General features: G+C 40.8%; 1 protein-coding gene across 1 annotated transcript; it reads right to left on the bottom strand.

The window, feature by feature from the left end:
- Positions 1 to 44,517: 44,517 nt before the first annotated feature.
- On the bottom strand, positions 44,518 to 115,222 carry VAMP7 (vesicle associated membrane protein 7). The gene is made up of 8 exons (XM_080794702.1): positions 115,087 to 115,222; positions 103,792 to 103,946; positions 98,440 to 98,497; positions 96,289 to 96,426; positions 93,573 to 93,663; positions 53,243 to 53,310; positions 50,599 to 50,691; positions 44,518 to 46,379 (listed from the first exon to the last, which is right to left on the bottom strand). Exons 2-8 carry the CDS (start codon positions 103,935 to 103,937, stop codon positions 46,311 to 46,313), a joined length of 663 nt encoding a protein of 220 aa, XP_080650828.1. The 5' UTR covers positions 103,938 to 103,946; positions 115,087 to 115,222; the 3' UTR covers positions 44,518 to 46,310.
- Positions 115,223 to 144,179: the final 28,957 nt, after the last annotated feature.

Here is a 144,179-nt window from a genome sequence, read left to right as displayed (position 1 = left end):
GTCCCGCGGGGTCACGGAAGGACTGGTGGTGTCTGAGTGCCGCAGAGCTCGCAGGTATTAGAGCGGGGAAGCCAGCTACAGCGACAAAGCCGAGGAGTGAGCTCTAAGCCCGGGGTTACCTTGCGCCGGTCGCAGGCTGGGTGGGCTCGGAGCACGGCCGGAGGCCACGGAGACGGAAGCGACCGGGCGCTTTTCTCCAGCTCCAGCAATTGACTGCTTTCCTCAAGGTGCGACCGCAGGCCAGGGAGGCGGGGCAGTTGGGCGCTTTGCTCTGAGAGCGCACTGAGGAGCGGAACCCCAAGCTCTCGGCTACTCCGGGCCGGAGACTGGGCGGCCGCCATCTTCATTCTCGTCCCCCAGACTCTACGGAAAGCGCTCAGGGAACAAAATCTCCCGAAAGCGAACCCGAGCGGATTACTTAGCCCGGCCCCTGGCAAGGGCGGTGCAATTCCGCCTGCGGCAAAGACACTTGAGAATCACTACAACAGGCCCCTCCCCCAGAAGATCAACAAGAAACCCAGCCAAGACCAACTTCACTCACCAAGAACAGCGGAATTCCAGAGGAGGAGAAAGCAAATCTTACCTGGACAAAATGACAAGGCGGAAAATCTCACCTCAAAAAAAAGAACAAGAGGCCGTACGGAAGGCTAGAGACCTAATCAATACAGACATTGGTAACATGACAGATCTAGAGTTCAGAATGACAATTCTCAAGGTTCTAGCCGGGCTCAAAAAAGGCATAGAAGATATTAGAGAAACCCTCTCCGGAGAGATAAAAGCCCTTTCTGGAGAAATAAAAGAACTAAAATCTAACCAAGTTGAAATAAAAAAGCTATTAATGAGGTGCAATCAAAAATGGAAGCTCCCACTGCTAGGATAAATGAGGCAGAAGAAAGAATTAGTGACATAGAAGACCAAATGACAGAGAATGAAGAAGCTGAGCAAAAGAGAGACAAATAAATACTGGACCACGAGGAGAGAATTCGAGAGATAAGCGACACCATAAGGTGACACAACATTAGAATAATTGGGATTCCAGAAGAAGAAGAAAGAGAGAGGGGAGCAGAAGGTATATTGGAGACAATTATTGGAGAGAATTTCCCTAATATGGCAAAGGGAACAAACATCAAAATCCAGGAGATGCTAAGAACGCCCCTCAAAATCAACAAAAATAGGTCCACACCTCATCACCTGATAGTAAAATTTACAAGTCTTAGTGACAAAGAGAAAATCCTGAAAGCAGCCCGGGAAAAGAAGTCTGTAGCATACAAGGGTAAAAACATTAGATTGGCAGCGGACCTATCCACAGAGACCTGGCAGGCCAGAAAGAACTGGCATGATATATTCAGAGCACTAAACGAGAAAAACATGCAGCCAAGAATACTATATCCAGCTAGGCTATCGTTGAAAATAGAAGGAGAGATAAAGAGCTTCCAAGACAAACAAAAGCTGAAAGAATTTGCAAACACCAAACCAGCTCTACAGGAAATATTGAAAGGGGTCCTCTAAGCAAAGAGAGACCCTAAAAGTAGTAGATCAGAAAGAAACAGAGACAATATACAGTAACAGTCACCTTACAGGCAATACAATGGCAATAAATTCATATCTCTCAATAGTTACCCTGAATGTTAATGGGCTAAATGCCCCAATCAAAAGACACAGGGTATCAGAATGGATAAAAAAACAAAACCCATCAATATGCTGCCTACAAGAAACTCATTTTAGACCCGAAGACACCTCCAGATTTAAAGTGAGGGGGTGGAAAACAATGTACCATGCTAATGGACATCAGAAGAAAGCTGGGGTGGCAATCCTTATATCAGATCAATTAGATTTTAAGCCAAAGACTATAATAAGAGATGAGGAAGGACACTATATCATACTCAAAGGGTCTGTCCAACAAGAAGACCTAACAATCTTAAATATCTATGCCCCTAAAATGGGAGCAGCCAACTATATAAACCAATTAATAACAAAATCAAAGAAATACATGGACAGTAATACAATAATAGCAGGGGACTTTAACACTCCCCTCACTGAAATGGACAGATCATCTAAGCAAAAGATCAACAAGGAAATAAAGGCCTTAAATGACACACTGGACCAGATGGACATCACAGATATATTCAGAATATTCCATCCCAAAGCAACAGAATATACATTCTTCTCTAGTGCACATGGAACATTCTCCAGAATAGACCACATCCTGGGTCATAAATCAGGTCTCAATCGGTCCCAAAAGATTGAGATCATTCCCTGCATATTTTCAGACCACAATGCTCTGAAGCTAGAACTCAAACACAAGAGGAAATTTGGAAAGAACGCAAATACATGGAGACTAAACAGCATCCTTCTAAAAAATGAATGGGTCAACCAGGAAATTAAAGAAGAATTGAAAAAATTCATGGAAACAAATGATAATGAAAACACAACGGTTCAAAATCTGTGGGACACAACAAAGGCAGTCCTGAGAGGAAAATATATAGCAGTACAAGCCTTTCTCAAGAAACAAGAAAGGTCTCAAATACACAACCTAACCCTACACCTAAAGGAGCTGGAGAGAGAACAACAAAGAAAGCCTAAACCCAGCAGGAGAAGAGAAATCATAAAGATCAGAGCAGAAATCAATGAAATAGAAACTAAAAAAACAATAGAACAAATCAACAAAACTAGGAGCTGGTTCTTTGAAAGAATTAATAAGATTGATAAGCCCCTGGCCAGACTTATCAAAAAGAAAAGAGAAAGGACGCAAATAAATAAAATCATGAATGAAAGAGGAGAGATCACAACCAACACCAAAGAAATACAAACAATTAAAAGAACATACTACGAGCAACTCTACGCCAACAAATTTGACAATCTGGAAGAAATGGATACATTTCTAGAGACGTATAAACTACCACAACTGAACCAGGAAGAAATAGATAACCTGAACAGACCCATAACCAGTAAGGAGATTGAAACAGTCATCAAAAATCTCCAAACAAACAAAAGTCCAGGACCAGACGGCTTCCCAGGGGAATTCTACCAACATTTAAAGAAGAATTAATTCCTATTCTCCTGAAACTGTTCCAAAAAATAGAAATGGAAGGAAAACTTCCAAACTCATTCTATGAGGCCAGCATCACCTTGATCCCCAAACCAGACAAGGATCCCACCAAAAAAGAGAATTACAGACCAATATCTTTGATGAACACAGATGCGAAAATTCTCACCAAAATAATGGCCAATAGGATCCAACAGTACATTAAAAGGATTATTCACCACGACCAAGTGGGATTTATTCCAGGGCTGCAAGGTTGGTTCAACATCCGCAAATCCATCAATGTGATACAATACATTAATAAAAGAAAGAGTAAGAACCATATGATTCTCTCAATAGATGCTGAAAAAGCGTTTGACAAAGTGCAGCATCCCTTCCTGATTAAAACTCTTCAAAGTGTAGGGATAGAAGGCACATACCTCAATATTATCAAAGCCATCTATGAAAAACCCACCGCAAATATCATTCTCAATGGAGAAAAACTGAAAGCTTTTCCGCTAAGGTCAGGAACACGGCAGGGATGTCCGTTATCACCACTGCTGTTCAACATAGTACTAGAAGTCCTAGCCTCAGCAATCAGACAACAAAAAGAAATTAAAGGCATCCAAATCGGCAAAGAAGAAGTCAAACTCTCACTCTTTGCAGATGATATGATACTATATGTGGAAAACCCAAAAGGCTCCACTCCAAAACTGCTAGAACTTGTACAGGAATTCAGTAAAGTGTCAGGATATAAAGTCAATGCACAGAAATCAGTTGCATTTCTTTACACTAACAAGACAGAAGAAAGAGAAATTGAGGAGTCAGTCCCATTTACAATCGCACCCAAAACCATAAGATACCTAGGAATAAATCTAACCAAAGAGGCAAAGAATCTATACTCAGAAAACTATAAAGTACTCATGAAAGAAATTGAGGAAGACACAAAGAAATGGAAAAATATTCCATGCTCATGGATTGGAAGAAGAAATATTGTGAAAATGTCTATTCTACCTAAAGCAATCTACACATTTAATGCAATCCCTATCAAAATCCCATCCATTTTTTTAAAGAAATAGAACAAATAATCCTAAAATTTATATGGAACCAGAAAAGACCTCGAATAGCCAAAGGAATATTGAAAAAGAAAGCCAAAGTCGGTGGCATCACAATTCCAGACTTCAAGCTCTATTACAAACCTGTCATCATCAAGACAGTATGGTACTGGCACAAGAACAGACATATATACCAATGGAACAGAATAGAGAGCCCAGAAATAGACCTTCAACTCTATGGTCAACTAATCTTCGACAAAGCAGGAAAGAATATCCAATGGAAAAAAGACAGCCTCTTCAACAAATGGTGCTGGGAAAATTGGACAGCCACATGCAGAAAAATGAAATTGGACTATTTCCTTACACCACACATGAAAATAGACTCAAAATGGATGAAGGACCTCAATGTGAGAAAGGAATCTATCAAAATCCTTGAGGAGAACGCAGGCAGCAACCTCTTCGTCCTCAACCGCAGCAACTTCTTCCTAGGAACATCGCCAAAGGCAACAGAAGCAAGGGCAAAAATGAACTATTGGATTTCATCAAGATCAAAAGCTTTTGCACAGCAAAGGAAACAGTTAACAAAACCAAAAGACAACTGACAGAATGGGAGAAGATATTTGCAAACGACATATCAGATAAAGGGCTAGTATCCAAAATCTATAAGGAGCTTAGCAAACTCAACACCCAAAGAACAAATAATCCAGTCAAGAAATGGGCAGAGGACATGAACAGACATTTCTGCAAAGAAGACATCCAGATGGCCAACAGACACATGAAAAAAATGCTCCACATCACTCGGCATCAGGGAAATACAAATCAAAACCACGATGAGATACCACCTCACACCAGTCAGAATGGCTAAAATTAACAAGTCAAGAAATGACGGATGCTGGCGAGGATGCGGAGAGAGAGGAACCCTCCTACACTGCTGGTGGGAATGCAAGCTGGTGCAACCACTCCGGAAAACAGTGTGGAGTTTCCTCAAAAAACTTAAAATAGAGCTACCCTACGACCCAGCAATTGCACTACTGGGTATATATCCTAAAGATACAAACGTGGTGCTCCGAAGGGGCATGTGCACCCGAATGTTTATAGCAGCAATGTCCACAATAGCCAAACTGTGGAAAGAGCCTAGATGTCCATCAACAGATGAATGGATAAAGAAGAAGTGGTATATATACACAATGGAATACTATGCAGCCATCAAAAGACATGAAATCTTGCCATTTGCGACGACGTGGATGGAACTAGAGGGTATCATGCTTAGCGAAATAAGTCAATCGGAGAAAGACAACTATCATATGATCTCTTTGATATGAGGAAGTGGAGATGCAAGGCGGGGGGGTTGGGGGGAGGTAGGAAAAGAAAAAATGAAAAGATGGGATTGGGAGGGAGACAAACCATAAAAGACTCAATCTCAAGAAACAGACTGAGGGTTGCTGGGGGGAGGGGGGACGGGAGAGGGTGGTGGGGAAATGGACATTGGGGAGGGTATGTGCTATGATGAGTGCGGTGAAATGTGTAAACCTGGCGATTCACAGACCTGTACCCCTGGGGATAAAAATACATTATATGTTTATTAAAATAAAAAAAATTTAAAAAAACCCTCATTTTGTTTCTCAGAGTCCACAGTCTCTCATGGTTCACCTCCCCCCCCCCGATTTACCCCAATTCACTTTTCTTTTCCTTCTCCTAATGTCCTCTATGTTATTCCTTATGTTCCACAAGTAAGTGAAACCATATGATAATTGATTTTCTCTGCTTGACTTATTTCACTCAGCATAATATCCTCCTGTCCCATCCATGTTGATATAAAAGTTGGGTATTCATCCTTTCTGATGGAGGTGTAATATTCCATTGTATATATGGACCATATCTTCTTTACCCATTCATCTACTGAAGGGCATCTTGGCTCTTTCCACAATTCGGCAATTGTGGACACTGCTGCTATGAACATTGGGGTACAAATGCCCCATCTTTTCACTACATCAAGTTACATTTAATTTTTAAACGTTGAGGGACTTCCTGGTTTTCTTTTCATTATGACTATGGCTCAATTTCCCTGTGGTCTAAGAATTTAATCTAGTTAATTTCAGGCTTCACAATGTGTAGACTTGATTCATAGCCCAACATATCGCCTATTTGGGTAAATCTTCTAGGACCACTTGAAAATAATGTATTCTGCACCTATTATGTAATGTTCCATATATGCCAGTTAGGTCACATTTGTTACCAATGTTTTGTCTGCTTTTTCTATGAGATATTGAGAAAGGCATATTAAAATCTTCAAACAATGCTACTGTAGTCAACATTGCATTGGAAAATCTACCAAGTGTTATAAGGCCAGAGAAACAAAAAGAATAAGAACTGAGGGAATAATAGTGACTATTCACAGATAATATGAGGGTGTACATGGAAAATCCAAAATAGTCTATAAATACACTATTAGAATTAAAAATGGAAAACTTGCAAATCTTAGAACCAAGGAAGCAATCTAGAAAACAGCCAAGGGGAAGAGATTTCTTATGTACAGAGGGAGGAATATCAGAATAACATCAGATCTGTTCACAGAGACCTGGGAAGTTAGGAAGGGCTGGCAAGATATATCCAGGGTACTAAATGAGAAGAAAATGCAGTCAAGGATACTTTATGCAGCAAGGCTGTTATTCATAATGAATGGAGAGACAAGGTCCTTCCAGGATCAGCAGAAACTGAAAAGATATGTGACCACCAAGCCAGCCCTGCAAGAAATATTAAGGGGGATTCTATAAAAGAAGACCCCAAGAGTAATACAGACCAGGAATTTTAGAGAAAAACTACATAAACAACTTCACAGGCAATATCTTATATTGAAAGTATCTTGTATTGAAAGTATTGAAGGGGCGCCTGGGTGGCTCAGTGGGTTAAGCCTCTGCCTTCAGCTCAGGTCATGATCTCAGGGTCCTGGGATCGAGCCCCGCATCGGGCTCTCTGCTCAGCAGGGAGCTTGCTTCCTCCTCTCTCTCTGCCTGCCTCTCTGCCTACTTGTGATCTCTGTCTGTCAAATAAATAAATAAAATATTTTTAAAAAAAAGAAAGTATTGAAATCATATCTTTCAATACTCACTCTCAACATGAATGACCTAAATGCTCCCACAAAATGGCACAGGGTTGAAGGTTGGATAAAAAGATATGATCCATCCATATGCTGTCTACAAGAGACTCATTTGAACCTAAAGATACATCCAGATTGAAAATGGGGGATGGAGAGCCATTTTTCATGCCAATAGATCTCAACAGAAAGCTGGGGTAGAAATTCTTACATTAGACGAATTCGATTTTAAGCTAACACTGTAGTAAGAGATGCAGGACACTATATCATACTTAAAGGGTCTATCCAACAAGAAGATCTAACAATTGTAAATATCTTTGCCTCCAACATGGAAACAGCCAACTACAGCCAACTGTTAACCAAAATAATCATATTGATGATAATAATAATACATTAACAGTAGGAGACCTCACCACTCCACCCTGAGCAATTCGTAGATCATCTAAGCAGAAGATCAACAACAACAAAAAAAAAACCCACCAACAACAACAAAAGAAAAACAGGAGCTTTGAATAACACATTGGCCCAGATGGACTTCATAGATATATACAGACCATTCTACCCTAAAACAACAGAATACTCATTCTTCTCAAATGCACACAGAACTTTCTCCAGAATAGATCACATACTGGGTCACAAATCAGGTCCCAATCGATACCAAAAGATTGAGATTATTCCCTGCATATTTTCACACCACAATGTTTTGAAACTCAAACTCAATCACAATTAAAAAAAATGGAAGGAATTCAAACACTTGGAAGCTAAAGATCATCCTGCTGAAGAATGTTTGGGTCAACCAGGAAATCAAAGAAGAACTTAAACAATTCATGAAAACCAATAAGAATGAAAACACATCAGTCCCAAGCCTTTGGGATATTGCAAAGGCAGTCCTAAGAGGGAAATACATAGCCATCCAAGCCTCACTCAAATAAGTAGAAAAATCCCAAATGCAGAAGATAACCTTACACCTAAAGGAAGTGGAGAAAAAAACAACAAATAAAACCTAAACCAAACAGGAGAAGAGAAATAGTAAAAATTAGAGCAGAGATCAATGAAATAGACACCAGTAAAACAGTACAGTATATCAATGAAACTAGAAGCTAGTTCTTTGAAAGAATTAATAAGATGGATAAACCTCTGGTCAGACATATCCAAAAGAAAAGAGAAAGGACCAAAATTAATAAAATCATGAATGAAAGGGGAGAGATCATGACTAACACCAAGGAAATAGGAACAATGATTAGAAATTATTATTAGCAACTGTATGTCAATAAGTTAAGCAACCTGGAAGAAATGGATGCCTTCCTGGAAACTTATACACTGCCAAGACTGAAACAGGAAGAAGTGAACAACCTGAATAGACAAATAACCAGTAACAAAATTGAAGCAGTAATCAAAAAACTCTCAAAAAACAAGTGTCCAGGGCCAGATGGATTCCCAGGGTAATTCTACCAAATATGTAAAGAAGAAATAACACCTATTCTTCTAAAGCTGTTTCAAAAAAGAAAAAAACAGAAGGAAAACTTCCAAATTCATTCTATGAGGCCAGCATTACCTTGATCCCAAAACCAGACAAAGACCCCATCAAAAAGGAGAATTACAGACCAATATCCCTGATAAACCTGGATGCCAAAATACTCAAGAAGATCCTAGCCAATAGGATCCAACAGTACTTTAAAAGGATTATCCAGGGGCGTCTGGGTGGCTCAGTGGGTTAAGCCTCTGCCTTCGGCTCAGGCCATGATCTCGGGGTCCTGGAATTGAACCCCATATCAGGCTCTCTGCTCAGTGGGGAGCCAGCTTCCCTTCCTCTCTCTATGCCTGCCTCTCTGCCTGCTTATGATCTCTCTCTGTCAAATAAATAAATAAAATCTTTTTAAGAAAAGGATTATCCATCACAAGCAGATGGGATTTATTCCTGGGATGCAAGGGTGGTTCAACATTTGCAAATCAATCAGTGTGATACAGCACATTAATAAAAAAAAAACAGGAATGATATGATCCTCTCAATTGATGCAGAAAAAGCATTGGACAAAATACATTACCCTTTCCTCATTAAAACTTTTCAGGGTGTAGGGATAGAGAGAACCTTCCTCAATTTCATAAAAACCATCTATGAAAAGCCCACAGCAAATATCATTCTCAATGGGGAAAAGTTGAGAGCTTTTCCCTTAAGTCAGGAACACAACAGGAATGCCCACTGTCACCACTATTGTTTAACATAGTAGTAGAAGTCTTAGCATCAGTAATTAGGCAACAAAAAGAAATAAAAGGCATTCAAACTGGCAAAGAATTCAAACTATCTCTATTCACAGATAGCATGATACTTTATGTGGAAAACCCAAAAGTCTCCACGCCCAAATTGCTAGAACTCATACAGCAATTCAGTAATGTGGCAGGATACAAAATCAATGCACAGAAATCAGTTACTTTTCTATACACTAACAATGTAACCATAGAAAGAGAAATTAGGGAATCAATTCCATTTGGAATAGCACCAAAAACCATAAGATACCTAGGAATAAACCTAACGAAAGAGGTAAAGGAGCTATACTCTAGAAACTACAGAACACTTATGCAAGAAATTGAGAAAGACACAAGAAGATGGAAAAACATTCCATGCTCATGGACTGGAAGAATAAACATTGTTAAAATGTCTACACTGCCCAGAGAAATCTACACTTTCAATGCCATCCATACCAAAACACCATTGGCATTTTTCACAGAGCTGAAACAAACAATCCTAAAATGTGTATGGAACCAGAAAAGACTCCACATAGCCAGGGAAATGTTGAAAGAGAAAACCAAATCTGGGGGCATCACAATGCCTGACTTCAAGCTATATTACAAAGCTATGACAGCATAGTATTGGAACAAAAACAGACACAAAGATCAATGGAACAGAATAGAGACTCCAGAAATGGATCCTCAACTCTACAGTCAACCAATCTTTGACAAATCAGGAATGAATATCCAGTGGAAAAAAGACGGTCTCTCCAATAAATGGTGCTGGGAAAATTGGACAGCCACATGCAGAAGACTGAAACTCAACCATTCTCTTACACCATACACAAAGATAAACTCAAAATGGATGAAAGATCTCAATGTGAGATAGGAATCCATCAAAATCCTAGAAGAGAACATAGGCAATAACCTCTTTGACATTGGCCACAACAACTTCTTTTAAGACATGTCTCTAAAGGCAAGGGTAACAAAAGCAAAAATGAACTTTTGGGACTTCAAGATAAAAAGCTCCCACAAACAAAGAAAACAGTCAACAAAACTAAGAGGTAATTCAGAGAATGGGAGAAGATATTTATAAATGGCATTACAGATGAAGTGCTGGTACCCGAGATGCATAAAGAACTTCTCAAACTCAACACCCAAAAACAAATAATCCAATCAAGAAATGGGCAGGAGACATGAACAGACACTTCCCCGAAGAAGACATACAAATGGCTAACAGTGACACGAAAAAGTGCTCAACATCACTAGGCATCAGGGAAATTAAAATCAAAACCACAATGAGATACCACCTTATACCAGTTAGAATGGCAAAAATTAACAAGGTAGGAAACAATAAATGTTGGTGAGGATGTAGAGAAAGGGGAACCTTCTTACACTGCTGGTGGGAATGCAAGCTCGTATAACTACTCTGGAAAACAGTATGGAGGTTCCTCAAGACGTTACAAATAGGATTACCCTACCATCCAGCAATTGCACTACTAGGTATTTGCCACAAAGATACAGATGTAGTGAAAAGAAGGGAAACCTGCACCCCAATGTTCATAGCATCAGTGTCCACAATAGCCACACTGTGGAAGGAGCCAAGATGTCTTTCAACAGATGAATGACTAAAGAAGATGTGGCACATATATACAATGGAAGATGACTCAGCCATCAGAAAGGATGAATACCCACCATTTGCATCGACATGAATGGAACTGGAGGGGATTATGCTAAGTGAAATAAGCCAGTCAGAGAAAGACAATTATCATATTATTTCACTCATATGTGGAACATAAGGAATAGCATGTAGGATCATAAGGGAAGGGAGGGAAAACTGAATGGGAATAAATCAGAAAGGGAGACAAACCATGAGAGACTTTGGACTCCAGGCACCAAACTGAGGGTTACAGAAGGGAGGGGGTGGGGGGATGGGGTAGCCAGGTGATGAGTATTAAGGAGAGCATGTGTTGTGATGAGCACTGGGTTTTATACACAACTGATGAATCGTTGAACACTACATCAAAAACTGATGTACTACATGTTGGCTAACTGAACATAAATAAATAAATAAATAAATAAATAAATAAATGTGTTTTCTACATAAAAATAATTACGGATACAGAATTTCAGATTTGTAAGATGAAATGTTCTCAAGACATGTTTCACAGCAGTGTAAATATACTTAACACCACCAGGCTTTATACTGAAAATGTTTAAAACGGCAAACCAATGTTATCATTTTTTACAATTTTTTAAAAGTATTTTCTGTATGATTCCATTTTTATAAAGATTTTGTTTATTCATTTTAGAGAGAGAGAGAACATGACACAAGAGTGCTGGGAGAAGCAAGAGGTGGAAGAGAGAATCATGAGCCCACACTGTACTGAACACAGATCCTACACGGGGCTTGATTTCATACCATGAGCTCACATCCTGAGCCAAAACCAAGAGTCAGAGGCTTATCTGACTGAGCCACCATATTGGTGCGTTCTCTCCACCACCACTGTGCTGAACACTCCTGAAAATACATCTATGAAAAACTGTGCCAGAATTTCCTGGAGTGAGTCTGAGTATGAGCACTGCTAGGTGATGGGTGCATCTATGGCCTGGGATGGATGCTGCTCACTGTTCTCCAAGACAGGGGTGCCTGCCACCCTTCTCTCCAGGGTACCTGCAGGGGACCCCCGTGTCCTCCGGTACCTAAGGGCCACCTGGCCCAGGAATTCACCCTCTCTAGCAGAGGACAGATGGGACTTATTTCTCTGGCCAGGAATATGAACCCTGATCTCAGGAAAGGAGAGCTCTCCTGGGACTCCTGGCCCAGCCAGGCAGTCATGACCACCGTGTACGATGGAGCCATCTGGGCCTTAGGGAATGAGTGCCTTAAACCAGCTTTGTGTGAGGCATGTGGGAGCAGTAGCCCCTGCTTCTTGGGCACCAGTGATGTGTGCAAAAGGAGGGAGGCCAGGGAGGAGCCTTCTAAGCCACACCAATCTCTCCCTTGGTCCTGAAACCAGCAGGAAGGAAGCTCTGAAGACAGAGACTCCAGGAGGATTCCCATCCAGGGAAAGGAGGCCTGTTGGAGAGCAATGAAGCTGCCAGCCCTGCCGACCACAGGCCATTTGCACAAGATCACCTCCAGCGCTTCCTCAGCATGTTGTCCGTGTTCATGTGTGGACAGTGATTGACCCACTGGTGCACTTCCAGAGGCAGACTAGAAACTATCCAGTGCCGGCTCGTGGGTCAGAGGACCTCTGCCCAGAGAAGCAGAGGATGTCCAGTTCCTCTGGAGCTGGGGAAGGCAGCCACCAACCTTGGGCAGGACCTGGTCCAGGCATGTGTTCTTTCTGAAGCCACGCATTCAGTGGGCATTGCTGTACCTAGAAAGGCCCCCTCAGCCTGAATCAGAAGCAGTGACGGGCTGTCTCCAGTCCTGGCCCAGGATCATGACCTGAAACCATCCTGTCTTTGGCAGGACAGGCATCCTTCAAGAGCCAGAGAGAGGACTGGCCCCTCTCCCCTTCCCAGGTCCAGGACACCCAGGACCCTGCAAGAGCTCTTCATTTCAGGAGGAGGAATGGAGAGCATGTGTGTCTCATCAGCCTAGCAAGTGAAAGAACCAAACCCCAATGCTCAGGTTCTAACAGAAGCAGAAATTCAATGGACTGTTGGGGGGCAGCCATCTCCCCTCTTATGTGGCCTTAGGGGACCCCAGGAAAATTATTCCTTGCTCTCCTGCCCTCAGAGCAAGGAGCTGGCCCCATGTCCCAGGGTCCCCACCATGTCCCACTACTGAGGAAGAACCATACACAGGGACCTGGTGTCAGGGGTGTGGTCTGCCAGGGGCCTGGGGGCTACATGGGAGGGACGGATGGCTTTTGTGGGGAAGGGTGCTCACTGGTGACACCACTCACCATCCCCCACTGCACTCTGCAGTCCAGGCTCTGTGCCCAGCTTAGGTCAATCACCAGCACCCCACATGCTCCTGCCATGGGAGCGATCATTCAGGATCACTGCATTGCACAGAGGCAGATAGAAAGGCCCAGAGAGGGGAGGCAAAGGGTTCCATTCACAGGGCTGGTTAGCAGAAGAGCTGGAAGGCCAGCCCTCCCGAGCTCCTGTTAGCCCAGCCAGGGACTCCCTGAGCCCAGAGCGAGCCCTTCCCTGCCTGCCCAGCCACACACTGGCCCCTGAGCTGGATGACGGCCTGTTTTTCTTGGCCCTGAGGGTGTTGCTGGCTGACTAAGAGGGAGAGTCCAACTGGCAGGACAGGCTGTAGTTACAGGGCAGAATGACACACAAGAGCTAGCAGAAGTCACACTCTGGTCTCCCTCCCAGAGCCTGCCTGGGAGCTGGAGTCTGGGTGCCCTAGGGGCCAGCACATAACAGTGTCTTCACTGACCAGGGAGCCAGGGACCCCAGAGAGAGTCCATTCTGCCCTCTCCCTGCTTCTGCCCCACATCACCTCTCCTCACTGTGGGGCTCCAGGACCCAGAACCAGGCCCCACAGGGCTGCCTGGCTCCAGCTTGTAATGAATTTGCAGCCCCTAGAGCAGCTGGATTTCCTGGGGTTAGAGGGAGGACTGGCTTCAGACAAGGACCGGGTTGGGGGAGATGTGGGGCCTTGTGGAGAGTGAAGGATGGGGCAGGGTCAAGTCCTGGGGCTACTGCTCATGTCTAAAAGGGGCTGAAATCCCTGAATGCCCATGGGGTCCCTCATTATGGTAACAACACCCTCACACTCGGGAATCCTGGTGGTGGGCCCCTCCTCCTCAGCCTCCTCCCCACATCTCTGACTCTAGCCAGGGCTTTATCCAGGGACAGCGTGGACCTCTGTCCCAGGGTTCTACCAGGAGACAAGGCAGAAGGAGAAGAGGAGAAGGGGAAGGGGCAGACTGATCTTCTCCTTGACCTGAATCAGCCTCCACTGATGCCTCCAGGTCCTCTGGCCCAGTCCTTCACTTAGCTGGACCCTGGGAGGAAGTCTGCATTCCCAGCCAGCTGTGGGGAGAGGTTATTCAGTGACCTTTGTGTCCCCAGATGTCCAACCCACCTGGCCTTTGCACCCTGAGCATTGTTGCTTGGGTGGGCATGGTCCTGGGGCTCAGAAGACTTTGGGATCACAGAGCACTTAGCAGTGGTAAGGGAACATAGGGGACTAGTCAAATGTGGAGCTATGGGTCTTGTACACATCCACCGTGGGGCTGGGTTGTGGGATGGGTGCTGTGTGCAGGTCCCCTATGCACTCCTGGCCCTCTCGGGAGGGGGGCTTGTGTACCTGGTGCACCTGCCCTCCACCTACCCCTGGAGGAAGGCAAAGTTTTCAAGTTTTCCATGTCCAAGTAAGTTTTCCATGTCCAAATCTCAGGGACAGTTGGGAACCGGGGGTCAACAGAGGCAGAGACTAGCCCAGGACAAATGAGGGGTACAGAGTCCAAGGAGCAGAGCTGCTCTCCAGTCCTAGGCCAGCCCCCAATCCTCCCATGAGGTTTGCTTTGGGGGTGAGAGCCCCTCAGATCCTCGGGGATATCTACCCATCCCGTCTCATGTGAGGACAGGACCTTGAGCATCCCCAGACAGGTAGAGACATGTGCACCTGCACACACACACACACACACACACACACACACACACACCACCCTGACTGCTCATCTGGAGGACAGAAGGGGAGGACACCCTGGGAACGAGATGGGTGACAAGGGGGAAAGAAGAAAGAGGTCAGAGACAGCTGGGCCATGGGGAAGGGGCATCAGGACTCCTGGCAAGAAGCCAGATCCATAGCATGGGGAGGGGAGATAGGCCAGGCTGATGGTCAGAGGGTCCCCAGGGGGCCCAGGGGGGTTTCCAGGACACTGGGAGAGGACAGGGTCTGGGGTCTGGGGTCTGGGGTCTATCACCACCCTGGGCACCTGGAAGCAGGAAGAGATAACCCCCTAAGTCTGGACGGGGCTATAGCACAAAAAGCCTCAGCTTACTCTTCTGTAGACTGAGCTATAGAGAGAGGGTGTCGCTAGGGTCCCACAGGCTTGTAAAAGAGCCTGTGGCCTTGGATTTCCATCCCTGACACACTGTGCTCCCAGTCCTGGGAAAATGCTTTATACTCCCTCCAGGTCTTTCTGAGCAGAGGACAGCCTGGGGACTTGGGGGGCTGAGGACCTGGGTTTGCAGAACATGGCAGAGCACGGGACCACTGATCTGGGGATCAAGATCAGGACCCTCCTTGTTGCAGCCTCAGGGTCCTCATTTGGAAGAGGTTCCAGAGTCAGTGGTCTGACCAGGGTGAGGCCTTAGGAAGGAACCAAGCACCATGACAGGAGAGGGAAACAGGGACAAGGGAGGCTTCTGAGGTTTCTCACATCGCCCCCAGAGCCCACAGATCCTGCTCCTGTGAGACACACAGAGACACAGAGATTGAACACAGGAGAGAGGGAACCAGGAGAAATCAGACTTTCCTCCATCAGCTTGGAAATGACATCCCATCATTTTGCCCCATTCTCTTCCTGAGAGCGCAGTCACCACAGGCCATCCACCCTGGGGGGAAGGATTCCACGGGATTTGTGACCAGGATTCAGAAATGCCCAGGAAACACTGTGGAAACTGCTCAGCACATGGGCACAGATGAGGCCCTGGGACCCAGGTCTAAACCTAATGAGAGCCCCTAGAAGTCTGTGTCACCAGGTGACAAGGTTGGAATCTGTTCATTTCAACTTCCCACTGGGGCTGGGACACAGGCAGGAGGAGGGTGGCTTTGCCTGGACCCCAGAGCAGATCCAAACCCCTCTGGGCTGTGTTCTATGCTCTTCCCAGGTTCCCCCACCCCCGGTCACCCTCACATTGCCAAGTGTGTGCACCAGCCTCCTGTGATAGCAGGTACAGGATTTATGTAGAGGTACTACCCCTGATGGCGTCCCTAGAAGTAGAAGCCAGAACACCCCCACTGTGCAGATGGGGAGCCTGGGGAAGCCCTGAGAGCCACAGGGTCTTTCTGGGGTCACAGTCCTGGACACGAGCAGGAGTCCAGTCTGAATTCAGCTCTATGTCCTCACAGCGGGGACACTGCCTGCACCCAGGCCTCCCCGGGGCTATACATGGCCTGTGTGGGTGTCACTGTATAGACAGAGTATGGGGTGGAATGTGAGCATTGAGCAGCTGGGGGAGGGGGGTTCTTGGGGGACTCTGGTGTGAGGAGGAAGTTGGGCAAGTGGACCGCAGGCAGTGGTGACCTCAATTCCCTGACAACAGAGCCCAGCACAATTTGGAACCCAGGTAACCAGGCACCCACATTCCAGAAACAGCCCTATGCCCAGCTCATTTCATTGAAGATCCTTGGATGAAAAACATGTTTGTGTGTTGCATCCCAAAGTCCGGAGGCTGCAGGCAGAGGACAGTGTACCCTGCAAACACTTTCCCTCGCTGGGGATGTGTCAGGGCTCCCCAACACCTCTGGTCATTTGGCTAGAAGGGCCAAAAGGTGACACGAGGAGGCCCAGAGCCAGCCACCCAGCCCCACACACTCTGATCCCACCTGTGCAGTCCCAGGTCCCCTCCCCGTGCATGTGTACATGTGTGTGTAATTGTGTGTGCGCGGAAAGAGGGCTCATATAGGGTGGGGATGCCCCAAGCAGAAGCAGGCTGATGAGGGGTCAAAGTCCAGTGGGCGGTTCATCATGTTCACACCACAGCCAAGGCTGGCTAGGTGGGATGGGGTGTGGGGCTCTGTGCCCTTCTGCCCAGGGTTTATCCTGAGAGCCCTGCAGGTGTGGATCACTATCCTGGGTACAGGGTTATGTATGCACAGGTCTGTGTCTGATCTGGGAGCAGCAGGGGAACTGGGCAGGAGGATAGAGGGGTCAGCCGGGCAGGGCTGTGATGCCTCCAGGCCAGCTACTGGTCCCTGTCTCTGCAGAAGACCACAGTTGATAAGAGAAGACTGGCGGACACAAACTCCTCCCTGACACAGGAGTCCCCAGTCCTAGGAAGGCCTCCAACACCGCCCAGGCCACTGTCCCTGGTGCCAGAGTCCATGGAGGCCAAGCCTGAGGGTGAGAAGGCTGGGACTGGGTGCCTTTGGGGGTGTGGGGATGAGTCAGTGCTGGGCTCCATGGGGAGGAGCCCCCCCCCCCAGAGGCTGATGTGGGCTGGGAGCAAGGACCTGGCTCAGAGCACCCAGCAGATGGACAGCAGTCAGGGAGACTTCCCGGTGAGGGTTTCTTCCTTACTGTGTCTTCTCTGGGAGGCCCTGGGCTGTGCTCTGTCTGTGCAAAGGCACAGGGAGAGGCAGGCATGCAGGTGAGATTTTCTCCTCTCACACCTGCTCCCTCTGAGGAACTAGAGCCGGCCCCAGCTTCAGCAACTCAGGAGGGGGGGATGGTGCCTGGAGAGACTTCAACAGGTGACCAGGAGGCAGCAGATGACCTGGCACCAGCCCAGAAAGAGCTGGTGCCTGCTCCTGTCCCTGCCCCTGCTCCTGCCACTCCCCCTTCTCCTGCCCCCGCACCTGACAGAGCTGTCCCCACTTCCCCTGCCCCAACTGTGCTCCTGTTCTTGCCCCTGATCCAGCTCCTGCCCTTGATCCAGCACTGGCCATCACCACTGCACTTGACCCAGCTCCTGCCCCTGCTCCGGTCCCTTCCCCCACCCCTGTCCCTTCCCCTACTCCTGCCAGGGCCACTGCCCCTTCCCCTGCCCCAGGCCCAGCTCCTGACCCTGCTCCTGACCTTTCCCCTGCCAGGCCCTTGCCCCTGCCTGTGCCCCAGACTCAGCCCCTACCTCTGCTTCTGCCCCTTCCCCTGCCCCTCTTCCTGCCCCAGACACAACTCCTGCCTCTTGCTCCTGCCCTGGCCTGTACTGTTGTTCCTGCCTCTGGCCCAGATCCTGCCCTGGATCCTGCATCTGCCACCACTGCTGACCCTGTCCCTCCCCTTGTTTCTGCCCCTGTCCCTGCTCTTACATCTGTCCCTGCTCCTGTCTCTGCCCCATCCCAACCCCTGCTGCTACTCCTGCTCCTGCAGGACTCCCAGAGCCACATCCAGAGCCCACAACCCTGTGGAGAGAGCTCCTTGTACAATTACCTTTAGTTCCATCACCCAACCCTGATGCCCTGCCAGACTGTTTCATCCCCTCCCCCTATGTTCTTTCTCTCTGGTACATATTAACTGTTATTTTATCTTTTCATGTTCTGTACACTATTTATCATTTGTTTTAAATAAAACTACTTGTTTTCACTTGAACAATTTCTGAGCATTCCCAACCCTGTGCCACCACACCACAGAACATCGCTGCAGAATATCTCCTTCCCAAAGGAATACCTGAACCCAAGCCCTCCCTGCCCATTGCTCCCCCCAGCTCAGACCCTCACAACCCCTAAGCTGCTTTCTCTCTCAATTCCTTCACCTGTTCTGGAGGTTTCTGTAAGTGGAATCACTCAATAAGTGCCTTTGTGTCTGCCCACCTATTTTCAAAGGGGACTCGTTTTTTTTTTCTGTGTTTGACATAGAATTTCCCTTATTCAATATTGAAATCCCCAATGGATTACAGATGAGATGTAATCATAGGGGCCCCTTTAGGAATTATGGGCACAATCTCGGGGTCGAGACCCCTGTTCCTGCTGGGACACCGCAGCCTGACCCCAGACAGGACACGGCTGGGTCCTCCTGTGGTCCACATAGAAACCAGGGAAATGCAGAAGGCGGGAAGACACACCACAAAGGGAATAAACATTGCTCACAACCCAAGGCCAGAGAAAGGTTTCCCATGGTTCTGCCTCAGACCATGCTCCAAGTGACTGGGCTCCACAGGGACAGAGCCCAAACATGTGCAAGTTTAAGGAGGAGGATGGGCACAGGGAGTATGTGTCAGAGATGCAGGAGCTCCCTGGGAAGGACTCTGGCAAAGGAAACCATATGGAGGCAGTGCTGGTCACCCTCAGACTGGCAGGTGTCTGGTCTGGGGACCAGCAGCCCTGGGGAGAACGTGAGGAAGCAGAGGTCCAATGCAGGTCCCCTGAAGAGAAGGGTGATGAGTACCCCTGTGTGAGCAGCACCCATCCCAGGCCACAGGTGCACCCATCACCTAGCAGTGCTCAGCCTGGGACTCACCCCAGGAAACTCTAGCACGGTTTTTCACAGATGTATTGTCAGGAGTGCTCAGCATAGGTGTGGTGGGGAGAGCAGGGAATGGAACAACACTAATGCTCAAGGAGATGGGTAGGATCCACGGTCCCAGTCCTCATGGTAGAATGTTCTATAGCTGCTGTCCCAGTGTCATCCGAGGCACAGGATCTGGGAAGCCCCTCCTGAGACCCCCTCCTGCCACCCTGCTCCTGGGAACATTCAGAATTGTTTGAGGACGAGGGGGAGAGGATCCAGGATGACAGAGGGCCAAGGAGAAGGAAGGTCAGCACTGGGAGGACAGATGGACGTGCTCTGAGCCACCATCCAGAGCCCGGGCTGTGACGCCCTTGGACCTCACCCCAAATAATGGCTCCTGATGTATAGACCAGCTTCTGTAGTTTCACTCCCTCCCTCCCTACCTACCTCATTTATTCACTCCATCATTCATTCCCACCTGTCTCCTGCCCCTCCACCCCCTTCCCTCCCCCACTTCATCCCCCTCCCTCCCTCTCTCCATCCTCCTTCAATCCTCTCTCCCTGCCTCCCTCTCTGCCTCCCTTCCATCCCCTCTCCTTCCTTCCCCTCCCTACATCCCTCCTATCCTCCCTCCCTCCCCTCTCATCCTCCCTCCCATCCTCCTGCCTTCCCTCCTATCCCTCCTCCCTCACTCTCATCCTCCCTCCTTCCCTCACTCTCATCCTCCGTCCCTCTCCTCCCTCCCTTCCATCCTCCCACCCTCCCTTCTACCCCTCCCATCCTCCCTCCCTCCCATCCTCTGTTCCCTCCTCCTTCTCTCCCCTCCCTCTCTCCCTTCCTCCCTCATGCCCTCTCTCATTCAGCAGAGTATCTGGGGTCCCTGCTCTGTACTGAGCACTGGGGCTTTATCAGTGAGCAGCCCCCAACCCACGTGGTCATGTCCACTGTGGGAGGTGACAGGGGGCAGTCCTCAGGGCTAGCAGTGGTGATGAGCACCAGAAATCTGCTCCTGAAAACACAGGCCAGTTGCACAAAGAAAGGAATGGAGAGACCCATGCTTAGCACTTCCCCAAGAAAAATCTAGTCCTAAAAAGTGACAGAAAGTAAAAAATATCCTAGACTTCATGTGCTGTGAGTTATAATGGCCCATATGCACTGATTCCTAGAACCAACAAAGAATAAATCATCCAGTGTTGACTGGGGGTTTGTAACACAACTTTTCTGACCAAATGACAGCGTTTCAGCCAACATCTCCAGGGCCTCTTAGTTTTCCCAAGGGTCTCTGCGATCCTCTGACTCTTCCATCGACCTCCTGGGGAAGTTCTGTCCTGTCACCTTCCATGTCTCCTGCCTCTTCTGGGATCCCCACTTCCCACCCCCTTCAGGGCCTCCCCTGCCAGGACTTCCCATGCCCTGTGGCCTGGCGCCTGCATCCCTTGCTGGGTCCTGAGCCTGGCGCTTTGTGCAAGGCCTCTGTGCTCCCTCTGGGGTCACTTGGCATCTCCCTTGCAGTGGCCTGCATCTTCCTCTGCTGGGTCTCCTCTGAAGAGTCTGTGAGGCCAGCCTGTGCCCATGTCACGGGCATGGAAGCACGAGTCCAGAAGGTCCAGATGACCTGCTCCCAGTCCCAGAATGTGGAGCCTGGGCCAAGGATGGTCCTTGAGCAGAGGACGACTTCAGCCCAGGGAGCCTGAGGGAGGACGTGGCACAGTGAGCCCACAGGAGGAGAGTGAGCACTGTGGGAGCCTGGCGCTCAAGCCTGCTGGGAGACCCCATCCCACCCACACCAGGTCTGTCCCCAGGGCTGGAGGTCGTTGGGGTATCCACCCTCCCAGGCTGCAGGCTGGCAATGGCTGGCAGGGGAGGAGGCGGCGCTGGAGCGGGAGAGAGCCCTCCGCAGAGAGGAGGGGGCAGGAGCCCCCCAGCAGCTGAGGAATTTGGGGTATCCACCCTCCCAGGCTGCAGGCTGGAAGTGACTGGCAGGGGAGGAGGCACCTCTGGTGCAGGAGCGAGCCCCCCGCAGAGACGAGGGGACAGGTGCTCCCCCAAGTGCAGGTGTACTGGGGTGGACTGAGGGGGCATCAGGGGACAGTGCCTGCAGCTGGGGTCTCTACACAGGCCCCCTCCTCAGGCTCAGCACAAGCTTGTCTGGATGGCCTTTGTCCCCCAAACACAAAGTCTGGCCCAGAGCCCCCCTCAAGCCCCCACAAATAATCCTTTGTACTCAGCTCAAGTGATAAGAAATGGCCAATAGTTTAGGTGATGTTGGTTGCAGAGAGACATGTGTTTTTCTGGCTCATGCTGTAACATTGCTGGCATTTTAAAGATCTCAGGGCTCTGATTCAAAAACAGTAGGAAACCGGGGACCCCAGACAGCTTTCTGGAAACCTGCCTCTATGCCTTGCAGCCCTCCCATCCCACCAGCTCTGCTCAGAATCCCTCCAGGCCACAGACCCATGGTCTTGGGTCCTCAGATGGCCTCAATGATGTGCCTTCAGAAAGCAATCCAGGTGGGACAGCAGGACATGCTGTGGATTCCAGCAAATCCCCCTCCCAGAAAGTGAAGGTACCACGGACAAGCTGTCCAAAAACAGCCAGGTTAGGGTTCCAGGAAGTCAGGAAGGTTCAGGAGTAACTGAGGAGCATCTGAAGGTCAGGTACGGACAGTGGGAATCTCTGGTGTTTTTGCCTAGGGGCAGCTCCCATCCCCCTAAACACTTAGTGGGGGATGGGGGAGGGACCATGGCTGGAGGACCCATGGCTCCACTGTTAGAGGTCGCCAACTTGATCTGTGCACAGGTGGGGAAACCCAGCCACACCCCAAAGCATTTCTGGAAACAGTAGCCATCTCAGTGGCAGCTGACCTGAGAGGTCAACCTTCTAGCTACCTGGGGTGGGATTGAGCCACAGACCAGCACACTAGCCAGAAATGGAAGAAGGAGAACGAGTTCTTCATTTCAATAGTTTCTGAGTTACCAGTTTGTTCCTATGGTTAGTACACTTTGCAAGGTCTTAAAAATGTTCTCCTCGTGTTCTCTGCTAGAGAGGTTCTTGAAAAATTTCTGCTTTATAGGTAAAAATCATCCAGAATTGACTTCAGTTGGCACAGCCATGCTGGGGAAAATATGGAGCTTCCCCAAAATACTAAAAATAGAACTCCTGCATGATCCCACTACGAGGTAGACATCTGCAGGAAATGAAGTCAGTTTCTCAAAGTAAGATCTGCAGACTCCCACCCAATCTCACTGAGGAGTGGTGGCTACCCTTAGCAACAGGGCACCCACGTGGGAAGTCGTAGGCAACCCTCCCCTGGAGGTGGGTGCCTCCCTGGACAAGGGACTGCTCCAGGGCTAGGAGGTTTCTACAATAGCACCGTTGATGTCCTGGATACTAGGAAGACACGAAGTAAGGCACCAGGCTAGTAAGGGTCAGGACACACTACCAGAAATATGGCACCTTGGCAAATTAAATATCGAAGGTGAAAGAACTTTTGCATAAAGCAGAAGCAGGAAGGTCCTTCTGACCTCCAGCCATCAGCCTTTCTTCCCTGAAGCAGGTCAGAATACCCTCATGTGGCACTTTCTCTCCCCAGGCCTCAGGAAGGACATGTTAATCACCAGAGTCAAGGAATTTAGGGCCACCAAGGCTATACTAACACACCTGGCTAAAACTAACCCTTATCTTCCTAGTTACTTCTTTACCACTTACCAGCCCTATTCCAAACCCATGTCTGTCAATTCTTCACACATTTATTGCTTCTTTGTCCAAAATGTAGAAGAGCTGTTTGCTCCAATTTCCTCTGCTGGTCTCCCACCAAAAAACATCAGTACACTTTGCCTCACTTTGCCTGCTTTTCTCCTGTTCATTTGTCTTTGTCAATTTCCAGACCCAGCCAGAGGCATTAAGAGGAGTTGAAGAAAATATCCTCTCTTGCAGCACTAGGTGGGGGGCAGCAGAGTGAGTCAGGAAAACCCATCCCATCTTCCTGGCCTTGGTTAAAACCTGACCTCTTCTGGGAAGCAGCACAGGGCTGTGCATGGCTGGGGGAGCCAGGGAGAGGCAGGTGGAACACGTAGGAGCTACCCCCCGGCTGGCGGACTTGGCTCCAGTGACAAGTCCAGGCTGTGATGATGAATATTATAATGGAAGCATCCTGCAATCTGACCTTCCCCACACCAGGCTTCATTATTCCTGCTCATTGTAGTTGCTACTCTGGACTTAGTGCCTTTTCTGAACTAACTTTGTCAAGTCTGTGTTCTTTGCTGAATCCCTGTGCTATTAACTTAGTGGTCAGCCAGTGGCTGGGCAGAGAGGTCACCCATGTTTCTGAGTTATGGGCTACAGATTGGGGGTCCCCACAACCTCCCCCTCAGGTTCAAATGATCTGCTGAAGCAGCTCATGGAACTCAGAGAAACACATTACTTACTATATCGCCATTTCATTAAAAGGACAGCACTCAGGGCCAAGAAGCTGGAAGCAGTGAGCAGGACAAGGTGTGTAGCAGAGGCTTGGAGCTTCCCCACTCTCTGAGTGAAAGAGGCCTTTATATCTTCGTCTGTACTTCCTAACCGATGACATCCCTCCTTCAGGCTCATCTGTTAAGTCAAAGACCAAGCAGGCACCCAAACAACCCCTCAAGCAATAACCACTGCCTGATGCCAGCAAGACCCAGCATGATTGACCCCAAGACAATGATTGACCGGAACTTTACTGCTCCCTGCACCTACCCACAGACCTTTGTCCTAGATTTTCATCATATAAAAGCCCAGGAGTGGTTTCAGCACCTTGAGACCATGCCACTCTTCTGCCTTCCAGTGTTGGCTGCACTGAAATACATCCTTTTCCTGTGTCACCACCACCCATCTCTCTGCCTTTGGATCTGGGACACTGTGAATAGTGCAATGTGGCAAGTCAAATACAAGTTCTGCCTGTCCCCAGGGTTCACTGCTGCTGCTCTTCTCACTGCAGTTTTGCTGTTGGCTTAGTGACTTTTCTGAACAGATTTTGTCAAATCTGTATTCCTTGTCATATGTGGCCACAGAAGTGTCTAGTCTGTGTAGTGGTCAACTGTTGACTGGGTGAGATTTCCTTAAATATCTGGAAACCACCTTCCCTCTGGGGAAAAAAAAAAAAAAAACACAGCTCCCAGTCTTAGCTGATGGGGAGGAGGGCTCTGGGTGTGTGGGTGTCAGGATACACCTTCGGCACCAGCCAGGCCTCTTAGGACTCTGCCTTGGCCTTCACTCCCTACTTGCTGAATCTGACAATCACCAGAGGAGAGAGCCTAGGGCCTTCTCAGGTCAGCATTGAACGAGCACCCAGCCCATGCATGCAGTGTCCCAGAGGCTCGGGAATAGATCAGAGCTTCCATGCCCTTCTTCCCTAAAGTTCCTCATCATTTGGACTTTCTTCCAGTGGTTCTGATTGGTTTCTATTTGCCCCAACTGTTATCCATTGCTCTAGGCAGCAGAGAGTCACATATGCCTTCAAACGGTTTGGACATTGAATGCCTGCAGTAGCCACCTCACTACTGGGAGAGTGGATGGCAAGCAAGAAGTCACAAGGACGCCAAGGGAGAAGTCACAAGGACGCCAAGGGTCTGGACTTGGTGTTTCCCTCTCCTGAGATGGGGACACTTGGAGTAGCAGGTGGCCAACTGGTGGGGGGTACAGGCACCTGACATGGGCAGATGGGGTAGGTGAGGCCCGAAGCCACCAGTGTATGTTCCTGGCATCTGGACTGAACAGGTCTTCAAACCTCAGATTGGTTGGGATCATCTTCAGGCTGAAGAGGAAGATGAGGGGAGCAGAGGGGACAGAGAAGGCTCAGCCTAGACAGGAGAGGGCTGAGCCACTCCTTTGGGGGAAAAGTAGGTCAGGTCCAGGTTCATGGGGCCAGATTTTGAGGCCATTGTGCTATGTGAAATAAGCCAGTCCCTGAAGGACTGATACTGGAGGACCCTACTAGTGAGGGACAGAGAATGCTCTGATTCATAGAGGTGGAAGGAGCTGCTGGGTGCCAGCACTGGGGAGGGGGAATGAGGGGTTAGGGTCTCATAGGTAGAGGTTCAGTTTGGGCAATGGATGAAGGTAGCATGTGCAGAACAGTACTTATTGCTACTGTACTTATTGTACTTATTGCCACTTATGTACTTATCGCCACTGAATTGTACCTTGAAACATGCTTAACAGTATCAGTTGTATGTCTACTACACCACAGTAGGAAAGAAGTGAGTCAGGAGGTCAGGGCCATTGTGAATCCCAGGAGGGCCCTGGAGCGGGGATCCTGTATCTTAGTTCTCGATTTCACACTCTGCCCGTTGTTGGTGACTGAGCTCACAGCAGGCACTCAGTGAATGTTTGCTAAGACACAGCGCAGGCAGATGAGGGCACAAGTGCAAACCCACCGGTGGGCACTGAGGAGTCCCAACAGGATGCACATCCAGATGGAGCCAGTGCCCACATTTCACAAATGCCAGCACAGAAATAGCCATTTAAAACCAAGGCAGGAACCATACATAACCCAGAGGGCTCCATGCTCCTGGAGGCTGAGGTAGCAACCACGGCCAAGGCCTCTGGTGGTCAGGCAACTGGGGGTCTGACAGGTGACTTGGCACACCCCTGACCCTGAAGCCCCATGGCTGCATTGAGGTGCAGCCTTGCTTCCCTGGGAGGGAAGACCCAGCCAGGGCCCGTTCTGGCTCCATGGCTGCCGCAGGGCCACTCCCAACCCCACCAAGCTGTGTCTGTTTAGAACCAGGGGGAAAATCTTTTCCCTCAATTGCTCTTTTTAAAGATGGCTGTTCAGCATTGACACAGAAAAACATATGACATAAAATGGGAGCCTTTCACAGTGGCAAATGACCCAGAAGTTATCAAAGTATAGCGACCACAAAGAGAGGAACTCGTGTCCCCAGGCAGGCCTCCTGTGTGCGGGTGCAGCTGAGGGCCCTGGACACGCTGGTGCAGGCAGTTCTGGGCTCCACAGTCTCCCTCGAGGGGACAGAAGAAGGAATATGCTCTGACGGCTCTACTCAGGACAGCACCCCCTGATGGAGATGGGGGCAGCACCTCATGATTCCTGGATATCCTGGTGATTCTTGGGCATGGACACAAGTCTTAGCTTCTTCATGACCCAGGGCCAGCCCAGCAGCCACAGATCCCACAGGTCTTCCAGGGGACAGCCCAGCAGCTGCGGGTCCTACAGGTCCTCTGGGGACAACACCTTGGTGGGCCTGTGGTCCAGCAGGTACCTGTTCAAGTGGCTTTCATCATGCCACACAACCTCAATCCCATTGGTCAGGTCAACCACCACTTCCTGGTGACAAATCAAGGTCAGTTGGTGAAACTCCACCACCAACCCCTCAAAAAAGGCCCTCATGTAGTAAAAATTGTCCTGGTTCCTGGGGATATGCACGTGGGACTGTGGCTGGCGCTCATGGCTAAAGTCCTTACAGGCCACCTGGTAGAAATGGGGTACAGGGTGCCAAAGAGGGGGACAGTGTCTCCACATCCACATGTGGTCATGGAACTTCAGGTCTACACCCATTCACACCAGGTGTGAATGCTTCATGGAGGAAGCATTGCTGCAAGAAGTTGCTGAACATCTCCATGCAGTGCATGGACAAATCACGCCAGATCAGGAACCAGGTGCAGCCCATGGGCAGGGAAGGGGAAAGAGGACCCTTGGAAGAAGAGGGGGCTTGCTTAGGTCCCAGCCTTAACTCCAAGGGGGTAAACTTCAGAGTCCTGGCCTACATCTCCCCAGCACCAAAAAGTTGGAAGTCTTGTCCAAGTCTCTCACATGGCTGGACCCCCTCTGAGGGGGCTACCTGTTCCCCACCATGGGGACAGCAACTCCCCCATCATCAGCAAGTGTGGTGAGCCCCCTCTGAGACTGATTTTTTTTTGTGCAGACACTAAGGCTACTTCCTTATGCCTGCGCCATCACTGGCAGGTTAGTAAATTGCTCACAAACAGAAGGCAGACACTACGTTTAAATAGGGGACAAACACACACACGCACCCAGCAGGCATGAGTCAGGTCATCAGGGGGCAAAAAAAGGCCCAGCCAATGAGGGAACAACCCAGACATGAAGCAGGGGGAGAGAACAGAACTCCTGGCAGAGGGCATAGCAAATACAAAGACTGGGAGTCAAGCTTGAGACACAGGGGGGACAACAACACCCCTTGGTGTCCACAGAGGGACAGGCCAGAGTGGGAAAGGTAAGGCTAGAGAGGATGGGCAGAAGGGGAACAGACCACAGAGAGGCCCAAAGGTTATGTTCCAAAAAGATCACTCTCTCACTGGAGGAGAATGGGCTCTGTGCATAAGAGGACAGGGAGACCCTAACCCTAACCCTAACCCAACCATAACCCTAACCCCTAGCCCTAACCCTAACCCCCATCCTAACCACTAATACCAACCCCAATGAAATTATCACAAAATCAGCGAAATACCTTCCTATATCTTTCTTAAAATAGATGTAAGGAGCCTGATCAGAAAAAAATGCAAAACCAAGAGCTCATGAATACATTGTGCACCATAAGCAAGTGTCTCTTCACAACGTCTCAAGGGTTGTTCAATAGAGTGAAACCAAGCAATGTTATGCACCACAATACATTTTTAAGTAAAAACATGTGGTCATAATAATTGATGCAGAAAATGTTCTAACCAAAATCCAATGTCTGTTGCAGATATAAACATTCATGAAAGCAGGAATAAGGGGTAATTTTTTCCATAAATCTATGGCAAACACCATGCTCAAGTCTGAAGGTTGCCAGCTCCACTCTGAAATCCGGAACAAGGACATGGATGCGGCTGTGGGGGCCGAGGAGAAGGGAACGGGGAGTTGGTGTTTCGCGCATATAGTCCCCCTCAGGGAGAACGAGAACGTTCTGGAGAATGACGTGCAGCATGTGACCTCGGCTAAGGCTGCGGAACTGTGGACCTGCAATGTCTGAAGCGGTCAATGTTATGTTTAGTCACAGTGAAAACACGAAGGATGACGCAGGTCACCACGTGCGTGGACCCCGAAAACGGCCCCAGTGACATAACCCTATGGAAATGCCACTCAGACCGGAGCCCTCTGCGCTTCTTGAACCCATCGGGGTTGTGCAAACAGGGGCGTCTCGGGAGCGGTTCCGGAAGGAGAAAACGGGGTGAGAACGGAGATGACATCTCGGACAGCGCGGCAGGCGGCGACCGCTGAAGTGGGCCTGCGGTCTGGGGGCCACTGCGGGCGCCGTCAGGGTTTCCTCACCTGGGGTTCCGTGGGGGTTCTGTTTGGGGTCAAACACCCGAAGCAGCCCGCGGGACGCGGCAGGCGTGGTTTGGAAGCGACAGCGGGGGGTCTGCGTGCGGAGATAACGCGTATTTGTGCAGGGGCGACCCGGTCCCGCAGATCTGAGGTCACCGCAGAGGACGCGACGCTTCCCGACACCCCCGCGGCACCACGTCGCAGGAGCAGAGACGACGTCGGACTTCAGGAGGGAGGCCGAGCCCGCCGGGTCCAGGTCCCCCGCGTGGACAGGCCACTCGCCCTTGCAGGAGGCCACGGCCAGCCGGAGACTCGTGGGAGGACTGAGTTGGGGGCCGAGTCTCGGGCACAGCAGACACGGTGGGACTCGGGGTCCCAGGTCCCCGCGGCGCCCCCACAGCCCGGTCGGAGCCTGAGGAAGCGGGTCGGGAGGCCTCGGGACAGCGGCCGGGGAGCCGGAGGGGAGGCGGGAAGGGGGCGGCTCGGCGCGCACGACAGACCCCGCGGCGGAGACGCGCCCGCTCCAGGTCCCCGGGGAAGCCGCGGTGCATCTCCCGCAGGAAGTCGCCGCCCGCAGCTCCGCGGCGGGAACCTCCGTCACCCCAGCGCCGCCTTTCTCTACGGCCGCGCCTTCCCGGCAGCCCTCCCGGCTGCCCCCGCCTCGTCCGGGACCCGCCGAGCCGGGACAGGCCTGTCCTCCAACACCGCGCGACGCTGACGGCGGACACGTGACGCGCAGAGACGGGAGACGCTCCGGGCTCAGGGAAGAACCGCGCCGGGAAACACCCGCCGTCGCCACTGCCGCCGGCAGAGCCCGCGCCGTTGCTCCCAGACGCCCAGACTCCGGCCGGCCCCGCGGCGGGTGTGGACGCGGGAAGGACCTCGCAGGGCCGGGGAGGGCGGTGCGGGGCGATGGGAGCGGGAGCACTGAGGCCCGGCGGCCGCTCCCCGACCGCAGACCGGCTGAGGAGCCCCAGGAACCGAGTCCGCAGGTGCACAGTCACAGCCGGAACCGGGGAACATCCGAGCCGGAAAGGGGGGACCCCACGGCCCCGCAGGAGGCCACGGCACCGCATACAAAGCCACGGGAGCCCAGTGTCTACACAGCGAGCCCTTCCTCCGCGGCGCCCTGTGAGCACGCACGCCCGCAGCAGTCCCCGCTCTGGGGGCTTCCGCTCACCTTCTCCTGGCGCCGTGGGTCCCGAGGAGGCCAGGCTCCTGTTGGCGTGCGGGCAGCCCCGTGACCCCACAGCAGGTCCTGTCAGCGTGGACGCGGCCCCGCATCCTCTGCAGCGGCTCCCGTGAGCGTGGACGCGGCCCCACATTCTCCACAGCGGGTCCTGAGGGTGTGGACGTGGCCCCATGTCCTATCACCATGGACGCAGTCCCACCTTCTTCCCAAGTATCCACGGCAGGTCTTGAGGTCTGTCGGTGTGGATGCTGCCCCACATCCTGCTAAAGTCTCCATAGCGGGTCCTGAGGCGGTCAGACTCCTGTAAGCGCTGGCGCAGCCCTCCATTCTCCCGCCGGGTCCTGAGGAGGCCGGGCTCCTGTCAGCGTGGACGCGGACCCACGTTCTCCACAGTGGGTCCTGTCAGCGTGGACGCGGCCGCACGTCCCCCACAGCGGATCCTGTCAGCCTGTATGCGGACCCACATCGTCCACGGCGGGTCCTGAGGAGGCCGGGCTCCTGTCGGCGTGAACACAGCCCCATGTCCTCCTGAAGTCTCCACATCGGGTCCCGAGGAGGCCGGCTTCCTGACTGGGGAGGAGGCCCTGCCTCCTCCCGAGCGCTGACAGGTGTTCCAAGGCCTCAGGACCCTCTGCGCTGACCCCCAGGCTTCAGGAGGAGGCGGGGCCGCACTCGGGCGCCCCCTACGGGCGGTGGGGGGCGGCACAGGATGCGGTGCGGTGACTCGGGCGCCCCCTGCGGGCAGTGGGGGCGGTGCAGGATGCAGTGTGCCCAGCTCAGGGGAGGCACCTGTCCCTCCAGCCGAATCCATTACATTTTGAAAATTCAAACTGAAATGCAGTCCAATTATCCCCTGACTTCTCCAGAAATAGAAACAATTAATTAGAAGCCATACAGAGTTAAGTGAAATGCAGACACAAGCTTTACAAATTACACTAAAATTCATTCAAAATTGTAGATAAATTTAAAATGTAAACCTATCAAAATATCAGAAAGAAAACATAAAAGAAAATCCACATGGCCTTAAGTTCAGTGATGAGTTTTAACCCACAACACCAAAAGCCAATCCACAAAAGAAAAAAATTGATAACATGAACTTCTTACAATTAAAACTTCTGCTCTGTGAAAGACCTTGCTCAGAAAACTAAAAGACGAGCTACAAACTGGGAGGCAATGTTTGCAAAACACATACCCGGTAAAAGATTTGTATTCAAAATATACAAAAAACTCCCAGAACTCAACAAAAAGGGAATATCTTAATTGTTAACAGGTAACTATCTGAATGATGCCTGGACAAAGATGTACAGAAAATAAAAGTCACACAAAATATGCTCAACATCCATTATCATTAGGAAATTACAAATGTAAACAACAGTGAGATAGCACTGCACACATTAAAAATGCTAAACTACAAAAAAAAACAAGTATACCAATTGCTGGAAGGTGAGAAATGACAGCAACTATCCTGCACCCTGGGGGAATGCATGTGTGGCCATTTCAGAAGATCGTCTGGCAGTTTTTTCCCAAAGTTAAATAAGTCTCACCTTTAGAATCTAACAATCGTTTTTCTGGTATTTAGATAACTGCTTTAAAAAACTATTTCCAAACAAAAACTCATGTGCCGTTATGCACAGCAGCTCTATATCTAGTGGTTGAAACCTTACAGAAATAAAGAGGTACTTCGATAGATGAACCCATAAGCAAATTGGAGTGCATCCATGTGAAGGAAGCACAACATGCCACCCCAAACATGCCTCTTTGGCACAAGGATTACATGGGGCTGACTATTTTTAAGTAACAGCAGACACGGAAGAATCTCTGAGAACTGAGCAGAGATTGCCATTTGGTGAGCGAAATGTATACTTATAAAGGAAAGCTCCATTTGTAAGGGTGTCTCCCTCTCTGTATCAGGAACAGAAGAATGACTAAATCTCAACACACACCCTCATCAAAGGAGAAGGCACAGACTTGAATCTGCCTAACAACCATACCCTCCTTTTCTGTGCTTGGCCTGATAATGTTCCTTAACTGGCCTTCCCACCACCCAAAATCTTTGTGCCTTTAGCTGAAGATGAAATTTATGGAGATGGCTGGGCCATCTCAGGGACTCAGTCTGTTTTCCTGGGTATCTCCCACATGAACAGGACGTTTGCATGTTATTGAACTTCTGTTTGTTTTACTCCTGTTTACCTATTCAGCAATAAAAAGGAATGAAGCATCACCCCCACACAATGACATGGATGAATCTTATATGTATTTGGGTAAGTGAAAGAATCCAGTCTGAAAAGGCTACACACTGTATGACCCCATTTATATGATATTCTGCAAAAGGCAAAACTACAGACATGATAACAGGATAAAGGGATGGGGGATTTGAAGTATTCCATGATACTTTAGTGATTTATACCTGCCACTATACATCTGTCAAAATCCAAACATTTTGACATCCCAAACAGTCATCATAATCTACTTAAATTATTTAGGATGTGGGAGTATCACAGGATGGTGTAGGGGCCAAGAACAGGCCAAAGTGACACACTGATCATTCTGAATAAAAGTTACTTAAGAGACAGCTTATTCAAGAAGGATACTCAGACTCCCCCTTACAAGTCCCACTGGAAGCAGGAAATAAATATCCCATATGAAGATCTCCCTGCACTAGGAGGTGAAGAGACTTCCTTATCAACAGTGATGGAAAATTTAGAGCGAAGAAGCCTTTATGAACAACCATTCTTACTTTTTTACTAATTTACTACCCCAGCCCAAATTCTGTTTAGAATTCCTAACTAATGGTTATGGTTAAATTTCCTTTGTCCTGTGATTTCTTCACAGGTTTGCTTTCTTTTTGTCCAAAAAGTATAAAAACTGCCTGCATTGGTCATTTCTTTGGGTCTCAATTTCATTATTGAGCCCCCATGTGTACATGATTAAACTTCGGGTTTTTTTTTTTCCTGTTACCCTGTCTCATGTCAATTTCATTCTTAGTGGAGCTAGAAAAATCTTGGACAGAGGAAAATTAGTCCTCCCCTTCAGTGGAATACAGAATGTGACAAATAATCTAACTATATTAGAAACACACAGGAAAAAAACTCACTGTAAATTGTGTGGCAAAAGGTGCTGACCTAAGTAACTTTGGAAATGATAGGAATCTGTAGACTAAAGAAAAACCATACCATACAAACACAGTGGACTCTACTTCATAAAGTTCTTTCTCATCAGGGTGGTAGCTAACAGTTCAGAAATTACCGTATCTGTATTCTGGAACAGAGCAATGAATTAAATAAATGGCAGGTGGTGGGAGCCAGGCTTCTCACTGTTGGAGTAGGAAGTTACAGATCAGCAAAGGGAGAATATCGTAATCCCCATATGGTGATGGACCAGATTGGAGACATCAGAATAAACTTATCTTTAACTTAATATGGTTACAGACATTCAACATAGAAATCTTTATTATTAGGTGCCTTTACACAGGTTGAAATACACACATATATTTCCTTGCATTGCCCACTGAGCACATTTAGCTCCCATATGTAAGTTTTTAAATACCATTCTATAATAAAAGGAACCAGGTATCCTTGAAGAAATTGCTGACACCAGGACTGAGACAGTAAATATAGGAGCCAGGATTTCTTGAAGTAACAGAAAGTAAGGAAGTACCAAGAAAAACCCCACAAAGATGAAATCGTGTCAAAGGAAAACAGGAACCAATGGAAAGCACTCTGAAAACAAGAATGAATGAGGAACGAAACACTATAGTGCTGGAGGATAACCCAAATAACTACTCAGGTGTCCACATTGGTAAAAATAAATAATTGTTAAAAGAAACCACAGGTCCAATAGTGGTGTCACTTATGTTAAAAGACCCAGTCAGCACGAGTGCCTGGGTGGCACAGTCATGATCTTAGGGTCATGAAATCAAGCCCCGTGTCACACAGTCTGCTTGGGTTGTTCTCTCCCACTCCCTCTGCTCCTACCTGCTTCCTGCCACCATGCACACGCTCTCTTTCTCCCTCTCTCACCCTCTCTTTCTAATAAATAAATCTTTAAAAAAAAGTGATACCCAGTCAGTGAACCAAGCCTTACTACCTAAACAAACAACACTTTCCACACACACACACACACACACACACACACACACACACACACCATGTAAACTTTAATCAGTCAACCTGGAAAATTCACTGGTAGACCCCTTCTGTTCCCCTTAGGAGGGCAGCCTTGCCTAAAACAAAAAGGTATCCTTTGATTTTTTTCCTTTATTCCACTCTCTCCCTCCCTTTGAAAACCTTTCCTTTCCTGTGGCTCAAAGGAGCTCCTTTCTATTTGCTAGATGGGATGCTGCCTGATACGTGAATCATGGAATAGAGACAGTGTGATCTTTTAAATCACTGGGTTGCATTTTTATTAACAGATTACATAGTATCTTGTTTTTTTTTTTAAATAGGGTTGAATTGATATATCTTATATAGATTTCCAAATAGTAGATGTAGATACTCAGCCATCCATCAAGGAGATGGAGCTCACTCCCCTTTCCTAAAGCATGTGCTCCACGTGGTGTCTTCCTACTCATGAAGATACACCACACACACGCGGGAAAGAGTAACTCCTTGGTATGGAAGACTGACAAACACTGCTTCAGCCAGGTGATCACAGTGAAAAAATGGCCTCCAGAGCATTTTCCCTTGATACAAGGTGACGACAGAGCACTGAGGATGATCTGCTTCCTCAGATCCCATAACCCTAGTCTAGTCATGAGGAAAACACCAAGTAAATCCCAGTGAAGGACCATCTACAAAATACCTGGCCAAAATACCTGACCAGTCCTCCTCGACACTGTCAAGGCTATTGAAACAAGAGAAGTCTGAAGGACTCTCACAGCCAAGAGCCTAAAGACACATGATGAACACATGTCACATCGTGTCCTGCATGGGATTCTGGAGAGCCAGAAAAGGTTGAACAGAGGGAACCTAAATAAAGTATGGACTTTAGTAAATGATAAAATATCAATATTTGTTCATTAATTGTGACAATTCTGTAGAAAACTAGAGAGGTGAAATTAAAGGTCAAATAAGAAAACTATTGCATCAGACTTGAAGCCTAGAGGAAATGTGTGATTTCCTAGTAAAAATACACATTAACAAAATGGACCCTAAAATAAGGGGAAAAAACAAGTAGACCAATTAGCCATCCAGGGACCTCTTCTTCTTTCTGGTTTTCCTCCCACCTTTCTGGGAGTTTTCCTCTCCAGGCACAGAGAAGGAATAGGGACAGAGCTGCTCTGAAGCTCCCCTGAGACCCAATGCCCCCTCCCCCGCACTGTATTTCTCTCCTCAACCATGGCCCACCCAGTGAGGACACTGTGCACAGGGAGTCTCAGGAACTATTGATCCTAATGTATCAGCTAACACTTTTTGGATCGCAAGGGACTGGATGCACTTACCAAAGTAAAATAAATTAATATTTTTAAATGGTGGGAAAAATTAATGCTTGCCAGTGGCAAGAGTGGGTTTGAACATGGCAGATCCAGGGGCTCACAATCTCACAATGCGACCTGAACCCTCTCCAACTTCCATCCTGCTACGTGTCTTTGAAGCAGCCCCACTCACTGGCATAGTCTCTCTCACTGTATCTGGAACCTCTAGCAACTCCAGGCTGACACCCACTTACTGTCTGTTCCACTGGGAAGGGGTTTCTCTTTGTCTTAAGTTCTGTGAAAAGTCATAGTTTTAATTTTCTTTGGCGTTGCTTGGATCACATTCTCATCCTTGAAGCCATCAGAGCCCCCAGATATGGAGCACAGGGTCAGCTAGACTTGGATCAAATGTCTTTGTGGGTGGAATGTGGGGTCTGCCCTCTGGACCTGTTTGGATGGGAGGCGGGTGAGATGTGGTTCCCAAAAGCAAGCCGAGGTGCTGGACTTGGGCATGAGAATGGACGCTGGGCTGGGGGAGGAGCAGATTCCACAACACTGGTGGCTGACTGCACAGCTGTGGAATCTGAAGCCCAAAGAAAGAAAGTGTTCACTTAGGGTCTGGGGCTGCAATTACCCAGCCAATGCTATTGTCCTCCCATGATGGCAAGATAGTCTTCTACTTGCTGAAAAAACAACTTTACTCTTGATGCTAAACTCAAGGCTCCTGTTTTGGGTATTGGGTCCTCACATCTCAGAGACAGGAAGGCACACAGACCTCACTCATGTCACTGGGAGGAGGGAGCCCAGGAGTCACACCTGCCTCCCAGCCACATATATCACTCACCCCAAAGAACACACTGGCTCATTTTCTAATCTCTTCTCTCTCCTTCACAAATAACAGAGACAAAATGTGAGTATGGTAAGGAAATTATTGCTCAGTGAAGCAGTGAGAAGCCCAAGGTCTATTCCATACCACAAATTCATAGTTAGGCCCTGGGACATGCATGTGGCTCTCTGAGACCACGCAGCCTCAGTGAGAAACTACTCGCTGGGAGACACAGTTGCTCCCATATCCTTGATTCTTAACGAGTATGCATATCAAAGTTTTACATTACACCTGTGAGGTCAAAGGACTGCAGGACCAGTCTGCTGTATGACTATTGTGGCCAGAGCCACATTCAATGTTTGGAGAGTATTACCTCTCTTGGCAGGCTAGGAGGCTGTGCAGGAGGAGAAGCTTGTTTCAACCACACAGATGTTCAGAATGGAAACATCCTGAAGGACTGTCTACACTGCCCATGGACCTGTTAAATTGCCAGGAGCAGTCAGCTCAGTAATTGGCCACGGGGGTCGAGGAGACCCTGGCTTGCCTGAGCTGGAGGTCCACAGATGCCTGCCTAGATAACCAGAGGCCAAAGATTCTCCTGTCTAAAACCTGTCTACTGCTGTCTGATCATTTGGGATGAAAGATCCAGCCAGTCCCAGAAGGATCCCCCATATATATATATGGGGGCTGGCAGTTCCTGCACTCAGTCCTGTAAAATCCACATTTCTACTGAGTGTCCTCATGTGTTAAAGCTGTGCTGGAACTTGGGGTTAGTGGGGCCAAAGTGGGGCCAGCAGCAACCTTGCCTGAAAAGATGGTAGGAGAAAACTAAGCATGACCTCTGAGGCCTTCCATAACCCTTGACCCTTACATAACCCTAGAGGTTGTGTTAGATTTGAAACTGGCAGTGGCTTTATCAGATAAAGGGCTAGGATCGAAAATCTATAAAGAACTTATCAAGCTCAACACCCCCCAAAATTTTTTTTCAGTCAAAAAATGGGCAGAACACAGGGACAGACATTTCTCCAAAGAAGACGTACAAATGGCCAACAGACACAATGAAAAAATGCTCAACATCACTCAGCATCAGGTAACTACAAATCAAAACCACAATGAGATACCATCTCTCACCAGTCAGAATGCCTAGAATTAACAAGTCAGGAAAAAACAAATATTGGTGAGGATGTGGAGAAACGGGAACCCTCCTACACTTCTGGTGGGAATGCAAGCTTGTACAGCCACTCTGGAAAACAGTGCAGAGATTCCTCAAAAAGTTAAAAATAGAGCTCCCCTATGACCCAGAAATTGCACTATTAGGTATTTATCCCAAAGATACAAATGTCGTGATCTGAAGGAGCACCTGCACCCCAATGTTTCTAAGTAGCAATGTCCACAATAGCCAAACTATGGAAAGATGGAAAGAGCCCAGATGTTCATTGACAGATGAATGGATAAAGAAGATGTGGTATATATACATACATACATACACACATACATACAAGCAACGGAATATTATATTGCCATCAAAATAAAATCTTGCCATTTGCAATCATATGGATGGAACTAGAGTGTATTAGAGGAACTAGAGGGAGAAAAACTGTAAGAGACTCTTAACTATAGGAAATAAACTGAGGGTTGCTGGAGGGGAGGGGGGCATGGGGTAACTGGGTGATGGGCATTAAGGAAGGCATGTGATGTAATGAGCGCTGCTGTTATATACAACTGATAAATCATTGAACTTTACCTCTGAAACTAATAATACACTATATGTTGATTAAATGAATTTAAATAAAATAAAATTTTAAAAAATGAAGCAGGCAGTGACCAGATGGGCATTTCATTCTTCTTCTAAAAGAGCCCAGGACTGCGGCACAGACAACCAATGGCCCAGCTCAACCCCCACCTCATGTGTGAGCCTGGGGGAAGTCTGTTCATCCTGGAGGCTTAGAGAGATGGAAAGGGAAGACCGGGAAGAATGCCAGGTATGCTTAACCATAATCCTAACCATAACCCTCTAACCTCTAAATGTAACTCCCTGACCCATAACTTATACCCCTAATCCAGACTCCTAGACTCCAACCCTTAACCTCTACCCTAACACCTAAGTCTAACATAAGTAATTCTTGAGGTGCCAAAACATTTGGGAGAGGTTAGTGGGAAGGGAAAGGAAAGATGAAGAGAAGCCAACTTCTATTATTTGGCACTAACATTGCAATGAAGCAAGAGGTAGCTATGATTATTAAACTGTGAGAGGCAATGAACTAGGAGAGGGCTGAAAAAAGGAAATCACTGAAGGGTTCTGACAATACAATGGAAAAAGATTTCTTGTCTTATCAATAGGTTTCTTGAAATATTTGATTTCTTTGTCAAAGCTTTGAAATGCATACTCTATTGTGACATTGTGTGACATTTACTATGAGGAACTCAGTACAAAGAATGGAGAAGTGGAAAGGAAACCCAGAACCTAACTCCTAACCCTAACCCACGTCTAACCCCAACGCAAACCCTAAACCTTAATGCTGAATATTTAGTCCCAAATGTCAACAGTGGCAAGATTGAGAAATCCTGGTCTAGGCCACACCCTTCTGAATACTTTTCCAAATCCTCTGTAAGTCATAAGATTTTCCAGTCTGCCTGGTAGGTACAGGCAAAATTCCTTCCCTGTGTGAGTGTAGGATACTGTTCCCTGTAATATTTTGTGGGTTCTTTGCCTTGCATTTGAGTAGTTTCCTCAGATCTCTGGAGTCCTCTCTTTGCAGTTCTTTCTTCTCCAATACCCAGCTCTGCAGAGACTATGTATCTTGGTCTTCATGGAAATCTCAGATGTGTTTCAACTTAGGGAATCTGCTGGCCTTTTCCTGGGTTCCTCCTCACTATGTAATTGCCTGGGTGCCATCTCAACCTAAGAAGCTGGGGCAATTAATGGGTTCACCTCTTTTAAGTATCACTGCCTTACATTGCCTAGAGTCGTGTCTTAAAAACTGTTGTTTCATGTATTTTTCTTCTTTTGGGGGGGTTATTTAAGAACAGAGGGTAAATACAGTCCTTGTTACTCCAACTTGCACAGAAATCAAAGTGTGTAGAGGGCACTACTGAATTTAATGTTCTCTCTCGGTGCATGAGACCTTCAAAAGTTTTCTTTCTGTTCCAAGAGTAGAATGGAAACAAAAAAGGTAAATCAGGGAATCAACCTGTGCATATGAATTTTTTCATATAGTGTTGTCATGGTTTTCCTTCTCTTTGGAAAAGAGATGTAAAGTCACAACATATTTCAGATTTAGATAATGTTTTGGTCTAATAAGCAGCATGAATCCCCAATAACTGTGTACAATGTACCCTGACCAAAAGAATGTATTAACTTACCCAAATGGTCTTTCTCCATGAGGCAAAGCAGTTGAAATGATCTTATGAATGATTCTAGGAGGAACTGGCTGTGCTGGACTGGAACCAACGCTCTTGCCAGAAGCTGGGAATTTTACAGAAACTTCTTTACCTGTATGATTATAGGATTATGTTTTGCCAGTGAAATGAATTCACGTGATACTTGGAAAGCAGAAAGGAAGTGGAGTCCAACACTCTGAAGGTTAGGGAAGTCAGACACGAAGATGCTAAAGTGCCTCGTGTGCCACAGCTTTTCCTCAATCTCTTCCACTCAACATCCACCACATCTTCCTGTCTGCTGATTCTACTGACCAAGTACCTGACTGCAAGCCAGGTACTTCACATCCAGTCTACTGAGACCGTGGCTTCCACAAATTTTTCCACATGACCCTTTTCACACAGTCACTTTGACAAACAGACATGTAGGAATTCTCAGGTTTTCCAGCAAGCTCCAACCTGTCCGCAAGTGCCAGTGTTTCAAGTAGAAAAGCTTGGGACTATTCTTCTGTTCCCAGGTACCTCACTTCCAGATTTTCCCTTCCTGGTTTGTCAGACACTTGTGTAAGCTTAAATCCTATATTAAATCCCTTGCTTCTGTAATATTTGCCTTGTGTTTTCCTCAGTGATTTTTTTAAAAAGATTTTATTTATTTGACAGAAATATCACAAGTAGGCAGGGAGGCAGGCAGAGAGAGAGGGGGAAGCAGGCTCCCTGCCGAGCAGAGAGCCCGATGTGGGGCTCGAGCCCAGGACCCTGAGATCATGACCCGCGCAGAAGGCAGAGGTCCAACCCACTGAGCCACCCAGGTGCCCCTCCTCAGTGATTTCAAAGTAACTCATAGATCAACCACCACCACCACCATCACCATCACCACCACTCCACTTCATTTATTATACTTAAAAAGATGGAGCAGTCAGAGATAGATCTGCTTTTAATATAGGACACTGTAGGAGAGTCTACTGCTGCTATTATTGTTGTGACAGCCATTTCCTTCAAGATACTTTAGGAAGCAACCCAATTTCTTCATCTGTCCCAAGGCTAGGAAAGGTAGGTACCAGCAGAGTAAAGCAAGCATTTCTTGTAAAAGTAAAAACCCATTTCTTTTTTTTTTTCCAGAGTAAAGCAAGGAGGAAACATTATCTGATGTAAGCCATATCCATTCATTCTGAAGGAAAATATGGATTGTGTCACCATTTGACCTCACAGCCAAGGTTTTGAAGTACAGAGAAATAGTTAGCTTGTGCCACTTCATTCTCTGTTCCTAACAACTAAATACATAGCCATCTTTATTTTTTTTTCTGTGTCTGATTAAGGAAGGAATACTTCAGCTGAAACCTGCAGGAGGCCTGGGCCGAAGTTAAATGTGATGTTTTGAGTTGCCTTAGCCTAAACAACAACAAAAATTCTACCTCATTCCTGACTTCAGTTACCTAGGTTCAAGTAGCTGATTATTGTTTTGTTGTGGCCCAACGTTTTGTACATTTGATCTTTGCCCTTCTTTTCTCTTTTTTTCTGTTTAGCTAACCCTGTTAGCTAGCCCTGTTTGAATGACTATCTCCTACCCTCTTATGCCTTCCTTTGAGGCATTTCATTCAGAATCTGTCATTCAACTTTAGAAAGACTTTTCAGAATCATGTCAAAATGGATTACACTCCCTTGGGTTCTTTTCACTTATATCTCAAACATGGTCTAAGGATATAGTTGTAGTGGCTGTATATACATATGCATGCACACACATATAATATTTAATTATATATTTATTATATAATATTTCATTATATGTAATTAAATTTAATTGAATTATTAAATATATTTAATTATATATTTACTGTAGAATATATACATACTATATATATAAAAATATATAAATATATAAACTTCTTCTGTGTCTATTGGTTTTGAAGGAAGTATATACACCTGAGACCAATGCTCTATACTGAAAGGGTCCAGGTCACATTTCTTTTTTTTTTCTTTCAAGTTTTTATTTAAATTCTAGTTAACATGTAGTGAAATATAGTTTTTCAAAGTAGAAATTAGTGATTCATCACTTACATATAATGCTCAGTGCTCATCACAAGTACCTACCCTTAATACCCATTACCCATTTAGCCCATCCCCCACCCACATCCCCTTCATTAACTGTTTTCTATCGTTAAGAATCTCTTATAGTTTGTCTCTTTTTCCCCTCTCCCTTACATTCATCTGTTGTTTCTTAAATTCCATATATGAGTGAAATCACATGGTATTTGTCTTTCTCTGACTTATTTCACTACCTGAGTAATATTCCATTGTGTGTGCATGTATCATATATATATTTTATATATTAAATATATACATACATATATACACATATGTATGATAGATATATTATATATATCATATCTTCATTATGAACACATCAGTCGATGGACACTTGGGCTCTTTCCATAATTTGGCTATGGTTGATAACGCTGTGTGTGTTCCTTTGAATCAGTATTTTCGTATCCCTTGGGTAAATAACTAGTACTGCAATTCCTGGGTCATAGGGTAGCTCCACTTTTAACTTTTTGAGGAAACTCCATACTGTTTTCCACAGTGGCTACACCAGTTTGCATTCTCACAAACAGTGCAAGAGGGTTCCCCTTTCTCTGCATCCTCACCAACATCTACTCTTCCCTGTGTTGTTAGTTTTAGTCATTCTAACAGGCATAAGGTGGTATCTCGTAGTAGTTCTGATTTGTATTTCTGATGATGGTTAATGTTGAATACCTTTTCATGTGTCCATTAGCCATCTCGATGTCATCTGTGCAAAAATGTCTATTCATGTCTTTTGTCCATTTCTTAACTGGATTATCTGAGTTTCTTGGGTGTTGAGTTTGACAATTTTTTTATAGATTTGGGATACTAACCCTCTTTATCAGATATGTCACTTGCAAATGTCTTCTCTCACTATGTAGTCTGCCTTTTAGTTTTATTGATTGCCATTATTTTCAGGAGCAGGACACATAATAGGCTTTCCTAACACGCAAGAGGAGACCCAGACAAGATGCCAAGATGGAGGAATTCTTCCCAAAAGAAAAACAAGAAGAGGTCACAGCCAGGGATCTAATAAAAACATGTATAAGTAATATACTCGGATCAGAATTTAAAACAATTATACAGATACTAGCCGGACTTGAGAAAAGACCACAGAGATAAAAGCCCTAAAAACTAGTCAGGCATCCAGTCTTTGTTGCTTTTGGTCTTTCTTTCCCACTCAGAGTCCCTCTTTAGTATTCCTTGGAGGACTGGTTTAGTGGTCATGAACTCCTTTAGTTTTTGTCTGGGAAACTACTTCTCCTTCTATTCTGAAAGACAGACAGCCTTGTTGGGTAAAGTATGCTTGGCTGCATATTTTTCCCTTTCAGCACATTAAATACATCATGCCACTCTCTTCTGGCCTGTCAAGTTTCTGTGGAGAGATCTCCTTTTTACCTTATTTGTCTTCCCTTGTAGCTTAAGGATTTCTTTTCCCTTGCTGCTTTCAGGACTCTTTCCTTATCTCTGTATTTTGCAAGTTTTACTATGATATAGCTTGGTGTTGGCCTGCTTTTGTCAATTTTGATGGGAGTTCTTTGTGCCTCCTGGATTTGGATGTCTATTTCCTTCCACAAGTTAGGCAAGTTTTTTTTTTTTTTGCTATAATTTGATCAAATAAACCATTTTCCCTCTCTTCTTGGACTCCTATGATTCAAATGTTATGCTTTATGGAGTCACCGAGTTCCCTAAGCATACATTGATGATCCAATATTTTTCTTCCCCTCTTCTTTTCAGCGTCATTATTTTCCATAATTTTATCTTTTATATTACTTATTCATTCCTCTGATACTTCCATCCTTGCGGTCATTACATCCAGTCAGTATTGCATCTTGGTCATAGCAGACCCAGAGAGGGGAGTTCATGCCTGTCACTGTTCAGAAAGTCCTTACAGAGGAGCTGACAATCTCCCCTCATGTGTCCCAGACATCCCTCAGATCCCTGCCTTCACCCTGTGTCCAAAGTGTCTGCCTACCTGGCAGCACAGTGCTATTTTATCTCAGGTTCACCAGCTGGGTTTCAAAACCCTACATTTTAGGGACTAGGTGTGGCAAAGACCTGTGCTGATCCTCTCAGTGAGATTCCCACCATGTTCTGGCTGTGCCAGTTTGTCCTAGGACAGTCACACAAGTGCACAGAGGCTTGGGAGTTCATGGTAAAGCGCAGTAAAAAGCCAGTGTCCAGGTTAGCTGCCCTCAGCAGGTGCCTCTACTCCTATGCTAGTGAACGGGGCAGCTCAATGTTGCCCACCAGCTCTTTTGTCTCCACATAGGCCATGCCACTTCTCCCAAATGGACTTCCAAGAAGAGGAACAGTTTCTCCTGGTGTTACCCAGGGGATTCTTGGGCCACGATATCCACTTGGGCCTCTGCCCTCCATCCCCACAGGAGCACTGTTAAGCTCACCAGGCATGACCCCAGAGATTGCATGGACTTCTAAAACTTCAGACTTTGAGCTCTGCTGCTTATAAAAACTTGCAATCATCAGCCCCTCTTGCTTTCCCTGTCAATGGTTTTGAGGAAGTGTTTGTCTTGTGCAATGCTCTGTGTACTGCTCTCTCTCTCTTCCCTCTACTCTCCCTGATCAGGGCTGCCTCCCCTCCAGACCACCTGCAATTCTTTTTTCCCCCAAATCATGTCTCCATATCTTCTACCTCCCATGATGTGGCCTTTTTTCTGCCACTAGTTTTGCAGTCTGTACTCTCAATCCTCAGATCGATTTCTTAGGTGTTTAGAATGATTTGATATTTATCTAGCTGTGTTCAAGGGATGAGGCAAGTATAAGGTCCTCCTCCTCCTCCTTCATCTTAACTCTTCCCCAGGTCACATTTCTTAATGTATTTTTAGTGTAAGTGAACTATGGCAAAATGTCATCAGAAGAAATTAGATTCCAGGGAGGAAATTCTAAAGCTCATTACATTACTCTTAAATTTTATTAATGCCTTCAGTTTGTGCGTCATTTAAAACAAGATATGTGCTTTAAAAAGCATTCTTATACATAAATAGACCAATGAACAGTTAAGTAATTTATCCCTAAAACATGCACATCATTTTTATTCAGGTGTGTATAAGAAAGGGAAATAAGCTTTAAGTCTTTTTCTTTGGATTAAAGACATTTGGAAATTATTACTGAAGAATGCCAAATGTTTTCCTGGAACAAAAGTGTTTTCCAATAGGAAATGCTGATATAATTAAAAGGCATTAGTGTTGATAAAGAAGACCAAGAAACATTTGTGCCATGTGTGATCATCAAGAAAAGAGTTCCAGTGGGCCTAAAGTATATGTCAAAGAAATGAATCTAGTAGCATGAATCAAAAGGTTTAGATGGAAGAACAGGTAGCAAGAGCCAGATTATGAGACACATATATATTCAAGGCACATGACTAGGATTACACAGGTGGCTAGGTTTTATAGACTACTTGGCTCTTTCATTTGGAAAATAGTCAAATGTAATATAATTTCCACTTACTGGCATTTATTGATAAATAAATGATTTAGGGCAGCAAATATCCTTTCAGATACACACCAAAAGTACGTTAATAGGTAACAGATGCCAGTGTAGCCAAAGCAGTATGATTACACTCCAGTTTTCCCACACTGCAGTTAAATGGATGTTAAAACTGTCTGGTATTATTTCTACATATCATACTGTCTACTCTCCAGTTTCACAAAAGAATTCTTCAAAGATAGTCAGATCATAGAATTTATTAATCCATAAAGGATACTGAAACTATTATTCAACAGAAGTCAAACCCAAACCCTAGAGTTGACTGTTGACTATATCCAGTTTGAGCTTTGCCCAGACTGGAAAAAAATGTCCCATACTACCTCTGCCTCATACACCTAAAACACTAGTATATCCACCGTGGTTGTCTTATTTTTCTCTGGTGAGCCAGAAGAATTTGCCTCTCCACCTCATCCACTACCTGTTCTATTAACTATACAATTGCCCTAAATATCCACCAAAAAGAAAGAAGTATATAAAAAAACCACAATCTTCAACAATATTTAAACTATCATCTTTTCAAATCAAGTGCAATGGGGGAAAGAGAGGATATCATGCTCTGTAAGGTTTGTGAAAGGTCAAAAGTTTCTTCCTGAAAGTGAATACTGGAAGGAAAAGGTTAATTCTGTATATTTCTAATGGGCTAGCAAAATGTTCCCCATATGACAGAAATGTTTAAAACTTTACCTGCATGGACTCCTAGAAACAAGCAGCACCAACAAATTATTTACAATTCCCCAAATAACGATTTTCCATTTAAATTGTTTTCAAGCACCTAAAACTCTTCAATAGCAAAAGATGAGATGTTAGCAATGCTCTCTGTCTCTGGGATACAAAGTTCATCCAAAGTCTTAGTAGACAGCTCATAAGACTGGTGGCTTCTACCTTGGTGATAGCTTTGTGCAATTACAAATAAAACTGTTTCTCTAAATAGATGACTATAATTAACAAACTAAAGAAACAAAAGCCTTAAGGGTACTGCTGCAATAAATGGTTAAATCTGAAGTGCACTAGAATAAACTGGACAAAGATAAATCTGGACACATACAACAAGATTTAAAAAAAAAAAAGAAACAGAAGACAGTTGAAGAGACTGACAGACACCATCTGTCAGTATTCAAAGGCTTGAGTCACATGGATTGCTTTTAACTCCTTGTTGTCTCATATCCTTGGTTAATGACAACTTTTTTTTCTATTTCTTCACACAGCTTGGCCATGTAAATCCACCACAGAGAGGTGACACAATGATATAGATGAACACCTAGAGGGAGAGGAAGGCAATTTTATTTTCCTGAATCCATCACAGACTCATAAATAATATATAAAGCAAGGTAAAAACCTATAAACAGATACTGGTTCCATTAAAGTAGCAGTTGTGTAGTAATATAATACACCAATAAAGAATTTTCAAAGGCAGAAGTGGAGTTAAAGGGATCCTTTCTGATATAACTCTCACACGTTTGAATTCCACTATACTTTCATTTTTTTTTTTTAAGATTTTATTTATTTATTTGACAGAGAGAGATCACAAGCAGGCAGAGAGGCAGGCAGGCAGGCGGGGTGGGGGGGAAAGCAGGCTCCCTGCTGAGCAGAGAGCCCAATGCAGGGCTCAATTCCAGGACCCTGGGATCATGACCTGAGCCGAAGGCAGAGACCTAACCCACTGAGCCACCAGGCACCCCTCCACTATACTTTCTTCATTGGGGGAAAAAGCAGTGGAGTTGTTTCTCTTCATTGGAAACCAGGCAGAATCATCATTAATTATCAAGATCACAAATTATCCTAATTCTCCTGAGGCATGATTTTATTATTTTTATGAAGCATATTTTTAGGTTTTATACACATCTTACTTTTCATTTTAGGATGATTAGAAATATTTAAAAGTTTGAGGAGAGATTTATGTATCTCTATCACCCATGAGCAAGAAATGTTGCTATCAACCTTTTGGTGAATAATGACATGACAATTACAATTACCAAATCAAAAGAAAGCTGATGATACAAGTAACACAGTAAAAATGCTATTCCTATTAAAATCATTAACTTTTTTTTTTATTTATTTTTTTTAAAGATTTTATTTATTTAATTGACAGAGAGAGAGATCACAAGTAGGCAGAGAGGCAGGCAGAGAGAGAGGGGAGGAAGCAGGTTCCCTGCCGAGCAGAGAGCCCGATGCGGGGCTCGATCCCAGGACCCTGAGATCATGACCTGAGCCGAAGGCAGAGGCTTTAACCCACTGAGCCACCCAGGCGCCCCTAAAATCATTAACTTTTTACCTGTATTGGGTTTTTGAAATACACACACACACACACACACAAACACACATATTTTATTTTCTTAAAGATTTTATTTATTTGAGAGAGTGAGAAAGAGAAAGCACAAGCAGGAGTAGGAGCAGAGGCTGAGAGAGAAGCAGGCTCCCCACTGAGCAGGTAGCCCAATGCGGGGCTTGATCCCAGACGCCTGGGATCACAACCTGAGCTGAAGGCAGACCTGAAGGCAGACACTTAACCAACTGAGTCATCCAGGCACCCCTGAAGTATATTTTTAATAGTATGCTTGTTCACATTACTAAATTCCAACAAATAGATTTATTTTAAACATTAGGTTCACTGCACTGATTTCATCATTTGTCTTGCTTTAAATTACAATTTTTTTTTATATCTTCAATGGTTGATTTCATTACTCAATGTTAGGGGAAAAAACACACTTATGAATTCCATGCTTGCTCCCAAAAGTCAGCAGAGTATTTTTACCTTACTTCTCTACAAATGTGAGGGAGGGTGGTGGTTTACAGCAAATTCTGGTTCTTAATGAATTTGCGCGCATGCACACACACACACACACACACACACACACACAGATATTCCAATTTGACTAATGAAGTTGACTATTTGCCACAGCTGAAATATAAGGATTTTTAAAGCTGAAGTACAATATATTAGGCAACAACAGCTTTTGGGAAAGATTGATACTGCATTAAGAGCAGTGCTATGTATATAAATGATCAATAAATACAATCTGAATTTAACAATAATCCAGCTTTATAAATCAATCTAAATTCGTAGACCCAAGTTGAAGGAAAAAGCTAAGCTGAGGAGCCTAGAATGTGCTACCTGAGTATCCTGAGCAAGGAGACATTCTAGGCTATGGTGCAATTTTCAACAGATCGATGGCTGCTCTTCTGTTAGGTAAATGCAGCCATCTAAGGTGGAGGTCTTTCAACATGGGTCAAGGAAAAGTGGAGCTGAGTCAGAGGTATCTGCTCAGAGTTAACTTTGGGCTTCTGCAAATGGCAAGAGGATGAGGAGAAAGGCTGTTTCACCCAGCCATAAACTACCCCCAAAGTAAAGCATCTCCCTCTCACCCTCCTTAGAGCGACAGCTCTCAAACTTTTCATTCAGGACCTCTTTAGATTCTTAAAAATTACTGAGGACTCCAAAGAGCTCTTACACAGGGGGATTATAACTAACAACACTTACCACATTAGAAATAAAGCTTTAAAAAATACCTACAAAATTCATTTGAAAGCAAAAATAATCCCATTACAGGTAAACATAACTATATTTCTCCAAGATCAGTTTTATGTGTCAGCTTGGCTAGCGATAGTACAGTTACCCAATGAAACACTAACCTAGGTGTCACTGTATTTTGTAGATGTGATTAAAGCCCATAAATCAGTTACCTTCAAGTAAAGCAGATTACCCTACAGCCTAGCCTGATTCAATCAGTTAGAAGTCCTTAAGGTCAGAACTGAGGTTTCCTTGATGAATAAGAAATTATGTCTACAAATTACACCTTTGCTCCTGCCCCAGAGGTCCAGACTGCCCTTCCTGACAGATTTTGAACTTGCCCTGAGGATTCTGAACTTGCCAAGCCAGCTCCCACCATTGCATAAGCTAATTCCCTGTGATGTATCCTTTATATCCAGAGAAATTCAAAGAGAGAGTACATATGTCAACAAGGACAGTTCCATAAAAAAAAAATTAAACTAAGAATAAGAGTTCTTAGAAATTTAAAGCATAGATATGAAAAATAAATACACAGGATGAACAGAGCTGAAAAGAAAATTAGCTTGCAGATGAAGAGTGAGCTGAATAATTCTCTCAAATGTAATTTTTTAAAAAAAGGAATTTAAACATATTAAAAAGGTTACCAGACATTCAGGATAGTTCAAAAAGGTCCAATATCTGTTGACATAGGGGTTACAAAAGAACAGCATATAGACTCACTTATATTTATAAACATGAGAACTACTAAATAAACATTAGCAAATTGAACTCATGATGCATTAAAGGAATACTACGTAACAGCCCCAGAAGTGAAAGGACAGTTATAAGTACATTTATTAATGTAATTCTATATATTACTACTAAATGTAGATAGTCATATTGTCAACTCATTGCGAAGAGAAATATCATTTCCCAAAATTAAATGCCTATTCCTGACTAAAACTTCAGGCAATCTAGAAACAAAAATAAAGTTCTTTAACTTGTCAATAAAAATCTAACAAGAATTCATAATACATATCACTCTTTTTAAAAAGATTTAATTTATTTGAGAGAGAGAGAAAACGGTGGGGGGAGGGGAGAGGCAGAAGCAGGCTCCCCACTGGTAGGGAGCCCTACTTGAGGGAGCCCCCAAATGATGTGTGCCGAAGGCAGATGCTTAACTGACTAAGCCACCCAGGCGCCCCTACATATCACTCTTATAAATATTAGAAGCATCCCACTTAAAACCAGGAACTAAATAAGGTGCCCATTGGTACCATAATTATCCAACATTGCTAGTAATTGCAAATCATATATACCTACCTGCATATAATTATGTAGAATTATATATAATGTGTGTATATAAATTTGATAACATTGAAATTATTAACAGACGGCATCATAATTTACCTACAGCATGAGTCAGCAAATTACAGCTCATGGCCTGTGAGCTAAGAATGGTTTTTATACTTTTCAAAGTTAAAAAAAAGGATATATGACAGAGACTACATGCAGCCTGAAAAGCATAAAATATTTATTACAATATCTGGCAATTTATAGAACGTTTGCTGACTCCTGACAGAAGAATCAGAATACAGAAGGACAGACTGACAAACTATTATAACTAATAAGAGTTTTGCAAAGTTGCCAGGCAGAAAAACAGATCAATTAGAAAAGAGAAAACAGAAATAAAGAAATGGAGCATTCAATCAGCTAAAAAACAGGAATATAATTAGAAAATATGGAATCAATTACAAAATGTAATTTTAAAAGAATCCCATTTCAGTACTGAAAAAAAATTAAATATCCAGGAATATCTGGAATGCCTTGCGTGATTCCTTACATATAAACATTCTCAATAGGAAGATGGGGTTTAAGTACAAACTTCTGGACTGTTTTCACAGGACAGCTAATCATTGAGAAAGAATTCTAGCATCCAGTTTCTTAAAGATTGAAAAATAAAATACACACTAAAATGACAAAAACTTACGACTGAAACGATGATGATGATGATAGTGAGTTTGAGATTCTTCATACACATGGCTCGTGCAAGATTTCTGCTGGTTGTTTTGAAGGTGACAGACTAGGGGGAGAAAATATGAATTATTTGATCCCTGGCACTGACTACAAGACCGATTTGTAGTAATAGCTATAAAACTTTTACTTTCATTAATCATGTTCAATCATGAACTCATTAGTCTCTTCACAGGTAGAGATTAGCCATTCATGATCACAAGTTCACAGAAGCAGAACTAGGTCAGGGGTACAGTAAGTAATACGAGCCCACTGGAAAAGCTTCTCCCCTTTTCCTTGCCCACCAAAGTATTGCATGTTGTGTCAGGAATCAGAAGCGGCTCTTCCTGCTAGTGTGAAAATCTTTTCCTCTTTATGCTTCCAGGAAGAAAGGTTCCCTCTAACCAGCTGGTTGCAAACACATTTGCCTATTCTGCCCAAAATAATCCTGGGATTTTCTGAGCCATAAAAATCTTTCAATTTTCATAAGAAAATATGTATATACTTGCATGAGGCCCAAAATTCAAGAAACTTTGCTCCTTCAGTTATCCATTTTCTTTTGCAATAGTGACTTTTCAATATCTACTGAACCATTCCCACCAGCCACAAAGAGTTTAAACCAACTAAACAACAAAATTCCCTAGTAGCCCAGCAATTCCACTTCTAGGTATATATCCAACAGAGATGTATGCCCAAGTTCACCAAAAGTGGAATTAACAGTTCAATTGTACATATACCTCATCTATTCAAGAAGGTAGAGGAAAACATGCACATGTAAAGGAGACATGTGGAAAATATAAAAAAGAACCAAATCAAAACTGTAGAGATGAAAAATATATGAGGTGGGGATAACAGATTACAAACCACAAAAGAAAACTAATAGAAGCTATCCTAAATGAAACACAGAAAAAAAAAAAAAGACTGAAAAAAATGAACAGATCAACGGGACAATACAGAGAATCCGGAATTAGAATAGATTTCCAACAGGGGAGCATGGATAAACAAATTGTAGTGGTAGACTTATACAACTGAATAGTACAAAACAATAAAATAAACTATTATCATATTAAACAATACGAATGAACTTCATAGACATAATAGTGAAAGAGGCCAGAGAGAAGCTAGCATATAACATACGAATCCATTTCTATACATTTAAGAACAAACAAATCATCATCTAGGGTAATGTAAGTCCTAAAATGGTTACCCCTGTTGGGGATTAGTAATAGAAAGAGGCATGAGGCAGCTTTCTGCAATATTGGAATTTTTCTTTTTTATCTTGACCTAAGTGGTGGTTACATGCATACAGACATGTGTAAAAAATAACTAAGTGGTACACTTGCTGCACTTTACTCTTATTTGTTATGCCTCCATAAAGAGAGACATCTGTTAATGAATTAGTGCCTTTTGTTATTCTGTGTCACAGAGTCAACAAAATTAAAGACTTACTTGGGAATTACAGGCTATACTAGCACTGGCTAAACACAGACCATTTTAGCTAAATAGAGTAATCTTCATGGATTAAGAATTTGATCTGCAGATCTGGGATCAGATACTTCCTTGCCCCATAGCAATGGGTTACAAAGTGAGCCATTATAGAAACCTGCTATTTTGACCTGCTATATGGTACCACCCTTCCTCCAATTAACATATGCTTTGACTTAAAACTATTATCCTCCTAAGAACTACCGTTAATGGATGTCCCTATAAAACTAACAATAACAATAAACCTGAAATAGCTCTTACTGTGCACAAGACCCTGTGTTAGGCACTTTGTGTGCATTATCTGATTTAATGAGGTATAGCTCCATTTTATAACAATGATGCCTGAGGCACAGAGAGGTTAAGTAACTTGTCTAAGGTTGCACAACTACTAAGTGGCAGAGAGGGGAATCAATCCCAGGCAGCTCTGACTGTAGAGCTTGTACTCCTAACCACTATAATCTAGCTGCCAGTAGGAATAAACACGATCACTCACAATCCATTTCAAGGTATAAACTACTCTGCATTTAAATTTGTAATTGTGTAGACCTAAAATTTAATTGATCTTTGTCCTTCATCTATTCACATCTATTCACTATATGTCATCTTTACTGAAAACCCCATCCACTATCCAGATAGAAAATGCAAAGACACACACAACTATAGCGTAAGTAGATCGCAGGGACTCACTGACTCTTAAGGCTCACTGGCCCTTCCCAATTTGACTCAGCTCAAGCTATTATGGCAAGCAAGAAAGTGACTTGATTGTCCAGTTTTCATGATTCATACTGGATTACAACTAGCCTGCACATTTATTTGTTTCATGTTTCACAAAATGTACAGAAACATGATGGTATAAGCAACTGAGCTAAACTGTAAAGGCATCAACCTAAAGCTTTAAAAAAAAGTTTCTGTATATTATGTTTTCCAAACCAAAATTTCCTTAATGGTTTTTAATGGGCTGTGACTTATTCTATGCTTCATTGTTATCCTTACCATCACAACATAATCACATGCGGAGTTAGAAAGGAAAAAACCCTGTAAATTATTAAATTTAACATATTTCCCTATTATGTTAGCCATCAATGTTTCTCTACTTTATTTAGATCCTGAAAAATATCAGCATTTCCCATACTTACCGAATCCACAAGATTTTCTGTTTTATCTATCAATAATTCCAATCTTTCTCCTCGCTGAGCTACCAGATCTAAAAATGTTGGAAAAACCAGAAAATATCATGTTTATATTACAAACCTGCTATTTTTATCTTTAAGCCAAATCTGATTTTAATTATAGTTGGTATTCTTGACAACAACTCATATTTACTACAGAAGCACTTTTTTTTTAAAGATTTTATTTATTTATTCGACAGACAGAGATCACAAGTAGGCAGAGAGGCAGGCAGAGAGAGAGGGGGAAGCAAGCTCCCCGCTGAGCAGGGAGCCCGATGCGGGGCTCGATCCCAGGACCCTGGGATCATGACTTGAGCCAAAGGCAGAGGCTTAAACCACTGAGCCACCCAGGTGCCCCAGAAACACTTTTATCTTTAAGTAATAAAAGACTTTATTAAAGCTGATCAACTAAAGTAGGGATTGGCAGTTTTTTTTCTGTAAAAGGCCAGATACTAAATATTTTAGGCTTTCTGGGCCAAATGGTCTCTGTCACAATTACTCAACTCTATTAGACAAAGACATTATGTAAATAAGTGGGTGTGATGGTATTCCAATAAAACTTCATGCAGATTTTATCCAAGAATCGTAGTTTACAAACTCTAAATTAAGCATATGATCTGAGAGTTTTAAAAAATGGAGGAGAAGGGAGTTGAGGGAAATTGGAGGGGGAGGTGAACCATGAGAGACTACAGACTCTGAAAAACAACCTGGGGGTTTTGAAGGGGCGGGGGGTGGGAGGTTGGGGGAACCAGGTGGTGGGTATTAGGGAGGGTACAGATTGCATGGAGCACTGGGTGTGGTGAAAAAACAATGAATACTGTTATGCTGAAAATAAATAAAAAAAAATGGAGCCTTCAAAATGAGTGAGAATTGGACACTTCCAGAATTACAGTGTGAGAAATTCTACAGACCCTCTCCCCAACAAAACAACTACAACTTGAAAAATTATGAAAACAAAAGCCACCACCATTTAACGTCTCTGAAAACTATGAATGTCCTAAGGGCATATAGCAAATGGAGAAACATATACAAAAAATTATGTAATTCTAGTAAGAACAGTGAGTTTATGGCATTTGAGCCATGACCTGCAATCGCTTAGCTGAGACAGAAGCTCTACTCTCGGCAAGAAAAGCCTGGAGGCTCTTCCTCTCCAGAGCCCAGCCAACAGCTATGCTTTCTCTCCAGCAGGGGTAGGTCATTAACATTTCTTCTCCCATCCAATCCTACCCTTAGCTCCATGATGCAGAAGCTCTATTCCCACAAGGCATACCTGATAGGTCTGAGGTTCCTTTCCTTCATCTAGCCCTACACATAGGGCAGAAGTTCTATTAGAAGCTCTGTTAGATTACACTGGATCAATTTATGTCTGGGGGAACTGTTACCAAAATACAGCAATTAGCTTGCAGTTAGTGGAGGCTAACATCTGGGTGTGACACCAACAGAGGCAGACAAGCTAGAAGCTTGACAGGGAGACTAGGAAAAGAGACACTCAAAGAGAATTGTGTCACTCCAGTGTGACTACACATCCTCAAAGCTATCCCTCTAAGAAATGACATTAGAGACAGCACACTGTGAGAAAACTAAAGTTCAAAGAAAAAGTCCAGCCTAGTCAATAAGCAAATAACCAAAGAACAAACCCTGGAGGATGGGAATCAGTACCTAGAGTTGCTGTTATACATTGTCTAAAACATCTAGTTTTCAACAAAAAATTAAGAGATATGGGGGAAAAACCAGGAAACTGTGATCAATACACAGGAAAAAGAGTAGAGGTGGGAAACTTACTTTGGTGGGGGGTCGGGGGGAGCTCAGCTATTGGACTTAGCAATGGAATGATATTAGAAATCAATAGCAGAAGGAAAACTTATGGGATGAAGCAAAAGCAGTGCATGGAAGGAAATTTATAGCAGTAAACACCTACATTAAAGAGAAGATGTTATAGACTGAACTGTATCCCTCTGAAATTCATATATTGAAGCCCCAAGTCCTAATGTGATGGTATTAGAGATGGGAGACTTTAGGGTATCATTAGGTTTAGATGAGGCCATCACAGCTTATGGTGAAATTAGTGTACAATTAAGAAGAGACACCAGAGAGCTTACTCTCTGTCTTACTTTCTACCATGTAAGAACATAGTAAGAGGGGCCTTCTGCAATCCGGGAGGAGAGTTCTCACCAGAATCTAACTAGGCAGGCACCTTGATCTTGGACTTCAAGCCTTCAGAATTATGAGAAAATGAATTTGTTATTAAAAAATTACTGTAGACGGGATAGTTTAAATAGTAGCCCGATCAGGCTAAGAAAAGAAGATTTCATACTAATAACTTGCTACCTTAATGAACTGGAAAAAGAATAGCATACTAAATCCAAAGCTAACAGAAGGAAGGAAAAAAAAATCAGAGCAGAAAAAATTAAATACAGATCAGAAAACACTAGAGAAAAATCAATGAAACCAGAAATAGGTTTTTGGAAAAGACCAACAAAAATGACAAAACCTTGCATAAACTGACCAAGAAAAAAAGACAGACAACTCAAATTACTGAAATAATCACTATCAACTTCACAGAAATGAAAGGGATCCTAAGAGAATACTATGAACAAGAGTATATCAATGCATTAGATAACTAAGATGAAATGGATAAATTCCTAGAAAGACATAAACCACCAAAACAGACTCAAGAAGAAATAGGAAATCTGAATAGTTACAACAAACAGATTGAATAATTATAATTTTCTAAGATTTGAGTATAGTTGATACACAATGCTGCATTAGTTTTGGTCATACCACACAGTGATTCAACTTCTCTATGTTATGCTATGCGTACCACAAATGTAGCTACCATCTGTCACCATACAATGCTATTGTTGACTATCTCTAACTTTCATCCCTATAACTTATCAATTTCCATTACTGAAAGCCTGTATCTCCCCCTCTCCTTCACCCATTTTGTCCATCCTCCACCACCCTCCCATCTGGCAAGCATCCGTCTGTTCTCTGTACTTATGGGTCTATTTCTGTGTTGTTGTTGTTTTTGTTAAGATTTTATTTATTGGAGAGAGAGAGAGAGAGCGCGCGCACGCACAAATGCGGGGAAGGGCAGGGAGAGAAGGAGCAGCAGACTCCTGGCTGAGCACAGAGCGCAAAGCAGCGCTCAGTCCCAGGGCCCCGGGACCATGACCTGAGCTGAAGGCAGACATTTAACTGGGCTCCTTGCTCAGTGGGGAGCCTCTTCTCTCTTTCTCCCTCTGCCTGCTGCTCCCCCTGCTTGTGCTCGCTCTCTTTTTCTCTGACAAATGAATAAATAAAACCTTAAATGAATGAATGAATGAATGTTTGGTAGAATTCCCATGTGAATCCATCTGGTCCTGAATTTTTAATTTTTGGTAGGTTTCTGACTACTGATTCAATTTTTTTTACTAGAAATTGGTCTGTTCAGATTTTCTATTTCTTCTTAATTCAGTTTTGGAATTTTGGAATATGTTTCTAGAATTTACCCATTTCTTGTAGGTTGTCCAATTTCTTGGTACATATTTTTTGTAGTACTCTACTGTAATATTTTTATTACTGTGGTGTCAACAGTTCCATATAATACTCAGTGCTCATCAAGATAAGTATACTCTTAATCCTCTTCACCTGTTTCACATCCCACCTCCCCACTGGTAGTCACTTGTTCACTATAGTTAAGAGTATGTTTTTTGGTTTGTCTCCTTTTTTCCCTTTGTTCATTTGTTTTATTAATTCCTCATATGAATGAAATCATACGGTACCTATCCTTCTTTGGCATATTTTGCTTAGTATTATACTCTCTAGATTGATCGATGGTATTGCAAATGGCAAAATTTCATTTTTTTTAATGACTAAATAACATTCCAGTACGTGTGTATATGTCTGTATAATACTTTTATCCATTCATCTATTGATGGGACACTTGAGCTGCTTTCATAGTTTGGCTATTGTAAATAATGCTCCTATAAACATAGGCATGCATATATCCCTTTAAATTGGTGCTTTATATTCTCTGGATAAATACACAGTAGTGCAATTAAAAAAATAGGGTAGTTCCATTTTTAACTTTTTGAGAATCCTCCATACTGTTTTCCAGTGGCTGTACCAGTTTGCATTCCCACCAACAGGGCAAAAGGTTTCCTCTTTATCCACATCATCACCAACACTTTCTTGTGTTTTTTATTTTAGCCATTCTGACTTGTATTAGGTGATTATCTCATTGTAGTTTTGAGTCACATTTCCCTAATGATAAGTGATGAGATCATTTCAGGTGTCTGTTTGCCATGTGGATGTCTTCTTTAGAGAAATGTTTGTTCATGTATTCTGCCCATTTTTTAATACTTGGGGTTTTTTGGTGTTGAGTTCTAGAAGTTCTTTACGTATTTTGGAACAAACCCTTTAACAAATATGTCATTTGCAAATATCTTCTTCCATTCAGTAAGCGGTCATTTAGTTTTGTTGTTTCCTTCTTTGTGCAGAAGCTTTTATTTTGATGAAGTTCCAACAGTTTATTTTTGCTTCTGTTTTCCTTGCCTCAGGAGACATATCTCGAAGGATGTTGCTATAGTCAATGTCAGAGAACATACTGTCTGTGCTCTCCTCTAGGATTTTTACAGTTTCAGGTCTCATATTTAAGTCCTTAATCCATTTTGAGTTTACTTCTGTGTATAGTGTAAGGAAGAGGTCCAGTTTTCCCACCACTTGTCAAAGAGACTTTTCCCCATTGCATAGTCTTGCCTCCTTTGTCAAAGATTAATTGACCATATAATTGTGAGTTTATTTCTGGGCACTCTATTCTGCTCCACTGATCTATATATCTACTTTTGTGGCAGTACCATAATGTTGTGATCACTACAGCTCTGTAATATAATTTGAAGTCTGGAATTAAGATACCTCCAGATTTGTTTTTATTTTTCCAGATTACTTTGATTATTCGGGGTATTCTGTGATTCCATACAAATTTTTAAGACTGGTTGTTCTACTCCTGTGAAAAATGTTACTGGTATTTTAATAGGGATTGCATTAAATCTGTAGATTGCTTTGGGTATTATAAACATTTTAACAATATTTGTTCTTCCAATCCATAAGGATGGAATGTCTTTCAATTTCTTCGTGTCATCTTCAATTTCTTTCATCAATATTTTATAGCTTTCAGAGTACAGGCCTTTCACCTCTTTGGTTCAGTTTATTCCTAGGGATTTTACTGTGTTTGGTGCAATTGTTAAAATAATTGTTTTCTTAAGTTCTCTTGCTACTGCTTCAATATTAATGTACAGAAAGGCAACAGATTTCTATACATCAATTTTGTATCTTACAAATTTACTGAATTCATTGATCAGTTCTACTAGTTTTTTGGTGGAGTCTTTAGGGTTTCCTATATATGGTATTAAGCCATCTGCAAAGAGTGAAAGTTTGGCTTCTTCCTTACTGATCTGGATGACTTGTTTCTTTTTGTTGTCTGATTGCTGTTTAGGACTTCCAGTACTATGTTTAAAAAAAAAAGTGGTGAAAGTGGACATCTTTGTTTTATTCCTGACCTTAGGGGTAAAGCTCTTAATTTTTCCCCATTGAGGATGATGTTAGCTGCGGGTTTTTCATATAAGGCCTTAAGAATGTTGAAGTATGTTCCCTCTAAAACTACTTTGTTGGGGGTTTTCATCACCAATGGATGTTATTTTTCAAAAATTTTTTGCATCCTTTGAAATGATAACATGGTTTTTATCTTTTCTTCTCTTGATATGATGTAGCAGATTAACTGACTTGTGAATACTGACCACCATTGCTGCCCAGGAATAAATCCCACTTGTGTGTGGTGAATGGTTTTTCTTAATGTATTGTTGGATTTGGTTTGCTAGTATTTTGTTGAGGACTTTTTCATCTATGTTCACAAGAGATACTGGCCTATAGCTCTCTTTCTTGTGGTGTCTTTAACTGTTTATCTGGCTTTGGTATCAGGGTAATTCTGGCCTCAGGATGAATTTGGAAACTTTCCTTCCTGTTTTATGTTTTGGAAAAGTTTGAGATAGGTATTAACTCTTCTTTAAATGTTTGGTAGAATTCCCCTGTGAAGCTGTCTGTTCCTGGATTTCTGTCTGTTGGGAGATTTTTTTCATTACTGATTCAACTTCATTTCTGAAACTGGTCTGTTCAAATTTTTTATTTCTTTCTGCTTCAGTTTTGGTAGGTTGTTTCTAGGAATTTGTCCATTTCTTCAGATTGCCCAGTTTGTTGGCATATAGTTTTTCATAATATTCTCTTACAATTATTTGTATTTCTGTGGTGTCAGTTGTTATTTCTCCTCCTTTATTTCTGATTATTTGTGCTCTCTTTCTCTGATATTTTCTAAGAAACTGCTCCTTGTTTCTTTGATTTGTTCTACTGTTTTTTTTTTTTTAATCTTTCCACTTCGTTTATTTCTGCTCTAATCCTTACTATTTCCTTCTTTCTGCAGGTTTTGGGTTTTGTTTGCTCTTTCACTAGCTCCTTTACGTGTAAGGTTAGGTTGTTTACTTGAGATTTTTCTTGCTTCTTGAGGTAGGCCTATATTGCTATAATCTTTCTTCTAAGAACTGTTTTTACGGCATCCCAAAGATTTTGGACCATTTGATTTTCATTTGCATTTCTCTCCAGATAATTTCTGATTTCTTCTCTAACTTCTTGGTTGACCCATTTATTATGTAGTAGCATGTCATTTAACCTCCATGTATTTATGGTCTTCCCAGATTTTTTTGCTGTGGTTGATTTCTAGTTCTATAGCTTTGTGGTCAAAAAAGATACAAGGTATGACTTTGATCTTTTTTAATTTGTTGAGACTTATGGCCTGATATGTGATCTATTCTGGAAAACATTCCCTGTGCACTTGAAAAGAATTTATGTATTCTGCTGTTTTTGGATGGAATGTTTTGAATATATCTGTTAAATCCATTTGTTCCTGCTTCAATCTCGTTACTAGATATGGGTCTATTGAGGTTGTCAATTTCTTCCTGATTGAGTTTTGGAAGTTTAGGAAGTTTCCAGGAATGCATCCATTTTGTCTACGTTGTTTAACTTATTGGCATATAACTGTTGATAATAATTTATGATGATTGTTTCTATTTTCTTGGCGTTAGTCATGATCTCTCCCTTTTCATTCATAATTTTATTAATTTGGGTCTTCTCTCTTTTCTTTTGGATTAGTTTGGCCAATGGTTTATCGATCTTATTGATTCTTTCAAAAAACCACCTTCTAGTTTCATTGATGCATTCTACTGTATCTCTAGTTTCTATCTTATTGATCTCTGCTCTAATCTTCATTATTTCCCTTTTTGTGTGTGGGGTTGGCTGCATTTGTTGCTGATTCTCCAGTTCTTTAAGGTGTAAAGACAGCTGGTGTATTCTGGATTTTTCAATTTTTTTGAGGGAGGCTTGGATGGCTATGTATTTCCCCCTTAGGACCACCTCTGCTGTATCCCATAGGTTTTGGATCAAAGTGTCTTCATTCTCATTGGTGTCCATGAATTGTTTAAGTTCTTCTTTGATTTCCTGGTTGATCCAAACATTCTTAAGCAAGGTGGTCTTTAGCTTCCAGGTGTTTGAATTCCTTCCGAACTTTTTATTATGGTTGAGTTCCAGTTTCAAAGCATTGTGATCTGAGAATATGCAGGGAATAATCTCTGTACTTTGGTATCGATTGAGTCCTGATTTGTGACCCTGTATGTGGTCTATTCTGGAGAAAGTTCCATGTGCACTTGAGAAGAATGAGTATTCTGTTGTTTTAGGGTGGAATGTTCTGTATATATCTATGAGGTCCATCTGGTCCAATGTGTCATTCAATGCTCTTGTTTCTTTACTGATTTTCTGCTTAGATGATCTATTACTGAGAGTGATGTGTTAAGATCCCCTACTATTAATGTATTCATATCAACATGACTATCTTGATTAACAGTTGTCTTAGGTAGTTGGCTGCTCCCATATTGGGGGCATAAGTATTTACAATTGTTAGATCTTCTTGGTGGATAGACCCTTTAAGAATGATGTAGTGTCCTTCTGTATCTCTGACTCCAGTCTTTAGTTTAAAATCTAATTTATCTGATATGAGAATCACTACCCCAGCCTTCTTTTGAGGCCCATTGGCATGAAAGATGCTTCTCCATCCCTTCACTTTCAGTCTGGATGTATCCTTAGGTTCAAAATGGGTCTCTTGTACACAACATATGGATGGGTCCTATCTTTTTTTTTTTAAGATTTTATTTATTCGTTTGACAGACAGAGATCACAAGTAGGCAGAAAGGCAGGCAGAGAGAGAGAGAGGAGGAAGCAGGCCCCCCGCCAAGCAGAGAGTCCAACACGGGACTTGATCCCAGGACCCTGAGATCATGACCCAAGCCGAAGGCAGAGGCTCAACCCACTGAGCCACCCAGGTGGCCCGGGTCCTGTCATTCTATCCAATCTGCAACCCTGAGCCGTCTTATGGGAGGGTTTAGGCCATTCACATTGAGAGTGATTATTGAGAGATACGTTTTTATCGACATCGTGTTACCTGTGAAGTCCTTGTTTCTATAGATTATCTCCATAAATTTCTGTTCAATGACACTCTTGGGTTCATTCTTCTTTTATAGAACTCCCCTTAATATTTCTTGTAGTGCCAGCTTGGTGGTCACATACTCTTTTAAACCATGCCAAGACTGAAGCAGTGATCAAAAACCTCCCAAAAAAACAAAAGCCCAGGACCTGACAGATTCCCTGGGGAATTCCACCAAACTTTCAAAGAAGAAATAATACCTATTTTCCTGAAGCTGTTTCAAAAAACTGATGCAGAAGGAAAACCTCCAGACTCTTTTTATGAAGCCAGCATTACCCTGATCCCTGTACCAGGCAAAGACCCCATCAAAAAGGAGAATTTCAGACCAATATCCCTGATGAATATGGATGCTAAGATTCTCAGCAAGATCCTAGCTAATAGGATCCAACAGTACATTAAAAGGATTATCCACCATGACTAGGTGGGATTTATCCCTGGGTTGCAAGGGTAGTTCAACATTCGCAAATCAATCAATGTGACAGAACAAATCAATAAGAGAGAAGAACCACATGGTCCTCTCAATTGATGCAGAAAACGCATTTGACAAGATACAGCATCCGTTCCTGATTAAAACGATTCAAAGTACAGGGATAGAGGGAACATTCCTCAACTTCATAAAATCTATCTATAAAAAACCCACAGCGAATATCATCCTCAATGGGGAAAAGCTGACAGCCTTCCCTTTGAGATCAGGATCACGACAAGGATGCCCACTCTCACCACTCTTGTTCAACATAGTGTTAGAAGTCCTAGCAACAGCAATCAGACAACAAAGAGAAATAAAAGATATTCAGATTCGCAGTGAAGAAGTCAAACTCTCTTCACAGATGACATGATACTTTATATGGAAAACCCAAAAGACTCCACCCCCAAACTACTAGAACTCATACAGCAATTCAGTAACGTGGCAGGATACAAAATCAATGTACAGAAATCAGTTGCTTTCTTATACTCTAACAATGAAAATACAGAAAGAGAAATTAGAGAATCAATTCCATTTACTATAGCACCAAGAACCATCAGATACCTGGGAATAAACCCAACCAAAGAGGGAAAGGATCTGTACTCAAGGAACTACAGAACACTCATGAATGAAAGAAATTGAAGAAGACACAAAAAGATGGAAGACCATTCCATGCTCATGGATCAGAAGAATAAATATTGATTAAATGTCTATACTGCCTAGAGCAATCTATAATTTCAATGCCATTCCAATCAAAATTCCACTGGCATTTTTTTTAAAGATTTTATTTTATTTATTTGACAGACAGAGATCACAAGTAGACAGAGAGGCAGGCAGAGAGAGAGGAGGAAGCAGGCTCCCCGCTGAGCAGAGAGCCCAATGCGGGGCTCGATCCCAGGACCCTGGGATCATGACCTGAGCCGAAGGCAGAGGCTTTAACCCACCGAGCCACCCAGGTGCCCCTCCACTGGCATTTTTCAAAGAGCTGGAGCAAACAATCCTAAAATTTGTATGGAATCAGAAGAGACCCCGAATTGCTAAGGAAATGTTGAAAAAGAAAAACAAAAATGGGGGCATCACGTTGCCTGATTTCAAGCTTTACTACAAAGCTGTGATCACCAAGACAGCATGGTGCTGACATAAAAATAGACACATAGACCAGTGGAACAGAGTAGAGAGCCCAGATATGGACTCTCAACTTTATGGTCAACTAATCTTCAACAAAGCAGGAAAAAATACACAGTGGAACAAAGTCTCTTTAATAAATGGTGCTGGGAAAATTGGACAGCTATGTGTAGAAGAATGAAACTCAGCCATTCTCTTACACCATACACAACGATAAACTTGAAATGGATAAAAGAATTCTAGAGGAGAACATAGGCAGCAACCTCTTTGATATCGGCCACAGCAACTTCATTCAAGATATGTCTCCAAAGGCAAAGGAAACAAAAGCAAAAATGAACTTTTGGGACTTCATCAAGATCAAAAGCTTCTGCACAGCAAAGGAAAGAGTCCACAAAACAAAGAGGTAACCCATGGAATGGAAGAAGATATTTGCAAATGACAGTACAGACAAAAGGTTGATATCCAGGATCTATAAAGAACTCCTCAAACTCAACACACAAAAAACAGATAATCATGTCAGAAAATGGGCAGAAGACATGAACAGACACTTCTCCAATGAAGACATACAAATGGCTATCAGACACATGAAAAAATGTTCATCATCACTAGCCATCAGGGCGATTCAAATCAAAACCACATTGAGATACCACCTTACACCAGTCAGAATGGCCAAAATTAACAAGACAGTAAACAACGTGTGTTGGAGAGGATGTGGAGAAAGGGGAACCCTCTCACACTGTTGGTGGGAATGCAGGTTGCTACAGCCACTTTGGAAAACGATGTGGAGATTCTTTAAGAAATTACAAATAGAGCTTCCCTATGACCCCGCAATTGCACTACTGGGTATTTACCCCAAAGATACAGATGTAGTGAAAAGAAGGGCCATCTGTACCCCAATGTCCACAGCAGTGATGGCCACAGTTGCCAAACTGTAGAAAGAACCAAGATGCCCCTCAACAGACAAATAGATAAAGAAGATGTGGTCCATATATAATATAGAGTATTATGCCTCCATCAGAAAGGATGAATACCCAACCTTTGTATCAACATGGACGGGACTGGAAGAGATTATGCTGAGTGAAATAAGTCAAGCAGAGTGAATTATCATATGGTTTCACTTATTTGTGGAGCATAAGGAATAACACGGAAGACATGGGGAAATGGAGAAAGGGAGTTGGGGGAAACTGGAGGGGGAAATGAACCATGAGAGACTGTGGACTCTGAGGAACTAAGTGAGGATTTTGGAGAGGTGGGGGGGTGGGAGGTTGGGTGAGCCTGGTGGTGGGTATTATGGAGGGCACATATGGCATGGAGCACTGGGTGTGGTGCATAAACGATGAATTCTGGAACACTAAAAATAAATAAAAAATTTAAAAAAAATCCATTTGTTCCAATGTGTCATTCAAAGCCACTGTTTTCTTGTTGACTTTCTGAATGGATAGATCTGTCCATTGATGTAAGTGGGGTGTTAAAGTCCCCTACTATTATTGTATTATGACCAATTAGTTCCTTTCTGTTTTATGTATTTGGGTGTTCCCATTTTGGGCACATAAATGTTTACAATTGGTATATCTTTTTATGGGATTTTCCCATTATTATATAGTGTCCTCCTTTGTCTCTTGTTACAGGCTTTGTTTTAAAGTCCAATTTTCTGATGTAAGTATTACTAATCTGGCTTTCTTTAAACATCCATTTGCATGATGATTGTTTCTCCACTCCCTCACTTTCAGTCTGCAGGTATCTTTAGGTCTGAAATGAGTCTCTTTATAGGCAGCATATAGATGGTTCTTATTTTATTATCCACTCTGTCTCCCTGTATCTTTTGATTGGAATGTTTAGTCCACTTACATTAAAAGTAAATACTGATAGGTATGTACTTATTGTCATTCTGGTAGTTTTGTGGTTGTTTATCTAGTTCTCTGATCCTCTCTTCTGTTTTTCATAGTTTGCTGGCTTTCCTTAGGGATATACTTGGATTCCTGTCTCTGTATTCTTTGCATACCTATTACTGGTTTTTGATTTGTGGTTTCCATTAGGTTCATAGATAGTATCTTCTGCATATAGTTGTCTACATGAGGTTGATGGTCATTTAAGTGTGAACCCATTCTCCATTTCCCTTCCCTCCGTGTTTTATATATATAATGTCATAATTACGTCCTTTCATTTTGTTAATCTCTTGACTGATTTTTACAGATATACTTACTTTTACTGCTTTTGTGTTTTCTACTTTTCCTACTGTTAATTATGGTCTTTCCTTTCTGCTCAGAGAGTCCGCTTTAATATTTCTTATAGGGCTGGTTTAGTGGTAATGAACTCCTTCAGTTTTCATTTCTGGGAAACTTTCTCTCTCCTATTCTGAATGATAGCCTTGCTAAACAGAGTATTCTTGGCTGCAGATTTTTTCTTTTTGGCCCTTTGAATTTATCATGCCATGGGTCTGCAAAGTTTCAACTGAAACATCAACTGATACACTTATGGGTTTTCCCTTGTGTGTAACTGTCTTCTATTCTGCTGCTTTTAAAGTTCTCTTTATCACTACTTTTTGCCATTTTAGTTACTATGTGTCTTGGTGTGGACCTCCTTGGGATGATTTTTGGGGGGAATCTCTGTGCCTCCTGCATCTGGATATGTTTCCTTCCATAGATTAGGAAAGTTTTCAGCTATTATTTCTTCAAACATATTTTATACCCCTTCTTCTGGGATCCCTATAATGTGAGTATTATGCTTAACGGAGTCACTGAGTTCCGTAAGACTATTTTCATTTTACGCAACCTTTTTCATGCAGCTGCTGAGCCTAGTTACTTCCCATTACTCTGTCTCCCAGGTCACTAATTCACTCCTCTATTTCCTCTAGCGTCTGGTTCCCCCAAGCACCATGTCTTTATGCTGGGGTGTGGGGATGGAAGATGGGGCCTGTGAGCTACTTTGTTCCTGGAAAAGTCTGCAGCCATCCCTGATTCTCTGGTACACACTCTGAAATGAATAAACTACTCTCCCTCCCATATGTCCCAGGCATTTTTCCAAACTGCTGCTTCTATGCTGTATCTCCACAGGCAGTTCATTGTGTTATCTCTTTCGGAGGGGTGGAGAGATTCAGTTTCCTCTTATCCTCCAGGCTCTTCCATAACTGAGCCCAAATTTTTATTATTTATTTTTTTAAAAAATATTTATTTATTTGTTTATTTGACTGAGAGAAACAGTGAGAGAGGGAACACAAGCAGGGGGAGTGGGAGAGAGAGAAGTAGGCCTCCCACTAAGCAGGGAGCCCAATTCAGGGCTCAATCCCAGAACCCTGAGATCCTGACCTGAACTGAAGTCAGATGCTTAAAGACTGAGCCACCCAGGTGCCCCTGGAGCCCCAATTTTTTTAATTTCCTGGGCTTAAGTCTCGCTGGTTATAAGAACTCATGATATTTGGCCCTTCTAGCTTCCAAAGTCAAATGTTATCTGGATTCATCTTCCCCATGCACACTCTCAGTGTGATAGTCTGTTTTTCTCTGTGCTTTACACCCATGGCTCCCTCCCCAACCCACCACAGATCACTGTGGTCCATTTCTTTTTTTTTTTTTAAGATTTTATTTATTTATTTGACAGACAGAGATCACAAGTAGGCAGAGAGGCAAGAAGAGAGAGAGGGGGAAGCAGACTCCTCGCTGGGCAGAGAGCCTGATGCGGGGCTCGATCCCAGGACCCTGGGACCATGATCTGAGCCGAAGGCAGAGGCTCAACCCACTGAGCCACTAGGTGCCCCTCACTGTGGTCCATTTCATTCTGCACATCTCCCCCCTTCCTACCGTCTTCAATGTGGCCTCTTCTCTGTCATTAGTTGTAGAGTTTGTTCTGCCACTCTTTGTTTTAAAGCCTATTTTGTCTGATATAAGTATTGCTACCCCAGCCTTTTTTCCCCCAATTCCATTTTCATGGTAGATGTTTTCTCATCCCTTCACTTTCAGACTGTGCCTTGAGGTCTAAGGTGAGTCTCTGGTAGGCAGCATAAAAATGGATCTTGTGTTTTTATCCATTCTACCACAATACTTCTTTTGATTGGAGCATGCAGGCAATTACAATCAAAGTAATTATTCATAGGTATATAGTTATTGCCATTTTGTGGTTTTCTGGTTGATTTTGTACTTCTTCTCCGTTCCTTTCTTCTTCTCCTGCTCTTTCATTGTGACAGATGAATTTCCGTACTGTTATGTGTGGCTTTCTATTTTTTGTGTATCTCTTACAGGTTTTGAGTTTGTGGTTACCGTGAGGTTCATATATAACATCCTAAGTATATAGCAGCCTATATTAAATTGACTGTCATTTAAGTTCAAACACATTCTAAAAAAACGTTTTTAATCCCTCCTCCACAATTTAGTATATGCTGTCATATTTTACATCCTTTTATTCATAATTTTCTTATGTCTACTTATGGTCTTTTCTTTTCCACTTAGAGAAGTCCCTTTAACATTTTTGTAAGGCTAGTTTAGTGATGATAAACTCATTTTAACTTTTATTTGTCTGGGAAATTCTTTATCTCTCCTTGATTATGAATGATAACCTTGACAGACAGGGTATACTTGGTTGTAGGTTTTTTGGATTCCCTTCAGCACTTCAATATATCATTCCACTCCCTTCTGGCCTGCAAAGTCTCCCCTGAAAAATAGGATTTCTCTTGTAGGTAAGTTTTTGCTTCTTTATTGTTGCTTTTAAAATTCTCTATCTTTAATCTTTGACATTTTACTTATTGTGTGTCATGGTGTGGACCTTGTTCAGTTCACCCTGTTTGGAATTCTCTGGTGATTCTTGAAACTGGATGTCTAGTTCCTTCCCTAGGTTACTGAAGTTTTCAACTATTATTTTCCCAAGTAAGTTTTCTGTCTCTTTCTTCTTCTTCTGGGATCCCTGTAATGTGAACATGTGTTTGTCTGATGTTGTCCAAAAGATCCCTTAACCTATCTCCACGTTTCCAAATTATTCTTTTCTCCTTTTGCTATTTGCTTTGGGTGCTTTCCATTACCCTGTCTTCCAGATCACTGATATGTTCTTTTGCATCCCTGACGTACTGTTGATTCCCTCTAGGGTATTTTTTATGGAAGTTATTGTATTCTTCAACTCTGATTGGTTCTTTTTTATATTCTATATCTCTTTAATAAAGGTTTCACTCAGTTCTTCCACTCTTCTCTTCAGACCGGTGAGCTCTTTACAATCATTACTTTAAATGTTTTATCAGGCATATTGCTTATCTCCATTTCGTTTCGTTATTTTACTGATGTTTTGTCTTATTTCTCTTGGAGAAATAAGAAATGTTACCTTGTCTCCCCTTTTGTTTAACTTTCTATGTTTGTTTCTATGCATTAGGTGGAACAGCTACTTCTAAAATTGAAGGAACGGCCTTGTGTCTGGTTGCCCCTGTGTAGACGGTGTATGCTTGGTGATTTCTGCTAGCTGGCTGGAGCTGTGGCTGGCATGAGTTGGGGGTCCCAGGGCTCTCCACACAGTGGGCACCCTGGCAGAAGAGCTAAAGCTTCAAGTGGGTGCAGGTCAGTATAGTCCCTGGGCTCTCCACACAGCAGGTGGGGGCTACCCCGGGTATTTTGAGTTTTCCATGTGGGGGTGCCCTGGCAAGGTGGCTGGAGCTGGGACTGTGGGGGCCGGAAGGTCCCTGGGCTCTCCATTCAGAGGGTTCCCTGACAGGATTACCTGAAGCTGAAGGGGATGCAAGCCGGGGTGTCCTGGGGATCTATGCAGAGAGGCCATCTTGGCAGGAGAGCTGAAGCTGAAGTGGATATAAATGAGGATGTTCCAGGACTCTGCACAGGGGGTACCCTGGAAGGGCAACTGGAGCTAAGGCAGGGTATGTGTCAGGGGGTCTTGGGGTGCTCCGTGCAGGGCATCCCGGTAGGATGGCTAAATCTGAAGTGGACATGGACTGGTGTGGTCCCTGGGCTCTCCGCACGAAGTATGCCCTGGTGGGACAGCTGAAGCTAAGGTGGGTGCAAGCTGGGGTGTCCTGGGGTACTTGATGTAGTGGGTGCCTTGTCCAGGTGAACGGAGCTGAGGCTGGCATGGACAGGGGTGTTATAGGGTGCTCCACACAGGGGTACCCTGGTGGGGCAGCTGGATCCAAAGCAGACATCAGACGGGAGGTTCCAGAGCACTCTGCTTTGGAGGTTCCCTAGCAAGCTATCTGAAGCCAAAGTGGTATGATCCTCGAGTGTTCTGGGGTGCCTTGAACCTGTGTCACCTTGGCACAGCGGCTGGAGCTGTACTGAGCACTAACCGCGGGTATCCCCGTGGGCACTGCTCTGTGGCCACCTTGCTGGGATGGCTGGGGCTGATGTGGGCTAGAGGCCTGTGGCTCACTGACGCAAAGCAGACCAAACTGGTGCCAAAACTGTTTACTGGTTTGTGCTCTCAAGGTGGAGTGGGGAGAAGAGACCACGTCTGTCAGCCTCTCCCACCCAGAGACTGTTCCAGTAGCTCCCTTACCATTTGGTGGAGTTCTGGTGGTGGCTCTTTTATATGCTCAATTATGCTCTTTTAAACTGTGTTTTTTCTGTGTCCCAGGAGTTCAGGGTTGATGTAAGGTAAGGGTTCCGGGGCTCACTGAAACCTCAAACCAGCTACGGTGTCCAGACTGTCTTCGGGTCAGTGCTTTCAAGGGGAAGGGGGAGCATAAACCAGGTCGCTTATCAGTTCCTCTGACCCAGAGCGTTCCAGCAGCTATTCTGTTGTTTGGTGGAGTTCTAGTTCTATTTTGTGAGCTAATTTCTCTTTTAAACCATGGCTTTTTTTCTGTGCCCAAGGACAGATGACTGTGCTCCCAGTCCCTCAGCACTATCTCTCACCACCGCAGTTTGCAGCATCTGGGGTAGGGGTTCCCTTCATTACTGTGTCTCCACCTCTCTTGCTATTGTCGTTTGCTGTTCTCTCTTTTTTTGTACAGAAGCTGATCAGTTCGCCCTCAGTTCCTCCTCAGGAGGAATGCTCTGTAAACAGGTGTAATTTGGTGGGCTCCATGAAGGAGGTGAGATCAGGATCCTCCCATGTCACCATGTTGGGCTGGAACCTCTGAATACGTAATTTTTATACTTTGCACAGGGAGAAACCCATGTTCAGATCACTTCAAAGGTGAATTGTACCAAATATGTCAAGAAGAAATTACACCAGTTTTTCAAAACTCTTCCAAAACAGAAGTGGAAGTAACACTTCTCAACTTATTGTATGAGGTCAGTTTTACTGATAGCAATATCAGACAAACACATCACAAGAGGCCAAGAAGGAAGAAGATGGTGGAGGAATAGGGGACCCTAGTTTCATCTGTTTCTTGGAATTCAGCTAGATAGTGGTCAAATTATTCTGAACACCTGTGGACTCAACCTCAGATCTAAAGAAAGAATTGCTTAAATTCTACCAATAGAATAGCAACCAGTTTTTGCACGGTAGGAGGTATGAAGAAGTGAATCTGAGCCAACATATCAGAAAATAAACCACGGGGTAGGGAGCCTCAATCAGTGAGCTACCGGACAGTGATATAGCAGTGGACTGCAAAATTGGAACTTTTAGAATTCTGCTATGGTGAGGGACTTCCCTGCCTGAAAGGCATTAAGATGCAGAATCCTATGTGGGACAGTGTGGTCTCAGGATCCCCAGGGTCACAGAAAGAATGGGAATGCCTGAGTGCAGCAGAGATTTCAAGCGTTAGCACAGGGAAGCCAGCTGCAATCAGTGAGCCCAAGAGTAGGCTTGCAGCTCAGTTTTGTGATAAACCAGCAACTGTGGCACAATCAGGTGACCGCTCTCCAAGTAGGGGCCCAGCAAGCAGCAGAACCACAAGACCCTCCTCCTTCTCCTGGGGAAGAGTGGTATGGGTGAGCACCACAGGAATCTGAAGGGTTTGGAGACCCAAAAGGGAGTCAGTGCCGAGATAAAAATCCTTGGTTACAGTCTGGGTGAATACAAGAGTGTGGATGGAAACCAGGGAGACAAAACTGACTGACTGCTCTTCCCTGAGGAAAAGCCACTGAAGAGTGGGGGACAGTATCATTCAGCTCAAGGGCTGGAGAACAGGATGCCACCATTTTTATTTTCATCCTCTAAAGTGGCACTGCAGGCCTTCAGGGAACAAAAGCCACATAGAGCAATCTGGAGCAGCTTACACTGAGCCCTGACAAGGGTGGTGCAACTCCGCCCAGGCAAAGACACCTGAGAATCAGCAGGCCCCTCCCTCAGAAGAGCAGCGGGAACATCCAACTAATACCAAGTTTAACGATCACACAGAACTGCAAAACTCCAGAACTAGGGAAAAATAGTATATAGAATTTTGAGATTTTTTTTCTGATTCTTTAGTCTTTCAACTTAAAATTTCTTTTTTTCCTTTTCAACTAGTTGCTTATGTTACCAACTCTTTTTAAAAGTCTTTTTTAATTTTCAATTTTATGTGTTATATATATATGCATATATATGTGTGTGTGTATATATATGTATACATTCTTCATCTTTAGCTCCCTTTCATTGTTTTCAATTTTATTTTTGCATATATAGGTTTTTCTTTCTTTACAACTTGGGTTCTAGTTTCTTCTAACCTAACAGACCAAAATATACCCAGGACCTAGTGTGTTACCCTGTTCTGTCCACCTGTTTGATTATGTTCTCTTTTTTTTCCTTTTTTGGTTAGTGTTCTCTTCTGATTTGTTTACTGTATATCTACTGTATATTTTGCTGGGTTCATGGTTGACATTTTTGTATTTTGTTCTCTCATCCATCTATTCTTCTTTGGACAAAACGACAAGACAGAAAAACCCACCCCAGAGAAAAGAACAAGAGGCCGTACTCACTGCCAGAGACTTAACGAATATGGATATTAGTAAAATATCAGAGCTAGAATTCAAAATAATGATTATAAAGATACTAACTGGGCTTGAATAAAGCAAAGACACTAGAGACTCCCTTTCTGGAGAAATAAAAAACTAAAATCTAATCAAGTTGAAATAAAAATGACTATTACTGAGCTATAATGAAAAAATGGAGGCTCTAACTACTAGGATAATGAGGCAGAAGAGAGAATCAGTGACAGAAGATAAAATGATAGAGAATAAAGAAACTGAGGTAAAGGAGATAAACAACTACTAGACCACAAGGGGAGAACTAGAGAGATCAGTGATACCATAAAGTGAAACAATATTAGAATAATTGGGGTTCCAGAGGAAGAGGAAGGGGGGCAGAAGATATATTTGAGCAAATTATAGCTGAGAACGTCCTAATCTGGAAGAAAACAGGCATTCAAGTCCCGGAGGCACAGAGAACCCCCTCAAAATCAATAAAAATAGGTCAACACCTTGACATATAATAGTGAAGGTTGCAAATTTCAGAGACAAAGAGAAAATCCTGAAACCAGCCCAAGACAATAGGTCCTTAACCTACAGAGGTAGAAACATAAGGCTGGCAACAGACCTATCCACAGACACCTGGCAGGCCAGAGAGGACTGACATGATATATTCAGGGTGCTAAATGAGAAAAATATGCAGCCAAGAATACTTTACCCAGCAAGGTTGTCATTCAGAATAGATGGAAAGATAAAGAGCTTCTAGGACAAACAGAAACTAAAAGAATTCGTGATCACTAAACCAGCCCTGCAAGAAATATTAAGAGGGATCCTGTAAGCAAAGACAGCCTAAAAGTAACACAGACCAGAAAGGAATAGAGACAATACACAGGAACAATGACTTTAAGGGCATACAATAGTACTAAATTCATATCTTTCAGTAGTTACTCTGAATGTAAATGGGCCAAAATGATCCAATCAAAAGACACAGGGTATCAGACTGGATAAAAAAGCAAGACCCATTGATATACCATCTACAACTGACTCAGTATAGACCCAAAGACATCCCCAGAATGAAAGTGAGGGGGTGGAGAACCATTTATCATGCTATAATGGAGATGAAAAAAAAGCAATCCTTCTACCAAATTAGATTTTAAACCGAAAACTGTAGTGAGAGATGAGGAAGGACACCATAGCATACTTAAAGGGTCTATGCAACAAGAACTAACAATTGTAAATATTTATTCTCCTAACTTGGGAGCAGGCAATTACATGAAACAATAACAAAATTCAAAAAATTCATTGACAATAATACAGTGAAAGTAGGGATTTTAACACTCCACTCAGCAGTGGACAGCTCATCTAAGCAGAAGATCAACAAGGAAACAAGGGCTTTTTTAAAAGATTTTATTTATTTATTTGACAGAGAGAGACACAGTGAGAGAGGGAACACAAGCAAAGGGAAGTGGGAGAGAGAGAAACAGGCTTCCTGCTGAGCAGGGAGCCTGATGCGGGGCTCATTCCCAGGATTCTGGGATCACTATCTGAGCCGAAAGACAGACACATAATGGCTGAGCCACCCATGTGCCCCAGAAACAGTGGCTTTGAATGACACACTGGACCAGATGGACTTCACAGATATATTCAGAGCATTCCCTCCTAAAGCAACAGAATATACATTCTTCTCAAGGGCACATGGAACATTCTCCAGAATAGATCACATACTGGGTCACAAATCAGGTTTCAATGGGCACCAAAAGACTGGGATTATTCCCTGTATATTTTCAGACCACAATGCTTTGAAACTTGAACTCAATCACAGGAGGAAAGTTGGAAGGAACTCAAATACTTGGAGGTTAAAGAGCATCCAACTTAGGAACTAATGGGTCAACCAGAAAATTAAACAAGAATTTTAAAAATGGGAGAGGAGTCAAGATGGCAGAAATGACTGAAATGACATCAGGTCACAGGAGTTCAGCTAGATAGTTACCAAACCATTCCAAACACCTACAGACCCAATAGGAGATCATAGAGAAGAAGAGCAGCAATTCTAGAAACAGAAAATTGACCACTTTCTGAAAGGTAGGAGGTGAGGAGAAGTGAATCCGAAGTGACAGGAAGATAGACCGTGGCGGGGAGCGGCCAGCTCCCAGCAAGTGGTAGAGCAAGAAACCACAAAATCTGAACCTTTAGAAGTCTGCTCCACTGAGGGACATTGCTCCAGAGGCTAAGCAGGGGTGGAGCCCTCACGGGGAAGGTGTGGTCTCAGGTCCCGCGGGGTCACAGAAGGATCGCGGATATCTGACTGTAGCAGAGATCGCAGGTATCAGAGTGGGGAAGCCGTCTACAGAGACAGAGCCGAGGAGTGAGCTCTCAGCTTGGGGTTACCCTAAACTGTGATTTGCAGCACAGTCGGGCCACTGTTCTTTGAGCCGGGACCCCACAAGTGGCAGATCCGGGGAGACCCACCTTCCTCCGCCAGAAGAGCAGAGCGGCAGGAATCTGCTGGGTTTGGAGACTCCAAACAGGGCTGTGTGCCAGAGACAGAAACACTCGGTCACAGGCTGGATGAGGTCAGAGAGTGACCAGAGACCACAAAGACGGGAGTGATTGACTGCTTTTCTCCAAGGGTGCACTGAGGAGTGGGGCCCCGAGCTCTTGGCTCCTCTGAGCCAGAGAGTGGGAGGTCGCCACTTTCATTCCTGTCCTCCAGAGCTCTACAGAAAGCGATCAAGGAACAAAAGCTCCCAAGAGCGAACCCAAGCATATCACATAGCCCAGCCCTGGCAAGGGCAGTGCAATTCCGCCTCAGGCAAAGACACTTGAGAATCACTACAACAGGCCTCTCCCTTAGAAGATCAGCAAGAACATCCAGCCAAGGCCAAGGTCACTCACCAAGAACAGCGGAATTCCAGAGGTGGGAAAAGCAAAGCATGGAACTCACGGCTTTCTCCCTATGATTCTTTAGTCTTGCAAAGTTAATAAAATTTTTTTAATTTTATTTTTTTCTTATTCTAATTTTTTAAACTTTTCCTCTTACCCTTTTAACAAGTTTATCTTAACAATACCTTTCTAAAAAAAACCTTTTTAAACCTTCATTATTATAGTCATATTTTATCCTTCATTGTTTGTAACTTTATTTTTTGAATACATACGGGGTTTTTTTCTTCTAAAAAATTTTGTAATACAATTTTTTCTAATAGATCAAAATATACCCCAAATCTAGCACAGAGCTTTGTTCTAGTCTCCAGCCTGAGCAAATTCTCTCCATTATCTTTTTCTTTCTTTTTCCACCAACTTAACTTATCAATTCCTTTTTTAGAATATTTTTTAATTTTTTATCTTTATAGTCATATTCCATCCCTTCATCGTGATATATATATATATATATATATATATCTTTCTTTCTTTCTTTAACATTTTGGGAGGTAGTTTCTTCTAAGAGACCAAACTACACCAAAAATCAAGTGGGTGGCTGTGTTCTATATATCAGTCATATATATATATATATATATATATATATATATATATATATTTATTTATTTTACTTTTTAATTTAAAAAAAAAATTTAAGCTTCTTTTTACCCCTTTTATTCTCCCCCCAATTTGGGGTCTCTTTGGATTTGGTTAGCGTACATTTTTCTGGGGTCTTTGCCGGCCTTTTAGTATTTTATTCTCTCGTTCATATACTCTTCTCTGGATAAAATGACAAGGCAGCAATCTCACTACAAAAAAAAGAACAAGAGGCAATACCAAAAGCTAGGGACCTAATCAATACGGACATTGATAATATGTCAGAACTCGAGTTCAGAATGACGATTATCAAGGTGCTAGCTGGGCTCGAAAAAGGCATGGAACATATCAGAGAAACCATGCCTGGAGGAAAAAAAAAGCCCTTTCTGGAGAAATAAAAGAACTAAAATCTAACCAAGCAGAAATCAAAAAAGCTACTAATGAGGTACAATCAAAACTGGAGGCTCTTGCTGCTAGGATAAATGAGGCAGAAGAGAGAATTAGTGATATAGAAGACCAAATGATAGAAAATAAAGAAGCTGAGCAAAAGAGAGACACACAACCACTGGACCACGAGGGGAGAATTCGAGAGATAAGTGATACCATAAGACAAAATAATATTAGAATAATTGGGATTCCAGAAGAAGAAAGAGGTGGGGGGCAGAAGGTATACTGGAGCAAATTATAGTAGAGAATTTCCCTAATATGGCAAAGGGAACAAGCATGAAAATCCAGGAGGCACAGAGAACCCCTCTCAAAATCAATAAAATTAGGTCCACACCCCTTCATCTCATAGTAAAACTTACAAGTCTTAGTGACAAAGCGAAAATCCTGAAAGGAGCTCGGGAAGAGAAATCTGTAACATACAATAGTAAAAATATTAGATTGGAAGCAGACTTATCCACAGAGACCTGGCAGGCCATAAAGAACTGGCAGGATATATTCAGAGCACTACATGCAGCCAAGAATACTATATCCAGCTAGGCTATCATTGAAAATAGAAGGAAAGATAAAAAGCTTCCAGGACAAACAAAAACTGAAAGAATTTGCAAACACCAAACCATCCCTAAAGGAAATATTGAAAGGGGTCCTCTAAGCAAAGAGAGACCCTAAAAGTAGTAGACCAGAAAGGAACAGAGACAATATACAGTAACAGTCACCTTACAGGCAAACAATGGCATTAAATTCATATCTTCCAATAGTTACCCTGAATGTAAATGGGCTAAATGCCCCAATCAAAAGACAGAGGGTATCAGAATGGATACAAAAATAAAACCCGTCAATGGATAAAAAAACAAAACCCATCAATATGCTGCCTACAAGAAACTCATTTTAGACCCGAAGACACCTCCAGATTTAAAGTGAGGGGGTGGAAAACAATTTACCATGTTAATGGACATCAAAAGAAAGCTGGGGTGGCAATCCTTAGATCAGATAAATTAGATTTTAAGCAAAAGACTACAATAAGAGATGAGGAAGGACACTATATCATACTCAAAGGGTCTGTCTAACAAGAAGATCTAATAATTTTAAATCTCTATGCCCCTAACATGGGAGCAGCCAACTATATAAACCAATTAATAACAAAATCAAAGAAACACATGGACAATAATACAATAGTAGGGGACTTTAACACCCCCCTCACTGAAACGGACAGATCATCCAAGCAAAAGATCAACAAGGAAATAAAGGCCTTAAATGACACACTGGCCCAGATGGACATCACACATATATTCAGAAGATTCCATCCCAAAGCAACAGAATACACATTCTTCTCTAGTGCACATGGAACATTCTCCAAAATAGATGACATCCTGGGTCACAAATCAGGTACCAAAAGATTGGGATCATTCCCTGCATATTTTCAGACCACAGTGCTCTGAAGCTAGAACTCAATCACAAGAGGAATGTTGGAAAGAACTCAAATACATGGAGGCTAAAGAGCATCCTACTAAAGAATGAATGGGGCAACCAGGAAATTAAAGAAGAATTGAAAAAAATCATAGAAACAAATGATAATGAAAACACAACTGTTCAAAATCTATGGAACACAGCAAAGGCAGTCCTGAGAGGAGAGTATATAGTGATACAAGCCTTTCTCAAGAAACAAGAAAGTTCTCAAATACACAACCTAACCCTACACCTAAAGGAGCTGGAGAAAGAAGAGCAAAGAAAGCCTAAACCCAGAAGGAGAAGAGAAATAATAAAGATCAAAGCAGAAATCAATGAAATAGAAACCAAAAAAAAAAGAAAAAAAAAAACAACCAGTAGAACAAATCAACGAAACTAGGAGCTGGTTCTTTGAAAGAATAAGTAAGATTGATAATTCCCTGGACACACTTATTAAAAAGAAAAGAGAAAGGACCCAAATAATTAAAATCATGAATGAAAGAGGAGAGATCACAACCAACACCAAAGAAATACAAACAATTATAAGAACATACTTGGAGCAACTCTACGCCAACAAATTTGACAATCTGGAAGAAATCGATGCATTCCTAGAGATATATAAACTACCAAAACTGAACGAGGAAGAAACAGAAAACCTGAACAGACCCATAACCAGTAAGGAGATTGAAGCAGTCATCAAAAATTTCCAAACAAACAAGAGCCCAGGGCCAGACGGCTTCCCAGGGGAATTCTAACATTTAAAGAAGAATTAACAGCTATTCTCCTGAAACTGTTCTAAAAAATAGAAATGGAAGGAAATTTCCAAACTCATTTTATGAGGCCAGCATTACTCTGATCGCAAAACCAGACAAAGACCCCATCAGAAAGGAGAATTACAGACCAATATCCTTGATGAACACAGATGTGAAAATTCTTACCAAAATACTAGCCAATAAAATCCAATGGTACATTAAAAGGATTATTCACCACGACCAAGTGGGATTTATTCCTGGGCTGCAAGGTTGGTTCAACATCTGCAAATCAATCACTGTAATACAATACATTAGTAAAAGAAAGAATAAGAACCATATGATCCTCTCAGCAGATGCTGAAAAAGCATTTAACAAAATACAGCATCCTTTCTTGATCAAAACTCTTCAAACTGTAGGGATAGAGGGTACATACCTCAATATCATCAAAGCCATCTGTGAAAAACCCACAGCAAGTATCATTCTCAATGGAGAAAAACTGAGAGCTTTTCTGCTAAGGTCAGGAACACGGCAGGGATGTCCATTATCACCACTACTATTCAACATATACTATAAGTCCTAGCCTCAGAAATCAGACAACAAAAAGAAATTAAAGGCATCCAAACAGGCAAAGAAGTCAAACTATCACTCTCTGCAGATGATATGATACTTTATATGGAAAACCCAAAAGATTCCACTCCAAATCTGCTAGAACTTGTACAGGAATTCAGTCAAGTGTCAGGATATAAAATCAATGCACAGAAATCAGTTGCATTTCTATACACCAACAGCAAGACAGAAGAAAGAGAAATTAAGGAGTTGATCCCATTTACAACTGCACCCAAAAACCGTAAGATACCTAGGAACAAACCTAACCAAAGAGGGAAAAAATCTGTACTCAGAAAACTATAAAGTACTCTTGAAAGAAATTGAGGCAGACACAAAGAAATGGAAAAATGTTCCATGCTCATGGATTGGAAGAACAAATATTGTGAAAATGTCTATGCTACCTAAAGCAATCTACATGTTTAATGCAATCCCTATCAAAGTACCATCAATGTCTTTCAAAGAAATGGAACAAATAATCCTAAAATTTATATGGAACCAGAAAAGACCTCTAATAGCCAGAGGAATGTTGAAACACAACCAAAGTTGGTGGCATCACAATTCCAGACTTCAAGCTCTATTACAAAGTTGTTATCATCAAGACAGTATGGTACTGGCACAAAAACAGACATACAGGTCAATGGAACAGAATAGAGAGCCCAGAAATACACCCTCAACTCTATGGTCTACTAATCTTTGACAAAGCAGGGAAGAATGTCCAATGGAAAAAGACAGTCTCTTCAACAAATGGTGTTGGTAAACTTGGACAGCCACATGCAGAAAAATGAAACAGGACCCTTTTCTTACACCACACACAAAAATAGACTCAAAATGGATGAAGGACCTCAATGTGAAACAGGAATCCATCAAAATCCTTGAGGAGAACACAGGCAGCAACCTCTTCAACCTCAGCCGCAGCAACTTCTTCCTACAAACATTGCCAAAGGCAAGGAAGAGGGCAAAAATGAACTACTGGGACTTCATCAAGATCAAAAGTTTTTGCACAGCAAAGGAAACGGTCAACAAAACCAAAAGACAACTGACAGAATGGGAGAAGATATTTGCAAACAACATATCAGATAAAGGGCTAGTATCCAAAATCTATAAAGAACTTATCAAACTCAGAGCGCCTGGATGGTTCAGTTGATTAAGCAACTGCCTGCAGCTCAGGTCATGATCCTGGAGTCCTGGGATCAAGTCCCACATCCGGCTCCCTGGTGGGGAGCCTGCTTCTTCCTCTGACCCTTTCCCCTCTTCGTGCTCTCTTTTTCTCTCTCACTCTCTCTCAAGTAAATAAAATTTTAAAAAAAAGAACTTATCAAACACAACACCCAAAGAACAAATAATCTAATCAAGAAATGGGCAGAAGGCATGAACAGATATTTGTGTAAGGAAGACATCCAGATGGCCAACAGACACATGAAAAAGTGCTCAACACCACTCGGCATCAGGGAAATACAAATCAAAACCACAATGAGCTACCACCTCACACCAGTCAGAATGGCTAAAATTAACAAGTCAGGAAATGACAGATGCCGGCAAGGATGCGGAGAAAGAGGAACCCTCCTACACTGTTGGTAGGAAAGCAAGCTGCTGCAGCCACTCTGGAAAACAGTATGGAGATTCCTCAAAAAGTTGAAAACAGAGCTACCCTATGACCCAGCAATTGCACTATAGGTATTTACCCTAAAGATACAAATCTAGTGATCTGAAGGGGCACCTGCACCCCAATGTTTATAACCATCAATGTCCACAATAGCCAAACTATGGAAAGAGCTCAGAAGTCCACTGACAGATGAATGGATAAAGAAGGTATACACACACACACATACACGCACACAATGGAATATTACTCAGCCATCAAAAAAACGAAATCTTGCCATTTGCGATGATGTGGATGGCACTAGAGGGTATTAGTCAGTCAAGGGAAAGATGAACCATGAGAGACTGTGGACTCTGGGAAACAAACTGAGGGTTTTAGAGGGGAGGGGAGTGGGGGGGGTGAGCCTGGTGGTGGGTATTAGGGAGGGCGTGTATAGCGTGGAGCACTGGGCGTTATATGCAAACAATGAATCATGGAACATTTTATCAAAAACTAGTGATGTATTGTATAGTGACCAACACAACACAATAAAAAAATTGTCAAAGACAATTATCATATGATTTCACTCATATGTGGAATTTAAGAAACAAAACAGAGGAGCATGGAGGAAGGGAGAGGGGTAAAATAAAACCAGATGTAATCTGAGAGGGAGACAAACCATAAGTAGATAGAACTAGAGGGTATTATGCTGAACAAAATAAGTCAATGAGAGAAAGGCAATTATCATATGATCTCTCTGATATGAGGAATTTGAGAGACAGGGTGGGGGGTTGTGGGGGGAAGGGAGGGAAAAATGAAACAAGACAGAACCAGAGAGGGAGACAAACCATAAGAGACTCTTAATCTCAGGAAACAAACTGAAGGTTGCTGGGTGGAGGAGGCAGGATGGGGTAATTTGGTGATGGGCATTGAGGAGGACATGTGATATAATGAGCACTGGGTGTCAAATACAACTGATGAATCACTGAACTCTACTACTGAAACTAATACATTATATGTTAATTAATTGAATTTAAATAAAAATAAGACATCACAAGAGAAAAACAGATCAATATCTCATGAATATAGACACAAAATCTCAGTAATATATTATAACAAATCCAGCAATATATTAAAGGGATTTACAACATGATGAAGGGCATTTATTTCAGAAATGCAAGGTTGATTTCATATCCAAAAACCAAATATTATAATAATTGTATTAACAGAATAAAGGTCAAAAATCCACATGATCATTTCAATAGATGCAAAAGAAGTACCTGGCAGAATCTAACACCCTGCATAGAGAAAATCATAAGGAAGTCACTAAAATGCTACTAGAATTAATAAAAAAAAGTTGAACAATGTTACGCAGTACAAAATCAACATGCAAAATCAACTATATTTCTATACATTAGCAATGAACCATCCAAAAATGAGAGGGAAAAATTCCACTTATAAAAGCTTCAAAAAAGTAAAAAACAAAATACTTAGAAACAAGGCAAGAAGGATGTTGGAAGAGAGATACTATTAAAGGGAAATTATTCTGACACTTGCCAAAAATGAGAAGAAAGATTTTATTCTTTCTACTGCAGACTACAGCAAGAGGGGTCAAGACTATCACAATATAACAAGAAGTGGGGTGATGTCAGCATCATGGCAGTATAACACATTCCTCCATTTTGTCCCCCCTTTTAAAAAACTAATTAGGCATTTGTCCACAAATAAAAGTGCCTTTGTGAGAGTTGTAGGATCCAGCACCATATGCCAAAGGACCTGGGGGGGGGTGGTCTCATGCACCTGTGCATCGGTAACAGGCAGAGAAACCTTAAGTACAGGCTATGCAACCAACATGATCAGTGTTGGTTCCACAGCCCTTTTGGTCACAGTTGGCGAAAACCTGAAGAATACTGATTTAGGCGGGTACTCACGGATGAGAGAGATTCGTAGAAGGCTAGCTTTGCCAAGAGGAAACTTCAGCATGGCACCGGAGCATAAAATATAGACATGAATTTAGATGCACTGGAGAGGGTAAGAGGAACTTTTCCAGCACTAACTGTTCCCCAAGGTGACAGAGCATAGGGTTGAACTAAGTTTTTTTTCCCCCCAAAGCCACCTTTAATGCGACCCAACACCCAAAGTCTGGCAGGGTATGATCTTCACTTGCAGTCTGCAGTGATGGCCCTGAGGCTGTCTGCCCATGCCAGAATATTTGGCACAAAGAGCAGCCCTGAGGCCCACTCAATGTTCTCGATGGGCACCAGGAAGCGCTCCAGTAGGACTGCCTCATCCACAGGTGCGGTGGGCATCACACAGGAGTGGAGCTGGATCTGCTGGTGGCAGTTTCTCCCCCAGGGGAAAGGGAGAACAGTGAGTGAGTGAGTGCCGGGCTACTCCAGCTATGTGGCAAGCTACTGGAGAAACCCATTTCTCTCCAGCAGCACCCAGAGTATGGAGGCAGGACCTCCAAGACTGGGGGCAGTAAGGAGATCAGGAAAGAGGCCAATAAAAATGTCACAGGACATTAAAATAACATACTTCCTGAGAGCTGTGCTCAGGACTTAAGCAGGAACTCCACCACAAGCCTCTGGGAGACACTCATCACCCAACGATTCCCTCACCAGTCCCACAATCACCTCCTCCCAGCCTGCGACCACTCTCCTTTATGCATGCTCCCAAGTTCAGTGGCAAGAATGAGCTCTAGTAAAAAGTAGCACTCTCAGAATATCTGACCAGGATCTATGGGCAAGGAAGGAACCATAAACTTGAGCTGAAGTGCCATCTTCTAGAAAACAAAAAAGAAGTTTCCAGTAGCCAGCAGGAGAGTTGTAAGACCAGAGAAGACATAAAAGTTAAGAATTCTACCACAAGAATGAGTAAGAAGCATGGAGCAGGAGTATCCAGAAAAGGTTGGAGAAAACCCCAGAGAGCAGAACCACAAATGCTATTTCCTACCTGGGGGTAACTAGTAAAGATTTTAGGAGGTGTCTACTACACTTCAAAAGTGAAAGCAGCAACACAGAAGTTCAGAGAACATAAAGAACCAAGGAAATATGTCAATACCATAAGGTAACAATCATTCTCCAATAACAAATCAAAAGAGTGAAACTTTGCAATCTAGCTAATAAAGAATTCAAAATATCTGTTCTGAAAAACTTAAGCTGCCAAAGAAACACACAGAAAAACAATCAACAAAATCAGGAAAGCACTACATGAACAAAATCTGAAATGTAACAGAGAGACAGAAGTCATAACAAAGAATCAAACAAATTCTGGAGGTGAAGAATGAATGAGACGAAAAATTCAATAGAAAACATCTACCTCAAAGTAATCTAAGCAGAAGACATAATAAGTGAGCTAGAGGATAGGAACTTTGAGACAACCCAGGGGACAGCAAAGAGAAAATAAAGAAAAATAATCCAAAAAGCCTGTAAGATCAATGGGACTCCATCAAACATACAAATATCAGAATAACTGGGGTTCCAGGAGTAGATAAGAGGGGCAACAAGACAGAAAGCTTATTTAAAAAAATAATAGTGGAAAACTTTCCAAATCTGGAGAGAGACCTGGACATCTAAGTTCATAAAGGTAAGAGATCACCCTATTATCTCAATGCAAAAAGACCTTCTTAAGATACATTACGATAAAACTGTCAAAAATTAAAGATAAAGGCAGACTCTTAAAAGCAGCCAGAGGAAAACTAAAACTATAACCTACAAAGATATTCCTATTACGCTATGAATGGATTTTGCAGCAGAGACCCTAAAGGCCAGAAACGAATGTGGAATAATATATCCAAAGTGTTGAAAGAAAAAACTGCCAGCCAAGAATAGTCTATATGACAAAGTTATCCTTAAACATGAAGGAGAAATAAGATATTCTCAGACAAATAAAAGCTAAGGGAGTTCATTACCACTAGACTTGCCATGTAAGAAATTCTAAAAGGAAGAGACACTAGTGACATGAAAACACAGTAAAGTACATAATACACTGGTAAAAGTTAAATGTACAGACTTAGAAAACTAATTCTGTAATAGGAGGGTGTGTTAAACACTTAGATACAGTATAAAGGTTAAAAGAAAAGAGTATTAGAAACATCTATAACTACTATAATTTTTTAACAAAAACACAGTAGAAAAAGGCAAATTGTGACACCAGGAGTATAAAAGGGGAGTAAATATGTGGAGTTTTTGTATGAAAAGTTGCTGTCACCTTAAAGTTGACTGTTTTATCTATAAGATGGTTAATGCAAGCCCATGGTAACTGCAAAGCAAAAACCTGGAGTAGATTCACAAAAGATACTGAAATAGAAAAGGGAACACACAGTCCCAAAATATCACCAATTTTAAAAAGTGGGCAGACATTTGAGACAATATAGATAGACATAGAGGGTATCATGCTAAGTGAAGTAAGTCAGATAAAGATAAATACCATATGGTTTCACTTATACATGGAATCTAAGAAACAAAACAAACAAAAACAGAAACATGCATAAATAATGAGAACCGGTGGTTGCCAGAGGGGAGGAGGTCAGGGGATAGGTGAAATAAGTGAAGTGGATTAAGAGGGCCAAACTTCCAGTTATAAAATAAATAAGTAACAGGAATGAAAAGTATAACACAGGGAACATAGTTAATAATATCATAATAAGTTTCTATGGTGAGAGATGGAACTACACTTATTGTGGTGAGCATTTCTTAATGTATATAATTGTCACATCACTATGTTGTACACCTGAAACTAATATAATATGGTGTGTCAACTACATCTCAATTAAAACTTACTAATATTTTCTGGGATACACAGATACATACATACATATATATATTCTGGGGGGAGTAATAAATAAAAGGAAAAAAATAAAAAGGCAGAAATGGAAGGAAAAAGGAAAACGAAATAGCAAAACATCTAGAAAGCAATGAATAAAATGGAATTAGTAAAAATTACTCTAACTGTAATAAGTTCACCAATCAAAAGGCACAGAGTGACTGGATGGATTAAAAATAAAAAAGACCCAACAATATGCTACTTACATGAGACTCAATGCAGATTTAAGTACACACATAGGCTTAAAGTGAAGGTATGGAAAAAGATATTCACGTGGAAACCAAAAGAAAGCGGGGATAAAATAAGAGGGTACACCAAAGATGCTTAAAAAAATGATAAATACTGTCATGATATAACATTAAAGTGGTCAATTCACTACAAAGATACAACAATTTTAAATACATATGCACACAGGGGTGTGCATGGCTCAGTTGGTTAAGTATCCGTCCAACTCTTGATTTCAGCTCAGTTCATGATCTCAGGATTATGGTATTGAGCCCCACATCGGGCTCTGTGCTCAGCAGGGAGTCTGCTTGGGATTCTCTCTCTCCCTCTCTCTCTGCCCCTTCCCCCACTCTCACACTCTCTTTCTCTCTAAAATAAAAATAAATCTTAAAAAAATAAATATATATGCACACAATATCAGGATTAGATACTTAGGTATTAAGATACCTAAGTATCTTAATACTTGCAGATCTGAAGGAAGATTAATAATACAAAAATAGCAGGCGACTTCAATACACCTCTTTCTAGCAATGGCTAACATCCAGACAGAAATCAACAAGGAAACATGACTTAAACCATACAAGTGGTCATAACAGGCATACACAGAACATTCCATCCAACAGCAGCAGAATACACATTCTTCTCAAGTGCACAAGGAACATTCTCCAGGATACGTCAGATGATAGGACACAAAACAAGTCTTAACAATTTTAGGAAGAAAATCATACCAAGTTTCTTTTCCAACCACAGTAGTATGATACTAGAAATCAACAAGCAGAAAGCTGGAAAATCTATAAATATGTGGAACTAAATAACACACTCCTGAACAACCAATGGATTAAAGAAAAAAATCAAAAGGAACCAGAAACAAAAGAAAAAACTAAGCCCATAGTTAGTGGAAGGAAGGAAATAAACAAAGACCAAAGTGGAAATTAATGAAATAGAAACCAGAAAAATAGAAAAGATTAACAAAACTGATGGCTGGGGTTTTTTCTGAACCAACAAAATTGACAAACCTCTAGATAGACTAAGGGAAAAAAGAAGGTTCAAATAAAATCAGAAATAGGAGACATTACAACTGATACTACAGAAATACGCAGGATCATAAGAGACTCTTATGAATAATTATATGACAACAAACTGGATAAAGAAGAAATGCATATAATCCTAGAAACATAAAACCTACCAAGACAGAATCAGGAAGAAATATAAATTCTGAACTTTCCAAAAATGGGTAAGGAGACTGAATCTGTAACCAAAAACCTCCTAACAAAGAAAAACCTAAAACCAGATGGCTTCATTGGTGAACTATACCAAACATTTAAAGCAAAATTAATGCCAAACCTTCCCAAACTCTCCCAAAAAAATCAAACAGGAAATACTTCCAAACTCATTTTATAAGGCCAGCATTACCCTGACACCAAATCCAGACAGGAACACAAGAAAACCATAGACCAATATCCCTGATGAACACAGATGCAAAAATTCTCAAAAAATTATTAGTAAATTAAATTCAACACCACATAAAAATGATCATATACCATGACCAAGTGGAATTTATTCCTGGCATATAAGAATGGTTCAACATATACAACTCAATACATGTGATACACCACATTAATACAATAAAAGATAAAAACTTACATGATACACATTAATATAATAAAAGATAAAAACTTATAATCAAATCAACAGAGGCAGAAAAAACATTTTACAAAACATATCATTTCGCAATAAAAACCTTCAACAAATTGAGTATAGAAGGACATATTTCAGCATAATAAAGGTCACATATGACAAACCCAAAGGTAACATCATATTCAATGGTAAAATATTAAAAGCTTTTCCTCTAAGATCAGGAACAAGACAAAGGTGCCCACTCTCACCACTGTTATTCATATAGCACTCAAGTCCTATGTAGAGCAATCCGGTAAGACAATTAAATAAAAGGCATCAAAATAGGGGCGTGTGAGTGGCTCAGTCGTTAAGCATCTGCCTTCAGCTCAGGTCATGATCCCAGGGTCCTAGGATCAAGCCCTGCATCAGGCTCCCTACTCAGTGTGAAGCCTGCTTCTCCCTCTCCCACTCCACATGCTTGTTTTCCCTCTCTCACTGTGTCTCTCTGACAAATAAATAAAATCTTTTTAAAAAAAGGCATCACAATAGAAAAGGAAAACTAAAACTGGCATCATTTGCAGATATGATAATATATACAGAAAATCCTAGACTCAACCATAAAATTGTTGAACTAATCAACAAAGGTAATGAAGCTGTAGGATATAAAATCAACATACAGAAATCAGTTAAATTTCTATATACTAACAATAAAAATATCCAAAAAAGTAATAATGAAAACTATCCCAATCATAATACCATAAAAAATAACAAAATACTTATGAATAACTTTAACCAAGGTAAAAGATCTCTGCAACAAAGACTTCAAGACATTGATGGAAGAAATTAAAGACACAACAAATATAAATATCCCATATTCATGGATCAGAAGAACTAATATTGTTAAAATGGCCATACTACCCAAATCCATCTACAGATTCAATGTGCTGTCTTTCAAAATTCCAATGGCATCTTCACAGAAATAGAAAAAACAATCCTAAAATTTCTATGGAACCACAGAAGACCCCAAATTGATAAAGCAATTCTGAGAAAGAACAAAGCCAGAGGAATCACAGTTCCTGATTTCAAACTATACTATAAAGCTGTAGTAATTAAAACAGTATGGTACTGGCCTAAATAAACATAGACACATGAACCAGTGCAACAGAACCGAGATCGCAGAAACAAACTCCCACATATACAGTTGACTAAGATGTTACAAGAGAGCCAAGAATACTCACTAGGGAAAAGACAGTCTCTTCAACAAATACTGCTGGGAAAACTGGATACCACATGCAGAAAACTAAAATTGGATTCCTTATAACACCTCCCAAAAAATAACTCGAAATGGATTAAAGACTTAAATTCCAAGACTAAAACTATTAAATTCCTAGAAGAAAACACACAGAAGAAGATTTTTGACACTTATCTTCAAGCAAAACTCAACAAGTGGAACTACATCAAACTAAAAAGCTTCTGGCCAGCAAAATAAACAGTCAACAAAATGAAAAGGTAATCTACAGAATGGAAAAAAAAATATTTATAAACCATATACTAGATAAGGGGTTAATATCTAAAATAAGGAATCCATACAACTCAGTTAACAAACAAAAAAAACCACTATTAAAAATGGGCAAAGGAACTGAATAGATACTCTTCCAAAGAAGACATCCAGATGGCCAAGAGACACATGAAAAGATGCTCAACATCACTAATCTTCAGGGACAGGCAAATCAAAGCCACAATGAGATACTGTGGATATCACACCTGTTTGAATAGCTATCATCAAGAAGACAAGAAATCACAAGTGTTGGTGAGGATGTGGAGAGAAGGAAACCCTTATGCACTATTGGTGGGAATATAAATTGGTTCAGCCACTACGGAAAATAGCATAAAGGTTCCTCAAAAAATTAAAAATATGGGGTGTCTGGGTAGCTCCGTTGGTGAAGTGGCTGCTTTCCACTCAGATCATGATCCCAGGGTCCTGGGATTGAGCCCTGCATCGGGTTCCCTGTTCAGTGGGAAGCCTGCTTCTCCCTCTCCCTCTGCTGCTCCCCCTGCTTGTGCGTGCCCTGTCAAATAAGTAAATAAAATATTTTTTAAAAATTAAAAATACAACTACAATATGATCTAGCAATTCTACTTCTGGGTATATACCCAAAGGAAATGAAAACAGGATACTGAAAAGACATGTGCATGCCCATGCTTAATGTAGCATTATTCACAATAGCCAAGATACAAAAACAACCTAACTGTCCATCAATGGACAAATGGCTAAAAAGATGAAGCATATATACATGCAACAGAATATTACTGAGTCACAAAAAAGAATGATATCCTGTCATTTGTGACAACACAGATGGATCCTGAGGGCACTATGCTTAGTGCTATAAGCCAGATAGAGAAAGACATGTGTTATATATTACTTATAAGTAATATAAGAATCTAAAACTGCCAAATTTGTAGCAACAGAGAACAGAATGGTGGTTACCAGGTGCTGGGAGATGGACAAACTGGGAAAGTGTTGTTAAAGGGTACAAAATTGCAACTAGAAGATGAATAAATTCTGGAGATCCAGTGTACAGCACCAATTATACTAAAAAATACTGTATTATATACTTCAATATTGCTAAGAGACTAGATCTTAAATGTTCTCACCACAAAAAAAGAAATGACAATTTATATGATATGATAGTGGTGTTAGCTAAAAGCTACAGTGGCAATCATATTGCAATATATAAATGCATCAACATGTCGTACACCTTAAACTCACACGATGTTTATGTAAATTGTATCTCAATAAATAAAAAAAAAACAAGAACAAAGGGGGATTTATTAGCCAACAAGCAGAGTAAAGGGGTAGTCAGTAGATGAAAAATTACTGAGGAAAAAATCAAGGGTAAGGTTCTATACTTTTATTCATTTTAGGCCTAAACTACCCTAAAATAATCTTCCTAAAGGCAAGCCAAGGACTTATTCATCAAAGGCAGAGGATGAGGAACCTGATCAGCTATCAAGGGTGATCAGAAATCAAGTGTAGGGGATTAACTTAAGACTGGCTCAGGTAGACCTGGGACATAGCCCAAGAATCAGGCCTAGTCAAATAGAGGGCTCAGAGGAGATGGTCCAACACTTGGTCAAGCAGTCTTTGGCATGTAAGATCTGTATGCCAAAAGCTATAAAACATCATTGAAAAAAATCAAAGAAGATCTAAATAAATGAAAAAACATCTCATCTTCATGAATCAGAAGTTTAATATTATCGAACTTGGCAATATTTCCCAAACTGGTTGCACAACTTTGAATATATTAAAAATCACTGGATAGTATACTTCAAATAGGTGAGTTGTAATGGTCTATGACTTTATCTCAATAAAGTTGTTAAAAAAATCAATCTGTTAAAAATCAAAGAGAGATGATTAGAAATGCTTTTGCTACATTTTAATTTGTTTATCTCAGTAATTCTAAAAATAAGTCATTTAAAAGAAGTTGACTTAGAAGTCTCATTTTCTGGGAACTTCATGCATTTGCAATAAAAATACAGTAGTTGGTTGATTCACTTTTGGGTGAAATAAATAAATTTGGTAACAAGAACAGAAAATAAATTAGTTTATTCAACTGATTCTCTAGTCTGCATCTAGACATACAATTAAAACTAAAATCAATGAAAGGAAATTACTTCAAATAGCTAAGAGACAAACATATCAAGAACTGCATGTTTCTCCCTTTTATGCTCAACATCACTGATTATTAGGGAAATACAAATCAAAACTACAAAGAGATACCACCTCACACCAGTTAGAATGGCTAAAATTAACAACACAGGAAACAACATGTGTTGGAGAGGATGTGGAGAAAGGGGACCTCTCTTACACTGTTGGTGGGAATGTAAGTTGGTGCAGCCACTCTGGAAAACAGTATGGAGGTTCCTCAAAAAGTTAAAGATAGAACTACCTTATGATCCAGTAATTGTACGACTAGGTATTTACCTGAAGAATACAAAAATATGGATTTGACAGGAGACATGCTATAAACACCAATGTTTATAGCAGCATTATCTACTATAGCCAAATTATGGAAAGAGCCCAAATGTCCATCAACTGATGAAGGGATGTAGAAGAGGGGGTATATGTATACACATACATACACACACACACACACACACACATACACACACACACACACACAATATGGAATATTACTCAGCCATCAAAAAGAATGAAATGTTGCCATTTGCAATGATGTGGCTACAGCTAGAGATTACAATGCTAAGCAAAATAAGTCAGAGAAGGGCAACTGCCATATGATTTCACTTGTATGTGAAATTTAAGAAACAAAACAAATGAAAAAATGAAAAAAAAAAGAAACAGAGAGGTAAACCAAGAAACAGACTCTTAACTATAGAGAACTCAGTGATGGTTACCAGAGGGGAGGTTCGGTGGGAGAATGTTACATAGGTGGTGGGGATGAAGGAGGACACTTGTGATGAGCACTGGGTGCAGTATGGAACTACTGAATCACTATACTGTACACCTGAAACTAACATTACACTATATGTTAACTAACTCGAATGAAAATAAAAATTTTTTAAAAATGTTTCTCCCTTTTGATTATTAATCTCATTCCTGGGACTTAATCTCAAGAAAATAAGAAAAATAGGCACAAAATCATGTATAGCAGTACTGCTATTATAACACAAACCTCTAAATCAGTGCTACCTAACGAGTGTTTGCTAATGCTTCAACCAAGTCCCTAAGCACACAGTTCAGTCCAACTGACATATTCACAACAAGATGTTCTCAGTGAAGGAAGCACAGCACTGACTTACATGCCGGTGCAAGCTCTTTGGTTATAAAACAATACGCAGAGTAACATTGCTCTTAAGAACCAAAGTGTCCAAAATAAGGGCGATTCTAACCTATAATATAACCCAATGAAATACTCTATGAGCATAAAGTAGATTAATGATAGCTAACAATAATTCAGCTCTTAGTATGTGCTAGGCACTATACAAGATGCTTTACATACATTATCTCCTTTATCCTGGTGACCTTAGGTTCTACCATCTCCTTTTTGCAGATTAGGAAACAAAGCTCAAAGAAGTTAGAGGATTGACCAAGGACTACCAGAAGGCTAGAAGTGAAATCAGGACTCAAACTCAGGCAAATATGATTCCAAATCTTGGTCACTATATTATATTGCCTCAACAAAACTGAATATAAGCTATTATTTTATATATGTGTGTATATATATGTGTCTGTGTGTGTGTATAGATATATATATCTATATATCTTAAAAGAAAAAATGGAAATGAATCTTTAGGATGCTGGGATCAAGAGTATTTTTTTCTTAAATATCTTTACAGCTCGTACCTGTGCTAATAATAAATGTACCAGTGATTCAAATAGTAAATCCAAGATTATAAGTAAATTGACATTTATGGAATTTGACAAAAACAAAGAATACTGTTACGCTGAAAATAAAAAAAAAATTTGACAATGTCTCAGTTAAATATCTTACAAAACAACAATATAATAATTTTCATTCAATTTTATACAAGTTATTGTCTGAGATATTCCCCTTAGAAAGAGTGGTTCTCAAACTTCAATATGCATTTAAATCCTCTGGAGGGCTTGTGAAAACACAGATTGCTGGGTCCCACTCGCAGAGTTTCTGCTTCAATAGCTCTGGGGTGGGTCCCAAAAACTTGCATTTCTAACAGGTTCCCAAGGGATGCTGATGCTGCTGGCCCAGGGACTACATTTTGAGAACCAGTGCTTTTGAAAAACTAGCATCATCCTAAATCTAAATACAATGGCATAGTCAATTAAAAAATAAACGATACATTTCTCTGGATTATTTTAATGTGCTAAAGAGCTTGACAAAACATAGGCTGACAGAATTTCTATCACAGTTCATTATTTGAAGAGTACAAGAGGTTTTTTTGGACCAATTCTTTCCTTTAATCAAGTGCTACAAACTTTCTGAGGAAGTCAGAAAGTTATACTTTAAGTACCTACTGATAACATCAGCTATCTACGTATCTCCAGCCAAAACTACTTTATTCTTAATTGCTGAACTGTTGCAAGAGTCTCGGAAATTATTCTTGCTAAGCCAACTAACAAATTAGAATGAAAAACAGTCATAAGTACTAAGAAAAAAACATTCATACAGGAGTCAGTATCATGGATAGGTAATATCCATATCTTCGCTGACAGTTTTCAAAAGTAAGATTCAGGAAGTACTCTTTCAACCTTTCTTGAATAATGTGACCCCAATCAAGTAATCTATTACCATTTTTGCATGTGGACTATGCCATGAAACATACCTATGTTTCTGACCATGATTCCTTTCAGTTCATCCACTTGGGCTTGAGTCTCCACCACTTTGTCTATGCCCTTATTCTCAGAGTGATGCTTCTATAAGAAAACAAGATTTAACTTACCCAGACATTATTTACAATAGAAAAACAAAAAGAAGAGGAATGACAGTAAGGAATGCTATTAAATTATGCCTGTACTGATACAAAAGATACATTCCATTTCACTTAAAAATTGTTATCAGGCCTAGGGAAAAATATAGGCAGCATAAAAAAATGTTACCATGTAAATGTTATACTATAAATGTATCACCTTATTTTAAATAAAATAAATGTATTATAATATATCAATACGTATATATACTTGAGACTCTTGGGGCAGAAGTACAGGTTCATATAATCTGTGCTCAGACAAGAAAGGAGTAAAGACCATAGTTGGGGCAGGGAGAACAAGACAGGGAAAAGCACACTAAATTGTTCCCCACTTCTTGGGTATGATGAGGAGATGCTGCCCCACCTTCTGAGCATCTATTATTCTATCTGTTGGGATCAGAGCAGGCATCCTATTTTCATTGGGTTCTAATAGGATCTAGAAATCTAAGACATTGCTAATAGTACATATTTTGAAACTATTATCCATAGGTATCCATCAAGTCCCTAATAAACAATATTCTAGTCACCTCACCGTGCTAAATGCTTCAAAGAGAGAACATTATTTAATCTACCCAAAAATTCCATCATGAAGATGCTCTTATTATTATCTCCATCTGTAGATGACAATCCTGGCACAGACTTATTCAGAGGGTCACACATACATATGGAGCCAATGACAACCTGGTTAAGCTGAAAGTTTTGCTGCCAGCTCACCCTTTACCTTTGACTATATATTGGTATATTTTTGGTCGGTGATGTTTTGTTTTGGTTTTTCTTTTAAAGATTTCATTTATTTATTTGAGAGAGAGAGAGAAAGAGAGTACACACATGAGCAAAAGGGAGGAGAGGAAGAGGGAGAAGCAGACTCCCCACAGAGCAGGAAGCCTGATGCGAGGCTCGATCCCAGGACTCTAGGATCATGACCTGAGCTAAACACAGACACTTAACCAACTGAGCCACCCAGGCGCCCTTTGGTTGGTGATGTTTTACAGTTTCACATATATGAATGTTTTCTAGTGAGAAGTATGAAACAAATGAACTGACTGAATAAAGACATAACTATTTAAAGGAACTTCATCCCCAGAGGAATGCATATTTAGAAGTGTAACACTCAGGGTACCTGGGTGGCTCAGTCGTTTAAGCATCTGCCTTTGGCTCAAGTCATGATCCTGGTGTCCTGGGATTGAGTCCCACATGGGGCTCCCTGCTCAGCAGGGAGTCTCCTTCTCCCTCTGACCCTCCACTTCTCATGCTCTCTTTCTCTCTCAAATAAATAAATAAAATCTTTGAAAAAAGAAGTGTAACACTCAAAAAGTATTAAAAAAACACATGAAGAAGTGAAAAGTAAAGCATTCTTTTTTTCTCATTCACAATACAATCATAGATAGAACATATGTCTCTTTGCACTCAAATAGTTTCATGGCTAAAAGGGAAGCATTTTTAAAGGTCTCAACATCATTAGTCATCAGGGAAATGCAAATTAAAACCACAATGAGATATCACTACACACCCACTAGGATGACTAAAATTAAAAAGACAGACCATAGCAAGCATTGGCGAGAATGCAGAAACACTAGAACTGCTGGTGGGAATATAAATGGCACAACCGATTTGGAAAAAAGTCTGATAATTTATTACAAATTGTGGTACATGCATACAATACTACTTAGCAAAAAAGGGAACTACCGATTTACACAACATGAATGAGTGTCAAAAGTCTTACACAGAGCATGCAGGACACAAAAGAGTATGTAATGTATACTTCCATTTATAGGAAATTCTAGAAGAGACAAAACTAATTCATAGTGACAGAAAAGAGACAGAGCAGTGCTTGCCTGGGGCAGGTGTTGGGGAGGCGAATGACTGCAAAGGGACATCAGGAACTTTCAGGGTCATGGAGATGTATTTTGAAAAGGGTGGTATTTCACTGGTGTATACATATGCAAAACTTCACTGAGCTGACGGTTTGCTATTCATACAGATGAGCCGACTTTCAAATGACTAAGTTAAGCTATTGAAAAATTACAGTTGCCTTGGGGTGCCAGGGTGGTTCAGTCGTTAGGCATCTGACTCTTGATTTCCAGCTCAGGTCTTGAACTCAGGGTCGTGAGACTGAGCCCTGCACTGGGCTCCATGCTGAGTGTGGAGCCTGCTTGAGAGTCTCTCTCTGTCCCTCCCCCCACTCCCCCTTTCCTTCCCCTTACACATGCATACTCTCTCTCACTCAAAAACAAACAAACAAAAACAAAAAACTATGGTGCCTCATGGGAGGACAGAAGGTTAATGTACCAGTTAAGAGGCCATTTGGCATACTGAATGGATTTATGCATTAGATGGATAGCTCAAGTAGATGATCTTTAATGTCTTCCCCCATACCTAGATACTTTGAACACTACATAGATAGTATCACTGTTTTATTTGAATTTTTTCTATCTGGGAAGTTTTATTATGTTGCCATTTAACAGCACAATCAGAAAAATATATTTGCAGGTCAGGGTCCCCTCTATTCGAAGCACCTGAAGGTCATAAAGAAGATATGAATCAAAATACTATATCCTGAAAAAGACCTTACCAACTGTGCAGCCAAGACACTTGAGAACTCGCTATTCATGGCATATGGGAGTGCTGTCTGTGCTCTTGAACCGTACGTAGTCTGGAACCTCTTCTTTATCTCATTCAGAAAATTAAATGCTCGAGAACGTTCAAAATCCTGAAAAGAGACCAACACAGAGTTCAATCAGAAAGTAAACAAAGATGATATGATTAACAACAACCACAGGAACAGCTGACACTTACTGAGCAATGATTCCATGAGGAAGAGCTAGCACTGACCTCATTTCACAATAAGAGAACAAAGGCTCTTAAAAGGTAACTTGCCAAAGGTCAAACAACTAATAAAAGAAAGAACTGAGAGTCTAATCCAAATATACTTATTTGACTACTGCCAACTAAAGATAACAGTAGCTAGGTTAGTTGGGTTGAAGAGAAAGAGTTGGGTTTTACTTCCTCCATATCTTTCACAGGACCTATGAGAAGGCCCAATATAAGAAGATGCTTAATAAATCCGTAATAATAGTACGGTCTTTCACACACAAAGATAACACTACTGATAAATACTTTGAATTGAGTTTTTTGAATATTGATGGTATACTTGAAAAGATTAAGTGAAGTACTCTTGTCTGGTCCCAGTCAAGAAACAGAAAACTCAACTCTAATGAACCCAAATTTAGTTATATTTCTTATCGATTCCAAGCCTTTTCACATCAGTTATTTCAGATATAGCTGGATTTTTAAAATAATTTTGGAAAACACTGTGAAACTAGGGATAAAAACCATTGTGATGATCTCTATGGTTGACACTCATCTCCATTTCACCCAAGATGATTGGTCTAACCTAAGGGTTCTTACACTGGGGTCAGTGGTCCAAATTCAAGGGGTCTATGTACTTGAGTAGAAGAAAAATCACATTAAGTTTTAACTGAAGTTTTAAATCGAGTGTAGGTAACAAACCAGAATAGTACCAAACAGTACTTACGACTGTCACCAATAGAAATCTTTTTTTCACACACCATTAGTTACAGGTATCTCAAAATATGATTTATACTCTTCACTTCAAAATTATTAGTTATCAAACCTATGACTAGATCTTGTCACTTAATGTAATTCATAGAAAACATATATATTACTGTACCAATTTTTAAAATGCTCTGAATACTATACTTCAATATAACTGGTTTTGTTTATAATCATGTATTTCATACATTTCAAAACATCCTGGAAGAGGCCCATGAGTGTCGAAGGGGTCTGTGACTCAATAAAGGTTAAAATCCTGACCTATGGTAATCATGTCAATTCCATGCCTCTTGTCGTTGCTCAATTTAGAAATAAGTATGTAACCTAGTCCTAGCCAATAAGACATGGAAAAAAGTTCACTTTGAAGGAGGGGGAGAGGACCGTGAGCTTCTGAGAACTTTCCTCATTCTTACAATAAGAGATTTGAAAAGACACAGTTCCTCTTCTCCGGACACAAATAAGAAAGCATGTGGCTCCACGCAACCATAGGGGAATGTACTAGGAGGAAGCTGACACTAAGGATAGCAGACGAAATGACCTTAATGGTACTGTTAAGTTACAGAGCATTTTGGTCTAGAACCTAGAATCTACCAATACTCAAAAAACAACTTACCAACGTGAACTACACGTTTACAAAGTTGATCATGACGTATCATGATTTTGTTTTCCGAAGACTTATATACATTAAATTCACTGTTGACATGAGCACTGGGTACTATATAAAACCAACGAATCATTGAACATTCTATCAAAAACTAATAATGTACTACATGTTGGCTAATTGAATTTAAATTTTAAAATTCAGTATTGAATAAAATAACCTATTTAATATTTCAGATAAAGAAATTTTGAGAGGATTTGATATCAAAGGGTCATGATTATGAAGACCAATTCTCACTACACAATAGGAGAAATGCAGAAATTGCAAGAGGTTAAGCTAAAACTCTACCGAAACTGAGCTGATTTGCATATACCCAGACATCAACTCTTCTTATCATCTGCTGCTCCATATGATAAATGCAAAGTACAGAAAAAATTTCTAGCTATGGACAGTTATAATCACATCAACTTTACCTACTAAAGATAATTAAGAACTGACTTTATTAACAGTACACATAGTTAAATAGCAACATGTCTTCAAGTTACTTACATCATCAGTGATACAAAGATATACAATCCTGTCTTGGCAGATGTAATGAAACAAATAACTGTAGGATAAAAGATATAAAACTTACTGTGGTTATAAGCAATATCTCTTTCATTTCCATCTTCTATCTATGTATAAGCAAATTTAGTACTACCAATGTGAACATATCATTTACAGATACTATCTATTCTCCCTCTCCTCCTCCCCTATACACCTGTTTCTCTCAAGTCAAACTGGTAAGAATATATAAGACATTAAAAGAAAGTCTCTACCCTAAGTAGCACAACAGTATGCACATTACCCATTAAAATGGTAGCTGCAAAAGCATAACTGGACTCTTAGGGCCTCTACAAGAGATGACGTCTTAGGAGGGACATGTAATTAAGATTAACTTCCAATGAGCCATACGTCTTCCTTGCCTTCTTTTAAGATCTCAGAGGAATCACTTTTTCTACCGAACACGCAACACTAGCATTTGTATGGCATCTACTTTGAGCCAGTTACTGGGTTGGGTGCTGAGGATACAAGTAAGCAAAACCATCAGTCCCTGCCTTCAAAAAGATCACAGTGCAGGGAACTACCAAGCAGCATGGTAAAACAGGAGGAGGAGTAAAAGGCCATATGGTGCTCTGGCAACATAAAGGAGACACCTAACAGAGTTTAGCAAAGGGTAATGGGAAAGACATCCTGGAGCAAGTGATGCCCGAGTCAAGACCTGAAGAATAAGTGAGAGATGGCAAAGTAAAGAGCAGATAAAGAATGTTCCAGAGGGTAAAACCAACAAGCACAAAGGCCTGGAGATTTAAAAAAAAAAAAAAAAAAAAAAGCACATAATGGGTTTAGTACAGTCAAATGAGCTCACATGACTAGAGTGTGAAATAGAAGAAGAAAAGAACAGAACCTGATTAACTGGCTACTGGAAATGAAGCAGAGGGATAACTCAATTTTGCCTCCCAGATTTCTACCTTGGGCAACTGGAGAGATAGGAGTACTACTGAATTATACTTTTAATGTTCATATAAAGGCTTGATATCAATTATAAGGAGGTATGGGAACTCAGGCAAAATGTCTTCCTTCACTACTCTAGAACTGTTCATGTCAATTCCATCAATAACTTCCGCATCACCATATCCAGTGGTTCTCTCTGAAACATGATACTGTTGACCACTTCCTTCTGAAAAGTGTTTTCTCTCCACTGGATTTCCCAACACCAGGCTTGCCTGGTTCATGTGGCAGTCTCTTTCCCTCCCTATTGATGTTTTCCAACATCCCCAGCTCCCTGCTCTTCTCACACACAGTCCCTGGATGGTGGCATCCGTTGTTATGTCCTATTGTTTTTATCAGCTACCACAATTATGGTGATGATTCCCAAATCTAGATCTGACCTACTTCCTGAGCTCCAGGCCTACATACATTACTGTCTACTAGACACATCGAACTGGACATACAATAGACAACCTAAATACAGTGTCCAAAATGGAAGTCATCATTTTCTCCAGAAAATTTGTACCCTAGGGAGTAACTTGGTGCAAAGACCAAAAAAAGTCACAAGGCATGGTCCCGCCACCAAGGAGTCTACAGTCAGGTGACAGAGACAAAAAGTAAAGATTGCAGTTATAATACGATGTGGTAAGTGCTACAGTACGAATAAACAAAGGATGCTATGGAGATGAGCAAAAAGAGGGCACCTGACCTGGTCTTGGAGTTCAGGCTTTCTAGAAAAGGAAATATCTAAGCTCAGAAAGGCAAAGTCAGATTTTTAAAAAGATAAACATATTCAAGTAAAAGGTAATGGCTACTGCAAAGAATAGGAAAAGAGAAAGAACCCAGCATTGAAATGCAAATAGCTAAGCAAGGCTGGAGACCAAAACTGAAAGCTAAAGTAGTGAGAGAGGGGGTCAGAGAAGGAAGCAGGGGCAGATATTGAAGTCTCTGGAGTCATTAAGAAACTTTACCATGTGAGTTGAGGGAAATTGGAGTGGGAGACAAACCATGAGAGACTGTGGACTCTGAGATACAAACTGAGGGTTTCAGAGGGGAGGGGGTGGGGGGTTGGGGGAGCCTGGTGGTGGGTATTAAGGAGGGCACGGATTGCATGGAGCACTGGATGTGGTGCATCAACAATGAATCTTGGAACACTGAAATAAAAAATTAAATTAGGGGCGCCTGGGTGGCTCAGTGGGTTAAGCCTCTGCCTTCGGCTCAGGTCACGATCTCAGGGTCCTGGGATCGAGTCCCACATCGGACTCTCTGCTCAGCGGGGAGCCTGCTTCCTCCTCTCTCTCTCTGCCTGCCTCTCTGCCTACTTGTGATCTCTCTCTGTCAAATAAATAAATAAAATCTTTAAAAAAAATAAAAATAAAAATAAAAATTTTTAAAAAAATTAAATTAAATTAAATTTAAAAAAAAAACTTTACCCAGACTGCACAGAGTAACTGCTGAAGAAAAGGGATGTGATCAGAATTACCCTTTTAGAAGGATTAAATAATAATGAAGACAGTATCTCATTTGGGACCTGTAAAATGAGCAAAAGCTTACCAGGGGGCTGGGAGGGGAGAGACAGTCCAAAAGCATGAAAGAAATACATAACAAAGCTTGAAATAATAGAGCTAGGTCAGAGAATGGCAAGGACTCCTATACAGGTAAGTGTAGAAAGGTCAGGAATGGACAAAATTATGAAGGTAGAGTTTGGGCTTTACTCTAAAAGCAATGGGTTTTAAGCAAGAAAGTTTAATCATAGGAATGTGAAATACAGATTTAAGGAGGGAGCAACTAGAAGCTGAAAAGCAAGTTAGGAGGAGGCTATTAAAAATGAAAACCAATGAAGGCCTAAACTGAACACTATGACAAGTGGGGACAGAGGAAAGGGAATGGACTGAAAAATTTCTTGCAGGACAATGGCAAGGATTTGGTGAGGAAGTCAAATAGGATTCTTCAGTGTTAGGGTTAGCCAACTGAATGGCTGGCGATGTTGTTAAAGAAGAAAGAAGCATCAAGAGGAAGATTGGATTTCAGGAGGGAAATGGTTATCTTACAGTAAAATGGACATTTTCTTTCAGTGTACAATAAGAAGAGATATTTTTAATCAAGATGATGAAATATGGTTATAGGAAAGAAACCAAGGCAGAAGGTTAAAAGGAAAAACTGGGTGATGAAGCCTCACTCCAGAGGATACTGGGCAGGACTGGATCAGGATGCAGGTGGAGAGGCACAACAGATGGACAATTTTGCCTTCTTGTACTATAACCACACTTCTACTGGATTACATACTCTAGCTTCCCTTGTCGCTAGATATGACTATGTGACTAATTTCTGGCTGATAAAATGTGAGTGGAAGGTATATTCCCACTTCCAAGTCTTGCCTCTAAAAGGACTGAATGTGCTTTCCCTGGGCATTTTCCTGGGAACTTACTAGGAACACAGTGACCATAAGCCTAAGTTAAGTTTTTGAAAAACGCCTTACGCCATATTCACAAGAAGCTGGAATTATTTGACCCCTAAGACGTCTGGACCTCTAAACTATACCAGCAGGCAGCAGACTACCGAACCTGCACAGTTCCAAAAGATGACACCCTAACACCCATTTTGGATGTGGCCAGATGATAATGGACAAGGAAGAGCCTCCTGGAGAACAAAGCCAGGATTCAGGGAGAAAAAACAAGGGAGTTCCTCCAATGAACCAGAACCACTAACCACTCCAGGATCAGAATGGGGAGTCTTTGAAATTGCTGTGAAGTAGTTACTGGAACACTGCTAGGAAGCAGTGACTTCTATGTGTTTCTCATTCTTCTCTTTTCTAAATGTGAGTTTGTAACTTCGATGCCGGTGATGTTTTTCTACTTCTACCACTGTCTATTGGGTTGGGCAGGGGGAGCAGGAAGAACATATGACTTCTCTTCATGGTAAGTCACAGGAGCCACTCCTGGGCCTCATGGAGAAGACTGTGTGTCACCCAGACTCTCTGAACTGGACAGTGACCAGATAAGGTTTTGGAGCCATCTCCTACAGAGAGGATATGTGCTCTTTGTTTGAGAAGAAGAGTACACCCAGATATTTGAGAGGCCCAAAAGAGTAGAATGGAAGATTGCGAGTTGTCTTCTAATATCCTGTAACTTCTTGTAGAGTAACAGAATTTTAGCTGAACATACAGCTGCACACCTGTGACAAATTCTAGCCTCCCTTCCAGCTAGGTTAGCTACATAACTATGTGAGAAAAATGAAATGCAAGCCAAAACTTCTGAACAATAAAATGTCACTCTACTTCTGGCTTTGCCTTCAAAAATACCGGGCATGCCATGTCAACAAGAACTAAAGGAGCTGCCTTGGCCAGAGCTAATTGAAGACACTAACTGAAAGTGACAGAGCCACCCCAGCAGCCTGGAAGTACTCCTCTCTGGGCTATCTCATTTAAGTAACACTGTATTTTGGGTATCTCTCTTACGGTAGTTTAGACTAGACTAGATCCTAAATTATACAAGGAGCTAGCTTTGGAAAGTAAGAAGAACCTCCTTCTGAGATAGAAACTAAGGAAATTAGGATAGGTTAAATGACGAAAGTTTTTTTAAGTATTGATGAGGAATGTTGAGGCACTTTTTATCTGATTACTAAGATCTCCCACCTATGCCCTCCCCAATCCATTCTCCGACCAGCCACCAGAGTGATCTTTCTAAAGCAAAACCTGACCATGTCACACCCAAGCTGAAAACCTTCAGTGCCTGTGCACAAAGTAAAGTCAATCTCTTAACATGGCTTATGAGACCCTATATGATTGCTCTTTTACCTGTCTCTCCAGCTTTATTTTCACCATGCTGGGCACCGGCCACAGAATGTCACCTGCAGTTCCCTAACTCCATACTTCTCCACCGGCTGCTCCTTCTAGCACTACCTTCCACCATCTACTACAATCATCTATGCACTTGAATGTCTCCTCCATTAAACTCTAGCCTCTATGAGGGCAAATATTGTGTAATTTCTTGTTGTATCCCCAGCACCAAACACAGTACCCAGCAACGGTCAAGTGCTCAATGAATATTTACTGAAAGAATGAACATAGGAATATTACATCTTTTATCTGTATCATGTTGCACATATCCTAAAGCTCTATAGCAAAGTTATTTTTTACAAGTAACATTACCATACCTTTCTTTAAAATATTAATATCACTTCGATGATAAAAAATAATTTAAATTCAAATTTATAATGAGAAGAAAAGACCATTGTCTAAGCTGGTAAAGGTTACTGTTCTATCAGTTTATTTAAATTATCTACCAAGAACCTTGTTTTCTAGTTTTCTATCATTCCGATTATAACACAGTTTACTTCTTTCACCCTCTACCCATGCAGAGCAGAACTCACTTGCCATGTGAGTACGTTAGTTTGTTATTTTCAGAAGGTATCTTAGCCAGAATCTGCTCTGTCACCTCCAGGAAGTTTCCTCCACACCAAGCATGTTTGGCAAGGATAGTCGTTCCCCTGGCGACAACTGCAAAAAGAATGGCCATGGCTTCAATCTATCAAAAGGAAAAAAGACACACAGAACTCAGAATATTTCTTTGAAAAGATCTTTCAAAAGAAAATTATCATTTACCAACATCTACCTGAAAACAGTATTTTTTTCAATATTCACTTATTTTTTAACTGAAGTACATTTCACACACAATGTTACATTAGTTTCAGGTATAGGACACAGTGATCTGACAAGTCTACAATTTATGCTATGCTTACCACAGGTGTAGCTGCCATTTGTCACCATGCAGAACTATTACAACACATTGACTATATTCCCTACGGTGTACCTTTTATTCCCATGACTTATTCATTCCATAAATGGATGCGTATCTCTCTCACTCCCCTTCACCCCTTTTTGCCCATCCCCCTTCCCTCTGTCAACCATCAGTTTGTTCTCTGTATTTATAAGTCTGATTCTGCTTTTTGGGTATTTTAAGCATTTGTTTAGATTCCACATGTAAGTGAAATCATACAGTATTTGCCTCTTATTTCACTTATCACAATACCTTCTAAGTCCATCCATGTTGTGGCAAATGGCAAGAGCTCATTTTTTCTTATGACTAATAATATTCCATTGTGTATGCATATCTCCATATATATGGATAAAGATGATGGATATGTATATATGGATAAAGATGTGGTACATGTATATATGGTATATATCTTCTTTATCTATTCATCTACTAATGGACACTTGGGTTGCCTCTGTATCTTAGTTACTGTAAATAATACTGCAAAAAGCATAGAGGTACATATATCCTTTCAAATAAGTTTTTCATTTCTTTTGGTAAATACCCAGTAGTAGAATTACTGAATCATAAGGTATTTCTATCTTTAATACTTTGAAGAAGCTCCATACTGTTTTCCACAGTGGTTGCAAGAATTTACCTTCCCACCACCAGTGCACAAGTGTTCCCTTTTTTCCACATCCTTGCCAACACCTATTTCTTGTCTTTTTGATACTAGCCATCCTGACCAGTGTGAAGCAGTATCTCACTGTAGTTTTCATTTGCATCTCTCTGATGGTTAATGATGGTGAGCCTCTTTTCATGTGTCTGTTGGCCATCTGTATGCTCTCTTTGGAAAACTGTCTATTCGGGTCCTGTGTCCACTTTTTAATTGGATTATTATCTGCGGGGTTTTGGTGTTGAGTTGTATAAGTTCTTTATATATTTTAGATACTAATCACTTATTAACATATCGTTTGCAAATATCTTTTCATATTCAGTAAGTTGCCTTTTAGTTTTGTTGGAGGTTTCCTTTGCTGTGCAAAAGCTTTTGATTTTGATATACTCACAATAGTTTATTTTTGCTTTTGTTTCCCTTGCCTCAGGAGACATATCTAGAAAAATGGTGCTAAGGCCCATGTCAAGGAAATTACTGCCTATTTTTCTTCCAGTTTTATGGTTTTGTTATTCACATTTAGGTATTTAATCCATTTTGAGTTTGTGTATGGTATAAGACAGTGGTCCAGTTTTCCCAGCATCATTTGTTGAAGAGACTATCTATTCCCTGTTGTATATTCTTGCCTTTTTTGTTGAAGATTGATGGGCCATATAATTATGGGTTTACTTCTGGGCTCTCTATTCTGTTCCATTGATTTATGTGTCTGTTTTTATGCCAGCACCATACCGTTTTGATTACTGAAGCTTTCTAATATATCTTGAAATCTGGGATTGTGATACCTTCAGCTTTGTTCTTATTTCTCATGATTGCTTTGGCTATTTAGGTTCTTTTATGGTTCCATATAAAATTTTAGGATTAATTGTTCTAGTTATGTGAAAAATGCTATTGGTATTTTGACAGGTATTATACTGAATCTGAAAATTGCTTTGGGTAGTGCGGACATTTCAAAAATATTAATTCTTCCAATCCATGAGCACAGAATATCTTTCCATTTGTTTGGGTACCTGGAGACACTACTGCCCAAGGTGCTATAATATTAATGTAAGACACTTAATAATAGGCTTAATAAAAAGGTCATAGTCTTGTACAAGTTTACAACCCTAAACCATACTGATATGTATATAGAGAGACACACCAAATATGTACACGTGTGTGTATATAAAATGTAATATATGTTATATACACATTGATAGATAAGGTGCATTAACAAATTATACGGCACAACTGGATATCACCATTTGAAAAGCAATTACCATAAACAGTAAAGGGACATAAAGAGGGGATTCTTCCCTTTTTTATTGACGTATAATTAACATGCAGTGTGGTATTAGGTTCAGGTGTACAATACAATGATTCAACAATTCCATACATTACTCAGTGCTCATCACCATAAGTGTACTCATAATCCCCTTTATCTATTGCACCCATCCCCCCACCTCCCTTCTGGCAACCACCAGTTTGTTCCCTGTATTTAAGAGTCTGTTTTTTAGGAAAAAATATCCAGTGGAAAAAAGACAGTCTCTTCAATAAATGGTGCTGGGAAAACTGGACAGCCATATGTAGAAGAATGAAACTCGACCATTCTCTTACACCGTACACAAAGATAAACTCAAAATGGATAAAAGACCTCAACGTGAGACAGGAATCCATCAGAGTCCTCGAGGAGAACACAGGCAGTAACCTCTTTGATATCAGCCACAGCAACTTCTTTCAAGATATGTCTCCAAAGGCGAAGGAAACAAAAGCGAAAATGAACTTTTGGGACTTCATCAAGATCAAAAGCTTCTGCACAGCAAAAGAAACAGTCAACAAAACAAAGAGGCAACCCACGGAATGGGAGAAGATATTTGCAAATGACAGTACAGACGAAAGGTTGATATCCAGGATCTATAAAGAACTCCTCAAACTCAACACACACAAAACAGACAATCATATTAAAAAATGGGCAGAAGATATGAACAGACACTTCTCCAATGAAGACATACAAATGGCTACCAGACACATGAAAAAATGTTCATCATCACTAGCCATCAGGGAGATTCAAATTAAAACCACATTGAGATACCACCTTACACCAGTTAGAATGGCCAAAATCAGCAAGACAGGAAACAACGTGTGTTGGAGAGGATGTGGAGAAAGGGGATCCCTCTTCCACTGTTGGTGGGAATGCAAACTGGTGCAGCCACTTTGGAGAACAGTGTGGAGATTCCTCAGGAAATTAAAAATAGAGCTTCCCTAGGACCCTGCAATTGCACTACTGGGTATTTACCCCAAAGATACAGAGGTAGTGAAAAGAAGGGCCATCTGTACCCCAATGTTTATAGCAGCAATGGCCACGGTCGCCAAACTGTGGAAAGAACCAAGATGCCCTTCAACGGATGAATGGATAAGGAAGATGTGGTCCATATATACTATGGAGTATGATGCCTCCATCAGAAAGGACGAATACCCAACTTTTGTAGCAACATGGACGGGACTGGAAGAGATTATGCTGAGTGAAATAAGTCAAGCAGAGAGAGTCAAGTATCATATGGTTTCACTTATTTGTGGAGCATAACAAATAATATAGAGGACAAGGGGAGATGGAGAGGAGAAGGGAGTTGAGGGAAATTGGAAGGGGAGGTGAACCATGAGAGACTACAGACTCTGAAAAACAACCTGAGGGTTTTGAAGGGGCGGGGGGTGGGAGGTTGGGGGAACCAGGTGGTGGGTATTAGGGAGGGCACGGATTGCATGGAGCACTGGGTGTGGTGAAAAAACAATGAATACTGTTATGCTGAAAATAAATTTAAAAAATAAAAAATAAAAAAAATAAATACCTTAAAAAAAAAAGTCTGTTTTTTGTCTCTTTTTGTTTTGTTTCTTAATTCCACATATGCAATAATCCCACCCTGAAAATTTATCCAAATAGTTCAACAGAAGTTTGACTCTAGATTCAGAAAGATACATATTAACAATATTAATAGCCCATATTGATTAAGTGCCTGTGTATCAGGCACCATTTTAAGCACTTTACAACTATTAACTCGCTCAATGCTTACATCAATTAAATTATACACTATTATGATACTTCCACCAAAATGTGCAAACTGCAGTACAGATAACTTACACAGTTTGCCCAAAATTACACAACTAGTAAATAATAAAAGTTGGGACTCAAACCCAGGCGGTATGGTTCTAGAACCCATAATCTTATCCATATAGTATATACTGCCTCTATTATAAAGCCATTATCCATAATAGAAACAAACTGAGAAGAACCCAAACCTTCTACAAGAGGAATGGTTCTTTAAATTATGTTAAGATCCTTCATAAACAAAACATTTCTAAAACAACACAGCAAGAGTTTAAAGTTATTTTTCTCATGTTAATGAATTTGTACTATTTTTTCCACCCAACAGCCCCATTTCTTTTATCTAATGGAATAAATTTATAAAGAGACGTCCAAGTACCTTCCTATTCTTCTACTAACTCTTCAACTCAATGTTATTTCTTAACATGTTCAGTTCCATCCAACAGGCCAGTGGTTCTTAAACTATAGGTGAACGAGTTCTCTTGGGTGGGAGAGTGACAGTCGCTGTTAAAAATTCAAATTCTTGGCATCATCACCTAAAATTCTGAATCAGTAGGCTTGAGGTAAGACCCTGGAATAACATATTTAAGACAAGCCTATCTAGATGCAGCTGATTCACTTAACCATATTTTGTGAAACACAGCAACAGGCCACAAAGTGCCCGAAGTCAGGGAATCGAGATTCCTTCTTGGAATCCCAGCACTGAAAGACCGCACATAAAGCAGAAGTACTCATCTGTGTCTTCAGCTGAACACCTCTCAGGGTTTCTTCTTTACTCTCTAAAAGAGGGTGTTCCTCAGAATTGTGTCCTTAGCCATCTTCTTTCTGGATTTCTCTTTACACATATGTAGTAAGTTACAATTTCCAAATCATTTTCTCATACATAAACTCCCTCGATCTCTTTGAAAAGCCTCAACTGACCCTGTAACATGCTCCAGGTACTGCTCCATTTCTTAAAATCATAGTCTATACACTATCTGTACTTCTCTACTTCTTTTTAACTCTTTAACTTACTGGGTTTGCCCTCAACGGTCCACAAAACCATGCTTGCTAAGATCATCAACAGCCTCTATGCTGCAAAATTCAGTGGACACTTCTCTATTCTCACTTACCTGACCTCTTAGGAATAGTCAACACCGTTGACTAACCCTCCTTCTTGAAACACTCCCACATGTCTGGCTGCTCCTTGTTTTCTTGCTGAGCCCTCTTCCTCTAGCTGACTTCCAAATGATGACTTTCCATGGGTCTTGGTTCTATGCTCTCTCATCCCAAGGAGAGCTCATCTATACCTGTCATTTTAAACATGATCTATTTGCTGAAGACATTTTGCATATAGAAAAAAAGACAGGGCACAACCAAAGTTAAGGGAAAACTAAAGACAAAACTGAAGGTACAACAAATAACTGAGGGAAAGGCAGATGAACAGAACAGGGACCCACAAAGAAGACTGAGAAGGACCAACTGAGAAAGTGAGAGGAAAGCCAGAAGAGTGTGGTGGCCTGGAAGCCAAAAGGAAGGCAAGTGTCAAGAAGGAACACATGTCAGCTCCTATCTGTGTTTACTGATGCACAGTAGGAAGACTATAAAGAGCCACTGAAATTTTATAAAGAAGGAAGTCATTGGTTAGTCCAACAGATATGCAGTAGAGTGGAACAATAACACAAAGAGACACAGAGATGAGAAATTATATGGTCCCTGGTACAGATGAAAGAGTAGCAGCTTCAGTACCTTAATAGCTTCAAGAAGAAAACTGAATTTGGCAACAATACAAAAAAAAATCTAGTATCTTAGTGGACTCTAAGTTCATTATGAACTAACATCAGGTAATTGCTTAAAATGCTTACATAATCCTAAATTACATTTTAAAATAGGGTGCTTTGATCTTTTTAAGTACTATTACCGTTATACCCTGTGCTGGTTAGAACACATGTGGAATATTGAGTTCAACTCTCGGTACAGCATTTCAAGACTGGATGGAAGGGCAACTTTATGGGTAAGGGACCTGGACATTCTATCGTTTGAAGACTAGCTAGATAAACTAGAAATATTTAATATTAAAAAAGAAGACTTAGAGGTAATATGACAATAGCCTTCAAGTTTACATGAAGTACAGTCACCCAGAACAGGGAGTGCACTGTTTGGAATATAATTAGGAACAATGGATGTATTTACAGGGAAGCAGTGTTTTGTTCAAGAAAATCAGTGCCCAATTAAAAAATATCTGTTAAATATCAGGTACAGAGCAACAGAAACTTTCTTTTCAGATGCCAATAATAGGAATTTCTTACTCTCTTCTAGACTGTTAAAAACCTCACCTATTATCAAGCCTCATCTGCCCCCACTGTAACTCTCGTGCAATAGAATTTGTAATGTCCTTTAAGTTTTTAAATTCCAGTTAACAGTGTAAAATTAGTTTCAGATGTATAATTCAGTGATTCGGCACGTCCATACAACAGCTAGTGCTCACAAGGGTACTCCTTAATCCCCATCACCTGAATCTGTAGTCTTTTTTTTTAAATTAACATATACCATATTTGTTTCAGGGGTGCAGGTCTGTGATTCATCAGTCTTACACAGTTCACAGCACTCACCATAGCACAAGCCCTCCCCAACGACCGTAACCCAGCCACCCTATCCCTCCCCTGCCCCAACAACCTCAGTTTGTTTCATGAGATTAAGAGTCTCTTATGGTTTGTCTCCCTCTCTGGTTTCATCCCATTTCATTTTTTCCTCTCTTCCCCCATGATCTTCTGCCTTGTTTCTCAAATTCCATGTATCAGCGAAATCATGATAATTGTTTTTCTCATTTTGCTTGAAAACTGGGATAATAGAAAGAACTGTGAAAGAATACTGCATTTAAAGTGAAAACCTGCCTCTGCTAATTACTAGCAGTATGTGAAAGTGTAATAAACCATAAAATGTTATATAAATATGCAAGAAAAAGAGTGAAAAAGATAAGCCAGAGAAGAAAGAGAAGGAAAAAAAAATGATACATAAAGGAAAGTCCTGTCTCAACACTGTTCCTCCATTCTCTCACTGATGCGTTGCTTGGTCCCAGAGCCGTTATCCCAGCTTTACTTCCTTCCTGCTAAGAATCCTGTATGAGTTTCCTGTGGCTGCCTTGACAAAGTATCAAAAGCCACAAAGGTTTAAAACAACAGAAATTTATTGTCTCCTACTTCTGGAGGCCAGAAGCCCAAAATCAAGATGTCGGCAGGGCCAGGCTCCCTCAGAAATCTATAGTAGACAATCCTTTCTTCTCTCTCTCTAGCTTTTGGTAGTCTGCTGACAATCCTTGGCATTCCCTGCCTTTCAGCTGCAGCACTTCACAGTCTCTGCCTCCACAGTCATATGGTATTTTTCATGCGTGTCCATGTTTCCATATAGAAATCTCTGGGTCTTTTCTCTTATTAGGACACCCGCTCCACTATGACCGTCATTTTAACTTGCATCTTAATTACACCTGCAAAAACCCTTATTTCCAAATAAAGTCACATTCACAGGTACCAGCTGTCACGATTCTTTTTTGAGGACACAAAAGGACAAGTGTCCTTTTTTGAGGACACAAAACATCTGAGAACCTCCCTGTTCCTCCCAAATCATTCTTGCTCTTCCCTCTCCATATATTCACACCACTCTTTCCTTACTCTCATTAGAGACCTGTCCTTAGAGAGAAGAAGGGCAACCTCCAACAACTTGGAGTTAGAAAGGCCTGTTTCTACTTCTACAAGAAGATTCTAAGGAAAGAACACTTATGTTTCAGTTGCCAGGATTAAAAAAAAAAAAAAAAAAAAGATATGTCATGGGGGAATCCAACTGAGAATTCTAGATGTAGTTTTTTACAGAAGAATTATTAAATTGTGAAGATCTTCAAGTCCATCAAATTGAAGATTAAGAGTTACCAATTGGCATAATAACTAAAATGCCCTGAACAGCATTATTTATAAAGAAAAAGGCATGAAGCTTCAAAAAAATTTTAAAAAGGAATTTTTGAAATATATCCATTTGTAAGTAAGGGATTACCTGTGTTAAAAACAAATTGCTTGGGGCACCTGGGTGGCACAGTTGGTTAAGCAACCAACTCTTGGTTTTGGCTCAGGTCATGGTGCGTCAGGCTCCACACTCAGCACAGAGTCTGCTTAAGACTCTCTCTTCCTCGTCTTTCACACACACACACACACGCGCGTGCATGCACGCACACAAACACACACACACACACACACTCTCTCTCTCTTTCTCAAATAAATAAATCTTTAAAAATTGCTCCCCATTCCCCATGTCCCTCTCTAGAAAAAAATACATAAAAATAAAAATAAATAACAAATTACATATAGCACAGCAACAATGAAAACACTGCTCCTCAGTGGAGGCATCCTCAAGTAGAGGATGAAGATGGTTTTAGGGAACTGAGTAAAGAAAAAGGCCAAGTCAGGTTTTTTCACATTCAAGTCTATGTGTTCTTGGGATTTTTTTAACTCTATATTCTTATTTTGATAACATTTAAAAATGTCTGTTAATATTCCAGATATACACGTATACCTTATAAATGATGACACACAATTCCATGCTGCATTTGCATTATAAAGGCCAAAGAGCTAAGAAATTCTCTAAAATGACAGTGCCTAATTTTTAATGTCTTAGAAGCATGTCTGGCTGCTCTTAGGCTGGCACATCCAAAAATCATAATCACAATCATGACTCAAGCACTCTTGTATTCCTGTTGTGTATTTTAATCAGTTATAAAGACAAAATTTATCTTTTACCGTAACAATTTACAACTGAAAGATATCTGCATAATAGAAACCTTTTATTTGAAGAATTAAGATTTGACATTCTGAAAGTGACAGAGTGAGAAAATAACAATTATCTCAAGCTAAGGAGAAAATAATATTTAAAGATGTGTCTGTACTAAGTGGAAACCAAATGACACTAAAACGTGTTGTATGAATAAAGGTTGTGCAACTGTCCAAACAGAAAAAAAGGTGGAAGAATTAACTTCTCACATAGCACATGGTAACAGTCAATACAAAATCAAAAGAATGCATTCTGTATCACTATTTATATTATTGCAAAGAAAAGTACCGTGTTAATCCTTGCAACAGTTCATTAGCAGAATGTTTCATAGGAAACATTAGATTGTTTCCACCCTTACATACTATGAAATTGGCCCATTAAGTTAAATGGGAAGGGGGCATGGAAAGCGCTGGGGAAAGAGATGGGAACACATTTTATGGAAGAGCTATGGAACAAGAGAAGGCACAGAAGTGAGAACAAACCAGGAAAGGTAAACTGGCCTGATGAGATGGAATGGTCCACATTTGGTGAATGAGAAGTTTTAGGAATAAGTACAATGACCTTTTATAAAGAAGGCCTGTGTAAATGAAACAATTAATGTATTGGATCAAATCGTTTTTCTATTTCAGTTCAACACATATTTTTCGAGGATTTACTATATGACAGCCAGAGGAGTAGACACCGGAGATGTGAAGCCCAGTAAGAGAGGACCTCTATACTCAAGGAAGCCATAGTACAATGGGAAAGACAGACATAAATAACTGCAATAAAGTGTAACTAGCGAATAATCTAAAAATGTACAAATTTATTCAGACTTCTTAGAGGTTTGTGATTATTTCACCGGGTGAAGAAAAAATGCAGGTGTCAGCCTATGTATTAGGAATTTCCTCCACATACTGTTATAATTACTCCTCTGGAAGAGAGGGCAAAGTTCATTTTATCCTCACCAGTTCACAGGGCCCAGCACAGTGCCTGGCATATAATTTTCCCTCAAATATTTGTTAAATAAATGAATGAATACTGAGCATGTTTTGGTTTAAACAACAGTAATTTTGTATTCAGTAGGACCTGGTAAGAAGGATATTTTGATTACTAAATTATCTCCTTAATTAAGATAAAGCAGTTCAAGTGCTTTAATCTATTCTAATCCCCAACTTTCTGTCAGGGTTTTAGGAGGAAATAATCCAATGACAGATAAACCACCAATTCTGATGTAATAACCTTGGAGGAGACAGAAGAATGAAGAATATTGATATGCCAGAGGAAAAGAAGAGGTGTTTATGAAAAGCCTGAAGTCTGGTTACAGACTTGCTGTATTCTTGCTGGTGTTACAAATATTCTTTTACGGTTCTGTTCTGAGACCAAATTCAATCCCTCTGACTTTCTGGGGATCGGAGCCTACCCTGTCAAGTCAACCACCTGTTCTATTTTGCATTAACCATCACTACCACATCACATCATCCGGATTATTCCTGTTCGCCCACACACACACACACACAAACATGTAAACTACTTAAGAGTAGAGCTCCCCTACAACTTGTTTCTAGCTATATCCCTCGACCTTAGAAGAGTCTCTAGGACATACTAGCTGTTCAATAAATACTTATTAAACATGTGAGTGAGGCTGCTCTCAGCCACAACTATTCAAAGGCGTACCATGTCTCTGGGATCAAGGGTGGGACAATGGAGGCACAGGTAGTTGAGCGCAATTAATAAGATTAAGAAAAGGACTTGACAACTGATCATTTGTGGGGGGATATGAGAGAGAGAGAGATGTAAGACATTTACGAAAGAGTCTAGGACATGGTCTGAGTTTGTTAAATATTGGCCAATTATTACGATAACATACAGGTCTGAAGCTGTGGAAATAGGTCTGGGTAGAGATACCGAGTCCCTATCCAAACCGAGGAAGAAGAGGAATGAAACAATGGGTGGTGAAGAAAGGGCACGCGGAGGTGTACAAACACACGAAGGAGCTCAGAAGTAGGTGAAGCAAAAAGTGACGTCATCAAAACAAGGGCGTAGAGATTAGTTTTTAGAAGACTCAGATCTCATGACTGAATTTCAAGATTCAAACGCTAGAGAAAGGTCTTGCAGAATGCGAACTGAGGGAAAGTTAACATTTCTCCCTCCTGCAACAACTTAAGTGACGCATTCTGACACTCCTTAATTCGAGACCTTTTCAGCGGCACAAAACGCAGCTCGCCAAAACTGAACCTGCCCGACAATTCGAACCGTCGACACCAGAGAAGCCCAAGTCACCCTTGCACTGCCTCCTCACTCCACCCCAGCACCTTCTCGTCCACACCTCTGCCCTCCCTCCGCCGTCGTCTCCCCGCCTTCTGCCGAGCGCGCCCTGAACCGTTTACCTGTCCGGGCACCCCCTAAGAGCGCGTGGGCTCAGAATCGAGCGACGTAAGCCAGAGGCGGACCACCGACTGCCCGCTCCCGGAGGAGGCTGGGACCCGACGCCACCGGCTTCCGCATAAAGCGCCCCGCCCGCGCGCGGCCTCCTGGGAATGTGAGCGTTCCTCCAATGAAAACGGGCTGTAGGGCGGGACCGGCTGCATTCCCAGCCCCGGCACTTCCCAGTAGCCGCACTGCATTCTGGGAGTGGTAGTTCCAACTGGCGTATTGCCCTGTCTGTCACACAGTCAATAACTTGTGGTAAACAACATCAAGCGGTTCCTCCGGCAAAAGGAAGGGTGCAGGGCCACAAAGAGTTCACCAGCGTTGAGTCGGTGGGATAAATGAAGAGCGAAGCTTGCCCCGACATCTCCGTGCTTAGTCTCAGCAGGTAACGTCTCCGGTTACTGCGCAAAGTAGAATTCGTGTCGCAGGAGCTCCCTACTTTCGCCACGAAATGTCCTAACCTCCTTAGACCCCTCAGTAATCCTTTCTCCCATTCTTTTGCAATAATAATAGTAATAATAATAATAACCGTTCCTCCTTCGCCTTCTCTCATTTGATCTAAGCTCCCTCGCCCCTTCCTCTTTACATTCCTATTCTCTCTTGCCAACTGAGTCTAGCTCCGCTGATGAACCCTTCCGTCTCATGACTCCTCAAATGGCTCCCTGCTTACTTGCTCTTTATTGTCATCATTTAAACATTGGCAGAATTTCTCTCATCTAAAACATTCCAAAGTCACCTTTCTCAACTCCACACCCCCCAAACCTGTCACCGCACAAACTTAACCTGTGGTCTTTTTCCCACCTCTCTTTTCCAGTCAAAATTCTCAACTGTGTTGCTAAAACAATAGACACTTCTCAACAATTACCATACTTCACACTTGCAGGATTTTACATTGATTATTTTCCTCTTTAAATCCTGTTAGTATGGGCTGCTCTAACAAAATATCACAAACTGGATGGCTTAAACAACAGAAGTTTATTTCTTACAGTTCTGGAGGCCGGGAAGTTTCAGACAAGAATGCTGGTATGGTTACGTTTTGGCGGGAACATGCGTGCTGACTTACAGACTGTTGTCTTTCTGCTGTATCTTCACATGAAGGCAAGACATCAACTCTCACACATCTCTTACAAGGGAAGCATCCCTTGTAAGAGGGATCCCTTCATGAGGGCTCCATCCTCCTGGCCTAATTAACTCAGAAAGACACCACCTCCAGCTACCATCACATTAAGGGGCTGGCCTCCAGCACATAAATTGGGCGAAGGCACAAACATTCACTTCATAGCACTTTCTATTCTTTTATCTCTAAGATGATTCACATTCCTCATTCCCCTCCTACTTTTATGGCAGCTCCTCGTTTTCCATTTTCCTATGCTCACACGTTTCTTGGGTAATCTCCCCATCCCCACTGATTTGGTTGTCATCTGTATGCTGAGGATTCCCACATATAGGAAGCCCAGAAAAGACTCCTGTAGCCCAGACTGAAATATTTAATGACAGCTGGACATCTCTTTCAAGCCCTTAAAACTTAATGTACTCCTCAGATGACCTAGTACATTTCCACTCTCCCCTCTCCTGTAACCTGTTTTTCCTTCTCCTCTAATCCCACCTCAGTGGACAGCACAACCGTGCAATCAGTTGCTCACACTAGAAAGTTGGCTACCATTTTGAGTGATTTCACTCCCTCAAAGTTCACATCCAAACAATCAGCAAGACATATTAATTCTATCTCCTAAATGCCTCACTTGTAAAGCTTCAGTTTTCTCATTTTTAAAATGAGTATAATAACAGCACCTGTCTTCAAGGGTTGTTGCAATGATTAATGAACACTAGTGTCAGGTAGAGAGTAAGCACTTGATGTCAATAAGTATTTATCAAACAAGCATTGTGTTTGTCATTGGTTCTCCCTCATTTGGTCTTACAAAATGATAACTAACATTTACTTTTATTTAGTTTATATTCAGGGAGAAAGAAAAGGAAAAATGATAAATGGTAAGATAGTTTGTGCAAATTACCTCTACTCCATTCCTCTGTATTTTTCCAAGCATGTCAGAAAAAAAGTACTGGTCATGAGGCACTATACACATGGTTCTAATCTAATATGTGCAGGATATACCATACCTTAGTTATTGTTATCAGCTCTGGGTGGGCTATAGACAAATTGAAGTACATTAAGAGAATCATAACTAAAATGATCAGGGCACTAGAAATCAGAAGGATTGTCTCTGTACCTATAGTGTCTCCTTCACAATCTCCCCACCCACCCCTTCTTGTCACTTAAGATTATTCTATCTAAAACAAAATCTGATCACTTTGAAATCCTACTTAAAACCTTCATTGGATCCCCATTATACAGAGGATAAGGTCTAAGATTCTTAACAGAGAATTCAAGGCCCTCCATGATCTGGCCTCTCTCTACCTCTTCTGCTTCATATTCTGTCTCTCTCACCAAAACATTCTGTGTTCAAGCCTGCTTCTCTATGGTGGCATTCACTCATTCATGTATCCTTCCGTTCCTTCCACTATATGTACTAAGTGCCTACTGTGAGCCAGGCCTATGATATATCCTGCAGATATAACAGTGAGAAAGACAGACAATGTCCTTGCCTACATGGAGCTAACACTTCAGTACCATGCTCTTTCATGTCTCAGTGCCTTTGCACATGCTGCCTCTCCTGTTTAAATCTTATTTTTCAATACCTATCTCAAATATCACTTCTTCATTTTTCATTAAAGTATATACTTCTTTTTTCACCTTTATCCACCCCCTGCAAAGGTTTACTTTTCATATTAGTATTAATTTTATTTAGTACCTATTCTTTGTGAGAGGGAATAGTGTCCTAGAAAGAGAATGCGGTTTGGAACCAGACAGTCCTGAGTTAAGAACTATGTGAACTCTAAATGTTGCCTCAATTTAGAGATTTTAGGGCTCTATCAAAGCCTCTCTTCTTACCCCGTGTTCTCTTCTAAAGTAATATATCTGTGCTCCCAAATTTGTATTTCTAGCACAAGCCTTTACATTGGGAAATCAGGGAAGATCTCTCTCAGGAGGTAACATTTTTTTTAAAGATTTTATTTATTTATTTGTCAGAGAGAGTGAGCACAGGCAGAAAGAGAGGCAGGCAGAGGCAGAGGGAGAAGCAGGCTCCCTGCTGTGCAGAGAGCCCGATGTGGGCCTCGATCCCAGGACGCTGGGATCATGACCTGAGCCGAAGGCAGCCGCTTAACCAACTGAGCCACCCAGGCGTCCCTCAGGAGGTAACATTTAAGCTGAAACCTGAAAGTCAAGAAGGACTCAGCCACAAGAAGGTAAGAGAGAACAGAAATAAAGCCAGAGTGACTGGAAGGTAGCAGAAGTGAAGAGTGGGAGGAGGAGAGATCACACCAGGTTTCTTTCTGGTCTTTAAATATTGTGAGCTCCTTCCCATTTTACGATCTTTGTACCAGCTCTCTGTGCTTGGACTTCTATTATGTCTTATTTTATGGCCAGAGGGTCTTGCAAGACTCTGGAAGCTGGAAGGAATTTGGATTTTATTCTTTTATAACAGAAAATCATTAGAGAGGTTAGAGCAGAGCAGTGATATGATCTTATATAAGGTTTTTTTTTTAAATTAGCCTTATTTAGCATGCCAATACACCATCGATCCTGGTGATAAATTAATATCTACAGTTTTAAAAATATATTGGGTAGTTTCCAAGAAAAATGCTTCTGGATGTGTACACTAATGTGCATAAAGAACTATTTAAATAGGTGGCTTTATAATTTTATAGTTTTCAAATTCAGATTCTGTTACTGTTTCATCAAGGTATTGAAGAATGGAATCTCTTCTTTATGGTTGATGATTGTAGGTAGTGTGAGTGTATGGAGTAAAGGTTTCAACTTCTATTTCAGTTCCTGCAGCTACGAAGCCTGGAATTATAGAACTGATGGTTTAGATAACCTAATCCAGTTTCCTAATTTTGTACATGAGGAATCTTCTGGTCTTGGCAAAGATTACAAAGCTAAGAAACAATGGAGTCTGGATTACAAACCAGCTCTCGTGTACTACTAGAGGCTCTAGAAATGTCTGTTGGGCTAGGGCTAACCCTATCTGGGAGACCCTGGTTTTACATTCCACTTAACAGGATTGAACCCTGATGTGTTATTTTGTGGTTCACAAACAAATCCAGTGACTGTTGCTTTGACATCAAAAGCATGCACATTGTTGCATTCCATCACTGATCCCCAGGGATGTTTATGCTTCTTTTCTCCTGGATATTTGGTCTTTTCTTTTTGTTTTGTGTTCAAAATGGACCTACGTCAAGAGTGCCTGTTCTCCTTTGAAATTCCAATCAGCAGAGGGAGCTAACACATTATCAATATCTACAAAATCATTGGCATTTGAGTATGGGAGAGTTCATTTTTTCTTTGTGGATCATTCCAGTCAGAGTCATCACTTTTATCCTGCTCTGTTTCTCTGAGCCATCACTGGTTCCAACACCAGGTTTGGCAAAGCAGTTCTGAGGTGTCTTTCCCACACAGCAATGAAGTTTCTCTTGGTATCAAGAACACGCCATTTATTTACATCTGCATTAGAACAATGCTTTTCATAATGTACCAAACACTTTCAGCATCCAGCTTTTGATGAATTATTGTTTCTCAGTCTAATGGCTACACATAGCCATGGTACTAATAGGAAAAAAAAACAACCCTATAGACTGTTTTAATTTAAACCTCCTGTGTCTATGTGCAGCTATCAGTAATAGAATGTTTTCTGGTAAGACATTTTTCTCTCTAATTGCAAGAGCCATTTCCCAAACAACCTGCCAGATGTCAGTGGATTTTTGTTAACTTTATATACACACAGGAAATTTATATATACAAAGGGGGTTTTCAAATTTCCATATAAGTGAATCTAATTTCTTGCTTCTCCCAGCACTGTAACAAAGTAAAGCTGATAACCCATCTCTCTTTATATATCTTTTTTTATTCTCCAGGACAACATTCTTCTGTCACAGTGTGCCTCTAGTTTGGTTGCAGATTATAGAGGTTCATCAGATGTACCCCCATGAGTGCATCTACTCAGATTTGGCTTCTCATTTTCAAGATGCTTTACTTTTTAGGTGATGTGATATGATACTGTGAAAATGCTGGGAACATTGTTGTCAGCCATAAAGAGTTGACATCAACTCCCACCTAGAGAGCAATTTCGTTAGCCTTTTCTAAAAACCACTGAGCATCCATACATAGAAATATCTTCCCTGGTCTGGAAAAATTATTTAAGCATTTTATTTACTAAGTTGGTATATATTCCTCCTCTTGTTCTGTTATCAATTTTACCTCCCTTGGCTGTTTGACTTTTATTTTTTCCCTTTTATTTATTTGTGTTTTATCTATTTATTTATTTATGTTTCCAAGAAACATACAGAATACTCATAAGGAAATTCTAAATTTTGTGACCATTTCACTTTTTGACTTTTATCCATGAAATTTTAGTTCTGGAGAAATTTTCTCCACTAAATTCACCAAATTTTATATTAATGGCATGACTAACTCCAAATGGTATGTAACAGAAAAGGCCTGCTTCACAGAACATGCACATTCTACAAAGGACCAAACCAAGGGCAAGCCTGAGGTTTGGTGCAGAACATGAAAGTGCAGCACTAACAAGGCAACTCATTTTCTTCAGTTCTAAAGTTTCTAAAGGAAAACTGATGTCAGATTACAAGAAGGGCTAATTTGAATTATCTTTATAACCAAGTCAAAAATAAGGGATACTAATGGCTTTGAGGTAGATATTGCTATCAGATAGTGAGTGATTAAAGTTATAAAACTGATCAAATGGAGTGAAATAAAGCACTGATTGGAAATTATCCTCCTTTAAAATTCAAGAATCTGCAGTCTAATAGAGTAGCAAACCACAAGCCCGATGTCCCTAGGTAAGAGACCTGTAACTTGGCATTTGGTTTTTTCCACCTTGGCTCAATCCCAGCTTTTCAGGATTTTGACTCTTCAAGCTTTCAGCAATTGACTAATCATTCCTTGGTGGAAGGGACTGGGATTGTTTCTCTACATAAGCTGACCTTTTTCATTTTATAATGAGAGAGCATCCGAGACATGTAGCTATATCTTCCTCATTCTCCAACTCTTACTTGGTGAGGATGAAGATGCCCATATAAATTATCTTCCCATGTGCGGGGGTAAAAATACATATCCAAGGCATGATCATATTGCAAGTGCATGATTTCCACCTTGGAACAGATCAAGTATGTTCTCACCTTTGAGTTTTTGTACCAGCTGTTTACTCGGCACTGAAGGCTGAACCTCCAGATCTGTGCACGTATCTTTCTTGTAGTTTGGGTCCCAACTTATATGGCCCCTCCTCAGATGGACTCTCCATGACCACTGATCACTAAACATTTTTTCTGTTTTGTTTTCTTTACAAAACATATGCTCAAAATAATTTTTCAATGTTTACTTGTTTATTGTCTGCCCCATTTAATTTTATTCAATAATAGAACATATGAATTCCATACAGGAAGGAACTTTATTGCTCTTGTCCATCATTGTACCTCCTCAAGGTAGCATAGAGTTGGTGCTCAATTACAATTTGTTGAAAGAATGCATGCTAAGAAGAAGAGCTAACACTTCTCTGGTACCAAATAGCATTCTATGGTAAATATATATTACTGCATTTAATCATCTCAGTAATGCTGCAAACTAATTATTATTATTGCCAACCTCATTTTCCAGAAAAGGAAATGGAGGCTCCAAACAGCACAGAAACTGAGTGGGGCCAAGGTTTGTCTATGGAGGTCTTGGTTTCCTGTCTGCCCCTCTTGCGTAAATTTCAGAAGCCCTTTAAGAGGGAACAAAAGGGGAGTAGGGAGAGGGTGGTGGGGTTATGGACATTGGGGAAGGTATGTGCTATGAAGCGTATAAACCTGGCAATTCACAGACCTGTACCCCTGGGGCTAATAATACATTACATGTTATTAAAAAATAATTTTTTTAAAAAAAAGAGGGAACAAAAAGAGGGGTGAGCAGTTAGTGTTGATTACCTAAATCGAACAGTCCCCAGGTCTGTACACAATCTATTTGCTTCCCTAGTCCTCCTCCATTTCTGCTCCTGCCTCCTGAGCTTCAGTGCCTAAAAGAGGTGGATAGATGGATAGATAGATAGATACACAGATAGATATAGATATAGATATAGACATAAATGATATAGATATAAATATAGATCCCTTGGTTTTCTTTGTGTTGCATATGTGTTTACAACTTTCAAATACTCTAAATAGAATATTTTTATTAACATATAATGTATTATTAGCCCCAGGGGTACAGGTCTGTGAATCGTCAGGCTTACGCATTTCGCGGCACTCACCATAGCCCATACCCTTCCCAGTGTCCATCCCCCAGCCACCCCATCCCTACTCCCCCACCCCCCAGCAACCCTCAGTTTGTTTCATGAGATTAAGAGTCTTTTATGGTTTGTCTCCTGTTATCACCATGACTTTTATTTTGACTTCCTGAAATTAAACAGAACAGTTTAACAAACTTTTACAGAGGCGTGATGTGCTAAAAAGTATGCTAGGTACTAGAAATACATCCTCTCAAGGAATTCAAGTAGTAGACATAATTGATTCATTAAAAACATGCAAGTAGCAATTGCACTACTGGATATTCACCCCAAAGATACAGATGTGGTGAAAAGAAGGGCCATCTGTACCCCATTGTCCATAGCAGCAATGGCCACGGTCGCCAAACTGTGGAAAGAACCGAGATGCCCTTCAGTGGACGAATGGATAAAGAGGATGTGCTCCGTATATACAATGGAATATTATGCCTCTGTCAGAAAGGACGCATACCCAACTTTTGTAACATGGATGGGACTGGAGGAGATTATGCTGAGTGAAATAAGCCAAGCAGAGAGAGCCAATTATATGGTTTCACTTACTGGTGGAGCATAAGGAATAACACGGAGGACATGGGGAGATGGAGAGGAAAAGTGAGTTGGGGGAAATTGGAGGGGGAGACAAACCACGAGAGACTGTGGAGTCTGAGAAACAAAATGAGGGTTTTTTTTTTTAATTTTTAATTTATTTTTTAAATTTCTTTTCAGTGTAGCAGAATTCATTGTTTATGTACCACACCCAGTGCTCCATGCAATACGTGCCCCCCATAATACCCAGCACCAGGCTCACCCAACCTCCCACCCCCTGCCCCTTCAAAACCCTCAGATTGTTTTTCAGAGTCCATAGTCTCATGGTTCATCTCCCCCTCCAATTTTCCCCAAATCCTTTCTCTTTCCATCTCCCCATATCCTCTATGTTATTCCTTATGCTCCACAAATAAGTAAAACCGTATGATAATTGTCTTTCTCTGCTTGACTTATTTCACTCAGCATAATTTCTTCCAGTCCCGTCCATGTTGATACAAAAGTTGGGTATTCATCCTTTCTGATGGAGGCATAATACTCCGTAGTGTATATGGACCACATCTTCCTTATCCATTCGTCCATTGAAGGGCATCTTGTTTCTTTCCACAGTTTGGTGACTGTGGCCATTGATTCTATGAACATTGGGGTACAGATGGCCCTTCTTTTCACTACATCTGTATCTTTGGGGTAAATACCCAGTAGTGCAATTGCAGGATCATAGGGAAGCTCTATTTGTAATTTCTTAAAGAATCTCTACATTGTTTTCCAAAGTGGCTGTAGCAACCTGCATTCCCACCAATAGTGTGAGAGGGTTCCCCTTTCTCCACATCCTCTCCAACACACGTTGTTTACTGTCTTGTTAATTTTGGCCATTCTAACTGGTGTAAGGTGGTATCTCAATGTGGTTTTGATTTGAATCTCCCTGATGGCTAGTGATGATGAACATTTTTTCATGTGTCTGATAGCCATTTGTATGTCTTCATTGGGGAAGTGTCTGTTCATGTCTTCTGCCCATTTTCTGACATGATTATCTGTTTTTTGTGTGTTGAGCTTAAAGAGTTCTTTACAGATTCTGGATATCAGCCTTTTGTCTGTACTGTCATTTGCAAATATCTTCTCCCATTCCGTGGGTTGCCTCTTTGTTTTGTTGACTGTTTCCTTTGCTGTGCAGAAGCTTTTGATCTTGATGAAGTCCCAAAAGTTCATTTTCGCTTTTGTTTCCTTTGCCTTTGGAGACATATCTTGAAAGAAGTTGCTGTGTCCAATGCCGAAGAGGTTACTGCCTATGTTCTCCTCTAGGATTCTGATGGATTCCTGCCTCACGTTGAGGTCTTTTATCCATTTCGAGTTTATCTTTGTGTATGGTGTAAGATAATGGCTGAGTTTCATTCTTCTACATGTAGCTGTCCAATTTTCCCTCCATGATTTATTGAAGCAACTGTCTTTTTTCCACTGTGTATTTTTTCCTGCTTTGTTGAAGATCATTTGACCATAAAGTTGAGGGTCCATATCTGGGCTCTCTACTCTGTTCCACTGGTCTATGTGTCTGTTTTTATGCCAGTACCATGCTGTCTTGGTGATCACAGCTTTGTAGTAAAGCTTGAAATCAGGCAACGTGATGCCCCCATTTTTGTTTTTCTTTTTCAACATTTCCTTAGCAATTCGGGGTCTCTTCTGATTCCATACAAATTTTAGGATTGTTTGCTCCAGCTCTTTGAAAAATGCCAGTGGAATTTTGATTGGAATGGTATTGAAAGTATAGATTGCTCTAGGCAGTATAGACATTTAATCAATGCTTATTCTTCTGATCCATGAGCATGGAATGGTCTTCCATCTTTTTTGTGTCTTCTTCAATTTCTTTCATTCATGAGTGTTCTGTAGTTCCTTGAGTACAGATCCTTTCCCTCTTTGGTTGGGTTTATTCCCAGATATCTGATGGTTCTTGGTGCTATAGTAAATGGAATTGATTCTCTAATTTCTCTTTCTGTATTTTCATTGTTAGAGTATAAGAAAGCAACCGATTTCTGTACATTGATTTTGTATCCTGCCACATTACTGAATTGCTGTATGAGTTCTAGTAGTTTGGGGGTTGAGTCTTTTGGGTTTTCCATATAAAGTATCATGTCATCTGAGTGTTTTGAAGGGAAGTAGAGTGGGAGATTAGGTGAGCCTGGTTGTGGGTACTAAGGAGGGCACGTATTACATGGAGCACTGGGTGTGGTGCATAAACAATGAATCTTGGAAGACTGAAAACATAAAATAAAATTTAAAAAAACAAACAAAAATGCAAGTTTAAGAGTCATTGTGTCCTGAATTTGTAACAATTCTGGTTGTAATACAATTCATATGACTTCACCTTTGTGACTTTCATCTGTAAAATTATGAGGTTGTATGAGCTGATCTTTAAGATAAATTTTTATGATTTTGCTGTATTGAAATCTGTTGAAAAGTTTGCTTTAAGTGATTGCTTTTCTCTTTCTTTTTTTCATTTCATTTCATTTCATTTATATTTTTCTTTTTTAATTTAAATTCAATTAATTAATATATAATGTATTATTTGTTTCAGGGATACAGGTCTGTAATTCATCAGTCTTATATAATACCCAGTGCTCATTTGGGGAGGGTATGTGTTGTGTTGTAATGCTTTTCTCTTTCAAATTTTGTGCATTCTAATGTTTGAAACTTGATACTGAGGAATAACACTGTTATCATTTGCTTTCTCTTGGTTGGCAGCTGCTGGCATTGATACAAATAGAAATTGTGCCATGTCTGTATTGCCCAAAGAAGGCCATACCCTAAGAAATTCTGTTCATTATAGGATCATGAAGAAGTAAATGTAAATGTCCATTCACCAAGAGTTCGGTGATTTCGTCCCAGAACCACTGGACTAAAACACTGATTCCTTGACACCAGTATATGTGTAGGGCTACATCAGAATCACCTGAAGGTATTAGCTCTTAATATAGATTCCTGGCCTACAAAGTCACATTTTTAAGGGTGGGAGAAGAGGGTCTGTATTTGTAGTAAGGGACCTAGGTGATGCAGATAAGCTTAGAAAATACTGGAAAAGACTATGAAAAACTGTTTAATCCCTCAAACTCAAATTAGGATCAGATTTAATCCTAAACTAAGATCAAATTTTTCAATTTGTAGTAATGCCTACCAGAGTTAACAACAGAAACTGTTAGAATGTTATTTAGTAGGGGCGCCTGGGTGGCTCAGTGGGTTAAAGCCTCTGCCTTCGGCTCAGGTCATGATCTCAGCATCCTGGGATCAAGCCCCTCACCGGGCTCTCTGCTCGGTGGGGAGCCTGCTTCCTCCTCTCTCTCTGCCTGCCCTCTCTGCATGCTTGTGATCTCTGTCTGTCAAATGAATAAATAAAATCTTTTTTAAAAAAAGAATGTTATTTAATAGATAAAACCTAAATCTTTCATTCTGTAGTTTCAAGTCCATTTACTGTCCCTAGCAAGTGGTACCCTATAATTCTGGGCTTAATGACTCTAGGACATACAACTATCAAGGCCAAATTTCAGTTGCCAGTTTGTAAAACCACTGCAAACAAAATCTGTGACTAGACATAAACCATAAGCCTCATTTTCAAACATTATTCAAAGCTTACTTTCATTTGATTAATCATACAAGACTTTTTTTAGTTACACAAATAATGTATGATCAGTAATAGAAAAACCAGAAAATTCAGGTAGATAACAAGGGAAATATAAAAATAAGCTTTAATCCTACCATTTAGGATATATATCTCAGAAGATTATATATACATGTATAGATGTGTGTGTATGTTTACAGAATTACATTACACTTTTTCTGAGTGCTTATATTTTATGAGGTTGTATAGGAAAGCAGAATTCATTATACCATGGATAAAATCACCAATAAATTGATCACTTATAAAATTATTTCTCCTCAAAATCCCTCCAAAATCTCTTGCTGCTTAGCAATAACCTCTATCTGTCCATCACATCATTGGTCCTTTGTTGACTATTGAATGTTAACAGTGGAAAAATTACAAATTAATCACAAGGTAAAATTATAAATTTTGCAAAAGATACAAAGTTTTTCATAAAGTTGAAAGTGGTGTTGGATAACTGCTTCAACACACCATAGCCACTGATACATGAATTAGATCACTTAATGAAGTGACAGAAATCTACATGCATGAGTGATATGGGTTTTGATATCAAATTGATGAGGGATCTTTAGAAGAAATGAATTGTTCAAATGTTTGGGCAAAAATTACCCTTTTTATGTTAGGAGTATAAAAAAATATGGTGAAGGATACTGTATCACGTAATACTTTTGTTGGAGCAATGCCCCAAATCCCCCAGTTATTTCATTCTCTGTCCATTCCAAAAATTAGTGCATAACTGAAATTAAACCTACATTATTTTAAATATGAGATTAACCAGCATATTTTCATTGTTTTTGTTTTTATTTTTATAGATGAAATCCTAAACCTTTTTTTCCATTTGTGATGAAATTTTATTATCCTTTTAGGTTGATTCTCTTCAGGTATCATTTTAAGTACTAGTTGTCCTTAGATAGTGAGGACTTTCTGTTCATGTATGTGTATGGTAATGTTTTTGGCTTTGTTTGAGATATAATAATTGACATATTAGTTCCAGTTGTACAACATAATGATTTGATATTTGTATATATCATGAAATGATTACCACAATAAGTCTACATCCATAACCACACAAAGTTACATTTTCTTCTTCTGATGGGAACTTTTTGTTTGTTTCAAATTTTTATTTAAATTCTAGTTAGTTAACGTAGTGTAATATTGCTTTCAGGAGTAGCATTTAGTGACTCATCACTTACATGCAACAGCCAGCACTCATCATAACAAGTCCTTCCTTAATACTATTGCCCATTTAGCCCATCTCCACCCACCTCCCTCCATCGACCCTCAGTTTGGAGAATTTTTAAGATCTATTCTCTAAGCAGCATTCAAATATACAATACAATATTATTAACTATGGTCACTATGCTATGTTGTACATTACATCCCCACAACCTATATTTTATAACTGGCAGTTTGTATCTTTTGACTGCCTTCACCTATGCAGCCTACCTCTATTCCCCACCTCTGGCAACCACCAGTCTGTTCTCTATGAGTTTGTTTATTTGTTTGTTTTTAGATTCCACATATAAGTGAGATCATACAGTATTTGTTCTTCACTGACTTAGTTACTTAACATAATCCCCTCAAGATCCATACATGTTGTTGCAAATGACAAGATTTCCTTCTTTTTATGGCTGAATAATATTCCATTTTGTATCTATGCACCACATTTACTTTTCCATTCATCCACTGATGATACCTTAGGTTGATTCCATGTCGTGGCTATTGTAAATAATCCTGCGGTGAACATGGGGTGCATCTATCTTTTGAGTTAGTGATTTTGTTTCCTTTGGATACATACTCAGAAGTTGAATCTCTGGATCATATGGCTCTAGTTTTAGTTTTTTTTTTTTAAAGAATTTATTTATTTGACAGAGATCACAAGTAGGCAGAGAGGCAAGCAGAGAGAGAGAGAGAGAGAGGAGAAAGCAGGCTTCCTGCTGAGCAGAGAGCCCCATGCAGGGCTCGACCCCAGGACCCCGGGATCATGACCTGAGCCGAAGGCAGAAGCTTTAACCCACTGAGCCACCCAGAAACCCCTAGTTTTAGTTTTTTAAGGAAACTTCATACTGTTTTCCATAGTGACTATACCAATATACATTCCCACCAACAGTGTACAAGGGTTCCCTTTTCTCTGTATCCTTGCCAGCACTTGGTATTGTCTTTCTATAATAACCATTCTAACAGGTCTGAGGTGAAATCATTGTAGTTTTGATTTGCATTTCGTTGATGATTAGTAATGTTGGTTATTTCATGTACCTGTTGGCCATTTGAGTATCTTCTTTGGAAAAACATCTGTGGAATTCCTCTGCCCATTTTTATTTGGATTATTTGGGTGGGGGATTGTTATAGCTTTGTATGAGTTACTCATATATTTTGGATAATAACCTCTTATCAGATGTGTGGTTTTCAAATATTTTCTCCCATCCCATAGGTTGCATTTTCATTTGTGCATCATTTCTTTTGCTGTGCAGGAGCTTCTTAGTTTAATGCAGTCTTAATTGTTTATTTTTTATTTTGTTTATTTTGCTTTAGGTGTCATCCAAAATACCATTGCCAAAATCAAGGTCAAGGAGCTTTTACCCTTTGTTTTCTTCTAAGAGTTTTACGGTTTCAGGTCTTACATTTAAGTCTTTAATCCATTTTGAGTTATTTTTTATGAGTGCTGTAAGATAAGACTATAGTTTCATTCTTTTACATGAGAATATACAACTTTCCCAGCACCATTTATTGAAGAGAACTATCTTTTCTCCACTTAGTATTATTGTCAAATGTTAGTACACCATATACGCATGGGTGTATTTCTAGAATCTTGATTATGTTTCAATGGTTTATGTCTATGTTTTGTGCCACTACCATACAGTTTTGATTATGATAGCATTGTAAGATTGTTTGAAATCAGGAAGTGTGATACCTCCCAGTTTGTTCTTTCTCAAGATTTTCCTGTCTGTATGGGGCCTTTTGTGGTTCCAAATGAATTTCAGGGTTGTTTTTTTTACTTCTATAAAAAATGCTGTTGAAATCTTGATGGAAATTGCATTGAATCTATAGATGGCTTTGGGTAGTATAACTGTTTTAACAATATTAAATCTTTCAATTCATGAACATGGGGTAGCTTTCCATTTATTTGTGTCTTCTGCAGTTTCTTTCATCAATGTCTTATAGTTTTCAGTGTAGAGATCTTTTGCCTCACACAGACCTGTACCCCTGAAACAAATAATACATTATATGTTAATTTAAAAAAAAGAGATCTTTTGCCTCCTCAGTTAAATTTATTCCCAAGTATTTTATGGTTTTGGGCCCTTGAATTTGTTGATTAGATCTAATAGCTTTTTGATAAAGTCTTTAAGATTTTTATATATAAAATCATGTTATCTGAAAATAGAGAATTTTTACTTCTTCCTTTATGATTCTGCCTTTTATTTCTTTCTGTTGCCTGCTTGCTCTGGGTAGGACCTCTACTACAACAGTGTGATAGATAGACTGACAGACTGACTTCCACTAAAACAGTGCCATAGATGATAAATATAGATAGATATAGATATATCACATTTTGTTTATCCACTTGTCTGTCAGTTGACACTTAGTTTGCTTAAACATTTTAGCTATTGTGAATAATACTGCTATGAACATGGATATATAACTATCTCTTCAATACCTTGTTTGTTTTCAGTTATTTTGGGTATAGACCCAAAGTGGAATTGCTGGGTAATGTACTGCTATTTTTAATTTTTTGAGGAACTGCCATATTGTTTTCCCAATGGTCGTTCCATTTTACACTCCCATCAACCATGCACAGAATTCCAGTTTCTGTACATCCTTGCCAACACTTACTTTTTGTTCTTCTGGTATTAGTCATCATAATAGGTTTGAGTTTTGATTTGCATTTCAAAAGATGTTGAACATCTTTTCATGTTCATATTGGCCATTTGGTATATCTTCTTTGGATAAAATGTCTATTCAAGGACTTTATCCATTTTTGTATCATGTTGTTTGTTATTGTTGTTGAGTTTTAGACATTCTCTATGTATTCTGGATATTGATCCCTTATCAGCTATATAATGTGCCAAATATTTTCTCCCATTCTGTGATTTGCCTTCTTACACTGTTGATACTGTCTTTTGATGCACAGAATTTTAAATTTTCATGAAGTCCAATTTGTCTGTTTTTTTTTTTCCTTTTTGTTTATGTCTTTGGTGTCATATCCAAGAAATCATTGTCAAATCCAGGGTTTTGGAGCTTTTCCCCTATGTTTTTTTCCTAAGAGTTTTATAGTCATGTCTTACATCTAGATATTTGATCTATTTTTAGTTAATTGTGTATATGGTGTTAGGATCCAGCTTCATTCTTTTGCATGTGGATATTTAGTTTTTCTAGCACCATTTATTTAAAAGACCATCCTATCCCATTAAATAGTTTTGATAGCCTTGTCAAAAATCATTTTACCATATGCATGAGAGTTTATTTCTGGGCTCTTTATCCTATTCCATTGGTCTGTATGTCTGTATACTGGTACTGCACTGGTTTTGATTTGCATTTCCACGATGATTAGTGATACCAGTACCTTTTTATATACTTGCTGGCCATTTACATATCTTCTTTGGAGAAATGTGTATTTAGCTCTTTAGTTGGTTTTCAGTCTGGTTATTTGTATTTTTTTGCAATTGAGTTTGACTTTCTTACGTATTTTGGATTTTAACACTTTATTAGATGTATGGTTTGTAAATATTTTTTCCCATTCTGTAGGTTGTATACTCTGTTGATTGTTTCCTTTGCTTTGCAGAAACTTTTTGATTTGATGCAATTTGACTTGTCTATTTTGCTTTTGTTGCCTTTGTTTTGGGGGTCTGTGATAATTCATTTTATTTGCCAACTTGACTGGAGTAAGGAATACCCAGGTAGCTGGTAAATCATTTCTGGGTGTCTGTGAGGGTGTTTGTAGAAAAGATTAGCATTTGACTCAACAGACTTGAGTAAAGAGATCTGCCCTCAACAATGCGGAAAGGGAACATCTGATCTTTTGGGGGCCCAAGTGGAACCAGAAGGGCAAATTCTCTTTCTCCTCAAGCTGAGATGGCCATCTTTTCCTGCCCTTGGACATTGGGGTTCCTGGTTCTTGGGTCTTTGGACTCTAGGACTTATAACAGTGGCCCCTTGATTCTCAGGCCTTCAGTGTCAGACCGGGAGTTACACCTTTGGCTCTCCTGATTCTCAATCCTTCAGACATGGACTGAATTTTACCACTAGCATTCCTGGTTCTCCAGCTTTTAGACATCAGATTATAGGACTTCTTGGCCTCCATAACTACATGAGTCAGTTCCTATAAGCAATCTCCTCATATATCTATATCTGTACTCTATATGCAAATCTGTATCATCTCTATCTATATCTATATCACTATCTGTCCTATTGGTTCTGTTTCTCTAGAGATACCTGACTAATACAGGGTCATGTCCAAAAAATCATTGCACAGACCAATGTCAATAAATTTTTGCCCTATGTTTTCTTCTAGTAGTTTCATAGTTTCAGGTCTTATGTTTCAGTATTCAATCCATTTTGAGTTAATTTTTGTATATAGCATGAGATAAGAGTCCAATTTCATTATTCTGCTTATGGATATCCAGTTTTCTCAGCATCATTTATTGAAGAGATTATTTTTTCTCATTGTGTGTTTTTGAGCCCTTGTCAAAGATCAGTTGACTGTAGATGTTTATTTCTGGTATCTCTTTTCTGCTCCAATGATACAGATGTCTGTTTTTATGTCAGTATCTTACTGTTTTGATTACTGTAGCTTTGTAATACCTTTCGAAAGTGTGATGCCTCCATCTCCATTCTTCTTGTTCAAGCTTATTTTGGCTATTCAGTGTCTTTTATAGTTCCATATTAATTTTAGGATTTTTTTCTATTTCTATGAAAAATATTGAAATTTTCATAGGGATGGCATTGAATCCGTATATGGCTTCAGGTAGTGTGGACATTTTAACAATATTAATTCTTCCAATCCATGAACACAGGATATCTTTGTATTCATTTATGTCCTCTTCAATTTCTTTCATCAGTGTTTTATAGTTTTCAGCATACAGATCATTTACCTCCTTTGTTAAATTTATTCCTAGATAGTCTTTCTGATACTATTGCAAGTAGTATTGTTTTCTTAATTTCCTTTTGGGATATTTGGTTGTGTATAGAAATGCAACTGATTTTTATGTCAGTGTTGTATCCTAAAACTTTACTGAATTCATTGTTTAGTTCTTTAGGTGGCGTCTATGGGTTTTCTCTATATAAAATCATGTCATCTACAAAAAAGTATATTTTTACTTCTACCTTATTTGGATGCCTTCCGTTTCTTTTTCTTGCCTAATTGCTCTGGCAGAGTCTTCCAATACTATGTTGAATTGAAATGGTGAGAGTGGGCATCCTTGTCTTCTTCCTGATCTTAGAGGAAAAGCATTCAGCTTTTGACTATTTTACTGTTTACTCTGATATTAGTTATGGTCTTGTCATATACACCCTTTATTATGTTGAAATACATTGTTGGTTCACAACCTCAGGAACTTCTTGGGTATAATCTGAATCCAGCCCCTATGTGCAGAGGGCAGGGAGAGACCAAAGAAAGAGGCAGAACACTCCAGATGGGTGTGTGGAAGATTTAATAAGCAAGGGAAATTACATAGGAGGCTTGTCTGAAGATGAGTTGATCTCCTCACCTGCCAAATCTTGAAATTTTATATAGATGCCTTAACTGGGTTCAGTCAAATATACTCTCCAGATGGTCTCAATACCATATCACTATCTCAAGGCTGTGTCTTTAGGACAGCTTCTGGGAGCAAGGAAGGCAAGTAGAATGCACATTCAAAGGACTGGGGAGGTGATGAGGACCCTTCAATTGCTGGGATCCAGCTCATGGGTCAACCAGTGATCACACCCTCTCAGTAACCTCCCCCAATATACATTCCTTTGATTGCTAATTTATTGAGAGGTTTTTATTGTGAGAGGATGTTTAATTTTGTCAAATGCTTTTTTCTATATCTATTGAGATGATCATATAATATGTACTCTTCATTCTGTTACTATGCTGTGTTGCATTTATTGATTTGCATATGTTGAACCATCTTGCATGATAGGAATCAATCCCACTTGATCATGGTATAGGATCTTTTAAATATGTTATTTAATTCATTTTGCTAGTATTTTGTTGAGGATTTTTGCATCTATGTTCATCAGGGATATTGGCCTGTAATTTTCTTTTTTTGTAGTGTCCTTACCTGGCTTTGATATTAGAGTAATACTTGCCTCATAAAATGAGTTTGGCCATGTTCCAGCCTCTTCAATTTTTTTGGAAGAGATTGAGAATGATTGGTATTAATTCTTCCTGAACATATGGTAGAATATACCAGTAAAAGCCATCTAATCTTGGACTTTATTTGTTGGGAGATTTTGATTACTTATTCAATCTCCGTATTCATTATTGGTCTATTCAGATTTTTCTATTTCTTCATGACTCAATCTTGGTAGGTTGTATGTTCCTAAGAATTTATCTATTTATTCTAGGTTATCAAATGTATTGGCCTGTAATTGTTCATAGTATTCTAATATGATCCTTTGTATTTCTGTAGTATCAATTGTAATGTCTAGTCTTTCATTTATAATTCTATTTATTTGAATCTTATCTCTTGTGTTCTTGGTAGTCTGGCTAAAGGCTTACTAATTTTGTTTATCTTTTCAAAAAACAACTCCTAGCTTTATTGATTATTTTTTGTTTCCTAATTTATTTCATCTATTTCTGCTCTAATCTTAATTATTTTCTTCCTTCTGCTAACTTTGGGCTTAGTTTGTTCTTTTTCTGGCTCCTTGAGGAGTAAATTAGGTCATTTATTTGAGGTTTTTTTTTCTTAATATAGGCACTTACCACCGTAAACTTCTTTCTTAGAACTGCTGTTGCTGCATCCCATAAGTTTAGCATTTTGTGTTTCCATTTAATTTGTATCAAGATATTTTTTTGATTTCCCACTTAAATTCTTTGATCCATTGGTTGTTTAGGAATGTGTAGCTTAATTTCCACATATTTGTGAATTTTTCAGTTTTCCTCTCATTATTGATTTATAGTTTCATGTCATTGTAGTTGGAAAGGTACTGATATGATCTTAATATGCTTAACTTTATTAAAACTTGTTTTGTGGCCCAACATATCTATTCTGGGTAATGTCCCATGTACACTTGAGAAGAATATTTATTCTGCCAGGAATGGAATGTTATATATATATCTGTTAGGTCCATTTGGTCTATAGTGTTATTCAAGTGTTCTATGTCCTTATCCATTTCCTATCTGGAAGATCTATCTGTTGTTCAAAGTGAAGTCTCCTACTATTATTTTATTACTACTATTTCTCCATTTCTTTTTTTAATTTAATTTAATTTTTTCAGTGTTCCAAGATTCATTGTTTATGCACCACACCCAGTGCTTCATGCAATACGTGCCCCCCTTAATACCCACCACCAGGCTCATCTAACCCCACCCCTCTCCTTTCCAAAACCCTCAGTTTGTTTCTCAGAGTCCACAGTCATTTTCTTACATATTTAGGTGCTCCAGTGTTGGAAACTTATGTGTTTACAGTTGCTATATCCTCTTGATAAATTTACCCCTTTCTCATTATGTAATGACTTTCTTTGTCTCTTCTGACAGTTTTTGACCTAAAGTCTATTTTCCTGGTAGGAGTATAGCTACCCCTGCTCTCTTTCAGTATCTTCAAGGAGTGTCTTTTTCCATCTTTTCACCTTCAGCCTATGTGTGTCCTTAAAGTTGAAGTGAGTCTCTTGTAGTTAGATCATGTGGGTTTTTAAAAATCCTTTCAGGCACTGTGTCTTTTGATTGGAAAAAATTTAATCAATTTAGATTTTTAAATTTGTAAATTCAACAAATGTTTATTGCACACTGTGTATCAGGCACTATACAAAGTGCTGGGAACCCAGAGAAAACAGCCCAAACCTCAAGTTCACATTGCCAGCATTCTGTCTATTTTTGCAGCAATGTTTGAACGATCCCCATTTTTACAGATGAGGAGAGTGGTACAGTCTGGCCAGAAATAACAGCTAGTTAAGCATGCAGCTGGGGAACTCAAATCTAGGCTGTCAGTATCCTTTCAGCTACAGAATAAGGCCTCCTAGATAATAACACTTACTATGCTCCTGGTAATGATCTAGGCACTTTACAGGTATCAATTCATTTAATCCTCTGAACAGTCCTAGGAGATAGGTACTATCATACCCATTTTATAAATGAGGAAACAGACAGTGAGAGACTAAGTAATCTTTTCACAGTCACAGAGCTACTTACAGGCAAAGCTAGGATTTTAATCCCAGGAATTCTGGCTCTTTACTACACTATACTGCCTCCTGGTAGGGTTTTTTGTTTGTTTGTTTGATTTTTGGTAGTTTCTTTTTTAAAGGGTTAGGGTCAGCTCTTGAAGATAATACCCTTTTAAGTGAGAAGAAATACAGTAATGCTGTAGCAAAGTCATGGAAAATGTATTTGTTTGGCAAAGTACACAATGACCAGTGTCTAGAGATCATTGATTGCCAGGCTGAGCATTTTGAAGTTCTCTAAACCGGTAGCCATTAACCATTTTTTCCTTCAACCAAGTATACACACACATACACATACTTCATATTTTACATATATATTCATGATTATATGCTGAAAAGTTAAATTTCTTAAAAGAATACTTCCCATTCCCTGTGCCATGCACTCTGATACTTTTTATTCTATTTTACTTTGTTTTTTTTTAAAGATTTTATTTATTTATTTGACAGACAGATCACAAATAGGCAGAGAGGCAGGCAGAGAGAGAAGGGAGGAAGCAGGCTCCCTGCCGAGCAGAGAGCCTGATGCGGGGCTCGATGCGGGGCTCGATGCGGGGCTCGATCCCAGGACGCTGGGATCATGACCTGAGCCGAAGGCAGCGGCTTTAACCCACTGAGCCACCCAGGCGCCCCTATTTTACTTTGTTTTTTAAAGGCTGATTTAATCCCCTAAATTGATTTCATGATCCATACTAAGTTGGTGGTAACCCAGTATGAAAAATACATTAGGCACAGTGTGAAACAAGTAGTAGAGATACATAAAACCAGTGATGTACTTTGAAAGATGAAATTAAACAGCAGCAAAAATGATCAGGGAAAGGGAGACTGGGTGGGAGAATACAACAATACAGTGAAATGGGAATAGAGAGAACATTTCCGAAGCTTTTGTTTAAGACAGAATATTCTGAACTTACTGATTGGATTTGCAGGGAAAGAGAGAGGGCAGAACCAGATATAATGCTGTGGTTTCCAGCCTAGGTGGCTGAGCAGATGAAGTGCCTTTAAAAGGAATGGGGAAGTCAGGAGGAGAGGCAAGTGTATGTGCATGTAAGATTGTCAGTTCTATTTTGGGCAAAGAATGTTGGTGGGATTTAGAGGAAATTTGGAGTACATAATCTGACTATAGCTCAGTAATTGAAATTAAAGCCAAACAGAAATGTAGGATTTAACCCAAGAGGGTAGTTCAAGTTATGATAATGAGATACCCCAGAAATAGAGAAGAAAATGAAGGATTAGAGTAGTACACTTTCATGGTTAAGAAAAGAAAAAAAAAAAAGAACAAGAAGAAAAGTTCCACAAGGGAGTGAATTAAAAGTGGCACATGCTACTGATACAGAAAGATGACTGAGAAAAAGCACTGGATTTGGTTAATAAGAGTAAGAGGTACCTTGAGCGAATGCTAGGAGAAGCCAAATTAAAACAAGTTCAGTAGGGAGTGATAGTAAAAAAGTGAAATAAATTCAAGTTTGTCCAGACCCTTCTCTGAATGTGTCTTGTCCCAGAAATGCTCTGGCTCACACTTGCTGGCTTTCTTGCTCTGTCTTTTTATTTTCTTTGCTCCGTGGCCCTAGGGAAGTATCCTAGCAATCCCAAGCTAAAATCTGCTTTCTTGTCTCTTCTGCACTGTCAGTGCCTGGTACCAGCACCTAGCTTGTCCCTGCTTCTGCTGCAGCCCTGGCCTGGATGTGAGGGGCAAGGCGATGAGCATTTCCTGGGCCATGAGGTGGTCACTGTAAATAATTGGGCAATGCCTGCTCCGAACAGAACATCCACACAATTACCAAGCAGTTGAAGTTGGTGGAATGGACCTTCTTGCTGCTCACTGCCTGAAAGAAGGTACTCATGGACTCCAAACATGCTTCGCAGACCAAAGCCCAGGTCAAGTCAGGTCTGCCAGCGACCTCTGCCCTGGAAATAATCAATTTAGATTTAAAGTAATTATTGATAGGTCAGGACTTTTGCCATTTTAATTGTCTTATGATGGTTTTATATTTCCCTTTTTTTCTTTTCTTCCTCTCTTTCTGTCATCCTTTGTGATTTGATTGCTTTTTGTAGTGGTATGCCTTCATTCCTTTCTCTATCTTTTGTGTATCTACTAGAAGTGTTTTCCTTGTGGTATTAGTATTACATAAAATGTCTTCTAGTCTGTTTTAAGCTGATAAAAACTTTACTTCAATTGCATACAAAAGCTCTATACTTTTACTCCTACCTCACATTTTATGTTACTGATGTCACAGTTTATATCTTTTTATAATGTGTGTTCATTTTCAAATTATTTCTAGTTATTTTAATTTTATTTATTTTATTTTCTAGTTATTCAAATTTAAAGTTATTTAAATTTATTTATTTTCTAGTTATTTTATTTTCTAGTTATTCAGATTTCTAATTATTTTTAATACCTTTGTCTTTAACTGTTATACTAGAGTTAAAAGTCATTTAAGCACCACCATTATAGGCTTAGAGTGTTCTGATGTGACTGTATACTTACCCTTACCATTGAGTTATAATTTTTTATGTTTTCATATTATTAATTAGCATCCTTTCATTCCAACTGAAGGAACTCCCCTTAGCATTTCTTGTAAGGCAGATCTAGTGGTGAAAAACTGCCTCAATTTTTGTTTTTCCGAGAAAGTTTTTATCTCTCCATTTCATGTTTGGCAGATTTTTTTTTTCTTTCAGAACTTTGAATGTATCATCTCACTCTTTCCTGGTCTATAAGGTCTAATGGGGTTTCTTTTGTATGTGATGAGTTGCTTTTGCTTTATTGCTTTTAAATTTCTTTTTCTCTTTGAGTTTTGAGAATTTGACTATTATGTGTCTCAGTTTAATCTTTGGGTTGATCCTATTTGACTATTTGACTTTCTTGCATCTGGATATCCATGTTCCTCCCATAATTTGGGACGTTTTCTGCGATTATTTCTTTAAATAAACCATCTGCTCTTTTCTCTTCTCTTTTCTGAGTCACATTATACATATATTAGTTCATTTGATAGTACCCTATAAAACCAATAGGCTTCCTTCACTCTTCTTCATTCTTTTTTTCCTCTTGATTGGATAAATTCAAGTGATTTAAGTTCACAAATTCTTTCTTCCATTTCACAAGTCTGCTGGTGAAGCCCTATTGCATCTTTCATTTCTTTCATCATAATCTTCAGCTCCAGAATTTATTTGGTTCTTTTTTAATGATTTTATTTTCTTTGTTAAAATTCTTTTGTTCATGAATTGTTTTCCAGATTTAATTGCATTGCCTGTTTTCTTGTAGGTTTCTGGCCTTCCTTAAAACAATTATTTTGAATTATTTGTTAAACTATAGATCTTCATTTTGGAGGGGTTGATTACTGGGAAACTATTACACTCCTTTAGTAGTGTTATGTTTCCTTGATTTTTCATATTTCTTGAATTCTTGCGTTGCCATCCTTGCATTTAAAGCAGTCGCCTCTTCTGGTCTTTACTGATTGGCTCTGAGAGAGAAAGACCTTCATCAGTCAGCCTAGCTAGGCACTCTGGGGGTCTCTCGGACCTTTCTTATGGATGTACCCACTCCACTCCTCTTGATCTCTCTTGGGGGGTAGTTTTAGGATTGTATGCACTTTCTCAGTTCTACAAAGCCATGTAATGAGAGTCTCCCATTTATTTTCCCTAGGCAGTGCCCTGAAGCATTTAACGTTATGTGCCATCTCCCAACCCAGCAGAGTTGAGCCACCTGTATGTGCTTGTGCACAATCTATAGAGGCTTGCATGTGTATTTTGTGGGAGTAGGGGGTGAGCACCAGCTCCAAAGGGTGGAGCTGGTGTCATGGAGATCTAGGTGTCACTTGTGGAATAATTGGGAGAGACTACAGGTGATGTATCATACAAGGTTTACAAGTGGGCCTCTTGGCAGATTATGCGAGGTGAGTTGTAGAATCCATGACTCTTTATTGACTTCAACCCTCCAGTTATTCTGAGTCCCCACCCCTTTTCCCTGCCCCATGATGCCCCCTGACTACTCAGATATGCCAATGTCCTGACTGTTATGGATAGGATGAGAATGGAGCAGCTAAGGAAGTCAGAGACTCACTTTCCCCCATAGGAAAAATTACAGGCTGAGGGGATCTCTCTTGGCATTGAGCTGTGCTGCCTTTGGGGAGGGATTACACAGGTAAAGTAAAAGTGTTCTTGTTATCCTCTTCAATGAGTCTATTCTCAGATTTTTTAGCTACAGTAAGGTGCTGGAACCTCTCTGTGGATTTCTGTACATCCACAAAGGTATTCTCATCCATGGGTGGTTGTCAAAATCTGTTTCTTTGTGGGGGATGAGGGCTAAAACTGTTCCACCACACTGCTGACATTACTTTCCTGAGGATTTAAAACCAGGTTTTTCTCAGTCAAACATCATGTTCTTTGCATTTTGCAACAATACCTTATTTGCTAGTTATATCCACTTAGAATGTATATATGAAAATTAAACATGCATTTTCACTTTATCAGATCTATAAATGACTTTCAGCACAATTGACCCTTCTTTCCTTAAAGTTCTTTTATACCTTGGCTTCCATTAAGTTGTATTTTCCTGGTTTCCCTCCTATTTTTATAGTTACCTCCCAGTCTCTTTTTCTAAGTCCTTCTCCTCAACATGGCCCTATAGTGTTGGATATTCAGGACTCTTCCAGGGCCCTTTGCTTTTCAATTCTACACCCTTTACCTAGAAAATGTCTTATTCATTCTTATGACAAACCACCATCAATATGCTGATGAATCCCACAATTGTATCTCCAGCATCCACCATTTTTCAAACTCAAGACTATATCCAACTGCATACTCTATATCTGCATATATCTTGGTTACCTCAAGTTCAGTATGCTCAAAATTGAAGTAATTATCTTTTTTCCCCCTCAAAACTGCTCATCTTCTGGGGGTCTCAGACTCAAATGTGTTAATACTGTCAACTCAACTACTCAAGCCATAAGCTTATGAATTGAACTCATCTTCTCCTTCAACCCATATATACAATGAATCAAAATGTCCAGTTGGTTCTACTTTCTTAAAATCTCTCCAATTGATTAGCTTTTCTACATCTCTACAACCATAATTTACTCACCACAAAGCTGTTAACAATGCCTGATTGCAGTGTTTCAATATCTTCTTAGCTAACTTCCTCATGAAGTATTTTGTTTCAAAAAAAAATTTGTTTCAGGGCGCCTGGGTGTCTCAGTTGGTTAGGCGTGTGCCTTCTGCTCAGGTCATGATTCCAGGGTCCTAGGACCAAGCCCTGCATTAGGCTCCCTGCTCCTCCTGCTTCTGTGTGTGCTTGTGCATGCTCTCTCTCTCTCTCTCTCTCTCTCAAATAAAATCTTATAAAAAAAATCTTTTGTTTCCACTCCAATATTTGCTCCACATAGCAAGGAGTAAAAAAAAAAAAAATTTTAAGATTTTATTTATTTATTTGACAGACAGAGATCACAAGTAGGCAGAGAGGCAGGCAGAGAGAGAGAGGAGGAAGCAGGCTCCCTGCTGAGCAGGGAGCCCAATGCGGGGCTCGATCCCAGGACCCTGGGATCATGACCTGAGCTGAAGGCAGTTGATTATGTCATTGCCTTGATTTCCATTGCCTTTTTTAAGATTTTATTTATTTATTTGACAGAGAGAGAGAGAGAGATTGAGAGATCACAAGTAAGCAGAGAGCCAGGCAGAGACCAAGGGGGAAGCACATTCCCTGCTGAGCAGAGAGCCGATGCAAGGCTCAATCCCAGGATCCTGAGATCACGATCCAAGCCGAAGGCAGAAACCCAACCCACTGAGCCACCCAGCTGCTTTTTGCAGCTCCCTAATTACTAAATCAAAGTTAATACTGCCAGGTCACTGCCTACCTCTCTCTTATATCATATCCTACTTTCTTCTCCTCACTTTATTCCAGGTATACTAGCCTTCTTTCACTTTCTTAAACATAGCAAGTTATCTCCTGCCTCAGGCATTTCCCCATATCTATCTTAGTCTGTCAAACCATCCCCCTTCACATAGCTTATTTCTCATTCTTTAGATCTCCTTACTATCCACTTTGGTTCTGGTCCCCTGAACACTAGATTATGCCCCTCATTATACACTTCTTTAGCATTCAGTGCTCTCACTACTAGTAATTATTTGGAATTGTACAATTCCATGTAATTATTTAATTGCATATTTATTCCTTTGTTCTACCAAAATATAAACTTTATGAGGGCAGGGATAATGATTATATTGTTAATTACTGTGCCCTCCCTACCTGGAATATTATAAAACTGTGGGAAAAAAATACATAACAACTTACTACAAGCTATTCCACTGACAAGTACAACTGTTTCAAATTATTTTTCATTAGAGATCACTGTCTTTACTCCATTATACTGAAGCATAAAACTGAGAGATATACATATTTCAACCATGGCTATGACTTAGACCTATTCTTCATTTTCTATTACAACCCTATTATAAAGTGCACCTGAGCTGCCGACTCAAAATTTTTAATTTGTATTATATACTGCTTAAAAGTCATGCATTATTCATTCAATGTCAAAATGCCCAGAAATAATTTTAATTTTTCCTTATTTCCTACTGCAACTTTTCAAATCCTGCTGGGTCAGGCAGTGTTGACTCATCTTAGAAAATATACTCATTTGACTTCACTTACTTTGACTTTCAAATAGAACTTTCTATATTACCAAAAAAAAAAAAAAAGGGAAGAAGAAAAAGAAAAAGGAAAGAATCATTTTCTCTCTTCCTCTCTTGGATATAAAACCAAGACACAACTGTATGTTGTTTATGAGTCTCACTTTATTATAAAGACACAGATCAGTTAAAAGGAAATACGTGACAAGCAGTATACAATAATAAAACATAAACCAAAGAAAGCTGGAGTAGCTGTATTAATATCACATAAAATAATACATGCAACATTTATCAAGATAGCCATAATCTGGGCCACAAACTAGTCTCAGTAACTTTAGAACGAATGAAATCATGCAAATTATGATGCACAGTGAAATTAAATTAGGAATCTATAACTATAAGATATTTCAAAGATTCCTAAATGTTTGGAATTAAAAAGATATTTGTAACACATGCATCAAAGAAGAAATCATAAGTTAAATTAGAAACTTTACAACTAAATGAAAATGAAAACATGGCATACCAAAATTTGTGTGTTGTAGCTAAAGCAGTGCTTTAAGGAAATTTATGTTTTAATAATATAAATAACTTAATGTGTTCATTATATTAGAAGAAAAGTATTCAAATCAACAATCTAAGCTTCTACCTCGATTCCTAGAAATAGAATTACTAGAAATAGAACAAATAGATAAGGGGAATAAATGAAATTAAAATCAGAAAAACAATTGAGAAGGTCAGTAAGATCAAGAGCTGGTTATTTGAAAAGATTCATAAGCCTTAACTAATAGGATAAGGGAAAAAGGGAGAAGAAACAAATTAGGACTGGCAGGAATGAAAGAGGGAATATCACTGCAGATCCTACATATATGAAAAAATTGTAGGGAAATTTTATGAATAATTTTATGCCAAAAGACTTTACAGCTTAGATGAAATTGACAAATTCCCTGAGAAATGAAGTGTTGATATTGACTAAAAAATTAGAAAATCTGAATAAGTTTACATTTTATAAGACATTGAATTTAAAATACTACTAAAAGAGAACACAGGCAGCAACCTCTTTGACCTTGACCACAGCAGCTTCTTGTTAGACATGTCTCCAAAGGCAAGGGAAACAAAAGCAAAAATGAACTACTGAGACTTTGTCAAGGTAAAAAGCTTTTGCACAGCAAAGAAACAGTCAACAAAACTAAATGGCAACCTATGGAATGGGAGAAGATATTTGCAAATGTCTTTCCAGGTAAAGGGCTAGTATCCAAAATCTATAAAGAACTTATCAAACTCAACACCCCCCAAAAAACACACAAAAAAAATCCAGTCAAGAAATGGGCAGAAGACATGAACAGACATCTCTCCAAAGAAGACATACAAATAGCCAACAGGCACATGAAAAAGTGCTCCACATCACTGGGCATCAGGGAAATATAAATCAAAGCCACAATGAGATACCACCTCACACCAGGCAGAATGGCTAAAATTAACAAGTCAGGAAATGACAGGTGCTGGTGAG

Source organism: Martes martes, assembly GCF_963455335.1.
Source record: "Martes martes genome assembly, chromosome: X".
Taxonomy (NCBI): Eukaryota; Metazoa; Chordata; class Mammalia; order Carnivora; family Mustelidae; genus Martes; species Martes martes.
Note: the sequence above shows the minus strand (reverse complement) of the source record. Positions and strands in the feature narration are given on the sequence as shown.

Coding starts and splice junctions, on each gene's coding strand:
- VAMP7 (XM_080794702.1), bottom strand. CDS start 103,937: ATGGCCATTCTTTTTGCAGTTGTCGCCAGGGGAACGACTATCCTTGCC. Junction 53,311..93,572: donor AATCATGGTCAGAAACATAG/GTATGTTTCATG, acceptor CAACATTTTTAG/ATCTGGTAGCTCAGCGAGGA. Junction 46,380..50,598: donor TCATCATCATCGTTTCAGTC/GTAAGTTTTTGT, acceptor CTCTCCCTCTAG/GTGTTCATCTATATCATTGT.